Raw genomic sequence first — 144,179 nt, forward strand, 5'->3', positions numbered from 1 at the left:
GGGAACAGGCAGTCCGGACAGAGAGAAAGGCAACAGAAAGGGCGGGCAGGAAGAAACGCTGCACAGGGAGGGGAAGCATTTTTTCCCCTAGCTCATCCAACAGGCCAGGGGCAGAAAATGGGTTTATAGGCTGCTACGGGGTCTCTCATCCTTTGGACCACACAGTCCTCTTGTGCAAGTGGAATAAATAACCTGTGGCTGTCTCTTTTTGGTGGTTCAGCATTTGTAAGTGCTGACCGTTTACCCCTTGGTTAAAGCTAAACCTGCCTTCTCTTTCTCTAGCTGTTTAACAGAGATACAGGGAGCTGGGAGCCCATGCCAGCGTGCTGGGTGCTGTGACGGTAATTATTAACTCTCCGGGCTCCTAGACGGTCCCGCTCCCTGCCCTGCTGGTATCAAGGGATCACTGCCGGGGGACCACTGCCGGGCTTGTCCTCCCGACGACGAGTTCTGCTCAGACCAGCGCAGGCAGCCCCACCGGCAGCGGCTTACGACGTTGCCTTGCAGGGGGAGAGGAGGACCACTCCAAGCAGCTGAACTTTTCACTCCAACTTACAGACAGATTTCCAGAGATGCTTGGAGAGAGGGGAGGGGATGGGAAGTAAGACTTGTAGGGGGACCAGCCTGGCCTTTTTCAATTCAGCTGTAGAGTTAGTTAACAAAGTTGCAGGTTCTCAGTCTCTTTTTCTCTTTCTTGCCAACTCTTTTTTTTTTTTTTTCCTCCCTTCCTCAATATAAATACCCTGGGGCGGTTTCTTTTCTTTTTGGTATGAATGTGATGATCTTTCAGTGCTGTGATTGGCTCCGCGGCTTGTCATCGGGGACACACCTCCTGGCTTGGGGCCACCGCCTCCCCCTCTTGTGAAAGCTTCTCCTTGTAACAAGTGAGCGTAATTACATCAGTTACTCACTAGAGCACAGACCTGCTTTAAATTTTGGCCTGTTGAAGCCAGTGAGAAGCTGAAGGACTAGCAAATGCAGAGTTTCAAAGGCCTGTAGCATTATGGACTATACAAGTAATGCTGTGCTCTTCCTTCCCAGGAATTAGGGCTCCAGTCACATGTGAGGAGGAATAAATATCTGTACTGGTCACGGAAATGGCTACCTCCTAGGAGAACACACCAGAGAAGGATTTCCGTTTTGCCAAAGTCTGGCCCACTAAAAATGAAATGCATCGGGTCCCTTTTGAATTGAGCTTTGGTGTAAATGAACCAGAAAACACCACACTTTCAGGGGCACTAAAAAGGAAGAGACCCCAGAATGAGTGCTGTAGGGGCTGTGGATGATCCTTGAAAAAGAGCAGAGTCAACTGAACAAAGGCATCTCTGTGCCAAAAGAATATGCATTTCACCCAGCAGCAAGGGCCTACAAGACAGGGCCAGACCTGCTGGGGGAAGAGAGTGACCCTAAAGAGCAGCATTCCTGTGCCAAGTGGATATTGCAGAAGCAACTTGATAAATTTCTGAGAGTTTGGGATAGAAGCATGCAGTGCTTTTGTGAGCTTGTTCCAGAGAGGGGCTGAGTGCTGGGGCAGGAGCATCCTTGCTATGCTCCAGAGGCCCAGATCTTTCACTAGGGTAAATTGGTGTAGCATGAAAGAAGACAGTGCTCTCACAGCCAAGAGCCTGTTCCATGCTGGCATGGCAGAGGTTGCCTGTAAGGAGAAAAGTTTCTCCATAAGAAAGAAAGGAAGTGGTTTTCTGACTGAAGAAGAGGGCTCTTATGTCTTATCCCAGGGCATTTTGTCCTGTAGGGATGTGACCCTATGTATGGCACAGATGCTGCTGCAGGTTGGTGAGTTGGAAGGATGCAGATGAGGTGTAGAATAATGGAAAGCATCCATCTGGCTAGAAGAGCTGAGTTCTCCTGTACAGACATCTGCAGGGTGTCAGAACTGCTATTCTGACATGGGATAGACCCAGGCCTTTTCAAACATGTCTTGCAAAAATTATACAGGGAGAGGCACCTTCACCCCTGTTCCCTCCAGCTATTCTCCAACATGCAGGTGTTTGCTCAGAGCACACAGCTGAGCAGATCCAGCCGTGGTTCTGGACCAGGCAGAGTAAAATTTGAACTGTCTCTCACACTGCTTGTACGGTGGACTGAATATGTTATAGCCTCTTATCCCTGTCTGTCTCCTTCAATTCTTTATCCTTCACCAAAATAAAATTAACCTTCTGCTTTCTATACTGCATTAGAGAAACTTCTTCCTGAGAATGTCATGAAAACTGATGTGCCCCTATGAGAAGTGTGGGTTTTGATGATTCAGCATTTTCCCATGAAAGATAAAGCTCCTTTGTTTCTCTAACCAGCTCTCAGCAAATGGCTCAAAGGGATGTGGTGCATGTTTCCTCCCAGGGACCTGTTCCTGGAGCTGCTGAGAAGCTTCCTGGGTCATGGCCCACTCAGTAGGTGTCATTGGATCAGTCAGTCTGAAAACAAGCAAAGAGATCCCATTTGCTCTTACGGACCAAAACCATGAAAAATAGTACTGGTGTTTTCTGTGATATCAGATGTTCTCTGATTGTATGATCTTTAGTGCAACCTGGGTTCTGCTTAATTTTGGGAAGAGCTCTCCCTGCAAAGTGGCTCTGCTCTGTCACTGAGCCGAGGTTGCAGAAAGGAAGGAGTAATGTGTCACAGGAGCCAAGGAGGAGGCATGAATAGGGACAACAGGGTTCCACTTCTGAAGGATAAATACCAGAGGTTTGAGATTTGAATACCTGAAAGTGAGAATACACTTACTGAGATGTGAGACGTTCAGGGTGCCTGACCTCTCAGCAAGAGGGTCTTCTCTCCCCTGCCTGTGCCAAGGGGTGGGGAACTGTGACAGAGCTGGCAGCGTTTAAGATATGAAGTTGGATTTCTGGCACAAGAGGAGGAGGCAGAACAGAGGGAGACTGGTACGGGACAGATGCATCAGCAGGCCACAGGTACTTGTACATTCCCAGATATCATATTGGCCTTTGGGCTGACCTCTGGGCCAGGATGAGAGTGTCAGCTCCCAGCCTTGCTCTGCAGGATCCCAAAGTGCATTTGATCATTTCCCTTGTCTGTACACAACTGCCAACCCATCTTTCTTATATACCCTTTTCAGGTGTTTCGAGGTTTTATCCTTACTGCTATTATGATCCCTAACATTCCCTACAAGCAAATCATTGTGGTGAAATTCCTTACATAGATGGAGATCGCAGGAACAAAATAATAATGCTAGCCATAATAATAAATAACAGACCCATTTGCTTTAATCCACAGCTCACAAAACAACAGCCCAGTCCAAATTCTCATCTGCTGTGGAGATAAAGAGTGTGATTTACTCTGTCAGCTATGGAGAACAGACACACCACAAGACAGTTATCTCTGACCATAAACAAACTGGAGTGGCTTTGCCTTTTAACAGGCTCCCTTCTCCTCTCCTGTGGAGTGCTACTTTCTGCCTTATGTAACCCTCTGGGCAACTCTGCTGACCTATTTTGTTTTAATAAACTTGAGCAGTTTGAGCTATGCACCCTTCACTTTTCTGACGCCGTTGCCACTTCACAGGGCTCCCTTTCTTGCCCTGCTCTGCAAGGTTCCATAGGTAGTATCTTGAGAGAAGCTAAATAAACAGCTTCCAAGTTCCGACAAAACCCATATGTGTCAAACTTCCTTTTGAATGTTAGCCTTGGAGGTGAGACGGAAAAACTGAGTTGACTAGGAAAACGCATACCCTTTCAGAAACAGTTTTTTATTACTTTCCTTATCACCCCTTTAAGGTCATAAAGATTATGCCAAAGAAGCTATTAAGTTTTCCAGGATTGCAAAATATTTTATCAATGATAGAGATGAAGCATGCCGTTCCACTTTTCAATTTTTTTACTTCAAATTTCCTTTTATGTTTGGGGATTTGATTTTAATCTTCTCTCCATACCTTTCTGCTTCCGTCCTGATTGGAGGCATGGTTAATTGTTTCTTCTAGCCAGAAGCCTACACCGAATTGCAAACAGAAGACCTCTCAGGCATTAAAAAAAAAAGAGAGTGAATATGGAAAGTAAAAATGTGAGCACCAAGGGTATATAATGGTGTTTAACAGACTAAACTTCTGTTTTTCACTCTGTCATGGTTCCTGAGACATACATAAAATTCTGAGCAGCAGTGACTGACAGCAGTGTCACAGTAGTGACAGCATACTGCCTTGTCTACTCAAGTTGATTTAGGAGCTAGGATATATTCTTCCCCCTAAAAACATCTGTGAAAACTTGACACCAGAATGTTTCTAGTGGTTAAATACTGGAATCTGGGCTGAAAGGGCTGCACATTGGTGTCTCCATCAGGTTACCCTAGAAAGGAAATAGGGATAAAATGCTGCATGATACCATCTGAGATTCCCTTCCCAACACACTGCAGTAGAGGAGCAGATTAGTGTCCTGCTCATAATGTATCCCCTCCAAATCCCTCACTGGAGAAGGATATCCACAGCTTTGGAGAAATGCTGAAAAGAGGCTCAAAAGAGGCCCAGTTCTTCACACTGAACTGGAAAGTGTTATGAGTGGATTGCAAAGCTCTACTGAATATCGAGTTAATCCAAGATTTACGTTCCATAAGCCTCCAGAAATTGGGCTGTGGTGGGCTTTAGCTAAAGCAGTGTTAGCTAACCTTTTAAGAAACCCTGGTTTTCCTCCCTGTGCAGTCTTTCCAATAGGCCTTGTTTTCCTGAAGGAACAGATCCTCAGCTGGCATAACATAGATTCATCTCAGCCAGTGAAGCTGGAGGTTAGGAGCATCTGACCCCAAAACAATTCCTCTTAATGGTGACATGTTTGTTGCCACCAGGCAAGATGACGGACTGAGCACTGGTGATGGAAGAGTATCAGACAGGCTACTGTCACAAAAATACTCAATTTACCTCTCCCATGGTATTTACTATAAAAGGAGGCAAAAGTTGGAAGGTGAGACACTTCAGTGAAGTTAGCATGGAGAGAAGTCTTGCTCAAGCTGAGTTAGAATGGAAAAACTTTTATCAGGGAAGTGCCAAGTATAAATCACTAACAGATACTCCTTAGTTGAGACAATTCAGAAAGAGGACAGTAGTGAGCTAATTAATGCCAACTGGCAATAAAACAGAATGGCATTATAACCTTTTAAAATAGCATGTTGGTCTCTTCCACAGTGTCCTAGTGTCCCGCAGGGAGAGGCTGCCCCTTTCCCACATGATTAGGCCTCCTTCCTAGGGGTAGGCAGAGAGGCCGGGGGCACAGGATCTTCAAGGTATTGTTTCATATGCCTTTCCAATCCAAGCAGGCATCTCAGCATTGGTTTATGCTCTGTTCATGTTTTCCAGGGTCTTTCTCCAGTCACGCAAACAGTATGGAAAGACTTCCTTGGTGATTGTAACAGGAAAAACAGGGTGGGTGGAAGAGGATTAAAGAAATGGGTGGACATGACTGCTCTGACATCTCTGTCCACCTTGGGGGGTACTTGTAATTCTCAGCTGGAAACTTTGTCTCTGGGGCAATGATTTGTGGTGCTAAAGCCGCCCACAGTCTCTTAGTGGCAGCTTAGAGTAATCTGGTCAGTGGGCAGGGAACTAAGGTCCATCCAATTCTTAATGTCCATCACAGACAACTGGTAATAACAATGGCAGAAAATGTTAAGAAAATTATAAATTCAGTACATTTTCTCTCTGTTGAAATAGAGCTATTTAAATGTGGAACAATGGTCATCTGTATTAGGAAGCTTAGTATATTTGATAAAAAGCTTCTCTTTGTCTTGATTATTTTTTAAAATATCAAGTTACACGTGCTTCCTGCCAAAACATTTCAGAAAGTTGAACCAAACCACTACCTAAGCACCTGGAACCAAAGCTTGGTAAGTGATAAATCCACTTTTGAAAGTAAGTGCTCTTCCATGAGTAGTAGACAACTATTTATTCCATTTCAGTCTATTCAACAACTTAAATTTAGTGACTTGCTCATTCATACTTGAGAAACTGGATGAGGTTTGGAAAAAGAGGACAAGCTTGTTTTTCTCCTCTGGTCTATTAGAAAAATGAGGATGAGAGGACAAGATATAGCAAATCTACATTGTGGGAGTATCTGGTGTCCTGGAACAACCTGTTTAACCCACTAGTCACTGATAAAACTTCTTTTATTTAACATTACTTTTTCTTTTCTGTTTAGCAACAAAGGTGGTTTTACAAATAATAAACTAGGTGTTTAATAAAACTGTTTTTAGAGAATTTTTAATGGATTCCAACTTCATTCTGTATGCAGCCTGATATGAATCAATTCTAAAGATAAATGGTCATTCTATAACAAATTAAAAATACATAACTCACCATTTCCCAACATAGAAAAATGTAACAATCAAGACCTAATAAAAACATGTAAAGTGGTAAGTAAATATGTGTAGATAAAACTGTCTGCTGGTAACAGTAAGTTCATGCATAGACTGTATGTGGTTTTAGGTCAACATGGTCTTTTTGGTTACAGCCTGATGACTATCAACCTTTCTTTGTGGAAAATAATTAAAAAGGATAAATGAAAAGAAGTTTTTATTTAATATTTAAAAATAAGGTCTCCTGCTTATTTAAATTGCTAATTCAAATGGGTGATTTAATCTGTTCACTGAGGCTCAAATCTATCAGTTTTGGTCCCTTTTCCTGGTAGTTACTGCATGGGTGGGGTTTTATGCATCTGATGTTTCAGTTTCAGGCTGTTCTCCGTGAAGTTGAAGCCAAACCTCCCTGAACTCAATGAGATTTTCCCCATTTGTTTGCCAGGAGTTTGGAGCCAGCTTTCAGTGGCCCAGATTTGTGACTACTCAGCTGCTAAAAACCAACACCTTGTGCAGTTCCTCACAGGTAGGTTCTGTTGCTGCCTGACATGTGCCACTAACAGCAGAGGAGTGAAGAAAAAAGATGTTCTGATGATAACACATACTAGCAGTTTGTAGTGTCCCTGCCTATACTGTGTCTGTCTTTCAACGTCCTGCCTGTTTACCAGGTCTTTCCTGACTCAAAAGTGACTTTAAATAATGTTAGCAAAGCCTTTGTCAGCACCTGTGAAGAGGCAAAAAGCAACAGCCATGAAGCAGGTGAATCCAAATAGAAGTCCTGATTTGAAAAGTAAAGGGAGAGTGAGCACATCTAGTCTGAGGCTGTAGGAGAATGTTGTGAAAACAGTGGAATCATTTAAATGAAGAAGAAAGAAATAATAAGAAAAATGAGATAATTTATTGTGATACAACTAGAAGTGTCAGTCACTTGCAAGGAGTTTGTCTTCTGCTTCCCCATCCTTTTTTTTTTTCCTGTTCTATCCCATCCCGTCCCGTCCCATCCCATCCCATCCCATCCCATCCCATCCCATCCCATCCCATCCCATCCCATCCCATTCTTTTCTTCTGGGTATTGTAGAACCTTAAAGCTCCTCTTCCTGCCTCCAGAACCCATCACAGAGCTATGCTGTGCAGGAATTGCTGAGCCATCTCCGTGCACAGCTGCCGAGTCTCACCCCTGATATGAACTTGCTCAGACCCCAGTGTGCACCACAGGAGAACTGTGCCTCCCAGGCACCTGCTAGGCATAAGGCACAAGGCAAGTGGTAGCATCAGACAAATAAGGCAAAAGTAGGGAGTGAGCAGAGCAACTTTGTGCTATCACATACATTCTCAGCTGTTTCCGTGGGCAGACAGTTTCCCTGGTGCAAGGTACCCACTGCATATTTGCATCTCCTACCTTTCTGCTGATCTGCTCATCCATGTCATGAATCAGCTTCTCCATCAGGAGGAGGCCTCTGGAGAGACATGTGCTAGCTATTTAATACATTTATTGCAGTGTGCTTAGTCTGTTTGTTAAACTAGTGGTGGCAGAGTTCATGGGTAACTCCATCAGGAAAACACCTTCCTATGTCCTGTGACGAACATGCACATGCAATTGTCCATCTGGGGTCCAAAATGACCCATACCTGTCATCCCTGAACCAGTTTCTGTTTTCCAGCCCTCCCAACCAGTTTACAGTTCCTGTTCTTGAGCTCCTTCCTCTGGCTGTAGATGTCTATCAGCATAACTGGAATTCATGACATGACCTTTGATTCCTTCTGTCCTCATGCCAGACTCCAGCAGGTCTCTGTTATCAGATACTAAAGCCTATTATAACATGAAGTGCATGCACAAATTTACCCAGGCAGGTATGCTGGCATCCTTGCCTGATAGTTCCACCTTCACAGGGGAGCACAGGCATCTCTCAGCATCCTTAGGGCCGCCAGAGCCTCTCTTTACATAAGGAAAATATGTTGGCATGGAAAGCAAATGATTACACATGCTTCTGCTATTTTCTCTTTCAGAGGGTAAATGCTTGTTCACATGCCATGATGTCATCTTTGACACTGCGCACTAGTGTTGTGTCAAGCAAAGTGGTGTTCTTATCCACTCTTAGCCTGAACCTGCAGGGAGGGACCCTCCAACACTGGAGCCCAAAGATTTGTCTTCATTATCCTCCTTCTAACTCAAGGCAGCAACATTTCCTCAGGTGGAGCCACAGCATGACCCTGTGAAGGCCGTGGCAAAGCTGGGGACGGAAGCCAGGCCCTGAGAGTCCCAGTGTTACTGTTCTGCTGTGCCATGGCTGGTTTCATAATACATAAAAGTTCTTCCAAGCAATCCTGTCTCCTCTGCAGACACCATAGTTATCAGCAGGGCTGCTGCCTGAGCCCTTGTGCGCCTCAGGGTACATCCATCCTTGGCTTGACCTGCAGTAGAGCTCCACAGTCTGCAGTATGGGGAGGTGAGAGGCTGATTGACCTCCTTCTGTCCTAGATAGATTGTCAAAGTTTGGGTCACATCACAGGCCCACTGTCTGCAGACCTGGACAGTTTGCAACCAGAGCAAATCTGGCAGAGGCAGCAGGACTACCCCAGCACACCATGGTCATGTGTATACAGCAAGATGTCTCTTTACTAATAGCAGATGGGACACAGAGAGTGCTCCCTGTCTGAGTGCTTCCTGAGATGCCTCCTAGGATCACTTGAGCCACAAATTAATTCTCATTTCCTCTGAGAACCTTGCTTGGTGCCCCAAGCTGGTTCCTCATGCTGCATTTCTCTTGTGTGAGAGCTCCACTCACCCATCAGCCACCTTGATCTGCCATCAGGCTTTGGTTGACCTGTGTGAAACCTATCCCATCTGGTTGTTCCAGATACACTGTGCAAAGTCTCCCTGCCTCTGCCTGGCCTCATGCATGCCGGCTGTGGCATGCATTTTGGATTTGGGCACTCTAGCTGCAGGCAAACTCTGTTCTTCAGTGGTGTTCTGGGTTTGTCAGAGGGTATTAGGAAATGTTCTGTGGTGGGTGGAAGCACGTAGTGCATCTGAGGCGGTTGCTGTGGCTGTGGGTGACGGTCTCTCCTGCCTGAGTGATCCTCTGTGCTGCTTGCAGGTACCGCTCACCCACGCTGCCCTTGCAACTACCATGCCAGTTGCCAAACTGGAGTGTCATAGATGATCCAAGGGAATTTTAATTGAACCACCTTTGCCCACTGCAAGTGGGTGCCAGTTTGTCAAGCCTTGGTGATATTAGCTGGCGCTGGGGAGTGTAGTAGGTTCACATGGGTTCACTGCGTCTCACTAAACGACTATATGTGTGCCTTTGCAATCCTTAAATGTAGGAAGTGGCTTATTTTGTGCATAACACACCATTGCAGTCATCCTAGAAGCTGCTTCCCCCTTGCCCCTGTGTCTCTCAGCTCATCGCACAGCAGAGGTTTTGCATATGAGAGCAGCGGGATGGGACCAACAGCAAGCTCAGCAAATCGAGCTTCAGCCTACCAATGAGGAAGAAAGATCTGATGCAAGGTCCACAGACATAGGGAGCTTTCTGTTAAATGTCCTCCCAGACAGACTCCATACAGTGTGGCATGGGGTAAGAGACAGATTTGGTATTAATCAGATCTTCGACATCTTTGAGCAGTGCAGATTAAAACCAAACACCTAGAAGGGAAAAATCTTCAGTTCCTCTGTGATGTGCTTGGCCCTGGAATGAGCAGGCAGCTGCATTTGGAGCTAGCTTTAACTCGAGGTCTCCAGACAGAGTCCTGCAAAAAGTACATCAAACAATGCTCTCTGCAGCAGCACAATGAGGCCGCTTTATGTACTTGCAGCTTGTTTTCACACTGGTAGTGTGTGCTGTTCTCACACGCAGCTTCACACTCCCTGGTTATACATTAGCAACGACACATTCTTTAGCTGAAGTTTGAGTTGGACATAGATTGAAGTCTGATACTACAAAGTACGGTTGGAGAGGAAGAAAACATCACTTAGGGTCAAATATTTTCTTGTCTGGGTTTAGAAGGCAGAACATGTGATAAAGCACTAAGTACTGTTATTGATGAGTATTTATGGGGTACCAGGAAAAGAGCTACAGGCATAGGTAGAACAGGAAGGAGCTGCTTTGGTGTGGGCTCAACAGAGGTAGTAAACTGGTGGCTGAATAAGCCTGGTCCTACACTTTCATTTATCCACACCTTCCAAATCTCTGATGCACTCAGAAAGCACTGGTCATTCAGAAAGCCTGTGCTTCTCTACCATGGTCACCAAGGCCAAACCATTGGTGCATGTAGCACACTTGACTGGAGATAGGGAAGTGGGACATTGCCTACAATAACCAGCTGTTCATACCAGCCATTCCTGCTCCAAAAGGAGAGTGTCACCATTGCATACTCGGAGGCCGGCCCTTTGTTCAGCCCCTCTCTTTCCCTGCGTAATCCACCTGACTGGAACATGCTCCTTGGAGATAGGGCTTCAGCATGTGTCAGCTTTGGACAACCTTCTACAAATTTCATACTGTCTTTATTCAGGACCTACACATCACGTGCAACCTGATAAAAATCAAATGTTTAGTTCGGCTGAACCTGGGTTGGATGTCATGCCCGAAAAAATGATTGCCCACCTGCATGCAAATCCATCTTTTCTCTGAAAGAGAAATTAAGAGCAACATCGGTGCAATCAGATCCCAATATTAATGAAAACTCATCTCCAGGGAAATTTCATTTTTAATAATTCAAAATTACATAAGGAAAATGCGAGTAGGGAAGAGAGGAGGAGCAAGTAAATCCAAAATAGATCCAGGCAGAGAGCTACAGCTGTCTTACCAGCTGTATCTGGTCACTGACAGCTCAATCTAAATCTTAATATAGGAAGGGCACAGGGTGGATGGTGCCAGATCACTGTCTTCCTTATTGCCTTGCATGATGACAGTGGCAGTTTTGAAAAAGCAAGGGAGGACAAGTCATTGAAGAACATTAGCTGTTATCCTCCCCTCCCCTTTTCCTCTCACTTTCATGCTTTGTGAGGCAGCCCAGCTGTGATCTTAGGCCTGATACCTACAGCCCTCCTGCAGGCCTCTTTTAAGAGGATGCTTGTCCTTGGAAGGGAGGTAGAGGCAGAACTGACCACTGAAAGGGTTTTGCTGACAGATCCATTTGGGCATTCATCAGAGGTCTCTTTTACTTCCATTTATTGTTATTTCATAGAGCCTATTTACTCTCCTGTGTCGGTAGCATGTGGAAGAAAGGACAAGAGGAGAGGCAGAGCTATAAGGAGCCTGTACCAGCCCACTGAAAAAAGCAGACTAGAAATAAGGTATGAACTCCTTCTTGGTCTCTGCCTTTCTGACTGCATGGGTTTCACAAGGGCCATGGAACTTTCAGCACACTGCTTGGTTTGCTGCCATCTCGGGGAGGATTGTGGAGATGAGCCTGCTCAGGACTTTGTCTGAGGACACTCATGGAGCTTCAGCTGAGCCCCAGCCTGTTTCAGATAGTGAAGCTTAACTGGTCTGAGATGTAGCGGGAGCTAAAAGAACTTGCCAAAGATCACAGAACAACTGCAACAGAAACAGGACCAAATGTAGGACCTTCACTGCAGGGCCACCCATGTCATGAGAGAGACAATAGTTGGGCAATTATTTCTGGGGAGGAGATGCCAAACATTGATGCCTAAAGATCCCTTGTGAGACATCCCCTTACAGAGTCTCTTGGCCAGCCCTGGGAAGTCACGACAGGACAAGAACACAGTAGTTGTCTTATTTATCAAACCAGGCAGTGGCTGTGCAGGCCAAATCTTGTCCTGCATCACTCAGGTAGGTTGGTGCAAATGTTACTTGGGTAAAATCAGTGTTTCAGCTACTAGAAATGAACATCTTGGCCTAGCAGATTGTCAGGAAAAAGAATGCACATTTGGACAAAGGCAGTAACTGTGCTGGGGTGATGGTTCCTTTAGACTGTCTTGTAGGTACAAGTGTCTCACATTCAGAGAGCTGGATATGCCACTAGCCTTTCTGAAATCCACTTTTTCCAAACCTCTAGTGCTAGCTCCCCTGTACTAACCTCAGTGTAAAATTACTCAACCACAGCAGCATGCTGACATGCATGATTTTGCTGATGAACAAACAGCAGTTTTTCCCAATGCTTCCATAAAGTTGTTCTGCCAGTGGGAAGTATGATTTCAGGAACATCAGCATGAATAAACAATGTCCTATGACATCTACATTTATTGGGCCTGCTTCCCTCCAAATTTTTGACATGACCTTTGATAAGAGAGTGGCTTGCTGGAATGGCACCAGACTACTAGGAGCTTTTGTGAGACAACTCCTTATCAGAGGCTGAGCACAGCCGTGACCAGCATGGAGTGCCAGTCCAAATTTACTCAAGCTGCTATGTTGGCATGGGTCCCTAAATTCTCAGCTTCATGGACTTTTATCTTCCCCTGTGAAATGAAGGCACCACGGACTCTCCTCTTAGCTGCCACTAGCCTGTTTGACACCACAGAAATATGCCCAAGTGCAAACTCGCTCACCTTCCCAACCCATACATGGAGCTCCCCTCCCCAAAAACTTCAAGGAAAATGTATTTAAAATATGTGTTTCCCAAGTGTAGCTCTGTTTACTTGATAGTGATTGTTCAAGGAGGTGTTTTTGGCCTCTCCTCTCCCATTCTTCAGTTCTCAACGAACAAGGACTGTATTCTTCTCACGGTGCGTATCAGGCAAGGAAGGAGAAGCAACAAAGGCTTCCTGGTGCCAGCTGGCACTGTGCCATGTGATTGTTGTCAAATGGGGATGTAATAATCGTAATAATATGTTTCTTACTCAATTTGAACCTCTCCTGAGATGGTCTTTTCTTTTGAGGGATGGAGGGGGAAAGATCTATGACTTTCTGTTTCTCAGTCTGCCATTCCAGCTGTGTTTCTTTATCCTTTCAACCTTGCCTGTGGCAAACCGGGTGCCTTTGGAAAGGTTGCAGCTAGCTTCACCCTGATGCACTCTTCAGCTGTGGGGAGAAGGCCCCTAAAATTATCTCTGAGCACCAAGAGGGCTTCTGGATGCCCGATCTGCTTCCCACAACTCTCAGTGCTGTCTGGTGTCTGCACAGTGGACAGCTTCCTGTCTGCAAGAAGATGCTGGAGCACCAGCACAGCGTATATGAGAGGAGAGTAGTGGCACAGCCCCAAGTGTTCCCCTCTAACTTTCTTGCCTGTCTGGCAGTTAGGAAGTAGAAGGGAACTCAGTCATTAATAACTCTTGCAGTTTTTTGGCCTCCGTGCTGAGCCTGTCCATGAGAGACCAATTATAATTGTGCTGCGGCCAGAAACTTCAGCTGAATGGCCAACATTCTCAGATTCTAAGAAATTCTGTGGAAGAATTTCTTTGTGGAGAGACAGAGGATGAGAATAAAGAGGATTTTCTTGGACACATGGTAGTCTGTGAGTGGGGCCAGGATTTCATACAAAGCAGCTAGCTGTGTCTGGTTCCCTGTGCAGAGAGCCAGCAGGAGCCTGCATGTCACTTCAGACCTAATGGGTCCAGCTTTCCCAATGGGGATCTCCGCAGGACTCCACTGCTGCTCTGCTCCATCCACTACACACCTCTTGGGAGTGAATCCCTTGGGAAAAGATGGGAAGAGCCTGGACTGATGCCAAGACCCTGGATGGGGAGGCTCCTTGCCTCTTTTTTTGTTGTCTGAGTCATTGAGTCCCCAGGAGAGGGGAATCCTGTCCTAGGCAAATCTGCACTGCACATTTGTACCCATTTATCTCATAATAGAAATTATTGCATTTCATGAATCCATGGGTGTTCTCAGCATACCAAGATCTAAAATCTGAATTTGCAAAGCAAAAATGATGACTAAAATAATTACAAAATATATTATAATAATAGGAAGAAGAAAAAAAGTAAAATCTCTGCATCAAGGGATTTATCCCTGAGCACATGACAGGTTTGTAGAACAATCCAGGGAAGGAGTGTGTGAAAAAGGCTTTATGACAGCTAAAGGTTTTAAGTGTGTAAGTGTGCTCTAGGAGTTAATTCCAGGTCCAGCAGCACTTTGCAGACACACATTAGGAGTTTGACTTCATTTAGGTCCTGATGCAGAAGGGAAGAAGTCCCTTGCCACAGCATGTACATCACACTTCTTTGTGCTGTGGAGTAATTGGTCAGGAGAAAATCTCCTGTGTATTTTGTGAATCAGGGAATGGGTAGGAGAGTGTTCTGTTCTGTGCCGGGGCACTGAAGTACTGACAGCATTTCCTTATCCAGCAGTCACATACAGAAATATGAGGGGTTTGGAAGGTGTTTAGACTTCTTTTTTCCTACCCATTTAGTGATGTATATGCCATCAAAATCTGGGAATGACCAGAAGGCACACATCTGGGCTGGTGTGGCCACATGGGTTTAGAACTGCAGTAATGACAGGAAAGGGCTGACCCTCGTGCCATAACACTCCTAGCAAAGAGTGTGTGGAGACATGTCAGCCTTGGCCATTCTCTGAGAGGGCTGCAACCACCCTTGTCAGTTTTGACAAGGTACTTTTGACTCCTTGTCAGGAGATTAAGAATAGGAACCTAGTAAGTGGTCCCAAAAGGTCAGTGTTATTCCAGGCACAAGAACAGTTGGAGAAGAAATGTTGCTTTCTCTCTTGCTGGAAATGCCCCCTATGCTAGCCATGCACCAGTGACAGGACTAAAAGGTGAAGAGTGACCATTTTAAGGTGGAACTAGAAAAACTAAACCGCAAAGTTTAAAATACAATGCACATGGCTTCAAACATGCTCAGGACTCACTGAGAGACCTGCACCCTGCAGGTCCCGCTGAGACAAGATTTTCTGGAGAATCTGGCCATTTTATCCACGGCTCATCCCTAATAACATTTCCTGGATCAGCCAGTGTGTTGCTGAATTATAAGAGTAGATTCCAGGCAGAGAAACTCGCGTCTACAGGAGTTTCATTCAAATAGTAGTAGTGGTGTTAAAAATGCTGTGTTTTTGGCTCTGGAGCAAGACACTTCTTTGTTTGTAAAAGCAGTTCAGGAAGCCTGTGTTCGTCACAGTCTGCTCCCCCTGCTTGCCTCAGCTTTTGTCCTTCACTGTTTGTATATGAAAGGCACCTTTTAGTGCCTATCATTAAGTGGATTCCTATTCACTGAGAATGGGGGGAAGGATATCTGTGAACTTCTGTCAGATGGAGAAGAAACCCTTTGGAACTCTTCATACCCTATTGTGACAACTGTGACTAAAGAAGAAAGACCGGATTTCTGGAGGGACATCTGTTAATACTGGAGCAAAAGACTGGGACTAGGTGTTGAGAGACACTCTAGAAGGTTTATCAAAGCTGTTTCTTCTTGCTCTGCCTGACTGCTGCTTTGCTTACTGTGAGTAGGCATTGGTATCCTTCCACACCTCTCCTTCAGTGTCTGCCTCAGGCATTTGTATCTAGACAAATCTAATCTCTACAAGCTTCACACTCTTGGCCAGAGTCCATGCTGGTGTCCACTCCTCTGTGACGATGGTCTGGATTATTTGCAGTTGGTCAGAGTGGAGCTACGCCCTCCAAGCCCCACAGCACAGTACCAAAATCACATAGTCATGGCAACCCTGAGAACACAACTCAAAACCTAATCCCATTATAATGGCTCAATGTACTTTGCTCAAACTTTTAATAAGGTAACATGTACCTGAATAACTAGATTTCCTCCTCATGATCATGATCCTGCTCTTGGCGATGACTGGAGAACTATGATAACATAATCTGATTTGAATAGCCTGTACAGGCACCACCTGGCAGCCATTGATATCAAGTTAGGAGAATGAAGATGAATGATCCAGAGAAATATTAAGTTACATGGTTTCCTTCCCAAAAGTAATAACCTGATGAATAACAATGTTACTTTCCTTTTTTTTTTTTTTTTTTTTTTTTTTTGCTGTTACCATCTCCGTTTCCAGGGATTTTTATTCAGTTACTTTCATTTTTCTATTCAGCACCTGTCTAGAGATGGATGGCACTCCCTCTGTTCCTGGAAGCCACCACTGCTGAATCAGAATCAGCTGGTTCTATGAGAATAGGGCAGTAGTACTCAGAGAGAAGCCTGTGTGCTGCAGAACGTGGCTTCCCAAGACCCTGTGAGTGAGAGTGCCAAGAGACAAGCTCTCAACAACCTACCTTGTCGTGGATGTGCAACTGCTCTCCACTCCCAGTAAAGAGCCTCAGTGCAGAGGTAAGGGAAGAGCTTTCTTCTAATAAGCAAAATTGAGATCTTTCTTATTCCACCCTCTGCAACCAGATTAGATGCGTAAGAAATGCTGGAGTTCACTGAGATGTTTAGTGAACATCTGGAGTTCACTGGGGCAGAGGGCATAAAGGAGCTTTTCCTAGAGATCCTGGGAACCACATGTGCTTTAGTCCCTGTCTCTAGAGCACTCCCTGATTTGTAAAGTTGATCTAAAGGTTATGAAGAGATGTTAAAGAGTGATCGTCCTTGTCCATGCACTGATAGGCTATTTTCCATCACCTGGATTTCTCTCTCATGGACTCAGACAGTACGTTGGGGCCTGAGCTGAGTTTTCTGACTTGGGTTCAGACATCAGCTCAGCTTCACTGGGACTTCCCTGCTCATCCTGAAGCTTCACCTCTGCTTTCCTGAATTGCCTTTATCCATCAGCATTCCGAGGGTGTTGCTGCCATACTTATAGTCCACCTCTTATTTAGGGGCAAGAGCCTTTGCTTTCTCCATGTCATCATGCAGGAGTGCATAACTTTGGGAAGTGACAAGTACTAGGTTTCTTCAAGGTCCTTTAAGCATTTTGTAGCTATTTTGGTAGCTTTCTACCAACTTAAGTCGAAATTTTTCCATCCTCTATGATATCTGAAAGAATTCACTAACAAATGATGACTCACTACCCCAAATCTTTCACTGAATCTCAATCTCTTCTCCAGAAGCAGCTTATGCCATTCTCTTCCCAGCATGTGAGATGTGGTGTTTTTTGTTCTAGTGAACCACTTTTTTTCATTAACATTAGACAATGAGGGTTTTGAACACCAGTATTACTCTCCTTTCCCAATATCATCCCATTTCTATTTTTCCTTCTTACTGGCTTCTAAGCAAACATTTTTAAATGTGTAGTTCCTAGGCAATTGCGTTATGGAAGGACTATCTGGTCTCCATACCTGCCAACAATAGTAATCCAGCTCTTAGCGCTAAAGATAAGACAAGTAAACTGAAAATTTGAGTGAACCTGATCCAAGAGCTCATGGAAATGAATGGGAAAACTCCCAATGATTTCCATAGCAGTGTAGCAAGCTTCTAATTGAACACAGAACAAAATCAAATTAAATCACTCTGGAGCTGGAGGGACTCAAATACTTGTATTGAAATAACACAAGCAGGCAAGAACAGAGTATGCTGGGAGGGAGAAGTAGTCAAACAGAGGAGAAAGAAGTTGTCTTTAGTGGACAACAATCTGAGAACTGAGATCATTTAAAATCATATGGGCTCACAGACTACAGAATAGATTAGGGGAGCTATCTATCTTTCACCTTATTGGAATGTGATAAAAGAAGGAAATATAGACAGTTTAGACATCATCAATATACTCTTTTTGGCTGCACAAAAATCTTACCTGGGGCAATCTTACCTAAATTGTGACTATACTCAGCAGACATGGGAATTATTAGATGTTGTTTTTAGAAAAAAAGTTGAGAAGCTCCGAAGTACTTTTCTTTGCCAGGTACTGCACAAGCTTACATGGAGAGATACAGCCCCTAGATTTGGGAATCTGTAAATCTACAGGTGGGAGACATGAAGTACAACTCTTCTATTGCTACAGAACTCCTGGCCCGGAGGAGGACATGTGTGCAGTCAAAGACTATTAATGGCAAAGCTCAGAGCTGGAGCCAAGTATGGTGCTTTCCATTACTGTTGCTCAGCCATAAGTTCTTCTTGTCTCTTTGAAGTTTCCCAATAAAACCTAACTCTTCAATAAGTCCACCCTGAAATTAATGGTAGTTACTGTTTATACACTTAATTTCCCACATGTAATGCTGGTCCTAGGAAATAGCAGTGTTAAGTGCTGAGTCATCGTCTCAAGGGATATAAAAGATTGGTGCTTCCATCTCACCCTGTGCATAGATTTCTAGAGAAGACAGCACATAGATGGCAAAATCAGTGTTAGCAGATGTAAGGAAAACTCTATCAAGACTCTAGTTCTGGCTCCAGCATTGCCCACACGCCAAACTTTACACAGCTTGGACATTGTGGAGAAATCCCACCAAGGCCATCTGTCTCCTGAGAAGGAATGTGGTCATTAGGCACTGCCAACAAAGGTTTTAGCTCTGATCAGGCACTAAGGAAGGAGACTTTCTGGTCACAATCACAGCGAGTCAGCCCACTTCGCTGGCTGTTTATGAAAGCCACTTTCAGAATCACAGATGGAAGATATATTACGAGATCTTACTGTTACAGCCACAAGGACCACAGTGGCTGATCTCGTCACATCACTTGCAAAACCCAACATGCAGAGCTGTGCCTGGCCAGCTGGCAGTCCAGATGCTTTGTTCTTCCCCACTACATTCTGGTAAACTAGACCATGTACTTTAGCAATTATCCTAGACTGGATGTAAGGAGTCCAAGTAGTGAGAAATTCAGTTATTCCTCTCCTCAAATCTTAAAAAATCCCCCACCTCACACTTGCATCTGATTTCCAGCTTGAATTTTATGGGTTCCATCTTCTGGATTAGGGTTTTGTTTGTGGTGTAATAGGCCTTCCTGCTCTTAGATATATTTTTCTTTAGTAGATCATTAAAACATCATAGTGTCCCTTATGGGATCCTGAAGAATTTCTTATTCTAGATAGTATCTTAAAGACTGTATGTAACTTCTGTAGTTCATTTCTGAACCTTTCCGAGTCATTCTGCTTCCCTGTTGAATGTGGTCATCAGGTAAATGTTTTGTCAATGCCATGATGGTAAGAAATGTTCTTTCTGCTACTTCATATCTCCTTAATTATCTACCAGGAGGAATAAGTTAGGCTTTCTTGCTCTGCCAAGAGCCAGCTTACAGTCAATTATCTGTGTAACCCACCCGAGCTCCCCAGAGTCACTGCTTTCCAGAATACAACCTCATAAACATGTAAAGCTTGTCTATATAGACCACTCTCTGCATTATTCATCTAGGAAAGATGTTGTAACACACATCACCTGATTGCTGCCTGGTTATGAACAGTGAAGATCACTTTGTAACACTAATATGCTCTTACTGCCATTTTACTTTTCCAATTTTCTACCCAGAAACTCTCCAGCAGGTTCTAATACATTTTCTCCCTTTATTTTTTTCCCACTCTGCATTGTGCTAGAATCCTGGTCAGTGTGACAACTTCGGGAAATTCTAATCTGCATTATTATTTCTCTATTTATATTCAAGTAGTGCCCAAAGGCTCCAGAGGAGCCTGTACCTAAACATGTAACGAGACTGTCCACGACACTGAACAATTATAATCTGAGAATCTAGGGAGAAGATAGGCAGAAGCTAGGAAAAAGGACTTCATAATAGATTTGTTTTGCAGAAGGGGCACAGTGACATGGAGAAGTTCAGAATAAGGATGTGTGTGAGTCTCTCTTGGATGTCAAAACCCAAACTTTCCCAGCAACTGAGTAGCAGGAAACACCCTCACCCTACCTTTTGACCTGACTATTCCCTGACATTCAGGTTTGATTTATGAGTATCTCACCTTTCTGTTCCCTTTTCCCTACCCTTTGCCATCCTTGCTCTGATTCTCAGCCAGCTGGTCTCAACTCAACACTTACCTATGTTGCCTTAGCCACGATAACTTATTCCACATGTCCTCCTAGATGATGTAATTTTGGCCAAGGGATCCAGTCCTCACTTTCAGATTATTTCCTGCCACTGAGACATGAAACTGCTCTTTTCTGGCTCTCTATTCCTCTTTCAGAGCTGTGAGGCCTCTTGCCTTGTGAGACAACTCCCAGAGGCCTCCAGATTATGCAAAAATGTGAATTCTTCACACCATAAGAGTTTTTATCATAGTGAGTACAAAGATCTGTTCCCATGAGAAGGCAGATGCAGAATCCCAAACCCTGCCTATGCACCTGCTCCTTAAGCAGTCCCAGGGCCAGCCAGTGCTTCCACAGCTGGTTAGCAGATGGGGAAAGGTGAGAACAGACAGGCCGCTGTTCAGGGTTTCTGTGGCAGAGTAGTAGGATTGCATTAAGCTCCTCTTAACACATTATGCAGAATCCTAAGTCTTTAGCTGAACCAGGACTACAATCCTCTTATACGACTTTGCTGAAATTCCGTGAGTTACATGCACGCACGCACACACACCAGCACAGAGGAGCCTTCAGGAGCGGCTTACCCCTCACAGGTGACAAACGACACCAGGCAAGTTTGTGCTGGAAAGCCCGCGAGCCATCAGTCACCCACAGAGGAGAGATGACTTTTGGCTCCCCCAAGCTTAAGGCATGTTGTGATTGCCTTCTTTTTATTTACGGGTAACGGAATTGCTTGTTAAGGTTGGCTTGTCCTTTCTTGCTGGGGATTTTCGTGTGTTTGTTTTCTGTTTCCAGCATATTCATGTGAAGTCTTTACCTCCCTTGACCTCCAGCAACAAGGCAATAACTCGTGTCTGGTGTTGACAGTCTGTGAGAGACGTTTGCCACGAGTGAAGCTCACCTCTGTACAGGACACCAGGACAAGGCTGGGGAGCTACAGCCAGGGTGGACATGACTGTCAGCACTGCATGTGTGCATGCAAGTGAGTGAGGTCTTGCTCCACTCAGAAATGGGGTTTCCCAGACCTTGTTCCCAATGCAGTTGCAATGAGGAGAGGTTTATAATAGCCAACAGGGTTCTCCCCCATAACTGCAGTACTTTGATATCATAAATATTAATTGGTTATTCATGTAGGTTGGGATTTTCAAAATTTGCTTGGGATTTTCAGTGCCCACCCATCTGGGGACTGGGCTTTCAACACTAGCTGAAAAAACAATTCAGACCTATTTAAAGTGTCATACATTGAGGTTCCAAGCCAGATGGCCAAATAAATCTATGGAACAAAATATGGGTCCTCTCCTCGGGAGGTGACATCCTCTGCCGCTGTGAGACCCCATGGGTCAGCAATGCAAGAGATGAACTGCAGAACTTTAGGCTCTTGCTGCTAGCCAGCATGGGTATGTTTTTAATTTGTTTTGGCTTTTCTGCTCTCCGGTAGGGTCTTCCGACCTGTCCTCCCCTCCATACAAGCTCTGGCCAGTGTCTGCACCCAGGATGTTGTGAACAGCCTTGTGTGGCAACTGAAACTGCAGAAGAAGCTGATTGTGAAGCATCTGGTGGGGAAAGGGTCAGCTAAGTGGCATCTTAAGAGCCAAATGCCATCCTGAGGGGTTCTGAGATTCCCTCCAGGGCTTCTCAGTGATGGCTGGTGGCACCAGGCCTGCAGGCATGTGTCCTGATGCTCAGCAGAGTCCTCTGCTTAAACTCTGCCAGCCAAGGGGATCCTGGGGCCCATAGAGACTGTGGCATTGCCAGTGCCTGGGGCGGTGGGTGAGTAGTGGCTCTCTCCTTGCTGGGACTGTCCCCTGCCAGGTTACCTCTGATCCCACTGGCTGGAACTGTGTCAAGGTAATCAAGGGCAGGTTGAGCGAGATGCTGTGAGACGCATCTTGTGAGATGCTATAACCCAGGGAATTGCACTCTGCTGGTGTTAAAGCTTTTACTTCATTTTGCTGGCCATGGGATATTTTGAATCCCTCTGGAAAACTTTGGGATTGTGTCAGTGTCTCTGGATTTTTATCAAGCATGCAAGTAAGCATGCCTAAAAAAAAATAGCTGGCTATGCCAAAAGTGGTGTGGTACACTCATGACAGTATTTACAGTAACCATCTCCAGGCAGGGTTATATCAAACAGTTTTGACATTCGTATCTCCTTCACACAATCCATTTCATTTCTCCCCTCTGCAGAAATGGAAGATTGGTCACCCTTCAGGCAGAGCATGCACTTTTCTGTCGTGGTGACTAAACATCATCCCTTTCCCCCTGTGATGTAATCTGGGTCTCCAGCAGCCAGCCCTACGCAAAGCAGGTTCTCATGGAGGGATGCAGAGCTGACGCTCTCTCCAGAGCTGCTGCTGCACTCCAAATAGTCCAAACTCTGCAGAAATATTCCACTGTGTCCTTGCATTAACTTCATCAGGGCCAAAGGGTATACAAACACAGTTTTGTATGTGCTGAGGACTGCTGTGAGGAAGCCTCACCTTAATATCTCATTCTCTTAACAACTTAAGGTATCTGTGCTCCTTATATAAGTAAGACTCTATAGTGGTTTCAAGAAAGGGAAAGGCACTCCTGTGGTTTCTCTGGTGCTGCATTATGATGCTCCCCTTTTCCTTCAGGAAACTGAAACCTGAAGAATGGTGATTTTCCTGAAGATCACCTGCTGGGTCGGTTTCAGAACCCAGCTATCAGCTTGGGGTTCAAAGTCACATTCTCTCTCTCAGCGGCATCATACTCTACATGGAGATTGCAATCCTGGCCTTGTATCTGCTCTAATTTTTACTTAAAGAACAAATCAGTCAGAGCCAACCTCCCCATCCCTGTTTGAAGCCAGGACAAGTCACAGCTGAGCACCATTTATGAAATAGTAACTGAAGCTCTGGAAACTGAATTACTATATTTATTCAGCCAGAGGTGAAGTCTGTCACCAGGTAATTGCAAAGGGGAATGAACTTATTCCAGTAAGGTCAGCTTTGCTGTTTCATCCCTTGCAAGCTCAGTTCATAGTTCCTGTTTGTTTACTGCAATTGAGCTGCACACAGAGGCTTTGTGCTGCAGGATCTCTAGGAGAGGTAGGATGAAACGGTGCCTGGCCCAAAGAATTTATGGGAGAGGATGTTTGTCATATGCAGGTTAGTATCAGCGCTTTTTGTTTAAGAAAAACAATTTCCTATATTCACTGTACTTCTATTAGGAAACACTTAGATCAGGGTGTTTTCTAGGGGACATGTGCATCTGAAACAGAGGAGAAAGAGAAATCCTTTGGTGGGACAAGAAACAGAGAAACAAAGAAGAGGGCAGAGAGGAGATGTGGCATGGTTTGGCAATGAAAGGCTGCTGAGGCAGAGGGCAGTGAAAGGGGCTGACATGCAAGAACAATGCAATACACTGAATAAAAAGTCAAGATCAAGCATGCTGTAGGAGTGTCTCTGGCAAAGACGTCTGCTTGTGCTGTTGGCTGCACGCAGACGTGATCTGCACGCTGTCTGTCCCAAATCTAGCAGCAGCTTCTCCTGAACTGGAACCATCTACAGAGAGACTGCCAAAAGTGCTTTCCTGGACACTCAGCAGAGACGCTGGTTGAGCTCCCATCAGAGAATTGGCCTGACTTCTGGGAACAGAGCCACTCCAGTCACACCCCTTTCATGCTCACTGCTTTTGGAGTGACCAAACTATTGTTTGCAAGGCCTGAATTACAGAGCTGCATGCGTGGAACTGAATCAAAATTCCCACACTCAGAAATCTGGGCAGCAAGTCTTCTACCCTCAGCTTGCTGGGGGTGGGTGGTCATCACCAGGCATATATATGTATATGCTCCCATATACAAAGGCTTCAGACAACCCACTATCTGACACACTGAACTGCAGCAGTGCCAGGACGCTGTTAATAGTCTTGGAGTGTTGTTTTAAATTTGTTTACTGTACAACATCAGATGTGTCACCTGCAGGATATGAATCCCTCCATGCTGGTACCCTGTCATGCCCATTTCTGCACTTAATATCCCACTTTTTCAAAGGTCTTATACTCCCACACATCACATCTAGATCAGAAACATAAACATTCATGGATTGGGTGGACAGATGCTGTCCATTCTGGTCATAGCAGACGTCTGAATCAGCCTAATGGCTCCATAGCTCCATCGTCCATTCTGAGACCAAATGTGATTGTTATCAGTTCCTCCAGAGATATCTTGCAAGATACTCTGCAGTGGTTGGTTCTGGACTAAGCAAGCTTGAGGGCAAATTCCTTCTCAGTCCCATGGCCTTGAAATCAGTTTATCAGAAGCAACAAGGGACATTTTTCTTTTGGAAGTCTAACATGCTTTAAATAGTTACTATTCCAACACAACATTGGAGACCATTATACATTCTACCTACTTCTTAAAAAAATATCTCTCTTAGCTCTTGTGCCCCATAGCATTATGATACAGTGAGTTCCAGCTAATCTGATAAGATGACAGTAAGGTCACCTGCAGTGTTCTTGGGGTGTCGTCTTGCTGTTGGACTGTAGAACTGAGACTTTAGAATATCTCTCTTCTGTAGCTTGTTCAGCATTTCTGTAACAGATCCTTCTGTCTGTCTTCCCTTCAAGTCAAACATTATTTACTGCTTTGCCTGGAGATTAGTCCCAGAGGTCAGTTCTTCTGGGTGTGGACATTGCAGCAGGGCTATATACAACAAGTGTGCCAGGGAAATCCTTCCTCCTGTTTCTCTCAGGTATTCATTATTATCACTTCTCCAGGGTTCAACAGGATGGCAGAGTTCCCAAATGGTGATTGAAGAGTTCCTAGAGGGCTGCAGATGCACTGCTCCGTAGAAGCTGGACAAAGAAGCTCTTGCAGAAGTGTGAGGAAGGTGAAGAGAGGGAATTTTAAAGTCAACCTCCCAGTGGGAACTCAAAAGTATTGAGCAGCTGCACCATCCAGCCTTGGTGTGTCTTGGTGCAGCTTTTCACTCCATTCCCTGACAGAATAACCCCAGTGTATATGAAGGCAGCATGACACTGGAAGTCTCTACTGCGTGACACAGTGCTGACAAGCTTTGGCCCCACAATAGTTCTGTAGGGGTTCAGTTTGACCTCATTGCACTCTCTGATGCTAGTCATTGCCCTAATCTGCAGGACTCCTGGAGCTGCAAGGCAGGACTGACGGCAGCACATGTTCTCCTTGACACAAAGATCAATGCTGGCTCTCAGGAAACCTCAGCATGTGCTGAAAAGGAAGTGAAAATGGTGTCTTTTCATTAGCACACAGGAGTATTGGCATGTGCCTTCTTCTGTGCCAGCAGGTATTAATGCCCATCAGACCATGCCAAACAGCAGGCACTGTCTAATCCTGCTGTTGTGTAATGAATAAAATTATTGAGAGGGGGAACTGAAGGTCAGAGGACGAGAATGAAGCTGTCTGGTGTGGACCTGCTCTGGGCTTCAGAGATCCCAGGGTACAGTCCCCCCTGGTGCCATCCTCACTCTTGCTTCTGGGGACCTGACCAGTCATCTCCTCTAGACCAAGATGCCTGTGTTCAAGGCAAATGCTATGAAGTCCCTAGTTGGAATAGAAGAACAAGACCAATTTCAGCTCCAGATTTTTCTGCCACTTGGGCTATATACCTAGTCATAGCTGGATATCAGAGTTGCATCAGTTTCAGGCCATTATTGAAAGCTAGGGCTGGTGCCTGACAAAACAAATGGAGGCTCCCCAAAGGACGAACAAGCCTGACAGTGTGCCGTATCATGGAGTGCAAAAGAGTGGGCAGCACCCAAGAAAGAAAGAATGAATATTTCTGATATTATAGTGGTGTAATGTTGCAGGCATGGAAAATGGGCCAAGAGGCAGAAGTGGCAGGTGGATGTCCAGACTACCCACAGCTGAAAAATAGAGGAGGTGAAGGAGAACTGGAATTGTGCAAGGAGGGTCTGAAGGAGGCAATAAGCCCAAGTGATTTCCTTGTATCAACTCTTCGTCATAAGCAAAAACTTCTATCCCCAGGTCTTGTCTCTCTTTCCCATTCTATGAAGAACTGAGGACTCTGAAGATAAAGATCATTCAATTCACAAAAGGGGGTTGCTGCATTACTCTGTAGGGCTTCAGGAAAGAGTTGGATGCTTAAGACTTTGGATGGACTCTAAAGAGAAGTGCCTTTGAGCAACCTTCAACTTCAAGGGACTAGTCTGTGGCCTGAGGTATTTAGGGAGGGGGAAACAGGGTTCTCAGGATTGTATGAGGTCCACAGAGAGCTGAATACCTAATTAGTTTCCCCAAATTCACAATTCCCTATCATCTGGGTTTTTTTGGTGAAATTATCCAGAAATAGTGGAAGGAAATAAAAAGCTGAGGCTAATGCACAGCAGCCCTGTTAATCATTTATTAGTGTTTGGTTGGTGTCTGTAATGTGTGCATGGAGATGGCTCTGATGAGCTCTGAACTTCTAGTTCCCATCTGGAACATTTTGCTGTGCCTAGACTTTGTCCAGACTATGTTTACCTTCAATTGTCCATCTGGCCTGTTACCAGGAAATACATCATACATCAGAACAGGTATTGATCTGTACAATTGATTTTGTGTCATTTTCTCCTCAGGGAGTGTGTTCACATGAGACTAACTCAGAAAATACCAAGCTCAGAATGCCACCGTGGCCCCCACAAGAGTCCTCTGCCATGAGAATGTCTCCTCCCTACCAGTGAAACTCTCTATAAAGACACAGTAGTTCAAGTACCAGTGTCTATTGTCCACTGACCAGGCAGGACTTAGAGGGTTAAAGGCCTGGAAGGTACAAGCTCATTTATTCTGCTTAGGCCAAATGTGTTTCTGTTGAGCAGACGTGCCTGGAGAACCTCACGAGGATGTCTTGTAAGTGACAAGTTGCCCACTGGGGTCTTCGGGCAACATTTGCTTGAATGTCAAAAGGACTTGAAAGAAGTAGTTTAGTCCCTCTCCTCGTGCCTCCTGGGTTCTCATGGGAAGGCTGGCATTTAAAACTCTCCCCTGCAGCAGGTTGTCTCCAGATGTCTGGGATTTCCCTGCTACCACCACTCCCTTGGGAGCTCTGCCATCCCCCTGGCCCTGAGGAGGTATTGGTTAAAGGAAGGAGGCAAGAGTGGGACTATTTTGGAATCTGCAGACAAAGATCCTGAGCTGAGTTTAGTTCAAAAAGCCAGCTCCCAAAGACACAGGGAGCAAGAGGCTCTTTTTGATGCATCCTCAAAAATCCCCTTGTCCCTGAATGGAGGTGAATATAAATTGTACAAAACTGATACAGTAAGAAAAAACTGCTTAATATTAAATAGTCACTGAGATTAAAAAGCATTCCCTATGACCAGTTACCCACCATTCCTGAAAGTAAGACATATCTGAAGGACAAAAGGAAGCACAGTCCTATAGTCATTCCTGTTTCCGCTCAGCCAGTGGCACAACCCATAACCCCATGCCATAACCTACTGTAGTTTAGGTCCTAATAAAGGTGTCTTGAGTGTCTTGTTGTGTGGCCACGAGCATGACATTTCTTCAGTTCAGACTAGATTTTTTATAGAAAAGAATGTACCGAAGGGTTTACAAAGACTGCCAAGGGATGAGGTAAAAATAATAGGAGGACCATTTTCAAAAAGAATAAAAACAAACAGTGGCATCAGAGAGATACTTATTCATGGGCTTACAAAAAGAATGGGTGGAAATCTGCTAACAGACCAATTTTCTGTCTCTATTGTCTTCTACTGTAGCTGTCCTAAATTTTGCTAGCCTCTTTTCTCCACTGGATATGAACTGAAGGACTTGCTAACAAGCGAAACCAAGCTTTTCCATCCTACTCACCTCAAATTTGGTTACAAAAACCAGAGTTAGGCAGCTGGAATGCATTTTCAATAGCTCTGAGGACATCTGATGCTATTCATCCAAATACACTGAGCTTCTGAAAAGGACTGCTCCACACATACTTTGGAATGTATTTTCAGGCACCAACATTTGAAAGGCTGAACTACACTAAGCAGCTCTCCTGCTGCTGCACTATAAGGGAGGGAATAGGACAGAATCCAACTCTCAGATACTCTAAAGCAGCAGCTTTAGCCCTAATATTCATAGTCAGCACCTGCATTTGGCAGCAGGCTAGTCTTCAGTCATTTTTTGGACTACAGCCTTAATTTAAAGGCGCTTGGACTTGCAGTCTTGCCCAGAGCCGTGCTGATGTGCTCTGAAGGGAGCTGATCCCATAGTTATATTGGGCATTACTTAGCTTTTTGTCTATACCTCCCTTTTTTCTTTTCTCAGCTTTTTAGACAAATGGCCCACACACTCCAATGGAAAGCAGGCTATTGGGCAGTACCTCAGTCTCTGCCAGCTCTGTGAAAGCACACAAGCCTTGCCACACGTTAGCAAAGGTGCCTTGCTGACAACACTGTTGGCACCTTTTTTCTGCTGCTCACCTGGAGGTTATCCCATTGGAAAAACTTGGGGGATATATCTCCACTGCACATTCATTACTCATGTGTTTTTTCCAAGATCTTCTTGTTTCCCCCTTCACAAAGTCATCGCTCTTCTCTGCTACATGTAGCCCAGTGGTGGCAGGCAGGGGCTGCAGCCATGAAGTGCAAGCCAGGCCATTTTCTTTGATCAAAACCACTGAAACCAAGGTGCAGAGAGAGAAAAATTCCCATTTACTGCTGGGAGTCTCAATCACAGGACTGATATGTGAATAATAAGACTAGACAAATTAGATCCTAATTGATATCAGGCATATTCAACAGTCCTTGCAGCTGAAGGATGTTTTTCCACTGAATTCATCACTTTATGGATTAGGACCCATGGACAGAGGGTGCAAACAGAAACCAGAGCTGTAAAGTCTGTCAGAGAGCTCCCTTAGGGAAAGAACTGTCTTGCAGTACCATGTGCAAGGAAAAGACTCTCCTTCAAGAGAAAGAGGGTAAGGGAGATGGTGGAGCTGATCCTCTGTCTTACACAGTGAGGTGGGTGGACAGAACATGATATTTGTGAGATTCGGGCAATTCCCACTGAATAGTAGATGGCTTTGCAATGAGTTCCATTTCTTCCAGGATCTGAAAAAGTTCATAAAAAGAAGATTGCAAACTTGAGGGGCTGAGGGGCAACAACTCTGTAACCTGCAGAGAGCTGGCAGTTTGTAGGACCTGCCTCTGTTTTCAGGCATCGGTTTCAAGAGGAAAAGAATTTGGTGTCAGATCCTGATGGCTCTCTAAGGACACCACTTGAGACTCAAAAATACATTTATTTTTCCTTCCTCCTGTCTTCCCCACTTTCTTCACAGACTCCCACCCTCTCCTCCTGCTCCCCCTGACAGGCAACTAGCCCAGCTGGGGCCTATGAGTGCCGTGCCAGGGGTCAGAGAGGCTGGTATGAGCTGGCTGTCACATGGACAAAACAGCACGTATGCACTGCCGTGCTGAGCCTTGTGCCTCCAGTTGCACGGCAACCCAGGGACACAGGCCTGGGTCGCAGCCAGCTGCTGGGGCCAACCCTACTGACACCTGGTTCCCAGCACCCCTCCAAAAGCTCAGGGAGCGAGCATCCCTGATGTCAAGGAAAGACTCAGCTGACAGTGCCTAACGTGAGGCTCAGGGAGTGCACAACAAATGCTCCAAGTTCTTGGCAGGCCAAAACCAGCTCAGTTTATTTATTTATTTTTGGTGGGGAGGAGGGGTGTAGGAGAGAGAAGGTTATGATTTAAATATCTATCCTGTTGCCAACCAAAAATGTCAGTGGGGTGTTAAATTACTATTGACTTTGCAGGCCAGCATTTGGTCCCCCCTCACCCCTCTAGCCCAGCTTTCCCTGTGGTGTCTCTCACTCAGCCGTCAGGGCTGCTATAAAGGGAAGGCAAGCCTCATTGGCTGACACTGGAGACGTTTTATTCCCCCCTGCCCCAGCTGATCCGGCTGGGCTCCAAGAGCTGGGGAGGATGGGGCACTGTGCTCCTCCCAGCCCTCCCTCCTGCCAGACCTGCTGGCCGCCTGAATGTCCTTTTGATTCAAAGTTAATAGTCTGCCCTTTTCAAAAGCGCCTTGCTTCCCAGCAAGCTCTGCAATGGGTGCTCCAGGTGGTGGAGGGTGCCAAGAGGGGCTAAGAGGAGCACAGACGTGCTCTGGTTTTCTTCTGAATTTAGCCTGACTTTGGATACTTTTCCCTGCCATGTCTCCTCAGCATTTGGGCAATGCCAGATGCTTTCACTCTCAGAGTATTTCATGACTTTAAAGGGGTTCAAGGTTTTTAATCTCTTCTTCCCTCATTTCCCAGATCTTTGGATTGAGGTATCTGCTCACCTGGGCTCTTCATGGGGTGAAACAACATGAAAAGTCCTCTGCCACTGCCTGGTGTTGCCTTTCATGGAACTCATCGGTGGGGCTTTTTCTAACACTTGCAGAGCACACAGGGACCACATAAAAAAGAATGTGGGCTCAGATGTCACCCTTGACCGATTCTGAGCTACCAGTGGGAGACGAAGTACCCAGCTGAGATCATGTTGCCAAGGGCTTAGTTGCAGGGAGGGGAAGGTGGTCTCCTGGCACTTGTATGTGTAGGGGAGTGGAAAAGGTGAGGTGGAAAAGGTGAGGTGAAAAAAAAGAGAACAAAGGAGAGCAGGAGAACCATAAGAATGTACACAGAAGTGGCTCAATTCTCCTCACCCAGAGCAAGCCAGCTGAAATCAAGAGCCCCAGGTCTTGTGCTGCAGACAAGCTAGCTCTGGAAACCACACTGGGCAGCACTTAGTCCTGTGAATAGGCCCATTTGTCCTATGGGATTTGAAAGCAAAACTCTGCGTAGTGTGTGTTAAAAGTCAAGGAAGGCATACAGGGAAAGGATGGGCACTCTGCAAAATCAGGGGCCATATGTTAGCAAGGTTTGTGCCAAAGGAAAAAAAAGTTAATGAAAAGCAGCATGACACTGCAATGACTTGGCTTGCCAAGCCTGTGGGTTCTGTTTGATTTGCTTCTGTTTAATAATGTTAACCACTTTGCTAATGTCTCTTGAATGAAGTGACCTGCATGGGTAAGCCATAAAGTAGGACCATGCATGCTGGATCAGCAGGCAGCATGGACTGAAGCAAGGAGCGTGTTCTGGACTCTGGATGCTGCCTGGATGCTGAAGTGGTGGTGAAGAGACCCAGGAAATCTGCAAATTAGAGTGTGTGGAGTTAGTGAGGAGGCACAATTTGTTCCATGCCTACTCTAATCAGTGTATCAGGGAGTTACAGTTGTTCCAGCCCAAAATCACCACTTTGTTGAGTCAAGACACCAGCAACAGCAGATTATCGTCAAACTTTCATCACCCGGGGCTGAGCATAAGCGTGAGAAATTTCAGCCCAGGGGGAAAAAAAATCAACTCAAAATGGTTTCAGAAGGTTGCAGAAGCCAATGAAAAGGAGTGATTAAAATAAAAGGGCCACCTCAACTATTAAAGCAGCCAACATGTAAGTGCATCCTGGCAAGGAGGAGAGAAATTGCATGGTCTGATGTGGTCAGTGCAGGATTTCAAAAAGGCATCTGGCTGAGTGCACCATCAAACAGAGACTTATACTTGTTCCAGCAGGATATTGAATCAGGGCACTGTGAATCAAAAAGCCATTGGATTGCCTATTGATTTAAAGGACCCCTTTATGTCAGCAGCTTTTCTCCTTACAGTTTTCAGCCACAAGAGTGAAGCAGGCTGTGTCTCCTGTGAGTAGGCAGTGATGACTTTATGCCCCTCTTGTAGTATCATCGGTGCTTTCCTGCTCTTTCTGCCTCCTGAATGGAGGGATGGCACAAGACTCTGAACAACATTACTATGAGACAAATTGTTTCCAAGTATACAGGACCACAGTGGCCTGTACAGGCAGCCCAGCATGGATCTTGCCATGCCTGTACTTTCCCAGCTCCTGCTTATCCTTTCATATTACAAATCCAGTACATATCGCACATCAGTGCATATTGCAAAAGACCAGTTCATGGCACCCCCTTCTACTCCATCTCTAGGAATGCTCGTTCCCAGTTTCCTACAGCCTTATTGCACAAGCAAGATATGGTGGCCAGGGCAGGAGCCGTGCCAGTTTTAAGGCTCAAGTTGGTGTGTTTTCTCATTATTCCCTGGTATTTCTAACGTATTTCTGCTCCCTCTTTATGTTTTGTTTGCTGTGGGTAGAAAACCATTTCTCTCCTTTTCTTCAAATCATCCCTTTTCAATTCCACTTAATGGCTCACATCTTTTGTTTCTCCTTTCATCATTGTCTTCCTCCATAACATGGTTAGCTCCCTCCTTCATGTCTGATCCTGCCTTGTCTCTTGGTATCTGCATAACCTGCATGGAAAATTCACTGGGGAAAGGGGCTGGTCTTGCTTGCTGTTAGTCTAGCATCAAGTACACCTCTTGCGCTGGAATAAATAATTAAGAGGCATCTGTCAAATGCAGATGAGAGCACACCTGCTCTTGAAGCCTCTAGCTGCTTCTGTGACAGCATGCTCAGCTTAGGGAGGATTCATGCCAGGATGTGTGAGATTTGGTAGAGGGATAGCTGGCTGTGGTACAACCATCATTTTGGGGAAACTACCACGTAGAGGATGGGCTGTAAAGCTGAGTCATGGCTGCAGGGAAGAAGTTCAACTCCCCTTGCTGCCTCTCTGTGTAACTGGTCCAAGATCTTTAGTGGTTTCTCTTTTATTACTTTGCTGCATCAGAGTAAGGGAAAATGCTAGCTTTGATGAATTGCCAAGTCCTCGCTGAATTATAATAACTACAAGAAACACCAGAAAGAGTGATTCTTGAAAGAACAGGAATAGATATATACTTGAGTATTAGATCCCCAGCAATTTTAGCTGACATTAATTGGGGCCTTCAACCACAAAGTGGTTTCCACCACATTGCAGTGGAAAGAGACTGGTTCTGCTAACAGAGGGTGCCTGTGCCCTGTAAACCACAGGGCTGTGCTCTAGAGAGGCCACCAGATTTAAGCAAGAGCTGAGAGCAGGCTGTGGGTACCTTGTTTCAAGGAGCAGTCATGGTGACCCCATGGAGAGGGATGCTTGCTGGCTGCGATGTGGAAGGGGCAGCAGTGGGACTCCTCCAGTGCTCCCAGTTTCCCTCCAGGGAGGGGCCTGTACCCCCTTCCCAGACCCTCCTCAGACACTGAACCACAAAGCTTCATGCTAAAGGCCAACACTGGCCCTTTCCAGCTTCCAATGTCTGTCTCAAAAACAAGCCAAGGCAAGTCTCGTTCAGCTTTGGGATTCTAGATGTGGCAGGGCTGAAGTTGGAAGGCTGGGTATTCACCTCTGTGCAGAGTAAAAGAAAAACAAACCAAACCCCAGCCCCAGACATTTTTCTTTGCCAAGAACCATGTTTTTCTTACATGATGCTGTGTAGGGGGGTGACTACTCTGAGAGCTAACCCAGAAACAGCTGCTGGACCTAATAAGAAGCTGTTTGCTACCACAGCAGGAAATCTGTGTGCAGCATGAGCCTGCGTCTAATGACAGCTGGATGGCAGGTTGGCACAGGACCATGACTGATTGAGTGGTGTCAGAGGCTGAGCATCAGCATCCTAACAGGATCAACCTCATCCTTCAGAATGAGGTACTTGAGAAGTGCCAGGAATATCATGGACTGATATTTTGGTAATGGGTTGTCTCAGTAGAGATCCCATTATGTCGATGAAGCTGCAAGAAACCTCCCATTTAGCATCATGCTATGAAAGTCAGGAGGGTTTCATATGAACCACAAGCCATACAGACATCTTGGAAGGTAATTGGATGTAAGAATATCCTTTAGTGTTTGTTCAGGACTGTGGCAAAGCTTCCCAGGGCACTTGGATCAGAATGATGAGAATGGACCTTGTCTTACCTTTGTTGCTACTGCAGGGCCCAGCACTACAAGGGTAATCCAGACTCTCAGTGTTTCAAATACATACAAAGAAAACTTTCCTGAGCTTCATACTGCTCTCAGTACTGTCAACCCAATGTGTTCCTTTTGCTCGAGTTTGTATGCTCAGTAGCCAAAAGAGAAGCAAAATACATTTGAAGGGAGGGAGTGGGGAGAAATGTTATGAAATAAAAGATCAGAGGATCAAGAGCACTTTTGAGGCTCAAACATGCCACACACAAGCTCTGGGCCTGTGGTCAGCCGGAAAACATCAGTTTAAAATTCCACAATAGCCCTGGTATTTAATCCTTCTAATGCAAATTCCCCCCACCCCAGTCCTAGATCGGCACTACTACTGTGGTGGCACAACCCGAGCCTTTAAGCCCTTTTGAAGTATGCAAGAGTCCCTGTTTCTCAGCAGGAGGGCTGGGAAGCTATGTCAACAATGTCAAAAATGTTCCTGTGATTACTGTACCTTTCTGAGCAGAAACTAGGAGAGAAAGCAATTAAAGCCTCCTAATCTGGCTCATAAATAAAACTTGTTCTCCATGGAAGCGTCATCTCTGTAGCCCCTAATTAGGATGGCTCTTTGTCACTTCTCAGCCTGCAATAGTGGGAGGAAGGAGGCCCATTATCTCCCTCTGCCCAACATAAGGGTTAGATGCACACTTCTGCGAGTGACGCCACGTGTCTGAATGCAGTTGCAAGCACTACTGTGTGCCTCTGTGATATTCTTCACGGTTCGATTCCCAAAGCAGTCAGATATCACGGGACCTGGGCACTGGGGTCTTGGCCAACCCCTGTGCTGAGCAACTAATCCAAAATGTACAAAGGGTGAGGCAAGGGGAAGGAGCCAGAAGGCACAGCTGTTGACATACGATGGAGATGAGAACTGTAGACCACTCCAAGTCAGACAGAGGGAGAGGCACAATGTGTATTGGCAGATAGTCCGGCCTTATCAACAGCTGAAGTACATGCCAAGTATTTCCACCAGCCTCTCCTGTATAAGCAGGGTGACTTCCTATCAGCATCAGGAGTGAGACCTTGGAAAGCTGGGAGTAGTGCTTACAGACCAGTTCTCAGAGGGCATTCAAGTGTGTCTGCATTGCACGGTCACTCCAGGTCTTTGGCATAAGGTGCTTTGTCCTTGGATATCCTTGGGGGATATTCCCCATGGCTTCAGGAGGAGCCATCTGCTGAAAAGCACAGGGGAAGCCTCCTTTCATGGGTGACACACCTCCACTAGAGACCAGATTGAGCTGGAGCAGAGCTCAGACTGACTCACAGCCCTGCTGGAGAAGTGTATGTGTAAAGACCACTCGTGTGCATAGGGAGGGAAATGTGTGAACAGGCTGAGAGGAGAGAACACATGCACCAAAAGGGAGAGGCAGGGGAAACACAGAGATGGTTGTGTTTTCTGAAAGCATGGAGGGACTGGGCATAGATGGTGGAGTCATAGCAGGTGATAGATAAATACCTCAAGAGAGGACAAATAGGGAATTACTAGGATGAACCTGAGACAGCAGAAAGGATAACGGTGGTGGCAGGTGTACAAGGGGGAGACAGTTGAGTGCAGCCCAGGAAAGCTGAACTTGTCATTGCAGGCCCATGCATGTGGGAGGTTTGGGGGTAGAAAGAGGGATGGAGAGGCTGGAGAGGAGCCAGTTGTAGTTACTGTGTGCTGGCAGAGATGGTGGTCCTCACCGCTTCACACACAAGGTCAGGGCATCTGTGGGATGGGGCTCACAGCTCCAAGTGACAGACTGCAGGAGTCAAAGAACCTTATCTACACCTTTTTGTTCAACAATAACACCAAAATTAGCCACTGACATGTATCCCAGCTCCATATCTGAGACCTGAGCCCACCTATTGCTCCCAAACTCTATCACCTGCGCACATACATAGAGGAGAGGCCAGATGGGAGAGGAGCACTTGAGGCTTTGCTTTCTCACCATCAAAATGCCAAGCCATTCCCATGGACATACACCACCCCTGCTGAACACTCATCTTGCAGGGAGAAACACGTCTTTCCCAGGAGCTCCTGCCCACAGGGACCCAGTTGTCTCTCACCTTTTTGGCAAAGTCATGCAGACGAGCTGTGGGTTCCACCTGCAGCCAAGCACACCCACTGCCAGGGCAGAGCACTTCTGCAGCACTTTAGATGAACCTACGGGAAGCGTTGTACCTGTTTAACTTCATAAAAATCCTACCCCTGAGTGACAGAGAGAAAAGCCATTTTGGATCCTGTGAACTGGGAGATGATATAGGAATTTGTGATTCAGGAATTTGTGAATAGTATTTTTCCTGCTGTTGACTACACAGGGCTGCAGTGAAGCCAGGCTTGGCACTACCGTCCCCATCAGCAATTCTGCTAAGAGGAATTTGAGTTTTTATGGTCACTGATAAGATTAAAGTCTTTGTTGCAGCTGGCCGAGGCAGACTCAGCTGCAGGCTGTGTAAAAGCATTGCTGGGAGGGCAGAGTGAATGTAGTTTGGTTGCTCTCTTTGGGAATTCCCATACTTGCAAATGTTTGGATTTAATCTGAACTGCAGTCTTAACTCCATGCTTGCTGGTGTGTGAAAGACCTAAACCTGTGAGTAAAAAGGGCATGGGTCCCTTAGGGTGGGTTTTTCTCGACTTTCTCACTGAGCTCTGCTGAGAGCCAAAATACGCCTGTATATCTCCTGCAGGACAGCTGCTGAGGAACAACATCAGGAACAACTCCTCTTCTTCCTCTGGAATGGTCCTCAAATGGTCCTCAGCAACAGCAAGAGTGGGAAGGTGATCGGTACCTTGTGATCTACAGTTCTCCTTGCACAGCCTGGGGAAGCTCTCAAGGGTCTCCACTCAAGAAATCTTCTGCGACTAAGTGGCAGAACCCTGGTCTTCCCTCCAACAGTCATTAATGCCCCCATCTCCAAAGCTGTATAAAACATTATTCCCCAGCAAGTCCTGCTCTGAAACCTTGTTCTCATGTTAAGTCAGCAGCTAGCATGACCCTGGAGACTTGTTGGTGCTCTTCTTCCTTTTTCTTGCTAGCCCTCTGAGGCACCCTATGGATGGAAAATGGTTTCCTTCGCTCACTGCTGACCCCTCTTCTCTCTTGGAGGACCATGCTCCCTCACTGGGATCTGGCACTGAGGAGCTCCAGGCCCCTACCAAGCACACCACTGGTGACAGAGGGTCAGGAGCATTTGCTGGCTGCTCTTCTTCGCTGTTTGTTTCTTCTGCTGATAGGTAGAGGTGTTGATGAGTCCAAATTATAGGGTTGTTCCCCATAACCTACCCTAATATTATAAATTTAAAAAAACCCCCAACATCTATTTAGCAAATGAACTATGGCTCTGGGCACCAGGTGTGCACAAAAACCTGTATTTTTTTTCTGTGCTAAAACCTAGTTTCTCTTCTCCCTCTGATTTTCTTTGAAGTGCTATGCAGTGATTGGCCTTTGGCAGATGCACACTGATGGACAGAGCACCAATTCACTTCACCTTTGGTGGGAAATATCCTTGATCTCACAGCCCACCCATGAAGCATGCATTTTTTTACTTGAAAATTTAGGAGAAGGTAACATTGTGACTTCAAGTTGTGAGATACCCAGCTTTGAGACCTGCCTTGGACATAGGTCATGATCTGACTGAAGGGGGACAGAGAGAAATGAGAAGTGCTGTGTAAAGCTACTGCAGCTCTCTGAGAGCTTGGCTGTTTCCTTGCACGAGGACACCATGTGCACAGGAACCAAACTGGGCAAGCTGAGGCTCCCAGTGCCCTTTCCACTTGTGCCAGGGAAGTAAGGTATTCAGGTAGTGGGCAGCACTGCTTCCATTTTAAGATAATTATTCATAATGAACCCAGCCTGCTGCCGCTTTCTCTCTCTAAGATGCCATCCAGATCCTGCGAGTTGTCCGTAGGGCGCATCTGCTTCCACTGTGGTACCTAACGAAATCAGGCAGTGCTGTTAATTGGGTTTACAGACACCAACACTGGGGAAGTCAGGCTTGTCTTTGCAGATCAAGGCCCAGGTGACTTGTCCCAGGTATCACAGGGAGGCAGTAGGATCACAAGAAGCTAAGGGATGCTTGTCTGTCTGGAGCAGTGGCTCTAATTCCCAGTTGTGCCTCCCTGCAGCCGTGGTGATACCTTCAAGGGCTGAGGAGCAAATGGAGAGCCGGGGTGCTGAGTCCTGCTAGGATAGCAGAGATTGCTTTGGAAAGTCAGAGGCAGCAGGTGTCAAAAGTAAAAGGAATAAATGAAATGAGATATCGGTAGAACAAGATATAAGAACAGATGCTGCCCTGTGTGAAACAAATAGGGTTCATGTTGGAAGACCTTGCTCCCAGTCTCCTGGGGTCTAGTCATACATTCTCACTAATGTATGTGACAATAGGGACACAATCCCACAGCATTACATTTTCACATAATTTTAAATGGATATTATTGGACAAAATATACAAAACAACGCCATGACTGTGACGTGCACTTTGCCACACAGGTCCATTAGTCCAGGCTACAAAGCTGTTGCCATCCCACTATGGGAGTGCTCTGAGCCCAAGCTGGGTATTCAGCCATTACACAGAGCACTTCCCATCACTCCAAGAGCTGGCACTGATGTTGGGAGCTGCAGCTCCTGGAGAGGGGGTCACACTACAACCCATGGGGCTTAAACGATGTCATATTTCAGCAGGACTGCCACCAGCAGGGGTCCCGAAATACCAGTTTTAATTAAAAGCTGTATTTTCTATTATACTGCACAGCTCATACATGCTGACTACTGCTCTTTCACCTCACCAGGGCTAAGTCTACACTCTTTAACATATGTCATGTGTCAGTCAGACAGAGCCCATGGGGGCTACAGCACTCAGAAGGCAGGGTTGGGTTAAATCAGAGTAATGTGTAGAAAACCAATGGAAGAAGACAGAGGGATGGTGGGGGCAGTGGGGAAGATCCCAAATGGAAAAAAAAAAAGAGAAAGAAGAGATCTTGAAGGCAAGTGGGTAAACAAAAAAAAAAAAAGAAAAAAATGAGGTAGGCAAATATCTGTGGTATAGAAACACCACATGTCCTCTTTGGGATCAGTATATTTTAGACACTGAGTATGCCCAGAGCTTTCCTCCTGTCTCTTGTGAGCATCAGTCCATGTAGAAATGCACAAGGAGGAGAAAGAAAGAACTATTATGGCAACAGTGGATGAAAAAAGCAGATATATAAAAAGTTTATAGATTTACATGAAATCTCTCAAGGACTGCTGAGTGGAAGCGGCCTTCAAGTCTAGACCTTCTTCTGCCCACTACAGCAATTTACAACAGCCTTTCTTACTAAGAGAAGTTCCCTTTTTTTTCTAAATGTTTTGCAATCACTGACCTCCAACTGGACCCCTCTCTTTTCAATGCAAGACTGACCCCTCTCAGCAGCCTGTGCATGACCATCGTGTTTCCTCCAGCAGCTGGCTGGGCTCTGACTCCTCCTGTGTGTTGGCACGGTGGTCATGCAGGTTGCCACAGGCAAGCACCTTGCAGCAGCCAGCAAAGCCCTCTGGAACATGGCCAAAGTCTAGCTGGAGTTGAAGGCTGGTGATTGAGATGCGATGGTCCTTTTCTTGCTCTGCTGGATCCACTCTCCTGGCCACACAGGTCTAGCCTCCTGCTGCCTCACTAGAGATGCATGAAGGACTGCTGTAGGGGTGTCTCCAAGGGGCCTTCACACACATGGTGACTTGCAAGTGTCACATTCCCTGTGACCTTCCCAGCTGGTGGCAAGCTCGGCTGGTGGTTCCCTGGCTTGAAGTCGGCAGCTGGAAGAGGTTGGGGCCACTCACATAAGGCACGGGTGATCTGAGAGAAGTGTGATGCTGGAGAGGGGCTGTAATGCAGGGGAGAAGGCACAAGCTCGGGTTAGCATCTCACTCTCCCGCTGGCAAGGGAAGAAGATAGGGCTGTGCCGCCTTATCTCCCATCACCTGTAGATGGCTCTTGCATACTCCGGTAAGGCTGGAGCAAAGCTGCCTCATCCCAGCACTCCTCAACAGCTGCCAGTGATACCGCTACAGTGTCCTACAAGGAGGAAAGGGAAGGAAAATGACCCCACTCTAACCTCCAAAACTATCTTTGGCTCACATGGAAGCTGAAAGGAAAGCTTAAGTCCTGCACCTGCCCTTTCCTCTGACTTCCCACGCCTAAAACAGGTAGATGCTTGACTTTCTTGTGATGATGTCACAGAAACAGAGTTGTTGGAAATGACCTCACACTCTTGCCCTCGTGCTTGAGAGGGGTATGAGGTTGCTGGGACACATGACTGTGGGGCTTCAGTAACACAAGATGGGAGCTATTTGCTCTGGTTATATTAAGAACACTTCACAGGCTCCGACCTCTTGGTTTAGTTCACTCACTGGGATCTGGTGTCAGCAGTTTTGAAAACACTCCTTTCTCCAATAGCAATGGAAATTTGTAGGGTCCCTGTGAGACCATCTCAGCACCAACAGGAGTGCCTGGAGTGCCAGAACAGGCTAAACATAGCACTACTAATTTTGGAGAGGTTAGGTGATCAGATACGGAGAGATGGGGGTAGGAGAGAGTCAGTGAAACTAGCAATCTTAGGCAGGGATAAGCGGGAAGGAATGGTTAAAGGGTCTCACTAGTGGGTTCCTAGAAGGAGCAGGGCTATTCAATGTCAATAGTTGGCTGCAGATACTCACTTCTCCTGCAGTCTCCCCAACAGGTCTTTATAAGATGCTCCCAATGCATGCAGAGAATGTCTACCTCTCATATAGAATAACCAGGAAGGATCCTGTGGTTTAGGTAAATGATCCAGTTGATGCAGTGAACTAAATAGTCTCTACCACTGAGAGCAAAGATGCACAATCACTTTGCAAGTGACCAGGAAAAGTTTTAGAGTGTTTGCACTTAACACCTACATGCAACGGTGCTTCTGCTGGAATTTGAAAAACATCTCACAGCTCTGCTGGTGCAGTGTTGCTCAGCTGAGAAAGGACAGAGTCATCTGATTTAGTTTAACCTACTACTAGAACTAGTTTGCACTGAAACATGAGGAAGAGCTCACATCATCCAACAGGCTGTGACCCACAGTTGGGCTGGGTAATATCTTTGCTGGCTCGTTTTAGGATGTTTGCTTCTACCCTGGACAAATCAGTCACTGAAATAGCCTAAATCACCTCTGAAAGCCCAGACATATGTTCTGTCATTGGAGATTGCTGTGTGTCAGCTGGGACAGAGGAATGGATTCTATGTGTGAGCACCTCACAAATATGAAGGGGAGGGTACAGGTTTCACTGATGCCACCTGGTGCATTTAACTCCTCATTTGCTGCAGGTGAGGAGCCTGGACATGGCTAGGTACTGTGGTTCAGCTGATATCTTAGAGCTCATGGAGCCTTTACAATCAGTTGCACTTCGGAGTGCCACAATTAAAGCATCAGAGAAAGTGAGGAAATGGAAAAAGCAAATCACTTTTATCAGTGGGATACTGCTCCCTTTTAAATCCCAAAGTCACTGGTTCAGTGGCTAGGGAGGTGATATTTCTGCTGATAGAAACAGATATGAGGCTGCCTAAGGCATAGGGGCTCTTCCCACCTAGGTCAGCTGCAAATTCCCAGCTTTGCATTTAGTTCTCTGAGCCTGCTCCTGGGACAAGAGCAATTTCCCAGCAGTATCTACAGGGGGAGGAAAGATTCATAAGCCACTTGGCCTCTAACTGGTTCAAGTGCTGAGTTCATGCTCTGGTCATACCAGGGACCAGTTTTCTTCAAATAAAAGGGGGAAGGCAGGGGAGGAGAAGGTCCTTCCGAGGAGCTTCCACTCTCTGTTCTTGAATGGCCTCCCACTTTCACATGATTTGGGCATTCAGCATGAAGACAAGTAAGGCCTGACAGAACTCATGCTACAGTATCAGGCGCATGCTTTGGAGACAAAAATAAGTATTGGCTTAATTTCCATGTTCCCTTGTCACTAAACCTCTGACTTCAATCTAGCATTGGCCACTGCACAGCTCCCTTTGCCAAGACTCCGGACATAAGTAAGAAATAGTGTTTAAGGGATGGGCAATGAGGGTGTTAAGCCACCAAGGTGGGATAAAATATTGTGAGCCTCTCTGAAATACTCCCTAAGGTTTACTTTGCCCACACATGGTTAATTCGCCACATCTCTCCACAGCTATCTCCCTAGCTCAGCTGTGTGAAGTGCAGTGCTGTGTGCTAGTGACTAGGACAAGGAGGATGCTGGAAGAAAGCACGTAATTTCTGTTGTGTTAATCTGCAATTATTGTGTAACTAGCAGCCTATATTCATGTAGCTGGGGATTGTGTCACTTTGCAGGTAACTGATGAATTAGTGTTTAAGAAGTAATGAGAAGAGCAGTCTGACCTTGTACCCAATCCACACACTAATCACATCATCACAGTATCATTAGACGCTATACCCAAGCCACATTATTCCAATGTTCCTTCTTAAGAACCCTACTTTCTTGTGAAAAGGAGCAGAAAAGACCACTACGTGAAACCATATGTTCAGATCCCCTGTAAATCATGAGCTTTGCATCTAAGCCCCCTTTTTGTGCTTTTTCCAAATCTGCTCTTCAAAAACTGAAGCTATCTTCTGTGTGTCCGAGAAGGCAAAGCTCCAGTGATTTGGTCCTGCAACCAGCTGACACTTCCCATGTGGTGATTGTCTTACTACTTGTTAAGGTTTCTGTCTAAGCATACAGATCAGAATGTTACTTTGATTCCTGTTCCTCAAATTGTGACTCACTTAGGGGATTTCATCATCCTACCTCTCTTATCAGGGCTATAGAAATAAAGGTTAAAAGCGCGAGAAATTTAACAAGCTCAGCCCTCAAATTAGACTGAGATGACACAGAACTGAATGTTCCCCAGATGACACCTCTACATAAGGCACCACTAATAGAGGTCTAATGTCTAGCCAGATTTTTCAAGTATGACCTGCCAACACTCTTCCCCATTCTCTCAGTGCTGGAGAAAGGACTGGACTGAAAAAGGACTGCAACAAGAAAGGACCAAAACTTTTTGTGGTAGCTTTTATCAGGTCATTTATTCAATTAAAATTAATTACAAAATCAATTTTCTCTAGCTCAAAGGAGGGCACAGGTGCAAGTTTAGTGCCTTTAGAGAGAGAGTTGCACTCCAAAACTGAACTAGTCTGTCTTTCTATTCACGTGGTTGCTTCTCTCAAAGAACCTCCTATCCAAAGGGAGGCTATTACCATCTTTCATTGTCAGAAGCACAGATTTTGCAACCTGGGATTTGAAGACACTCAGAGACTAGGACACCTGCTACTAATAGCATGTTCTTGTAAGTCTCTTCCGTTAACTCAGATCCTTGTACCTCCTATGGTTTGTTTTTAACTTTGCCCGTTGATAAATTCTTCCATTCTTCTGCTACACAGAATCATGGGGTCATTTTATGCCAAGCCTTCCCCTATGACTGGCAGCAGTGGTAAAGTTCAGGTGAAGAACAGCATGAAACAGATGAGTTTATCTCAACAATTCTGGCTGGCCGAAGTGAGCATGCTCATTCAGCACTTGAGCACAGTTGCATCTCTGCACTCAGGTGTCTGTGCTCAGGGGTGTGCAGAAGTTCACATATCTGCAAGCCTTCCACCTTTTTTTTTGGTGTGGACAAATTTTTGGCACACGGGGAGGCCCGTGCCTAGGAGTTCGTACATGTGGCAGCAGAACCTTGCGTGTGCTCATCTCAGCTAATGACAAAGAATCAACTCTGATTAAAACTCTTTTTAGCATTTGAGAGCACATTTTCCTGGATATGTTAAACTGTGGTCAAACATCATCCACATGCTTTGCAGTGGCCTCATTAGAAAGAAGGCAGAAATGATGAAAGCTTTGAGCTAGAGCGAGGGTGTGTCAGGCCTTTGGATCTGGGTGTGTAAACAAGGGCACAACAGATTTTGTGAGTATAAACTCTGCAGACCTATAAGACTAAACTCCTGTGACATATTTATGTTTCCTCATACACAAATCACATTGACTCTCACACTCCCCTATCACGCGGACTTCAAACGGAGCGGAGGAGGCAGCTGGATTCACTAAACAACATCTTGGGCACTATGAACGTGTGCCAGATAATAAGGGGAGAATCGCAATTAAAATGTCAAACTGTATCACATTTCCCTAACAAAGTCAGAGAGGATTTCCCTCTCTGTGCCTTTCCTTTCTGTTTAACTTGTTTAGGGAGCTGAGGCTGCTCTTTTCATGCCATGGTTTTCAACTCCTGCAAGACATATGAGGGACATTGTTCTTGCAATATTTTCTTCCTTCATGAGATAATTTGTTGAACACTCGAGTAAAACTGTGTAACAGAAGGAGCCAAAGTTGTCTCAGAAGAAACTATTTAAAACCTCCTGCTCAGCATGATGCATGCTTACAGGGCTCTGCTCTTTGCTCTCCGCTAATAATAGGTCCACTTTGTTCTCTGGAACTTGAAGCACTTTCTGAGCACTCTTACAAGGTATATAAAAATGATTTTCATATGAAGCAAAAAAAGGAAATTTACAGTGAAATTCAGTATTGCACAGGCTCACTCTCAAGATTATTGCAAAGGTTCCCTTTGACCTTTAAACCCTGAATCCAGCCAAAAGCTTGAAACTGTGCTAAAGTTGTCCAAGACTCATATAAAAATGGAAACTATGGCGAGTTTCAGGTGTTTGGCAATGGTAAGAACCACTTTAGACATAAAAATGAATAACTCTATCAAGCGTTCATTTCTTGCCCACCTGGAAACAATGTGGTGGCTTGCCAAATAGGGAGGAACTAGACACTGAAATAGGAAAGATAAATTTTAATATAGACCAAATATCATCTACTTGGCGAAAAAATTCTTCCCGGGCAGATTTTACTGCAAATACTTAACTGAGTGACCATTTGTGGAACGTCTCAAGCTATTAGTGCTGAGAGCATTATCAACTGTTGTTTAGTGATTGCTGTTACATTTGACATGCAACTGAGGACCAAGATGGAGGTTGCTTCCCATAGCAGCTGGCTCTTGTCCTCTTGAAGAATATCTCAAGTGCTGAGCCAGCCCTTCCTGACCTCCATAAACACACCCCTTGCTTTTATATACTGTAATAAAGGAGGCTACACTCTGCTTTGCCTGGCTGTGGCTGCCCTGGCCTTGCACAAGCACATCCAGCAGCTGGGTGTAAGTTTGAACTCTGGGATTCCTGCAGCAGCACCATCTGTGGGAAAGAGTGTGGAAACGGTTGCTACCAGATAACATCTGAAGCTACCGAAGCTGTCTCCCAGCTAGGAAGCCCCAGGCAGACATCAGCCCATGTTCCCAGACATCCTGAAGGCCATGGACCTGCTGAGTACAGCCACTGATGAGGATTTGGTGAAGTGTTTCTTCCTCATAGAGGAAAATTGAAAGTAGGTTTCAGACCTTTTTGTGGCAGAGGGTTGTGGAAGCCCTCCATGGTGACACGCACTCGCTCACATTCACTCCTCCTTCTGTGGTCCCTTTGAAATCCTTCCCCTGCCTGCAACCAAAGGAGTAAAACACCATGGAAGGAGAATGGCCTGTTAAAAAAGAGAAGCAAGATCTCTCCATGTCACTTGCATGGGTATCCTGTTTCAGAGAGACCTTTGTGAGATCTTGTGAGCTCAGATATTCAGCCAAAAGGGAGAGGAAGTGGTTAAAATGGATGTGTGCGTCTGTGTTCTGTTTTCATCCCAGTGCTGTAGTGGAATTACTTAAAAAAATTATAGGCTCAGTGTAAAACAAATCTTAACAGGCAAGCCTGCTCCTGTCCCACCACCACTGTCACTGGTTTCCTCTCCATCTTCCCTGCACGCAGCACCTCTCAATACTTCACCATCTGCTCTGGTTTTCTGCTTCTTTCTAAAGCAGTTCAGGGTCAGGCACATTTTTATGGGGTTTCTCCACAGAGTTCAGCCATCAGTTTAGAGGCACCTTTTTTTGTCAGGGCTGTTTCTTTAAGCAATAATGCTTAAAGAAATTAAGCATTAATTAATTAATTAATTAAATAATCAATTCTTTAAACATGAATTAATCATGTCTTTCAAAGGGCCCCTCAGCTACCTGTAAGTAGATTGTGACTGTAACATGACAGTTTGCATTTCCACCCACTACCCCCTCCAGCTCTTCAGCGTCATATTTGTCCATGCTGAGGTGATGGAGCCCCTTCCCATGGCCAGTGCATGTTCTCATGCTTGTGTTCAACCAGATCTCAATGACCACACGGCTGTAGCAGCCCTGGCTGGCCACACAGGATGTGCTTCTTAAGTAGACCCTGAAGCCCACACCAAGCTTTACCTTTCCTACCCTGCCCAGATGTGAGGTCCCCAGCTTTTCCAGCTGAAATGACACCTTCCTCCTTTCAAAGCCAGTTCACACTGAAATCTTCTGCCCAGCTTTTCCTGGTAACTGCATCTCCCTGCAGCATTCTCGGCCAGGACATCTGTTATATTGTGTCCTGCAGTATCTCATGAGTCATCTCCATCCTCCCACGTAATTGCAGGCACAAAAACTGGGTTTGCCAGGTTGCAAATTGGCTGGTTTGTGCCCCTGAGCATCATAGAGATATGTGTCACCCCCCTCCCTCGGGAAGTCCCTGTAACATTTAATAGAAAAACTTAAGCCTGCCCATGCCTGGAAATTTCTGGGGCAGGTGGTGTCTGCTGAAGCTTCGGCTTCTTTTGCTGATCTTGAGCATTTTACAGTTCCCTTGTGTTCCACCCATCTGTTGTCTGCCTCCACCTTTTGGTTGCCTCCGGCCAAATACAGTGATTATCAGTGTTTTGAAGTAGACCTCTTCTTTCCAAAGTGTGTTCAGATCTGAGCACGGCAAGGGGTGGAAGGAAAGAATCCAAGGCCAGGCAGCCCCAAACCAAGCACCAGTAACCCCCTCCCTGCCCAATCCAGTAGCAGGTTTATTTCCAACTCCAGCGGAGTTTTTAGGGTGATGCACAGTCCAAACATGTCTGAAAAAGTCGTGCCTGTGCTCCCCACAGGTTTCTCTGCTGAGGGTTAGGAAGAGGAAAGGCCAAAGCTGCATTTCTGGACTTTATTTTCTACTTCACTTTTCTCCACCTCCCAAGCTTCATCCCCGCCCTCAGAACAGACAGGCAATATTTCTGTTGCACATCTTCCCACAGCAGTTCCTCATATGCTTGTCTCTCCATGTTGATACAGAAAGAGCTGCCATCACAGGTCCCCATGCCTGGAGTTTCCCAGTTTTGTCATAATATTCCATCGTGGACTTCAGAGCTGTACGCTCAGGGTGGCCAGTGAAACTGCTGCGGTTTTTTAATCATTTTGTTAATATACCAGACAGGGATAAAAGGCCACAGCTGCTGGCTTATTTTAACTATTTGGCCTATGGATGATCCCACAGAACCACTGCATCTCAAATAGGTACAGCAGCTGAAGCTACCATTTTAACTTTCATTATATGCAAGCTATTTTTGTTTTGTGAAAAGGATCTTTTTTTTAACCAGTTTTGTGTTTCTTTTTGAAAAAGTGGAAGGGGAGAGAAAGAGACCAACTAATGTTGGAAAGCGTTTGCCTCAGCAGTCCTACTCAGCAATATGGGGGTTTCTGTTCTGGGGGGACCCCCGCTGTTTGTCTCCGATGCTGCCCCAGGCATTCTCTGGGCAAAGTAGGGGCACAACACAATGCTTAGACTGGCAGCCTGAGCTGTTAATTTGCAGATGGAGAAGCAAGGTGCACAGGTTTCTGTGTGACTCTCCCTCCTAGGTGCCCTTTCTCAAACTGGGACCAAGCAGTGTCTTTTCCAAGTCATGCATAGAGCCAGCAGCAGAAGTGGTGGCTCTACCCTGACCTCCTACTCTGGCTCTAAGGAGGGGACTGGTCCCTCCACATACTAATGGGGTCCTCAGGTCACTGAGTACCCTTCCACTCCTGAATGCACCTGTCTTTTTGCAGGTGAAGGCTGTTTGCAGTCAGGGCATCAAGGCTTGCTCTGTGCCAGCCCAATGTTCAAGGTCACACAAGGAGCCTGGGGAGAGGAGGGAACCAGACCCCAGCTACCCTAGTGCCAGGTTACAACTGCTGCTGTTGCCTGGGTGAAATATTTCCCACCATCTGCACTGCCTTTCTAGAAACAGGAAAGTCACTCCTGACCCCTCTCTGTCTGCCAGACGCTGGTTGGGTTTTTTCCGCCCTTCTCTCATTCTCATGGAGTTAATACAGAGAAGCACGACAGAGAGTCCCTTATGGACTGTGCACTGGTATCCTGGGAAACCTCAGTGTGGTTCTGGAAACAGGTAGTATTTGCTCACTTGTGACTCTGAGAGAAGGCCAAGGGCTGTCTGCTGCAGGTGAAGCTCCAGAGCTACTTGTGCTTATAGTTCCTCTGGGATAAGCCCTGGTAAATGGGGACCAGAAGCAGCGCTGCCAGTCCAACATTCCTGATTTGCAGCTTCTCCCAAAGCTGCAAATCCCTTATACTTTGCTGGATCATTCTGCAGTGTCAGCTCCATTTACCAGATAGAGGTAGGTTGATGCCAGTCAGGGCACTCCAGAGCCAGGTGCTCTCCAGAAGCAGCAGAGCCCCACCATCATGCCTGTCAAGGATAGGATAGTGGGAACAGCATCCCCACAGCTGCTGCAGACCCATAGCAACTTGGCTGCATGTCTTCCCAGAGGGGTTTAGGCCAAGCCTGCCGGAAACACCTCATGTGTCTGGATGCACTTAAGCTCCAAACCTGAAATCTCCACCCTGGAGCTCAGCGTAGGTACTCAAAATGCTTCTTTTAGGGAAAATAGAAAAAGAGAGAATCAGAGAGAAAGAATATCCCTCTTGTTTACTTCATTCTTCAGCAGGTAACCTTGTGATTCTTGTTCTATTTTGGTGCTGACATTCCTAGGAGCTTACCGTAATGAGAAGCAAACACCACAAACCAAAATAACAACATGAACCTAAGTGTAAGCCCTGGTTTCCCACCTAGAGATTGACTCATCTCTGAGGGCTGCTGGGTCTGCAATTCAACATGACCACTGGGGAATTAGTGGGAAGGGAAGGATGAGTGGGGCCCAATGGTCCAAAAGACTGAGATTCCAACATGCTGTCTCCCCTCCACCTGACACTCTGTATGTTGCAAAGTCTGTGCTTTGCCTCTGCAAGCATGATCTCACCCTACAGTTTTTAAATCTTTCCTACTCTCATGTGCTGTGCATTGTGTTGCCTTTGGTCACACACTGTAGCGATCCCCTCAGCCTTACACAGTCAGTGCTGTGCAGCAGCAGGGTATGAACACGCTGAGTGCGGGGCACACACTAATCAAACACACTAAGGAATGACAGGCAAGTGAGTGTATGATACAGATATAGTCCACCAAAATGCCTAGGAGACCACATGTTGTACCTGATGTGAGCAGCAGTTGTCACCCAGCCACCCTTCTACCTGCCCCAGGGTCCTGATAACATGTGCTAATAGACTTTACAGATCTATGGGGTGAAGCACTTCAGTAGAGCCAGCTAGATGGATTGCTAAACCCACTTGGAAGCCGGACGGAAACCTGTGTGCAGTCTCTTAGACTGAATCGCACCATTTCTCTTGCTTTGGAAGTGGGCAGCCACTGTATATACTTTTCTGTTATAAAAACAAACCATTTTAATTTTCATAGCCCTGCTGCAGTTTTATGGAAAGGAAGATGCATTTCTCTCCTTGCGGAACTTCATGACATTGGGCAGGGTACAAAATGGAGGCAGACTTTCTCTTTAATGGCCATCCTGGAGCAGGCTGTGCAGAATCCAGCCTATCACCCAACAGTGTCTCCTACAGATCCTGTTATATAATGCAACCCGAGCCACTGCAGGACCCTGTCTGAATTCACCTGATTAAATTATTAGCCTTGTGTCCTGGCAAACATCTCACAAGGCTGCCTTGCGAGCGTGATAAATCTAATGCTGGGTTTCGGGTGTCAGAGCAACAGGGAAGTGTAGCCCAACTTAGAGCACTTGCTTCAAAACCGGAAGAGCTCTAAGCCCAAGGGAGTGCAAAAGCCACATGATGCTGTTGCCTGTCCAACAACGATGCTGCATCCAGCCCAACGTAATATCACCTGATCGCAGGGGTTGCTGTGACCCCATTCCCTGAAAACTGTCTTCTTTAGGGATGTGGAGAGAAAGGCTGAGATGCAAGGTAGAAACTGTCACAGAGGTGTGCGAAGAGCTCCCCACTGCTTTATTCCCTTTCAACCACATCCACAGGTGCCCTGGAGTGGCATGGCACTGGCTGCAGGCTGCCTGCTGTGCCCTGGCCAGGCTGCTTCCTCCTTGGCATGGTGCTCCCAGACATCACAATGCACCTTTTCTCTGCTGAAGACAGAGTTACGGAGCAGTGTGGCAGGAGGACTCCACACTCAGCTCATGCCTTCTGCCATGCTGCATTCCCCAGAGTACAGTGGGCATTAGAAAATTTCTCAAATTAGAAACTGACTTTTGGATGTGCGCAGTGTCTGGCAAGCTCCGTCCTACATCTGCCTAACCTTTGAGAAAGGCAGCCTTGGCACGCTACCCCCTGGCCCTCTCTGACTCTCCTCGTGTGGTAGCACCAGGATAACTTGGAGAGCTTTTTGCTTCAAGATACAGAGGCACTTCTCTGACCTTGGTCTCCACCTCTCTGAAGACATTGTCTATATTGCTGCCTTGGATACCTCATGGATGCTTTGGAGAAGCTTCCAGAGGATCTGCAGGTGTAGAGTGCTCATGCTGGCCTTCCCATTGAGGAAGGGAGCAGGCAATAGCATACAGCATTTCAAGGAAACATCCCAAGGAAAAACATTTCTCAACTCAAAGGCTTCCCTATGAAGCCTGCTCCTGGGGACAGCTTTGGGATGTGGAAGAGGAACCAAGCAGTATTCATGGGATTGCCCAGTTGCACCCACTACTCTGTTGGATCACCCAGCACTGCTGGGTGGGAGTAGAGGTCTAGAAGAGGCTATAGCCCAGCAAAACAGAATTGCTAGAAAGTGAAGGGGAAATCAGGACTGAGCAGACTTTGAAAAAATCACTTTGACCTCTGTGTATGCCTGAAGATGGATTCATGCCTACAAAGTTCAGCTAGTGCAAAATAACCCGTAGGAAGAAGCAGTATAGCCTAATACAATTAGCATTGATCTCCCACGAGTGTAAGAAGGCTGCAGGGTGACAGGATATATCCTGGTACATTTTCTGCCCAAGAGATACCTGGAGGTTTGCCTGCGGTGGGCTTTGTATTCATTTCACTTGCTGTAAGTGTGCTCAATGGAGACAAATCTGCTGTTTTGTAAAAGGTTTTCCGGCTCCCAAGCAGCCCAGTGACTGAGTATACAATGCAATCAATGTTACAAGTACTGCTTATGCTACACTCTGGTGCACTGCCAGGATCCCACACAGATCAACCTGACCCAGCCAGAGAAATCATTGAGAAATGGGAGAGAGGGAGAAGGAGCAAGAAGAAATCCCCAAATCCCCAGAAACACAATGTTAAACCCTCCCACCTGATCTGCAAAGCAAAAGCCTGCCCAGACCAAATATAAACCAAGGCTGCACAGCCAAAACAACCAGACTGCAGAAGGTCAGATAATCTGAAATGTGCATATTGCAGCAGGGCGGACGTGCCTGCAGCCAGCTCGCAGAGAGGAGGAGGAATGGATGTCTCCCCACACAGACTCATTTGGGATCCTCTCAAACTCCGGTCCTCTTGGAAATCAAAGGAATGGCTACCCCGGAGGAAGCCCATAGTCTACACGGCTATTGGCCGGCATCTCTGTGTCTGGCAACTGCCAGCCCAAATGCATCACAAGTGCTGCTTCCCACTGCCCACACCGGGATGCCACTACAATTTGTAGGATGAGTGACAGCAGTAATGGAATGGTGTCTTTGACAACTCTAGCAGGTTTACACCTGAGGCAGGAGGGCTAAAGCACTACAGAACTTTAAAGTTTATATTGGGTTCTTTCTCACACAACGAGTCTGATCCCTTTTAATCTTACTAAGCTAATAGCAAATCCCGCTATAGCAAATGCCCCAGCACTGCCAAAAGTGTTTTCTTTTACTCTTATTATAATGTTGTTGTTTACTAGGTTTTTCCCATAAGTCCTAGGATAAAGGTGTCCTGTTCCCACACTAGCAGGAGGAAAGGTAAATGTATTTCTAATGGCAAAGTTGAACAGTTCTTCCCAGAGTGGCCAGAGTTGCCACATGTTCCGGCTCTGCAAAGATGGGATTGCTCCTCATGATGCTGGTGAAAGGGCTGAAGGTGTTGACACCTTCTGAAGTGTCTGCATGGGTAGTAAGCTGAAGAGTTTACAGTCACCACCAGCCCCAGCTTCAGCTCAGATTTCAGTGGGACTGTCCTTCTAATGATGTGGCTTCTCAACAATGGTATTTAGAGAGACCATCCTCACCCAAAGTCTCCCTTGCAGCTCCTTAATGCTCCTCCCATGGAGACTGCCATGGGGTACAGTTATTTCAGGCCAGCTGGTGACACTATTTCAGATGTCCTTCAGGCTGTAAGGAGTCTACCTTTCTCCAACCCCACTTCTGATAACCTCTCTCCTACACAAAGCATCTTCATCTGTGTAATTTTTGCTGGTATCCTTGAAATCATGACTCCAGCACCTCCAGGTGCTCCATCAGTTCTGTGCTTCCTACCCGTGTTGTGGACGGGAGTTCCCAAGCTTTACAGCAGCCAGAAATTGCTCTCTCTTCAGGCACAATTTTATCTTTCTTATGTTTTTGGATTCCAGTACCATCCTGAAAGACTTCAGCTGCCCATCCAAAAGGAAGGATTAAGGCTGGAGCTCATAATTTCAATGCCATTCTTTGCCAACCCAGCTGAATTTCTCAGCTGTTCTTCAGCAGATTATGCACAACCCTTTAATTTCATGCAGAGATGTTTAGTCTATGGTGTTTACACATATGTTATCCTTACTATGACAACACTGAAGGGAGTGTCCCTCATATAGTGATAACCCCTGCTTATCTTCTTAGAAACACTGAGGTTTTGCACCTGTTTGTTCTTGGACAAATTCCTGCCCAGACCCTGTGTACTTACACTGTACCGCAGTAAAAATATGTTCAATCATAGTGACTGGATGCAAAAAAATCATCCCTCAGATCCAAGGCACACAGCCTGTGTTCTGATGTCTTGGCAGAGACCTGGTGGCTGCCCAGGAGAAAGGAGACATTAAGGAAAGCTCATTAAGGAGTTTTCCAGCTTCTCAGAGGGGATATTATACATCTGTCCCACAGGGCCCTGACAGAGAAGGCTCTCTCCTCCCGCCTCCCCAAATCCTCCTCTCTCCCACATTCATACAGCCTCAATACATGACGAATCTTTGTTTTCTTACATCGTGATCATAAATTTCAACTTAGGGACACTTGTGAGGGACTTAATGGTGGGCCTTTGGTGACTCTACCTCCACCAGCTGCGGGAATCCATCACTGTATAGACTGTAGAGCTCTTAAAGCAATTGAGAAAATTCCTGCTAGTTATGCTAATTTGCCTTGGACGCTATGCTCATATGGGACTACCAAGGCATGTTCATGTGGGATAGGGGGCTTAGGTACCAGGGATTCAGATGAGTTCTGCTATGCCAGTGAGCTGATCTCCTGAAGTACACCAACAAACCCTACACTCAGGGTTTGGGTGATCAGCTTGTAATGACGTATTGTCAACATTCCACAATATTTCCCATTTGTAGGTCCTGAAATTGGGTGCTCACTCCAGGATGCCTTATTTTATTTAAATGTGTGTGAGGTGGGGGTGTGTGAAGGGGAGAAGGCTGATCTAGCTCAAATGGCAGCTGATAAACATTGAAAGCTCAAGGCAAATACCACTTCTGGTTTTAGGTGGGTGGGTTATAACTTGCTGTTTCAAAGAAAAAAACCACTCAGAGAGGAAATAAAACATGACCTCAAACATACTCCAGGTGATAATCCAAAGGAGAGTGAATAGAAGAGTAAGAGCTGATAAAGATGAGTTTATCCATATTTGTACAATGTACAGGTAGGGCCCTGCACTTGTTTTGGGACTGCAGTGACTACAGTAACAATAATGTGAAGGAGGGAAAAATAGGTGTGCTGTGATATAAAGAAAAGGTGTGAGTAGTGGCACTAGAAGCAGTGCCTTAGCCAACAGGAACTCTTCCAAAGGGATGGCTTAATTCCATGACTTGACTTTATGCTCTGCAAATATTTGCCTTTGAAAATGACAATATTTGTGGGTACTTGCAATTTTCTTTGACAGCTGCTACCAGTAGCTTTCCATAGCAAAACAAACTGGGGAAACCTAATTTCCTGAGGAAATTTCCATGAAAATGTAGCAGGTAAAAGCTGGCTAATGTTACTAGAAATGTTACCTTTTGCACCATAAAAATGGCTTACTTCACTGAAATTCATTTCCACCTGGGTAACTCCCTTTCTTTTTCATGCTCAAATTATGGCAAGGAAACAACCAAACAAGAAAAAAAAAAAAAGAGAGAAAGATTCTGCTGCATGAAAATACTATCAAAAAATCCTCATTCATAGCCCAGAAGGGCAGCAATGAGAACGGGCTTTCTTCCCCCAACAACCACATAGACCACAGGAGTGGGGAGGCGAACCTGTAAGAAATAGAGTGTTGTGATCCACATTCTTTTGTTTATTCAAAAGAATAAAGAGGAAGTTGGGACATTGCTGACTTTTGCTACTTGAGAAGTGGCAAGAACTTTCCAAGGCCCTTACAACTGGTAGCTGCAGCGAAAATGTTCAAAATTACATTTGGAAATCATTAGAGTAGTGGCAAGAAGAAAGACCATAGTGAGTGATGATCCAGCTAATGGGCTGCATTGAATAAATAGAAGAACAAATAGGCACAGAACATAACCTTGCATCTGTCACATATTACATCTGAAAAAGATGATTCGGTGTTAATCCAAGTAATTACAATAAGGGCAGGGAGAAGTATGTAGCCTTTTGTGAGCCATTAAGCTGATGGATTTGAAGAGGAGAGGTAGTCATACAGGGCTCAGTTGAAAATGTACATCTCACAAGAACATCACACTGAGCTTTTTGGCTTCACGCTGCAGTCTCCTCTCTGTCTCAGATATGTTTCCAGGAGGAAACGGTGTAGATTCACTCCTGAACTGGGGCTACTTTGCCCTTTCTAATGCCCTAAATTCCCTTTGTCCTGCTGCCTCTAACTCTCCTCACCTGAAAACGCAATCAGCAAGGTCACCAAATCACACATCTACAATGTGGTTGACTTGTGTAGGAAGCTCTGGAGGTACCTGGTCCAACTCGTTGAGAGCAGGGTCACCTAGAGCAGGTTGTTCAGGGCCGTGTCCAGTTTTTTCTTAAACATCTACCATAATAGATGGAAACTCCATAACCTCTTTGGTCAACCTGTTTCCAGCTTTTCCTCACCGACAAATTCAAATAATTTCAGCCCCAGGCTTGCAAGCCCACCTACTGATAATCACTGAAATAAGGCTGCTCTGACATCAAACATCTTGCTGGTGCTACAGCACGAGAAGGCCAATAACCCTCATGCAAATATATGCTAAGAGCCCTGTCTATGCAAAGTGCAGTGAGACGTGCAGATCAACACGCAGTGTGGGAGTTGTGCCCGTGCACGCACCGACGGGAAAAAGCCCAGCACTTCCAAAGGGTTAGTACCCTCAAGGTCACCGCAGCAGGGGCTGACGTAAGGCCATAACCTTGGCGGGGTGGGAGAGGGGGAGAGTAGCGTTTCCACTTTGTGAAATAAATAATACTCAAGGCTTCCCTGATAAGAGGAGCTGTATCAATAGAGAACTTTATTCAGAAGGTTAATGAATTGATCTGATCATTCCTGAGATCATCTATTAGTCCGGTGCTTGCCCATGAAAGAGAGCTGCCCCAAAGCATACGCTGCACATCAGTGAATCAAATGTGCAAAGAAAGACACACGACTGGAGAGAAAAGAAGCCTGAAGCAAAGCCTGACACTGAACAGCTGGACAGCAGCATATAATAATGGAAAGCATGTTGTGAATGCTGTGTTATCCAAATAAAACAGTGCAGAGGAGATTCAGAGAGATGAGAGGGACATGCGGCAAGGATGTAAGAGCTACCATCTTATTCTTTCCTGAAATAGGGCATAAATATTCTATGAGACTCTTTGTGACAGTAAAGCGTCTGATTTTTATCTGAAACAAAGTGTGCCAGACACAATAAGAGAGCGGGACCTCAGTACCAACCTGGAGGAAAAATGTCTGCATTTGGAGCTCACCCTGAATCTCTTGCAGCAATGGTGTTTTCCCCAGAAATCACCCCTAAGTCCTGTGCCTGCAAGTGCCAAGGAGAACCATCTCCCAGTGCAGTGCTGACAGCCACCAGTGCTTCCTATCTCGACTCAGCTCCCAGGTGCCTGCATTGCAAAATTCCCCATCACACTTGTCACTAATTGGTACCTTTGTTAGGAGGCTTATCAAAGAACGGGAGAGCCGGACAGGGTCATAATGGCTGAATTATCTCCTTGTTCCTGGAAGTGACCCTGCTGAGCCAAGGCTGAGGCAACTTGACAGGTCACTGTAGTGGAAGCAAATGCTCATGTTGTAGCACTTTGGGAGATGAAGAGGACTTAAGGCTCCAGGGCTGCCTGTTCAGCACAAGGAACTGCCAGCACTACACTTACTGCAATGAAAGCAATAATCATGCAACCCTGTCCATGTTAAAAATCCCCTTTCATAAGGATTCACTTTATTTTAGGAGTTGTCTTTATGGTCAAAGGGTTCCTTAAAAGACTGAGCTAGCTCATTGGGATTAAATCATGCCCATGACATTCAAAGGGAAACATCGGCAATGCATATGCAATACATACAGGCATGTGTCACTCCAGACAGCAACAGGCTCTACACTTATTTTGCATTATGTTCTAAACCCACTCCAGCCAGAGAGTATATTTCCATTCTTCCCTGTGAGTGTAATATGGGAAAGAGAATGGACCTGCTGCTGTGAAGAATTCTAAAGAAGCAGATTGCCTGTGGTTTGGCAAGAATGGCCATATCCTAGTTATTTACTGTTATTATTGATGTGTATGTGAGGTTAAGACAATGGTTCGCATGAACTACACAGGAGTCCAAGAAATTAGCTAGTGTGTGTTCACATCGACCTTTTCTTTGGCCTAGATATAGCTTCTGCTGACCACACACACAGGAAAATGAACTTTCAGTACTGTACATTGTGGAACTTCAGTGGTCAGTGCTCATTTTTCACCCCTCTGATAGCACATCCTTTGCTTTGGAAGCACTGATGATGGACAGGTTAGAGGTAGATTGACTACAGACACATCCCTGTTCATGAGCCCTGCATTTAAACTTGAATGGCTGTTTTATTTGCTCATGTTTAGACCCCTCATATGTAGTTATAGCGGGTACAAATGCGTACTATAGGCATTTGTTCAGAGGCTGAGCAGTCCTTTCAGCTGCTGAGATCCATGCTCCTGTTGGACACCAGATTGGACTGTGAGTGTGGGTTCATTCACTGCTCCTGCCCTGACTCTCAGCCTGAAAGCCCTATTGCTTTGTGTGAAAACCTCATTGTCCAAGTCATTTATAAAACAGAATGGGCATGGAGAATCCATCCGACGGTATTCTGCTCAACAGAGGCAGATCTGACAAAACCCCTTGGCAGTGTCAGCTGGGGCTAGATAAAAGCACCTGGTAAGCTCATCAGCCATAGGGTTGTAGGGTCAAGGAGGAGATAATCCCTCTGAGCCATGTCAGTGGAACAAACTTATTTCCAAGCTCTCCTTTTCAGTGGTGGGGTCAGAGCTCGACCAACACTGTCAAGGAAGAGTATTCCCACTCATCCTCACTCTCCAGTGCCTTCTACCATCAGCTTTAGGCTTACCCATGGGAAGCCCACCAAAACAAGAATGTGTCTCACTACAGGCTTTTATCATCTTCACTGGAGATTTCACGAGAAAGTGTGCCACATGAAAGCAGGAATATCAGAGATTCCCTTTGGAGTTGCACAGAATAGCTTGCCCCATCTCATTTTCCTGCCTTCAGGGCCAGTCTTCCTCTGAGGGCAGGTCTGAGATTTGCCAGCTTGTGAAACATAATCGGGACATTTCTATGCTGTTCCTGTCACACAGCCTTGAGTTCAGGGACATGAATTCTGTGCTTGGCTTGCTCTGCTTTGATGTCCCATGTCGGGGGCGTTGATTAGAGCACTGAAAGTAACTGCAGCAGTTACTTTTAGTTTAGAGTGTTATTTATCTCTTCAGCCACTTTAGTGCGTTGATTTCACAGTCCTTCTCCTCTGCAAAATACAGCCCTGCCCTGGAAAGTAAAAGTGGCTTTTGGTTGCAAAGATTGCATCCACTTGCCAAAAGGTGTAATAAAAATGGATGGTGTAGTCCAGCAGCTTCGTAGAGCGTTGCAGCATCTGTTGCATGCCTGATCAAAAGAACTGGGGAGTGAACTTGATGAATTGCACTCAGAAGTGGCTCTTTGGGGATCTTATGTCACTGTGACGGAAGAAGAAAGTGGAGATGGCACTGGGATCTCCTGTTGCAGCTGAGAGGAGTGAAGGGAAAGAGGTGCTGTCCTTCCTGTAAATCCTCATTTTTCAACCTAGTTCCACACCATCTCCATTTTCCCAGCTGTACTGACTACAAATTCAGTCAGGCTCTTTGGATTCTGCAGCAAAATCTTGCTCCAAAAGGCCACACAGTTTGCTCCAACATACCTGAAATTCCTCTTCTCAACTATTGTGTGGACACTGGCAACAGCTTTTCCTGCTAAGCCAGGCTGTTCTGTTTTGGGGTCTCTTGCCCTCTTTTTCATTGCAAATCAGGTAAGTATGGGAGAGGATGCATTTATTTCATCTCTGGAGCTGCACAATGAAGTGATTTTTAGCTTGGCAGCCTCACTGGAAAATAATTTAGAATCAGAGAAAAAACCAAATGTTAATTTTTGGGGGTTTAACTCACAGGCAGAGGAAGGGGATCAGTCTTATTGTTTTCAGTTGACACAAAATGTTCCATGTAATCCAAAATGAAATGCTTTGCTATGGACACATGTGAACAAAGGCAAAGAGGGGGTGGGTTATGCAACTGCATAAAGAAGGAGCGGTTATTGCCGTTGCAGCCTTTTATCTGTTATACAGGGGGCAATAAGACATACTCATCTCCAAAGGCCCTGGTGCCTGGTGCAAGGCTAGGTCAGGCTGAAGTCCCTGTGTGGAGTAAAGCAGCTGCCCTGAGCACGGGGCTCCGACACCTCCTTGCCCAGGAGTCCTGGTCTTTAAGGGATTCTGGACCAGGTGCTCTCCATCTCTCTGCCTTTCTTGTTGAAGATATTCTTGTTTAAATACTGACTGGTCCAGAAGACAGCCCTCTCCATCCTGCTGGACTACAGTACTGTTTCAGAGGATGATATGTACACATTCCCCTCATTTTGGGAGGGACTATGAGCTTTATGTCAGGAGAAGCCAAGAGGAGAGCAGAGGCTGAGAGCTACTCTCATGCCCTGGGTGGATCCTCTGTGTCCTGCGTGTCCACAGCCACGCTCCAGGTAGCGAAGAGACAGAGCTGCATCTTCTCTTGCTGTGTGGAGGTTTATCTTGGCTATTCTACGCTCTTGAGACCAGATAGAGTGATACAATTTGAAGAGCACTATCTTCTCTTGCATATTTGTGAAGCTAATTCCATTTTTTTTCTCTTTTCCTTCCCAGCTAGCATCATTCAGGAAATACAGTACTAATAATGTGTGAATAGTTTCAGGGCAACTAAACACACATTTTCAGAATCTGTATTATTCTCTGCAAAAGTAGTGATTGTTCAGGTCTTGCAGAATTAGTTCCATAAATCTGGGAAGGAATAATTTCAAACTCTCATTCAAAACAGAGCAATTGTTGGTTATAAAAAACTGATCAGAAAAATAGGATGAGACACAATTGGAAGCACTTAGAATTTAATTAAGAAAATGTTATTTGCATTAGTGCCAGCCTCATTGATATTAACTGAAACACAGCTTCATTCAGCAAGATTTTTCCTGATTCTATTGTATTTGCCAGTGGTTTTACTTATGCAAAGAGGATGTGTTGCCTATTAAAGAGCTGTCTTTGCCTGTGTTATATTGGGAAGGGAATCCACTCAGTCTGTGGTGTGGGATTCATGATGTGCTCCATGTGGCTAATTGTGGGGTACATGCTTGGTAAAGGGCAGGCTCTGTCCCCAAAGTGTTCCCAAGCAAAGTTAGAACCAGCTGCAGCAGGTGATGGAGAGACAAGCAGGTAGTTCATGATGGGATATAAGGCAGCAGCTAAGTCAGTGCAGGGACTTTGGACAACTGCCAGTATGAAAGGCTTGGATGTGTTTGGACCACAAATCACCTTGCTCCTAAGAGAACTGAGCAGCGTTAAGAGAATATGTCTATCAAAAGAGCCACAAAAATCCAGGAGACATGAAGGGAAGAGGAGCTTTGATATAAGGAGAAAATATTGTCAGGGCAATTAAACTTGGGTGAGAGCACAAGGAGAGGAAGCAGGAGTACGTAGTAACGCAGGTGACTCCAACTAGCACTGATACTTCACTTTCCAATAAAACAAGACCAAGAATCTCCTTTTATTATAAGAAGAGAGACTTGAAAGGATAAAAGGAAATACTTTTTCTGGCAGTGCATACTGAACTTTAAGAGGGCTCTATGACACAGGGTGTTATTGAGACAAACAGTTTAGACTGAGCATGTGATAGACATGGGATTAAGTTTACCTTTGCTGTAACTCTGGGAATGGACCATGTCTTAACAAAGTGTGAATAATGGCATCTGCAGTTACAGTACATAACACTAGCAATACACGTGGCTTCAAAGCCCAGGCTGACCAGGATGAAAGCACAAGCACTGTCAGTGCCCAGCTTCAGGGCAAGAGATAATCAGCCATGAAAGGGGCAGAGCAAGTTATCCTTACTGGCATGGTATTTAGGTGAATTAGGAAGTGTTTTGCACCTGCCCTGCAAGCATCTGCTGTCATTAGCTGTAGATTTTATATTGGACCGTGTGGACAACTTCTCCTAATGCAGTAGTCCTTTTCTGTCTCTTGTTCCCCAGTCAGCTGATCCCAGGAACTTCCTGCACAGCTTCTCCCAAGTGGTTTTCTGATAACATTTTGTCAGAAGGGTGATGTGGTTGGCTATTTTATTTCTGTTGGTGTCTGATGGACAGGGTGGCTTTGTTAGATTTCTGCTTGTGACAGGAGAGGATTTCTTAGGGTATGGACCAAGGAAGTATTTTTTCTTCTGATGAACAAATTGCCAGCAGCCAAACAAAACATTTCAAAACTAAACAGGACAGACCATGTGCTGCACTTTAAGACGTTAGTCTTGTTTTGACAAGAATCTAAAGCAAATGTTAGTGCAAAGGACAAATCAGAGAGAACAAAAAGCTGCCTCTCCAGACTGGTCAGACGTCAAGTCTGTCTGATGGACATCCCTACCTGCCTTTCATCATAGGTTCTTGAGGAGGGGGCGTTGCTCACTGAACCCATTGGCGGGTGAATTCCTCTGTTTAGTCCATGAGTCTTGATCATACAAATCGGAGATGCAACTCATTGGATGGAAGGTAGCACTCTCTCCTCAGATCTGGTTCTCTGCTCTGTGTTTTTCCCTCTTGCTTGGTATTTCATTCTCACTGCCAGGTCACTCATAGCTTATCTGGCCCAACTCTCTCTTGTGCTTCAAGGCATATGAAGTAAACCATGTCTGCATCACCCAAATGCTGAGTGTTCTTTCACTGTGGAGCAGGGAACTACTCTGCTCTTTCTGTTGCCATAGAAGGTCCCAGGAAGTACTAAATGCCTGTCTTCTGCCGTGGATCAACCACACTGGAATCAGCAAGATACTCAGTGACTACTGAAAGGGATATTTTCAAATTCTTCTCTTTGTTACCCCTACCACTGCTGGGGAAGTGGGCAGGCTTGTCCCCAGCCTGTGTCCTAGCTGGACTTCTCCATCCACCTGTGCCCATCCTGTCTTCAGCTCCAATGATGGGGACTTCAGGAGCCCATTTCATGCCATTCCACACACTAAGCTATTCCAGGCAAAGCTTGCACTTGGATGCCCATGGTACAGAGCCAAGGTGTTAGTAGAAGACAGCAGCAATTGCTTCCAGCATTGGGTGGCATTGACACAGTAGCAGGTGATGCTCATCCTCTCTCATTTTCATTTGCATTGGGACCACAGGAGGGGAAGAAAAACGGTGGTAAAGGACTGAAGGAGAGGTAATGTGCAATGTCCTCAGTGGTAACAACGAGCTAGTCACCAGTGAGTTATCAGGATCCATCCCCACAAATTTGCCATCAGTCAGACTTCAGAATAATGACTTCAAACATGACCCTGATGTTTCTAAGGTCTGGAGGGTACTCAAGATGGGAAAGTAACAAAAGGCAGGCGTGTGTACAGCTATAATCAAGAATAAAAAGAGGAAATACAGAAGATGGCTTTCATCATGGATGGGATATACTGCCTGCTCCCATCCTTCATGACATACATGTGTGATCTTCCCTGAGGACACTTTTCATCAAGAGGGGAAAAAACCAGATGGGCTGATATTTTTTTTAGTGCTAAGAGCTGCACGATACAGTATTTATTTAGATGAATATAAACTGCAGCAAAGCCATGTCTGGAAGATAGGAGGGTCATTCTTGATTATAAAGTTGAGAGGAAGTGGTGAGCAGTCTGGAAATAACACAGAGTTAGAGAGGGTTTTTTTGGATGATTTCTAAAGAAATAAAGTAGTTTTCATTGTCTGACAAATTTCACTGACCTTTCAGTGGAGACAAATCTGTCTTTTTATCTTTTATTTGATCTTGTACATAGATCAGCCTTTTCAGTTATTATTTAAGCTCTTGGAAAGGCATTGCAAACCTGGCTGTGATGACAAACATTTGAACTCAAAATGATCTTTTTCTTTTCCTGATATGCAAATATTAAGCTTCATAAAATGATTGACTTCCCCACACAATGCTTCACAAGCTACTGGTCTGTGTCCAGAAAGTGGCCTGCTGGCTTCTGTTCTCTGATTGTGCAGCCATTCTCTATCCTGCTCTCTGCTTTCTTCACACTATGCTTGCTGTTTTTATTATTTCATTGATATGTTTCACCTGACTGTATTTTTGCAGCTCTCCCTAGTTACAGCTGTTGTGCTGAGTTTAATTGCAATGCCTCAGACAGCTCACGATAGAAAAAGGGCCAGAAGGGCTGTCCCCAGTTGACAATTCCAATCTCTTGCTATTACAGACGAGCATGTCCTGTCACATCTTTCATAAATGCAACAAGCTCCATCATCAAAAAGCTTTTAAAGTAACCTTTTAACAGGTTGTCTTGCTGGAAGCCTATTCTCTACCTCTCCTCCTCCCCCCTTGGGTGTTCTGATTATTTGTAGATCTCCCATTGTGCATTGCTTTGTTTTCACAAAGATGGATAAAGAGATGGCTTCTTAAAACCCCTCCTTTTATAAGTCTGACACGTAGTTAATTCTTTGTTGTTGGTGATTAATCTCCTGGCAGAGCATTCAGTGCAGGGTAATATGGAGCAATTAAAGCTGGTGTTGATTTAGTCCCAATACCAAATCAATGCCAAGGTATATGACTTCTGGTCTGCTCTCTAATACGTCAGTAAAGGCTACAGGATTAAATGTATCCTGGCATTTGAACAGAACATAACAACTACTTCAGTATTGTGGTATCTCACTACAGAAAGTTGAATTTTACCCACAGAGAGCACATTCTCATGTGTGCAACACTCTGTCTTGGGCTTTGAAAGACCATTTCCAAGCATTGTAGAGCCCAACTTTCTCTGGAGTTAGAGAAACATATGCTACATGTGCTAATGCACCATAAATCAGTGTTCACTAATACTCCACGGCTTTTCATGTCGGGGAAAATTTCTAGAAAGCAGATAAGAGAGAAGAATTTATCTGCAATCAAGGAAGGTGTAGGACACATGCTGGGAAACAGCTCCAGAAGCTCAGAACTTGCCTGACCTGTTTATGTTTTTAGGTTTTGGAAGTGCCCTGACTTTAGGCCACCATAACCTGAAATTCTTACTACTTTCTAGGGAATGGCACTGATGGAATATCTGCACTGGCTTAGCATTTCAAATGTGTTCAGGTTACTGGACAGTTTCTAATTGACTAACAGAAAAATAATCAATAAAAAGAGTGTAACCAGCTACAAATATGTGTCACCAATATTATGTGTCTGAGAGGCATTCATCATATGTCGTCATTTTCCAGCTTGGTGTTAAGTAAATACCTAAACCAGGTGTGCTGGTGGCATATGATGTTTTTGTAATAAGCTCCCCAAACAGAGTAATGCTCTTGGTCTCACTGTGAAGAAGACACATGGGAATTCATCAAGAAAATACTCCCTTTTGCAAAGGCACGTGGTACATGAGCATTCACAATCAGCTATTCATTACAGATGCTTTTAGAACAGCGAATAACTGGAAGAAATGAGACACAATATCTGCTTCTGCACACAGTGACAGCACGAGAAGGGATTCCCTGTCCTGCTTGTGAAGAGGAACATACTTCCTTTTGCTGCGTGGTCCGTCACTGTAAAGGAATTTTGAACTTGACTGGACGCATGCATTTTAACTGCAGAAAACCAAAAATTCAACCAGAGAAAGGATCATCAAAAAAAAAAAAAGTGCGTACGACTAGTCCAGGATTTTAATTAAATGACCACAACAATAGAAGATACCAAAACTGGTACATTTTTGTGGGCAGAACTAACATTTCCAGAAGAAATCCATGTTACACTTTGGGGGATTATGTCAAACAAAAATTTTTTTTTTAGTTTTCAATTGTTGAAAGCCAAATGCAATTATATTTTTTAGGAGCTGGGTACTGAAAATTGCAACCCAACACTGGAAAAGTTTGCTTTGCAATCAAACTACTTTTTCTTCAGGCTCCTCAACAAAAACCTAAAAAACTTTTAAGTAAATCTTCAGTATAAATTTTACCAGACTAAACTTGCAGAAACAATCACCAGTTGAGGCTACAATTCTTGTGGCTGTTCTCAAGGTTTGAGTTGTTCTTCAGACAACTGTAGCTGAATGGTCAGTACAGGGTCACAATGTCTGAGATCATTTGCAGTCCATGCAGAATGGCTTGCAGAGGATCTCAGGGTTACAACGCAAAAGACATACTTATTATCCTATTAGAGGAAGTTTATATAACTAAGTCAACAGAAAAATACAAGCACAGAATGACTAGAAAGCCTCAAAGGATCAAGGATAAAATGAACAAACAAATCTACCCTACCATCCACAACAGTACATATGCAGACAGTAGTGACTTACTGCATTCTTCAGGATGTAAGAATCCCAAATCCACGTATGCCAGTGCCACTGTCAGTGTGAGAAGCTGACTTCTGTACACCCTCCTTTTCTACAGCCTCCAGCGTTGTCTCCTCTCTTTGTGTTGTCCAGAGACCAAATTTCTGTTCAGCAGAGCACTTGCATATGAGTCTTACTGGAGATTAACAATAAATATGGCCACCAGTATTTTCATGAACACTAATGGATGCAAGCAGATACCCAGAATGAAAAAGATGCTTTGCAAAAATAAGATTGCAGAACTCAGTGTAACAGGGGAACCACACTGGCATGCACCTCTTCGTATTGATGCCTGGAAGTTGCTACATGGGACTCAAACACAACCAGCCTGCACTGCCTGCCTGCCAGATGCACAGGTATGATGGAAGATCCAATAAAGCACTGTCTGAGTCTCACAAAATCCAACTGGGATTTCAAAGAAAGGAGATGCTCTTCTACACTCCGCAAATATTTCTTGTTTCTGTGCCAGAGCCTGAGAAATTGCATGTGTGTTTCCTCAAAGCCTAGCATAATGTCCATGTCATTCCTACATCCTGGGATCAGTGCTAAACTTCAAACTAGATATACTTCTCTTCTTGTTACAGCACAGGATCTCTCTAAATAAGGCTCTAGAATTTTGTGTGTGGAAAGAGCCTTTAAAATCTGTGCTGATCATAACCAAAGTGAATATCTACCAGTGTCATTTTTGAGGGAGTAAACCCAACATCAGCTATCAAGAGTTGCAGAACCCCTTCTCTCTTTTGCTCCCCTTTCCTTCCCTTATGCTATTCTTCCTCATAATAGAGAAACAGGACGGTAGATTTATGATACACTGATGATTTTATGGAAGGTCTCTCCACTCATTCATGAGTGCTATCTCTTTCACTTCTGAGATTTTTGTGCTAAAACATTTAGCATTTAAACCAACCCAAGGCTGTTCTTTTTTTTTTTTCTTTTTTATTTGTTTGGTTTGGTTTGGTTGTTTTTTCTGTTTGAGCAGTAAACTCTTTGAGTCATGGATTGTCTGTTTCTCTCTGTGTGTTAATACTGTGCCAAAGACAATGGGGCTGTTCTTGATTAGGCATCGCCATAACAAATCCAACAACAAGAGTATGGACAACCTGCTCTCATCTGCACTTTGACATGAAGATTTGTAAAATATCCACTGGCAATTCCTCTATAACGTGAAACAAAACCCTTCTCCAACATCAAAAGTTAGAACATCTTTATCCGAAAAACTTCGTTTGCATGATAACATCTGCACACCATGTTCTGCTCAGAGGGAGAAGCATGTTTATGAATGCCAGTGAGGAGCTCGCTCACAGATATGAATATGAATAGGTTGTTCCACGCAGGTAACTCAACTCTGATGTTGTCAGACCTGGTAACCTTGGGTACTGTTGATAGCAATCAGGCCTGTATTACACACATAATCCTGGGTACCAAGGTCATCCATGTTAACTTACACCATCACAGTCAAGCATGATGGGTTTTCAGTGATTGTGGGGTCACTGGCCAGAGTTACAGAGATCCAGTCAAAGGAAGATAAAAGACTACAGGCCTCTGAGAAGGCTGGGAGGATGAGAGACGCTAGGAGCATTTGCTACAGAAAAATGTCATAAATCTGAGGTAATTACTTTGCTATATTTGACAAAACTTTCCTTTAAAGCAAAACTATCTGTTACAAAGGGCATTTGCAGTAGATGGTGAAGGATCTCAGGTGCTTCTGTTTTGAGGAAGTAGGTGACATGTCAGTCAGTGGTCCCTCATTGTCACTGATATCTCTCATTCCACTAAGCATCAGTCCTGATTTGTCTCTCCCCAAATGACACAGTGCCTAGATTTAGATGGTGAGCACACATCTTATCTATCATAAGTGCTATAAATAGTTGTCATATCCACATACAGTATCCTGCTGGGCTATTTACAGCATGATCCGAAGCCCCTTGAAGCCAATGAAAAGGATGCCATTTACCTTACAGGGCTTTGGATCAGCTCCTATAAACTCTTCCCTTCTAGAGTATGTGACTACACTCTCCCAGGCCTACAAATACGTGCATGGTGAACCACAGACTGTAACAGGCTTCCATTAGTACCTACTGTATTTTCTGGCTAGGAGTAAATGATCTTAATTGGAGAGAGGAGAAGAAAAAGCACAGGATGGAGGCAAACGGGACAGAAGGAGTACATCTTCTGCTTGGGTACTTTTTCCTGCCTATGATAAGGGAAAGATTAGAGAGACATTAAAATGGAAGAGGCCAAGGTAAGAGCAGGTTAGGAGGTACCTGGTGAGAGACACCAAGCTTTGTGGCTTGAAGTCTGTTGTCTACACTGAGATGCCCTGAGTGAGACTATTTTTTTGCCTAGTACTTGTTGTCGTGTCTCCTACCTCAAAATGGGAACAGCGAGTCCTGAGAGGGTGTCTGCTCTCAGTCCTTCTGCACAGTAGATATACCACCAGAATCAGGTTGTGTAAACTTCCTTCAGCAAAACTCTTGCAACAGGTAACATGCTTTCTATAGCAGCAGGGAGAAAGGACAGAAAAAATGTCCCAGCTTGGACCACTGGGTGATGGGCACTTCTGTCACTCCTCTTCCAGCCCTGGTTTACTCATATACTCTATTATAACCAGTCAGTGAAATCAGCATTGTACCTGTGCAGTGACCAAGGGCCCTACTAACCCAGTAAGATCCTTTATTTGGTGCTATAAAAACACAATGAAAGGATAGTCCAAGCTTAAAGAAAATTGCAATCTAAATATAAATAAAAGACAGCAGTTCAGGGAGAATGTGTAAAAAATGAGACTGTTTTGGCCAGCACACTAGACCATAGCTCTCATCTTTATTCAACACCCTGTAGGCAAAGGGAGGGTTAGTATGACTGATACAAAGGAGGGAATAAGGAATATTTTCCCTGCTTTTCTTAGCATGCATCAATGAAAAAACAGAGATGAACATACTGCAAAAATCTTCTTTCCTCTGTAACTCAGTGTTTTGAAGCAAATGGGGACACTTTTCATAACCCAGCTGCAGTAGGCAGGAACGAGGCAGATGATAATGAGGAAACCAACGTCAGTGCCATGGTCCACATCTCAGCATGGAACTGCAGGCAGGCAGAGGGGGCAAATGGAGTCTTGTTGGTGGAACCAGGGGGCTGTGGAGATCCTCAGTGTTGTGCTCATCCCTCTCAGGTGCAGGAAGAGAAGCTCAAGGTGGACAAGGAGACCCCCACCTCCTTCCTGCAGGCAGCACGTGTGTCCAGGTGGAGGTGCCTCTGCAGGTGTGTGTGAACTCAACCTCATCAGGTCCAGCTTCAAGTCTATGGGCTGGAAACCACCTGACTTTCATAATTACCCTTTCACAGTCTCTAAATTCTGTGCTGGGGAGAGGAAGAAAGGGATTAGGAAAAGGCAGCAAGGAAAGTGGGGATGGCTGAGGCTGTGGACAGCAGCATCAAGTCAGAAGAGCCAGAAATTTTAACTTCAAGTTGTAGCAAGAGATGACTGACAAACCCCAGAATGAACCAGAGAGAGCCGGAACCAGCTGCAGGTGGAAAGGACATGTAACAGGGTGAACAGCCTGCCTCTCCAGGCAGGAGCAAAAGCTGGCAGCAAAAAAAAATCATGAAAGGCAGTGCAAGAGGTCAAGAAAAGAGGGTAGGAAGAAGGAGTGGAGGGAAGGGATACAGGTGGTGCTGGCTGCTGTGGAGAAGGTTGTATGAACTCCTTCCCCCAGGCCTGGCAAACCTGCCACAATCTGAATTGGTTTGTGCCCCGAAGCAGGAGGGTTAACTTCTTTTTGTTGTAATCTTAGCTAGACTAACTGCAGATATTATTATTCCCACAAGTATCTAACAAAAGATATATTGTGGAGCAGCTGGAGTAGAGCTTTGGAAGTGCATGATATTAATGCTTTTATTGAGGACTCAGCAGAGTTTAGGTCTTTTCGTGCTAATCTCTCCTGCAAATGAGACAAGACAGACTACAGAAGAGTGAACAAATAAAAATATATGATACAGTTGAAGATTGCACCTCAGCAATCAGAAGGCAGGTAGCTGGAAAAATCCCTTGTTGCCAATGTCCCCATTTATCCCTGTCCATGGAGAGGAGACAGAACCATGATTCATCATCAGTCTTTCTTTTTTGTGCCAAAAAGTGGCTGCAGATACCTAATTTCTATGAGTGGGACTTTTCAGGAAATGGAAGACAGCCCAAACATCTTGGATAAAACCAAGCCAATCCTGAGGCAGTGTACTCAGTAGCAGTTCTGGAGAACATCACCTTTTGTTTCTGCAGAACTATGAACTCGGAGTCTGCTGACGTTCCTGAACCCCTGCAACCAAAAGGGAGAGGGGGATGACTTATTACCACATAAGATGTAGTTCACTGCCTTTAATAATGTAGAAGTGACTTGTTTGTCAGCCAAATGAAAATAAAGAAAAAATCATCACCAAATGTTTTGATTTGGATAGAAACAAGTCTCTTTGTTGCTAAAATATTTTTAAAATTTAGCCCAGTCACCAGAAATCTTTAAGTCAACTGAAAGTATAGTATGGCAATGAGTGACTGCCACCTGAAGCTGACATTTTGGCCAACTCCCAGATCTGGGCTTGCACCCCCAAACATTCATCACAGCAGTGAGTGGCTGTCTTGGACTTCTGCTAATGGGGCTCAAGTTTGCAAAATTAATGAACTCCTCCCTGGATCAGAACTTATATCTCAGCTGACTCCTCTTCTGATCCTGGCATGATCTAATCACCAAGCCAGAAAAGTAGACCCTTGCTATATTAGCAAAACTTGAATTGCTCCAATAAGAGATAAAACAGAAGTGCCAACTTTGATACCCCTTATCTCTGTGGCTGCTTGACAAGGGAGAGAGCCCAGTTCACTGTTACCTGGTCCCATAGGACATCCCATTTTGTCAGCAATGAGCTATTCACAAAAAAAGATTTCACCATTCCAGAAGCTGCTGGAAGATCATTTGTGTCCTACATCCTGCTGTCTGCCTTTAGGCTTTCATTGTGTTATTTTTGCATGCATAGTCCAGAGTTTCTCTGATCTTCCTTGTGCAACTCTCAGAGAGTGTGCTTGAAACCCAAGTCCTAGAGGAAGACTTAATGATAAGGTTTAAAAGGCTCTTTTTTTTTAACTTCAGCTCCTCCTCCCCACACTCCTTTGCTCTAGGCCTACTCTGGGCCGACATTATGTTGGACAATGTAAAGGCAGGGAGCAGAGGCAGGGTAGTCACCAAATACAGCCTCAACTACATGGCAATGGCTCCTCGCCAAATTTTCATGAAAGACAGGTCTTCCACTGACATCACCAAGAGTTTTTTCATGGATCACCAGATATAGTTGCAACCTCAAGTTTTACTCTGTCTCATGAGACCCATTCCAGCTACAAACAATTCTGCCTTTAGTGGCTATGCCATGATAATACACACATTAAAAAACATCCAGGTATAGCTGATTTGGTAGCAAAGGTCTATATCTCCATGTGTACAGCCCTAGGTAGCAGATCTCTGCTTAGCATAGCAATTAGGGGAAGATAGAAAACAAACAAGCAAAGAAAAATAGAGCTGAACAGTGTTTAAAGAAACTAGTATAAACCTGTCAAAGCAGTTAAATCACCTGATGGTCTATTAAAGTGGATAGAGGTGTAAATAAGTGGATAGAGGTGTAGAGCAGATAAAGGTAGTTTATTTTTAATGATGCAGTCTCCCCTCCCCTCCTCTCCCCTCCCCTCCCCTCTCCTCCTCTCTTTGATTTTTTGTTAGTTTCAACACTTGGAAAATGCCTCTGGATTCCCTAAAGTTGCCAGTATTTGGGGTATGACATATTTTCATATTTCTTTCAGACAGCAAAATATTCTACTTCTAGGATGAGCAAAACATTCTGGATGCAATCCCATGTGCAAGGTATGCAATCAGAGGGGACAGTAACATATCCTTAGTCTGTCCAAAAGGTCTTCTTTTTATGCTAGCTGCAGTCTGCTCCAAGAATCCCGGTTTGCCTTTCTGCTCTCACAACTTCCAGGGTAAAGACCCTGAGATTAGCTCAGTTGGTTAGAGCACAGTGCTAATAACACCCAGGTCTTGGGTTTGATCCCTGTATGGGCCATTCACTTAAGAGCTGGATTTGATGATCCTTGTGGGTCCCTTCCAACTCAGAATATTCTGTGATTCTGACCCTCACTCCTTCCCATGCAGCCTTCTTCCCTTTTTAGTGCTGGCAAGTACAACTATGCTTACTACAAGTGCCAAAGTTGGCTGCCTAACGCCACACGGCACCTTGATAGGTTTCATTTCAGGTGCCGGATGAATGAACTCACATACAGCAGGCTTTACTCTGCTTAATTTTCATGTGCTTTTATAATAAATTGGAAAAGAATAGCTTTGTCAGATGACTCAGGAAACCAGTAGTGAGATGGAGAATCACTCATCACTGGGTTACCACATCACATATGAACTAAGTGCGCTTTCATGACCACCCTGAGCCAAAGTCCAGCTTTTGCGAAAATGTGTAAAATTGTTCTGTCCCTGTCCATGAGTTCCCATTCCTTCATTTGTGCCAGGTCTAAGGCTCATGCATGTGGTAAATCCAGCACATCAGGCTGATCCAGATAAATTCTCCACTCAGCAGAAAACAGCAAAAAGAGGGAAGAGTTCCCTCATCTGTCTGAATCCCCTGATCTGTCTGACTGCTTGACCACATGATAACTAAGGAGCACAGGTGGTGAGGTGGGAACACATGATGCAGGGCTGAGTCACTCCTTTCAGATGCAGTACAATTGCCTTAAGCCAATGATGAAAACAGAGAGAAAATTAAAAATATCTTTTTCATCTAGGAATCAAAAGTCTATCCATTTGTCATCATTACAATGTCTCATGTTTTTACAATACTTACTACAAAGCTAAAGGATGGGACTCATGTCTGCTCATTTATCCAGCTAGTTTAAGCTAGTTACTCAGATTCCTCTGATCAGTGGAGAGAGAAGCTTCCAAAGCAGGATGTATTTCATATAAAGATGGGGGTCTGAGACATCTGGAGATCAGAATCATAGAATGATTTGGATTGGAACAAGCCTTAAAGACCAACTATCCAACTCCTCTGCAATCAACAGAGACTCCTTTCACTCCATCAGGTTGCTCCAAGCCCTGTTCAACCTAACCATGACCACTTCCAGTGATGGGGCATCCACAACTTCTCTGGGGAATTGGCTTCAGTGTCTTGCCACCCTCATCATAAAGAATTTCTTCCTTATATCCAATCTTATTCAACCAGGGGATTGGGCCCTGCCAACATGGGTTTACAAACAGTAGGTTCTGCTTGACCAACCTGATTTCCTTCTATGACAAAGTGATCCACTTAGCAGATGAGGGTGTTGTATATCTAGGCTTCAGTAGAGTGTTTGACACCATCTCTCACAACATTATTCTGGAGAAACTGTCTGCTTATGGCTTGGACGGGTGTACTCTTCATTGGGTTAAAAAGTGGCAGGATGAATGGGCTCAGTGAATGGTGGTGAACGGACTTGAATCCAGCTGGCAGCTGGTCACTAGTGGTGTTCCCCACGGCTTAGTATTAGGTCTGGTCCTGTTTAATATCTTTATTGATGATCTGGACAGGGGGGTTGAGTGCATCCTCAGTAAGTTCACAGACGATATCAAGTTAAGTGAGAATGTTGATCTGCTGGAGGACAGGAAAGCTCTACAGAGAGATCTTGGCAGACTGGATCAACAGGCTGAGGACAAATGCATGGGGTTTACTACAGCAAAGTTCTGGGTCCTGCACTTGGGTCGCAGCAACTCCATGCAGTGCTACAGACTGCTACAAGAGTGGCTTGAGAGCTGCTCATCAGAAAGTGACTTTGGGGTGTTGGTTGACAGCTGGCTTGATATGAGCCAGCAGTGTGCCCAAGTGGCCAAGAAGGCCAATGGCATTCTGGCATGTATCAGAAATAGTGTGGCCAGCAGAACTAGAGAAGTGATTGTCCCTCTGTACTTGGCAATAGTGAGGCTGTACCTCAAGTACTGTGTCCAGTTCTGGGCCCCTCACTCCAAACAACCATTGAGGTGCTGAAGTATGTCCAGAGCAGGGTAACGGAACTGGTGAAGGGTCTAGAAAATATGCCCTATGAGGAGCAGCTGAGAGAGCTGGGGTTGTTTAGTCTGGAGAAGAGGAGGTTTGGGGGGAGCTTCTCACTCTCTACAACTACCTGAAAAGTTGTAGGGAGGTGGAGGTCAGTCTCTTCTGCTGTGTCTCAAGTAAAAGGACAAGAGGAAATTGCACCAGAGGAGGTTCAGATTAGATATTAGAACATATTTTTTCACTGTAAGAATGGTTAGGCATTGCAGTAAGTTGCCCAGAGAGGTGGTGGAGTCACTGTCTCTGGAAGTGCTCAAGAGGCAACTGGATGTGGCAGTTGAGGATACAGTTTAGGGGTGATAATGGTGGCATTTGGTTGATGGTTGGACTAGATGATCTTTAAGATCTCTTACAACTGTGATGATACTGCGAATTTACTGTCTTGCACTTTAAAATTGTTACTCTTTTTCCTGTCACTACAGGTCCTGGTAAAAAAAATCTTTCTTACCAGCTTCCTTTAAGTATTGAAAGGTAACATTAAGGTCTTCCTGGAGACTTCTTTCTGTAGGCTGAACAACCCCAACTCTTTCAGCCTTTCTGTGTAGAAGAATTGCTCCAACTCTTTGATCATTTCTGTGCCCCTCCTCTGGACCTGCTCTAACAGCTTAGATACTCTTTACTATAAATTCCAGCTCCACCTCCAGGACATCTGCATTTCACGTTCCATCTTGTTTTTGACTTGAGTCTGGCTCAGAAATTTTTACTCTCTGGGGACCAGGCTGAACAGCGCAGGCATGCTCCACACTGATATATATCTGGTGTATGCCTGTTCCCTTCCACCCCTCCTCCCCTCCTGCAGTGGCACTGCACCTGCCCAGGCCTAACATTTTTCAGTCAGCTTTGGCTCAGACTTGTAAGGCCAGCAGCAGGTTCACATCATAGTCATCACCCCAACAAGAATATGACATCATAAATGGCAGCTTTGTTGTTTCCTGCTTTTTGTCTGCAGCACAATAAGCAGGAACAAGTGCTGGGTATGAGGCACCCCAGCTTGCTTTCTGAGCTCTGCCTGGGCAAATCAGATGGAAGTGTATCCTCTCAGAAAGTAAATTATTTGGGAGGGTAGAGGGAAGAGACATTATTTTATTAATAATTTTTTTACAGACCTTTTCCCTCCGGAAGTCCTTTTCTGCTATCTTAGGGCAAGGTCTAAGAGTGTTTAACTTAAAAGATCTGGTATGGAGATTTTGATCATAAAGACTTAATTAAATGAGGTGTTTGGGGAGTTTAATATTACATCTTTGCTGATGACTGGCTGATTGTTTTACTTGCCTTTGATCAACTGTGTGAGTGGAGGGTCATCCCAATCACCACGGGCCTACAGTATCCGTCATCACCCCTCAGTCCTATTTGTCTTGCGTGTGTATGCAGAAGGCCTGCTTTTGATGAACTGTGAAAAGAAAGATGAACTGTTGTAATGAAAACATTCCCTCCCCAAGATCCTCTTTAGACAACATTCAATTGGTTTGACCTTGTCCCCTCTTGCGGAGGACGGTAATGATTCCTGCAGATGGCTGGGTCATTCCTTGGACACTTGGGAGCAAGGGAGCTGGATTCTCCATCTGTGTTAGCTCTACAGCTATGCAGGCTGCAGCTGGGAAATGCAAGAGCAGGATGGGTAGAGCGGCATGGGCAGACATACCTGAGGTAGCTGACATCCTGCCAGCTGAAAGCCTCATCGACATTCTGGTGTGGCTATTTATACTTGAGGGACCTCACCTAGGCTTGTTTTGCTCATGGCACATGCATGAACTAGCTAGACAGAGAAAGATGGATCCCTTAGGCCTGCAGTTTCCTCTCTGAGGCAAAGGCATAGCCTGAGGCAAGACATTCGAGATGCCCGCTTGGCTTCATTGCCCTATTGCAATATTTACAGAGCAGCAAATATTAGTAAATGGTCTGTTAGCTGAGCTAGTGGCCTCCTCCTTAAACCCCTCTTGCTCCCAGAGAAGCAGCCTTCTCTGATTATGTCACATTTAGAATAGTGACATAAAAGCTGATGATGAGCACAGCCTTCATGTTCATCCTCACACTTTTAGGGAAATGACAACCCTGGACCAGCCCCTGGGAGATGGGCCTGTCCCTCTGTCAGCTAAAAAGATGACTGTGTTGGAAATGTTTACCCATTTGTCTCCAGGGTAGGAGAACAGAAAGACTTTCCAGTACTTTTACTGCTTAGTAAGAGACAGTAGAAAGAAATAGCTCTGTGTATTAGAAGGATTGAACAATATTTGGAAACTAAACTGCTACCTTCATAGTTAGAGACATTAAAGGGCACATGAACTCTTGTATGAACACTTAGTAATGGCCTGTGTACGGTCTGAAAAGTTGGCAAGTGTAAGCAAGGAAGAGAAAGGACAAACAGGGAAAAGAGAGTACACCACAGTGATGGGACTTGTCTGATGTCACACACCCAGTCCTCAAAACCAGACACCAAACAATCCCAGTTGGTGTCCTATTTGTGAGACCACTGAGTCTACTCTGGTGGCCCTGGAAATACTTGACTTTAGAAGCAGTCAATCTCCTCTTCCGCCTGAATAGTCCGAGGATGTCATGACACATCAAGTTCTCACAGCTTCATAAACTGGTCCACAGTCAAACCCACTTTAAGGCAGTTCACCTTTTTTAAAGTGCACTTATCCCATCCTTCTGTGGCTGCTCCAAAAGGAGCTGCAGTTACTTTATTGACATAAATCTTGTCTGTGGAAATATGCACAAATAAATTGTATGCCTACTGGACTAATCTTTCTGGTTTCCTCATACTTCCTCCATTTCAGGAGTTTCACGAAGATGCACTTATTGTGTGCCTCAGTTACAAGACACCCTGACACTTGAGCGCAGGCCAGATACTGACCGTTCTTGCTTTGTCATGCTTCGGTGAAGCAAAAATGCCACCCTTTCTCTAGGAAATAACACTGACACCAGCATCTTGGTACCTACAATAAGAAGCTTTTTGCCAGATGCTGCTATCTGCAGCTCAGAGTGGTAAGGGTGGGATTTTCTGCCTACCTCTGCAGCACAGGATTATATAGGCATGACTCATTTAATCAGTTTAATCATGTTTCCTTCCATTTGGGGTGCCTCTGATATTACTACCTGGGCTGGCCTCACTTTCAATTGACCTCTGCCAGAGGCACATGACAATTTAGTCTCCTGGAGGACTCCAGCCCTGTCACTTACGTAAAGTCAAGGGCTCTATACTGGGGTATTCCAGTTTGACTGGTCCCAGTGTGATATGACAGCAGCCAGAATGCTTTATTCTTGTAACAACCCCATGGCTTGCTCCACAGTGCATTGTGCTACAATCCTCCATAAATGTACTGGCTGAAGAGTGCTTCCTGCTGAGGTGTGCAGATTTAGCTACATTCATTCAAGCAGAATTCCTCAACAACCTTAAAAATTGTTGTTTAGTCTCAGCAAGATCTGCAGTACTAGATGTGCAGCTGGCAGGAGTGGCAGTCAAGGAAAGATCTGGCTTGGGATTCCCCTGCAGGATTTTCTCCAGAAAAAGAACCCTACCCAAACACCATTGTATAAGAGAAGAGGAAGTCCCTCCAACTGGCATCTGAAGCAGTGCAATGAGGCTAAAACACTGAGTTAGATTCATGAGACAGCTGTGTGTGTCACAGCAGTTTGTGGTGCGTGCGGCAACAGGCACTGGGAGATTACTTGCTCCAGTAACTTGGGCTGGGTGTTCAGGACCCAAAGCAAATACAAGAGCCACAGCATTGTACAAAAGCTTAATACCCTTTATTCATAAAACACTTTTCATTCAGTGACATTTTAAAGCATTAGTACATCCTGTATACATGGAGCAGAGAGCGACGCTGAACTCAGTAACCTTTGCCCCAAGCAGCCGTAGGAAGAACAACCAGGAGTTCATAGAGAGCCTGCACCCCAGCTGCACCAGATGCACCCTGCTCTGACCCTGTCCCTGTCCCATGTGAATGGCTCCTGGCCATCTGGGATCCAGGTGATGTGCTCCCTGAGACAACTTGGGCACACAATGTGACTTGCAGTCGCATCAGCTGCATTTGTGAGCTCATACATAGGAAGTAGGTGTCTGAGTCTTACTTGGAGGAATAACCCCAACTATAAAAATAAGTGAATGCTTTGGCACCCCATCAAAGATCCCTCCAGATACACAAATGCAAAAAAACCTTAACACTGATCGTGATCACCAAAATTATTTGATTTATTTCATTGGACAACACATGAAGATTGTAATCCTGCTGCCTAGGGCACACACCTATCTGTCCTGCTAAGTATTTCTAAAGCATCTGATGGCATTGTTAGTCCAGCCCTGACTTGGTGCCAGCATTAGACTAGTCAGCAGGACTGCTTTCTCCTCCCTTGGTGCATGTCAGCAGATGTGTTCAGGAGACACACACACATTCCAAGTGCTGGGCTACTGACTGATGGTTTTAAAAATCTGAGCAACTAGCAAATCCATGGAAAAACAGGCACTTTTGAAAGCTATGAAAATTCAAATGCATTGCTGACCTTCAAAGCTTTGCAGACTAAAGAGAAAAATATCCATCCATTTCTAGATTTTTGTGAAATTAGAAATTGCATGCCTCTGCACTTCCAGACAAATGTCAAATCTTGCACCTCATCAGCATCTATCATTATTCCTACTTAGAAATGGGTCTGTTGCAAATGAAGTGGAAGGTCGAAGGAGCTTGCTGGCCCTTGGCTGATGTGTGCATCTCAAATTTAAATTCCAGAAGAGTCACAGAAGAGGACAAAAGGGTGAAGAAGTGCAACAGAAAGGCACTGAACTCACAAACAGGGGAGAGTTGCTCTCTGTGGGTAAGTCTGAAATGTCTTATAATTCTAAATTAGCCAATGGTACTTGTGTTGGCTTAGCTGCATGGGAGATTTCTGCCCAGCAGTCCCTGGTTTGTTGCAGTGAAGATGAGTTCCAACCTCTCCGGAGAGCAGCATCATGGGTGGCCACAACCTGGGGTTCCATAGGCCGCCACTGCCATCCAAGCCTCCACTCCTCCTGTGCTGGTCCATGACAGGGTACCCCTCCAGGCAAATACCAGTTGCATAATGCTCCGTCATTAAAAATGGACAGGATTACAGAAAAGGAAGGGATAAAAATACAGACCCAATGAATCTGCTGAAAAAAGGCAGCTTCTTTGTCAGGTCTTAAGGCACCCTGCTTGCCTCACGGTGTTTATATCTGTGAGGGCATGTGCACCATTGTTTTACACAGGCCTAATATATGCATGGCAGTGTGCCCTTGGCTTTTTCTTTTTATTTAATCTTTGACTTGACAGTGTTGGAACTTGCTTCCCTGTGAAACCAGAGGAGAGACTGTTGTGTGCTTCAGGTTTTGCTTTTGTTCTGTTTCTATTCCTTTTATCGAGTTACATAAAGAAACTCAGCAACTCCTGCCTGCTCCTAAGTGTTTGGGTATCTGTCTGACTCTATTTGCTGGGGCACCAAGGTGTACCTCAGTGCAAGGCCACCACACTGGCCACCACTGCAGGTATGATTTGGCAATTTGGACATTGCCAAGGGCAACTGGTCCAGTAGGGAGCCTTAATTTTACATCAGCTGAAAGCTGCCCTTCATGCTTGTTTGCATCTGTAACTCCCTGTGGTGTTTTGGGGATATTCTTCTGGACAATCTGAAGATGGACACCTCCCCTAAATTGCTTCCTCCATCAGACAACAGTCTGTAAAACCAGATGGTGGCCTGGTCACAAAACACTCACCAGAGAATTAAGAATCAGCTCTGCATCCTTAGCAGAAATCACACAAAATGGAGCTAGAATAAACTTTTAAAGTTTATTTTGTCCTTCTACCAGCCTCCAGATAGGATCAACCATGCTGAAGGTGATGAGAGAGTTATCTCAACTGCTGCCAAAGCCTTCCAAAAAGACCACTTGCACACAGCAAACCATCCCAGTGGTGCACAAGTCTCACAATTGGAAAATTACTTTTAATGTCTCACCTGAATTCCCTTTTTTGCACTGTGAGCCTGCTACTTCCTTTCCTGTCCCCAGCAGACATGAAGAGCAACTTATCCTTCCTCCTTGCAGTAGCCTTTCACACACTTGAAGGGTGTTACCACATCTACCCATCTTCAATTCCCTAGACTAAACAAACCCAATTCTCAATCTTTCCTCGTAGCTCATGTTTTCTAGCCCTCTTGTTGCTGCCTGCTGGACTCTCTCCAGTTGGTCAACATTATTCTGGAAGCTTGATGCTCACACGTGTATGTAGATAGATTCAACGGGTTACTTCAGGCCAAAGGACAAGAGGGGAGCAGTTTCAAAGTTGGGAGATCCTGGCTGCCAATGACCTAGTCACTCCAGCTGTGGAACCTCTGCAAAACTTGGCTCTGAGTCAGACTGGCAGTCTCACAGAGAAGCAGCAGATTCATAGATGGATATCAGCACCTCAGATTTATCCTAGAGCCTAATGGGCAGCTGTAGAAATAAATAAAAAAAAAAAACCAAACAACAAAACAAACACAAAACAAAACACCCCAACCCCCCAACCAAATAAATAAAACCAAACCAACCAAATAAACAAAACAACTCCCCCAAGTAAAAAATACCACTAGAACTGGCATAGTGCACTCATTGCATGATATTCTTTGTGATAAACATGCTGTTAAAATTATTTCTGCTTCAGTTTGTGGATAGATTTATGATGAGTTGTTCTGAAGAGCATGTGAAGAACAAAACAACCTCTAACAGTCTATTAACAATGTAATCAGGGGCAAATTACATTGTCCTGTTGTCACAGAAAAAGAAATTCTTCCTTTTCATGTCCCAAGGCTTATTGTCCGGGTGACGGAATATGCTAGTATGTCCATACTCCCTTTGCAAAAAGCCCAGACTAAACCCCATTGAGCACAATACAAAACCTGAGGGGAGGTGAGCCATTTCTTGAAATCATGGGATATTATACTTTGAGCAGAGAAGACACTGACACAGTTTTTCTGCTTCTGGTCCTGCCATTACCTCTGTGGCTAGCATTGGGATAGTTGCAACGTGTTTCATGGCACGGTGTGGACATGCCCCAAGGAGCTTGTTGGGTTTTTGGGAAAGGTTCTCACTCCTATATTTTTCAAGGTAATAGGGTTTCTGTCTGGTTTCATTGTCATGTTGCAAACTTTTTTCCCCTGGAAATTGCTCTTTCCAAACTCCAAACTTAACATCCCTCAAAGAGCTTGCCCTTTGTGAGCCAAAATCCTTAGCTTCCGTCAAGTGAAGACAATGGAAAGACGTGTTAGAACAGCCACACTGATACACCTCAGGCAAGGCTCAGCTCCACTCTTTTCTGGGGAACTGCTCAAATACATATTGGCTAGGATTTGAGCCAAGATTTTGCAGTTAATATTTGCCAAATTTAATCACAACTGCCCAGATTTGACACTGCCTTAATCCCATTGAATTGTTCCTTAGTCTGCAGCAAGCGCCTCCGGTTTCAATTAGACCATCGTGGTTATGGGCACTTTTAAATAAAAAGGGATCAAAACCTGATTCTGGAAATCTGCTTGTAGAAACCATTAATCCAAACCAAGGTTGCATTTCAGCTGTCCAGTCCACAGTATATTATAAAAAGGAAAGATTTAAATAAACCCTCTGTTGGAACTGTATTGGACAATTGTAGCAAAAGATTGTGAAGACCAAACTTCCTTGAAAGAGAAGAAGAGTGTGGACTGGCTCATTGAAAAAAAATCTCCCTAAAAAGCTCCCTCTTTAAATGAAAGAGAGATCAAACTAGAAAACAAACGATACCTACCTCAGGAGGCAGGCTTGCCTCCTGAGTGCCAGATAATAATAAATGATGTGTTTGTAATCCACAGCAGAGATGCAATGGCATTTTCTTTGACACCAAATGCTAAAGAGGGAGCAAATAGCTCTGTAAAGTGCTTTTTCCAATGCAGGGTGAAAGATCTTTCACCAGCAATAGGATGATCTCTGGGAAAGATTGCTAGTATCTTTTTATTTCATATTAGCATGAAGAATCCGACTGTGTTTATGTACCTAATACCAAATAATTTCAGGAAGAAAAGAGATTCAGCTGCAGTTTAAGTGAGTTTATGAAAAAGAAATACACAGGAAGGGTGAGAAACTGAATCTGAAAAAGCTTGGAATCAAGGGAGAACTATACCTTTTTGCATCAATTCAGCTGGAAAACTCCTTTCAAATGTAAGGAAAAAGAGGGGTAATCCCACATCCTTCTAGAGGGCAGCCCCAGTGGTATTTGAAGAGCACTCCAAGAAGCAACTGCACAAGCTGGTCAGGGGAAATCAGGATCCATGCACATTCAGTAGAAGTAAATGAACTCCAGGAGAACAGAACTGACTTCGTTATAATATGATCAGATAACTTCTATATCACTCCTCCACAAATACGAAATGTCATCCAGCATGACCTTCCCTTCAACTAAATAGTCTGTACCCCACCAAAAGATTAAAAGGCGGGCTTAAATTTACGCCAGGAGATTTTAATTCTCTGTATTAATACCACCTTTAAAAAAGTGCAGCGGGTTTTATTTCCTGGTTATTTCCTGAGGCCACATGTTGGCTCAGTAATTCTGGGTTTCACTGAAACACCTGCTCTTTGCAGGCTCCACAGACCGAAGGACAAGTTAATTAGGTAACTTACCCAAAGGTCACATGATGAGTAAAGTAGGATTAGCACTCAAGTTCCTCCTGGCAACTAGTCCTGTGCTACGACAATTAGAAAAGGTTAACCATCCTCTTTTAGCTTTTGTTTTCCATCTTCCAGAACGGCGCAGCACGTATGCTGTGTTACATTGCCTCTGCAGTATTTTAGAAAAAAACACACAAAACAAACAAAGAACTCACCCCAAAAAGGGCTTTGAAAATTGCCGTATCTGGTGGTGCTTGAGAGGGAATGGAGCAAAACAGTGGATTAAGCTAAGCACACTGAATATGAATTCTGGAAAATGCCCCACTCCCTTGCTAATCCCCACGCACAGACCTTGAGTGCCCGCTGCTCTGTGACACAGTCATGCTGCTGCCTGCCTTCTGCTCAGAAGGTGCCCTGGCTCCCCTTGTCCCTCTCTCCTGCAGGCAGATGAGACCTGGCAAATACTAGTAAAGGGTCTACTAGCTGAGGTATGATCTCCTGCTTTAACTCCTGCTTGCCTGAGATCTCTTGCCTGAGTCCCCTGTGCCAGCACAGCCAGGTCAAGTCTGTCATTTGGCCTAAACCTGTGCAGAAAGCAGCTGCATAGGAGCCATTTGCCACGTTGCACAGTGCTGTGCAGGTCTGTGTACCTAGTGCCATTTTGCTCCTCAGCTGGACTGGTCTGTCCATGCCATGCTTCAGCAGACATGCCTGGGAGCACAGGTGAGCAGTTTTCCATGCACGCTGGTCCTCACCCACAGCCCACTGTTCTCTTCTCCAGCCTATCCTCACCCTGCCTTGCCTACTGTGGTGGCTTGCAGGCTTTGAAGGAGAAACAGTGCTACAAAGGAGCACAGACCTCGGTCCCTCCCCACCCTGGGGGGAGTTTGTGCTATCCTGGGCTGACAAGCACCCCTTAACTCAGCTTGGATCTGCATGGGTCAACGCCTGATCTCCCCCAAAATGACTGATCCCTCACTGCCCGAGTGCTGCAGGACAGACAGGTTTCTGTCTTGATTTGGAGGCAGCTGTGAAGGGACAAAGTGCTGGTCTTCCTTCTTTGGAGGAGTTTTTGTGCTACTTTTGGCAGGAAAGCAAAAGTAAGCTAAAGGACTTCTGATCATGCCAGGGCATGGTCCCTCCCACCCCACCTTGGCAGAATCTAGATAACAATGCATCACAAAGATGTTCTTGAGGTGATATTTTGGCACCACTGGCTGTGGCCTATCCTCCTCCAGCACCGTAAATGTGTCTTCTCTTGGAGAGTAGTGATGGATTTTGGCTTTGGCTGGGGATGAAGTGTGTGTCAGCTGATGACACATATCTTATTCCCATGCTCTGGAATTCCTTAGCTCCCAAAGTCATCCCCCCAGGACTCTTCCTATTGTCCTAAGCAGCATTCCTGGGGGCAAGGGATCTGTTTCCAAGCAAGGACAGCAGGTTCCCTCCAAGGAAGTTGAATGTGCTGAGTCCTTCTCCAGTCCCTTGAGTGCTGCACCTCCCTCGTCCTCTTGGTGGTGAGCAGATGTGAAGAACAACTGCCCATCATATTGCTGGAGTTTGCTGAACACATTTCACCCACGACCTTCAGCAGGAGTGATGTGGGATGACCACTCACCCGCCACAGTACCAGAAGGCACATACCACACCAGGCAGCATACCTGGGTGGGGTGCTGCAGTCCCCTCTCCTGCTATAAATACAGCCTTTAGGGGTTTGAAATGACAAAAATCCATTCACATTGCACTCTGCAACAGCAGACAGTCATTTCTCTGCCCACTAGGTGCTTTAAATTCAGATAGCCTTCTCATCTGAAAATTTACTGGACCATTCATCAGAAGCAGCAGTTTTAGCATCAGTCAGGACCACCTCCCAGATACTAGTTGTTCGGGATTGATATAACTTAAATTCGCAGCCATCGAGAGTAATCGCAAAAGCAAGATATGCTTCTAGGCTGTGAGCAGTACAACTTGACTTTAAAAAGTCAGCTCATATTTACCATGGGATAGAAAGAACACCTGTTTAAACCACAGAAGGAACTAAAAGTGGGCGTGTTTTGGGCAGTGATCCATTAATAGAAAGGGTGGGGCTTTGAAGTCATTAACAGCAATCAGCAACTGAAACAAAAACAAGGAAGGAAAATCAGCATTTTCTTTAACCCAGGGTATGCAGGAGGGTGAAGATCATGACTGAAATAAACCTGTAACACATCGTGTCTCATCCCCAGTTGCCAGTCTTCTGACATGCCTTACACTAAGACACAAGAACCTCAAGATACATCGACCCTTTCTGTTCCTACAGATATCCCTATTACTGAGTGGTGGCTAATGACCCTGAACAGGCCAAAGGGTCCAGAGCAAGACATTGTAATGGGAGTGGAACACTCATACATACAAAAAAATTGTACTATTTCCTCTGAGACCTTTTCATAAACCTTGATTAAAAGTCTACGGGGAAGGAACAAACTTTCTCTGCACAATTTCACCAGCAAGCAGTGTTGAGGGGCTTGGATGTTTTTGCCACCTCCTTCTCACTTTTTGCAGAAAGGACTTTCTGTGAAAGCAACAGTCTGTGTCACCTAAAATAAGCAACTGGGGCTACTGCCTCACCTACCTTTCTGACGACATCACCAAGGAAATGAAACCTTGGGTGGCTGCCCACTCCCAGGGCCAGACCTGGCAAATGCAATTCTCATCAACTCCATGTATTAGCATTGCCTGTGTCATCAGCACAAAGGGTTTGAATGTTGAGTTACGTACAATTTCTAAAATAGTCAACAGTGTCCTTTAAGCTCAGAAAATATGCCTGGTACCTGCAATGGTACAAATCAATCACCAAAAAGCTAAATGGCAGAAAGCATTTGGATATGAAACACACTGAGTAGAATTTACAGTGCCTTGACTTAGTGCCGAACACTTAATACTTTTGGAGAGCTCCTGTGTTACGGGACTCCCAAGTCACACAGAGTCCTTACTCTATCACAACCATGTATGGCCACTTGAGACTCAGAAATGTGACAGTAAAGGTCACCAGCACCATAGACAATACTTAATACACAGTTATTTTTGAAAACATCAAACTTATCAAAACTAGGAGATTTTTCACAATATCAAAGACATTTTACTGACATTCAATGAAGCGTGTCTCCTTAGATCCCAGGGAAAGGAACGAGCCTCATAAAATAGTAAATATCTTTGCATTTTATCTCTCGATGCCTCTATGGAGGTATTTATACGGCCCCCATAACTAGTCTGTGGGCATTTACCTCACCTGATTAGAGTGTAGATTGACTAAAGAGCCATGATTTGTCTGCAAAACCAAACTCATTTTCTCAAAAGAGCTTTCTGAAGGAGTGACAAACCTGTTAGTCATAGGACATTTTTCTGCAACAAGGTTTTCTTTTTGTTTAATGGGATGCTGCTTGGCTAACAGAATCACAAAATATGCTGAGGTGGAAGGGACCCGCAAGGGTCATCCAGTCCAACTCCTAACCCTGCACAGGACCATCCCCAAGAGTCATACCTTGTGCCCCAGAGTATTGTACAAATGCTTTCTGAACTCTATCACGCTTGGTGCTGTGACCACTTCCCTGGGGAGCCTGTTCAGTGCCCAACTATCCTCTGGGTGAAAACCCTCCTTCTAATATCCAACCTGAACCTCCCCTGACACAACTTCAGACCATTCCCTCGGGTCCTGTCACTGATCACTGGTCACCACAGAGAAGAGATCAGTGCCTGCCCCTCCTCTTCTCCTCGCAAGGAAGTTGTAGACTGCAGTGAGGTCTCCCCTCAGTCTCCTCTTCTCCAGGTTGAACAGACCAAGTGACCTCAGCTGCTCCCCATACACCTTCCCCTCAAGGCCCTTCACCATCTTCGTTGTCCTCCTTTGGATGCTCTCTAAGAGCTTAATATTGTTCTTATATTGCAGTGCCCAAAACTGCACACAATATCCAAGGTGAGGCTGCCCCAGTGCAGAGCAGAGCAGGACAATCCCCTCCATCAACTGGTTGGTGATGCTTTGCCTGATGCCCCCCAGGACATGGTTGGCCCTCCTGGCTGCCAGGGCACTGCTGACTCATATTCAACTTGCCATCGACCAGGACCCCCAGATTCCTTTCTGTGGCACTGTGTTCCAGCATCTCGTTCCCCAGTCTGTCTGTACATCCAGATTTGCCCCATCCCAGGTGCAGAATCTGGCACTTCCCCTTGTTGAACTTCATAGGGTTGGTGATTACCTAGCCCTCGTATTTGACAAGGTCTCTCTGCAGGGCCTCCTTTCCTTCGAGGGAGTCAACAGCTCCTCCCAATGTTGTATCAATTGCAAACTTACTTAGTATCCCTTCCAGTCCTGCATTCAAGTAATTTATGAAGATGTTGAAGAGTACAGGCCTAAGATGGAGCCCTGTGGAAGCCCATTAGTGACAGGTCGCCAGTCTGATGTCACCCCATTCACTATTACCCTCTGTGGTCAACTCTTGAGCCAGTTGCTCACCCACCACATGATATGTTTATCCAGCTGTGTGATTGTGATGGGCATTTTGTCCGGAAGGATCCTATGAGAGAATATCAAAAGCTTTACTGAAATCCAAAAAGATTACATCAACTGGCTTCCCTTGATCAGCTAGGTGGGTTACCTTGTCATGAAAGGAAATCAGGTTGGATAAGCAGGACTTTCCTCTCATGAAGCCGTGCGGGCAGTGATGAATAACTGCATTGTCCTTCAGATGTTTTTCAATACCTCCCAGAATAATCTTCTCCAAAACTTTACCAGGCACTGAAGTGAGACTGAGAGGCCTGTAGTTTCCAGGATCCTCCTTCTTGCCCTTCTTGAAAACTTGGACAACCTTCACCAGCTTCCAGTCAGCTGGGACCTCTCTGGTTGCTCAAGACTGCTAAAAAAATCATCGAGAGAGGTTGTGTAGTGACACGAACTAGCTCTTTGAGGATTCTGGGATGAATCCCATCAGGTAGATTTGTAGGGATCCAGCTGGAGCAGCAGGTCCCATACAATTCAGGGTTGACTGGGAGTGTTGGGTGCAATGTAAATTAAAAGAGTTATCTCCAAAGGCATGACAGCAAAGCCAATCAAAACACTAGGAGCCCGAAACTTGACTGTATTTCAGATCTTTTGCAGCAGAGCAGAGGAGCTTATATGCCCAAGTGTTTGGTCATTGGTGAATTCCCCATGGGACAGGAGTATCAACAAAAGAGCTGTGTATTAGTGCTCTTGTGTCCATGACAAGATCTGTGGTCTACTCCAGCCATTCCCAGCTCCCAGAGGAGGCTTCTATTAGCACAGCTGAGCAAACCCTCAGGGTGCTCTGACCGGTGGGATATATTTTTGCTAGCCCCAGGGGTCATGGGTAGCTTCAGAGATCACCATGGGAGAGAGCAGACCCTCTTCTGCTCGCTGAGCTTTGGATCAAAGAGCTGCCTGTATTTCAGGCAGTGGTAATCCCTTGGAGAAGAGCCTCGTCCATCACTGGCATGCCCAGTTTTGCTTCACAGGATGACCAGCACAGCAAAGGAGACAGATGCTGACAGAGTCACCAAGACAGGCATGGTGAGCTATGGAATCCTCTCCCTTCTCCCCATGGTCTGGGTGGCCCCATCTGTGGAGTGGTGGTACAGGCTTGCCTGGACGAAGGCACCATCCCCACTGGGTGACTGGGTGATTGCATCACCCTCCCAGGGTGGGGAGGAGCATCCAGTGGGGGGCTGGCTGCACAGGGCTCTGGGGAGAACCCACCACAGCCAAGGGAGCTTGGGTAGAGTGGCTTTTATCCCCTCTTATCAGTGCACCAGAGGGTACTCCTGCTGGGAATTTGGCAGCTCAGGCAACCGGCAGCCTCAGGCCTGGCTGTTGGGGGGAGGAGGGATTAGCATACAAAATCTCTTTTGGGAAGATGTCCCCTGGAACTGGAAAGCATGTCATCATGTCACTGTAAGGTAATCAGGCAGCGCCAGGCTGCCGCAGCCTTATTACTCTCCTGCCACTGGAGCACAGCCCTTTCCTGGGCCTGGGAGGGCCTCCCCTCTCTCCCTGTACTACAGCATGCCCTGGTCAGAGCTGATGACCTCAGAGATGTGCGGGAGCTCGCTGACACTCTTGGCTCCAGCATCCCTCACCCCTCCAGCTTTATCACAGCTGGCATCACCAGTATGCCTGGTATGCCTTGCATTGATCCAAGTGGGATGCCCCCATCCTCCCAAACCCAACCCCAGGCTGCAACTGTAGCCTTGGGTTACTCTGTTGAATGTCCCCCCATACCCATGCCCCGCCACTGGATGGGGAAAAGTAGGACAAGCACTGAGCCCAACCACTAGTTAAATGTGGCAGTCAGTGATTTTGCAAAGAGAGAGGAACAAGCTGTTACCTTCCTGAGAAGGAAAGGCTGCTGCCTTGAAAAGAAAGCCTGCATAATAAATAATTTCTGAGCATTACTGGGCCAACCTTGTACACTGGAGCATGGAAGCCAGAAGCACTGCAAAACCTCACCTCACAACACCACAGTCTCAGCTGTTTTCCAAAGCAGTACACCTCCACTTTCAGATGAACCCGAAAACCAGGATGCCCCAGCCATTGACTTGGAGATGTCACGTACAGGCACAGAGGGCCTCAAGATGCTGTAAGACCTCCTTTTCTTTTTGCAGTGTTTTCATCCCACAGAAAGCTGGCCTGCCAAAAATGGACACGAAACCTCTCAAAGCAACCCCTTTTGGGCTCTGACTCAGGGTTCTCCCAAGCTCCCCAGCTGTTCTCAGGAGGCTTTTACAGCAGATGAACCTGGGCTGCAGCCAAGTTGGCATGAAGTTTGCATGAATCTTGAGACATTTTATGACCCTAATAATGTTTAGCTGAAATAAGTGGGACTGTTTACAACCTAGGCCCAACCTAGCTAGAAGTACTTCTTTCTAGGGCACTGCGTATGTAAATCCTCTCACCTCTCTGTCATTGACCTTTCTGTGGGAGGAGAAGTGGTGCAGAGGCATGTGGATAGGAGAGTACGCTCCTGTAACTGTGCCGGCACCATATCCATTACGAGCTTCTGCCCTCGTTCTTAGAGGACAAGTTGCAGTAATAATATAGCCCAGAGAACATTTCCATCATGAGATCATGATTTCTTCTATGGGAGATGCAAGAGCATGTTACAATTTACTGGCCTTTAACTGACCTATAACAATTTTCTCACTGTAGTAACATAATACTGCAAAGTTTTCTGAAGTGAAAAAACAGTGACCACACTTTTAAACAGAGATTCACCTTCACTTTTACACTTGCAAAAAGGAACTTTTTTCTTGCTTGTGAGAGAACTCACAATTTTATATACTGGATTTTTATATATCTGATTTATGCTTTCCCTCAGACAGCTCTGAAGGCCAAATACTTGGACTGACAACCATGAAAAAATTGTAACACAGGGACAAAAAGCAAATGCTAATTTTGCTACTGAGCACCCTGAAAGGGAGATTTATACTTTTGAAAATGCCTGAAAAGAAACCCATGATGTTGTGAATAAAACGTCAATATATTGTAACCAGGACAGGGCATCACTGTTGATTTATATTGATGCAATATAATCATGCTTGTTATAATCATTTCAAAGGGAAGAAGTTCACAGAGAAGTGTAATGGATGACTCAGGTTTTTGTCATTGCAAAACAATACAAGCTGCAGAATTTATTGCTGCATAATCAAGTTTATATTAACACCAAATGTAATCAGATACTAACATCTATCTCCTAAGTTTTCTCAAAACAGAGTCTGGCCAAAGTTTTTCCCTCAACTTTGTTCAGCTCAAATCCTAGACTGAATGAAAATGGTTCTTGGTGAGAAAAATGCACCCTACAAAGAGAGATTTAAGAAATTCTATCTATTTAGCTGATCAAAGAGACAGCTAAGAGACAACTTGGTTGGGGTTAAAAAGTGTCTACACAAAAAAGTATCTAGATAGAGCAGTTCTTTACTCTGAAATGTGGAAGCTGAAGTTCAAAAAATTGAGAGCAGAAATAAGTCTGTAATAGTGAGGGTGTTAGTACTGGAGCAGAGTCACAAGAGATTTCCAGATTTTCCATTATTTGAAGTCTTTGGTTGACAATGCATTTTTTTCTAAAACAATATGGTTAGTTCAATCATACATTATTTTTGGTGGCAAATAAGAAAAGAATGAGTGTGAAATGCAACTGCTCATGACTTGGCCAGAGCAGATCTCCTCTTTAGGCATTCACATAACTGTTCCCATGGCCCTGACACACTGTGGAAGACTGCAATTCCCTTTTCTCCATGACCTGTCTTGAAACACATCTAGGGCACTGACTTTGCTTGCTGTTCTGTAGAGAGGTGAAGCCTCAAACACAACTGCTTTGTGTTCCAGCCACCACTTTCAAAACACCCCATTCTTCAGGACCCCAGGCACCTGGGAGATCTGGTCATCCTTTGTACCTGTTTAGAGCACATAATTGGTGGTTTGAAAAGGCAACCTGCCTTTGGGTTGAGATGGGATTCTGGAACAACTTAGCTGTTTACTCAGTACCAGAAGTGCACAGAAGATAAAATTCAAATAAAAAAACTTCCATATCCTCTCTATGGTGGAGTAATATTAAATTTGAGTCAGTTCCTCTGCTAACTCAGCTAATAAACCAGACTTGCTCCCAGTACAAATCACACTGGATCCTTCCCTTTCCTCCACAAAGATTATTCTAGGTCCTTGGAAAAATCCCACAGGATTCTTCTTCATTTTTTTAATCCCCTCTGTTCTTTGCCCTGTCTTATTTTCATTCTCCAGTCCCTGTCTTTGTAGATAGGAGCTGCGTTCCCACCAACGTCATTAGCATATCAATTGTTTGCTCAGAGGACGGTCATTATGACTCTGTTCCTCCCTGTTATTACTAGTTGCCCTTAGACTGGTGCTAAAGGCCTTGTCAGCAAAGACAGAAACAGAAAACATTGCAGGATAGAGCAATGGCCATAGCAACAACATCACATTAATCAGAGTCTGTAGTCTATGCAAAGACAAACTTCCCAAACCAACAAACTGCACACCAACAAGTTCCCTTTCTGTCCAGAAACTAGAAACCCCGAGGTATTTGCTCTTAGACCTCCCTTCTCCAGGTGAGAAAAAGAATTAGCTGGGAGCAAGGTAAGCCTCTCACAGGGCCGTTGCCTCTTACTGTCAAGGTGGATGATAGAGCAAAGGACTTCTGGGTTGCCTAAAGCATTTAGGTTTTACAGCCCCCATGGGGCTGATAATTTGCATTCCCCGGCTTTAGGGAGCACGCATGGGACAGATGGAGCTGAGAAGCCAACCTTTCAGATGTCAGAGGACTTCTGAAAAATAGGCTAATTGAGATGTTAAGAAAGGAATAATAATAATAATAATAATAGTAATTCACTTATATTTGGCATATGTGCATTTATATAATTTACTAAAAATAAATAAATTTATATATATATAAAATGGGTCTCAACATCTGTTCTAGTAACAGTGACATGACTGTAGTCTTGTGAAGCCAAAGTGCACATCGAGCATCTTCACCACTGTTGATTTGTGAGGGTGTTAAAATCCTCAGGGGTTAACCTTTGAAATAATTAGCTCAAACTCAGTCACATAGTTGCTGCTGCCTCAAGACAACTGCAAGTTGGGGGGTGCATGGACAACATCGAGGACATGCACACTGGGAGGCACAAACATTTGCATTCACCCCTATCACTTTTTGAAAGGCTAGGAATTGTTGCTGAGTTATTTAAGAGGGTAAAATAAGATAAGTATGGCTTCTGAGATAGAAATTTTCTCTAAAAAGCCAGATGCATTCAGGAGAGGGGGCGGTTTAAAACTGCTGGCTCCTGATCTTCCTGTCTTATGCTCCTCTTCTCCTGTACCACCAGGAAGTTAAAAATCTGAGGCTGCAGTACAGAAGACAATACCAAGGGAGACTTCATGTCACTGTGCTGCAGCCTGTGAGCCTTCCTGAGCAGGTGTACTGATGACAGAGGTCAGCACAAGAGCAGCACTGCACAGAAAGTCTTAGAAGGAAGGTCTCTGAAAGACACCATCTGACTTAGACAATCTGTGTGTTTTGCCACAACTAGTGACAGTCCTTCAGCAGAGGGAGACTCCAGGCTTTGCATCATGGGCTGTACCCAAAGACCAAATAGGTAAAATCGCCACAGAAAAGGTACAGGGAACTGAGCATGAGCTGGTATGCTAAATACACTCATTGACCAGCAGAGACATCCGACCATACCTTCCCTGTGAGGCAGAATGGGATGCAGAGGCAGGAGGTACCTGCTGTACAAGCCCAAGGCAGCCAGCACTGGAGGAGGAGATTGGGATAACAGGTGCTGCTGTTGTACTGAATTATCAACACGGAGGCAGTCTTAAAAGAACAATCAGGACTTTCAAGGGGACATGGTGGGAATGCCACCAGATGCCAGAAAGGACAACCAAAACAGAGTAGTAATTTCTTCCCCATGGTTCGTGTTTGCCTTTTCACTGAACCACAAGACAGGGACTGTTCATGTTGCAGGGATGATGTAGCTGTGGAAGGCTGAAGGTTAGCAGGCAGCTGGGGTGTCAGTCTGAAGGCCAGCTTGCCTCTCCAGAAGTGGACTTTGGATGTGTGCAGACATGGACTCCACTATGCGAGGTACTAGACTTGCAAAAGGCGATCTCCCTGGGACTGAAGCCCACTGTTTTTAGTTTGTGGTCATGGCACATTTGTTTGCAAAGCACTATTCAGTCAGCCACAAGTCACAAGGTTCAACCTGCTTGGACTGTGCTTCAGGAACCTTAAACAAACAAACAGCAAATCATGAGATAAGGAAAAAATAAAATTTTCTGAGGAAATACTCTCAGACATGACAGTAGAAGATGGCCAAACTCTTATAAACTAACATGTAAGCCAGGTTTGTCTCCTGGATCTTCTCTGTATAGTCATTTTAAAGCTCAGCCTATGGCTTATTACAGTGCTAATGGGACCCACTGCTGTGCAAGAGCATTCAGCGCAGGGCATGGCCCAGCCTGCTGGGACCCACAATGCCTGTGGGGGCAGTATCCAAGTCCTGGTCAGCACTCTCTTTTGTGCCTGTTTATCCCTGGCCTCTAGATCAATGGCCTCAGCCTAAGTGTGAGCCAGACTATGAACAAAGTAGGCAATCAGAGAGTTGGAGATGGAGTGTGATCTTGATCCTACAGATGTCTCCTTAGCAGTGAAGTTGGGTGACTTGTTTATGTAATGTAGTGCAGATAGGAGTCACCTCTTCCTTGGCAGAGAAATGGCAACCTGCCCAGGGGGAGTGCATGACCTGACATGCACAGAAGTTGATAGCAGGTTAGTAGGAAACCTGGAGTCCCTTCTCAGCTCACTCACGAACATATTGAATAGGACATTGCTCAGTGGACCAGCACCATGTTGAAAATATTACTATTTAAAATAAATATTTACCATCTATGCACACACTGGATACTGACTTTTGAAACAAACACTAGTTGCTAATATTATTAAAATACTTCTCCACAAATCCATTTTGGTTCTTCTGTGAATGATCTCTCCCTTGGATATATCTGGATTTCCTCCTATGAGTGTTGGTGAGGTTTGGCTGTCAGTTTTGACACCTCCAGACTTTTTCCAATGTCTATTCTCCTTTGGCTGAAAAATAAATTCCTTTCTGAAGAGTAGAGTAGGCAGTTACCAAACAGAGTAACCATCGCAAAAAGCAAGAAAAGGCAGAGATGAAGACATTAGGAATGATTTCCTAGCAATCAGCACCAAACAGAGCCTGTCTTTCTAAGGACTTTTCATCCCTGTTGTTAGTTAACCTTCCTGAGTGCTGACATTAAGATGATATTACCAGGAAAAAAAATCAGACATATGAATGTGATTTGCAGGTAATTCAAAGCACAAAATCAATTTCCTTAGAGAAAGTTGCAGTTCAAAAGGCTTTCATTGAGATGTGACATGTGGCCACACCTCAATGAATTGTTTTCTAAAATTACAATGGTTAATCAAATATAAAACTGAAATCAAAAATATCAGTTTGCATTTATTTGCAAAGGACACTATCAGGTCCAATATACAGGATTTGAATGCATCATTAGCAAGTTTGCTGATGATACCAAACTGAGAGGTGGTGTTCACTCTCTTGAGGGACAGAAGGCCTTGAGAGGGGTCTAGGTAGACTGGAGCATTGGGCTATGATAAATAGGATGAAATTTAACTAATCCAGAGTAATGCTGAGCACAAGTATAAATTGGGAGAGGAGTGGCTTGAAGGGAGGGTTCTGGGGGTCCTGCTCAGCAGCAGACTCACTGTGAGTCAGCAGTGAGCCCTGGCAGCCAAGAGGGCACCACGTTCCTGGGGCACATCAAACAGAGCACAACCAGCAGGTCCAAAGAGCTGATTATTCTGCTGTATGCAGCGTTGGTGCAGTCTCACCTTGAGCACTGTGTGCAGTTCTGGGCCCCACAGATTAAGAAGGATGTGAAGATCACTGGATTCAGAAAAGGGCAACAAAGCCGGTGAAAGGGCTATAAGGAATGTCCAATGAGGACTTGTCTAGTTTGTAGAAAAGAAGTTTGAGGGGTAACCTCTTTGCTCTCTACAGCTCTCTGAGGAGGGGAAGTGGAATAGGAGATGCTGAGCTCTTCTCCCTGGGATCCACTGATAGGAACGGTTAAAAACTGCATCAGGGGAGATTTAGACTGGACATTAGGAAGCATTTCTTTACTGAGAGGGTGTTCAAATACTGAACAGGCTTTCTAGTGAGGTGGTCAGTGCCATTTAAGAAGCAATTAAACAATGCCCCAAACATGGTTTAACTTGTTTCGCCCTGAATTAGTCAGGCAGTTGAACTAGATGATCATTGCAGGTCCCTTCCAAATGAAATACTCTATTCCCCTAACCCCTAGTATTACGACTAATGTCTCTATTTGTGGGCAGCCACAGTGGGGGTTTTCAATGCTGTTGGGAAGACAAATGTCTGGTTACTTCCCTGGTAGACTGGGAATATTCCAGATAGCAAGTATTTCTTCAAATACTCGGATCTGAAGAAACTGAGGCCCAACTTCTCTGGAAGCAGGCAAGGGGCGAGCTGAAACACAGGCACTGTTCCTTTCTCGCTTCTGTCATCCTTGCTGCCCTTAACTCAAGGTTCAAGCCCAGGTGAGTAGCTATGTCACATGCATGGTGTATGGTATTTATAGTTAATTATTATTGTGGCATCTAATAATATAGAGTATCAAAACTGTTAACTGCGTATGCAGACTTAACATGCTTCTGCTATTGCTGTTTGCATCAGCACAGGTCAGCAAATGATTCTTCTGGTATGTGACTGTTTAAAGTATGGGTTTATGAGGTGTCAAAGATGTCAGTCACTGTGATGATATGCTGATAGCATTCATCATCAGCCAGTGTCACTTCTTGTTTGTAGAGCTTTAGGGCAGCTCTGCTGAGCAGGTGAGTTGTGATCACTAGCAGAGGAACAAAGCAGCAGAGTGGGCATGACAAGGATGATACAAAAAAATGAACAAGTTATACTCTGCTGACTAGGGAAACATACTGCCCTGACTAAGACAAGGTGGGTAACTATAAATGATGTCACTGGGCTATGCTTCAGGTTCATGACTGCCACTTGAGTCTTTACGAGGAAGGTGAAAGCTACGGTCTTCAATGACATGTGTGGCCATTAGTTGTGTTCAACTGAATGAGTCTTTTTTCTACATCAGGACCCATGGTCATAATTGCACTTACTTTAATTTTGCTCACGAACAACCAGTCTGAAATCAGTCTGGCCCTTACCATGTAAATCTCCAGTGACTGTGGCAATTGTACCTGCAAATTAGGAGTTGAAGCTTATAATGCTACTCTATTTTGCCTGCTTATGTTTTCCTTAGCCAGCCTTTAGCTGTTTTGTGATGTATGAGGAGAAAACCTGGTGCGTACATGAACTGCTGTCATCCCTGGACATCTCTGGCACCCCAAACACTCAGCCTAAAGCACTTCAGCATGGTTCTGAGGCAGTGGAAGGTCACTTCTTATAGGCCCTCTCACATGGTCTAGGACCCCAGTTAGGAAGTCTGCAGCAAGACCAGGGTTAAAACAGTAGCAAAGCTTTTTTTTTTTTTTTTTTAATGTGAGATAACCTCTGAAAGAAGTGGGGCCGTGAAAGCACAGCCTTTGCAAAGTATCCAAACTCTGCTCATAGCATACGGCATCAGTCACAGTTTGTCTCTGCAATGAACCAAACTCCCACGATGGCAGTTGTTCTGTTTCCATTGTCCAATGCTGAAAAAAAAGAAGAAAAGCACCATTAAAAGGATGTGTTGCATGCGAGAGGCAGGGCATGTTGAATTAATTTTTGAGGTATTGGCCATGTGGTCATTTCCATTTCATGAAACTTGTGTTCAGCAGGATCGCAAGCGCATGCACAGACAAAACGAATGATAAATGAGCATCTGCTTGCTTAAAACCCAGTGTTTAACATAGTTTGTTTTCTTAAGAAATTAAAACACATCTTGGCAGTCTCCATCCCATTCCAGAAGGGGACTAGTATCTCTTGCTTTCACTTTGATTAAATGTTTGCTTTGATAAAATACTTAGTAATATGATTTTTTTTAAGTTAACTCATTCACAGAAGAGACTTGACTAATGGAGGAGGATGGAGGAGGATTTATACTTTTGGAGGCCTCTGTCATTTCTTTACTTTTTGTCCAGGCATTCATGGAGGCTTGTAAATTTCCCAAGACACCTAGGTTACTTTAAGGAAAAGAGATTCCTGTTCAATTAAAGCTGATCAAAAAAATTTCTCCTCTGGTTTTATATCGTTCTAATGGACAACTGAAATGTCCACACGTACTGCCAAGAAATTGCACATTAATCTCTGAAGTGATGCAGGTGTGTTTCTTAGCACATAGGGCATCCTTTTTAAAAAGGCTGGAAATACTACTAATATACCAAATGGCTACCACACATTTCAAGCCTCCTCCTTTAGCTGCCCCATAAATGTCTCGGTGTGCATGGCTGGCTGTTGTGTGCCTTTCAGAGTTTCCCCACAGGTAGGCTCCAATCATCAGTAATTAAAACCAAAATAGGCTAATCACGTTGCACTCCCAAGGGATTTTAATGTAACATGAAAAGCCTATTGGAATGAACTAATGGTTTTTCTATTTTAAAAGGAAACTGATTATTTGGCCCAGCCCATCAATATGAAAATTCAGTGGGCAGGAAGGAATTTTGTGAATAAACAATGAGAAGTATTTCATTTGGCATCAGCAAGCAGAACATTGGAGAAGCAGCCATTTTGCTGAAATATGGTATTTATGCTACTTTGACATTGCACTTTGTTTAAATACATTAAGATAATTTAACCACATCTATAAGAGGCCGAAAGGCTTGCTGTTCAGCCTTTCCCCATCTGCAAAATCTGTGGCCTGGTGTGCAATATCAGAGGGAGGTCAGAGGCAGAGGTTCTGACTGTGCTGCCTAGCTGGATAGCTTTCATTTGAATGCCTGAGAACCAGAGAGGTGGTGCAAAGACTTCTGCTGACTCGGGCTAACATTGGTTTGGGCCTTAGATGCCTCGGTTTGGTACAACAACCGTGAAAGACAACAGCATTTACATTGAATCCACTTCTGGTTTTCTCTCACCACGAAATTGAGTGAAATCTGATAGTCTATTAAAAGATCCTCTCTTTGAAAATATTAGTTTCTATCCATCCTACTCCATCTGGGCATGGTATTGTTTTAAAAAGCAGGATGGATTTCAACAGGAGGAAGGTCTGTGCATTAGGTTATTCTTTATATTAAGAAATAATCACTCTAACATGCCAGGATGCATTACAAAAATTTAGTATTGAAATGGACAGGGTAAATTGTGCTTATGTAAAACATTCTAATCATTTTTTTTCCCACCCAGAAATGTAAAAAAAGAGTCTGAACTCTGCACTGTAACTTGCTATATAAATAATATAATGATGCTACCAGCAGGGTTACATTCCCCTTGTTCAGAGAAGGCCAACTCAACATGAGCTGAGTACTGCACTAAAAGACTGAGAAAAGGCTGACAAACATGAAATTTCCCTCAACTCTGACCTGCTTTAAAGTTCGCATCCTTAAAGAATTGTTAAACAGATGACAAAGGAGCAAAGTAGTGCAACTCTTCAGTAAGACAGCTGCTTTCTCAGTAAGTTCTATCTGCAAGTACATGATGTAGCTGGACTGTGAAGTGGTTCAAGCAAACTCATTTGACTTTATATTGCGAGAGCCTCAGCAACACACACACAGAGCCGCACACCTCATTTCAGCCAAGAGACAGTAACTTCATAAGCTGGACAGGTGTGTGATTGCAAGGCTCTGGTTCTGTCTCCTGCTCAGACAGGCTGGGATGGGTGAGCAGGACTCATGCTAACCTCTGCAGCTGGGCAAACTTAATCTTTACTGGATCAGGAAAAGTCATCCAGAGTCGGTGCTGAGTGAAAACATAATGTGACGCACTGAAAACAGAGCATGTCCTGCAGTGTGCTCCCAGTGTCCTCTGAAGAACATGTATTCCATGAAAGCACAGCCCAAAAAATGAGGATGCAGGAAGAATCAGGTATGTAGCAGAAAGGGAGAAAGGAAAACCAGACATGTCCTGTGCACTGCCCACTTCACAGCCTTTTGTAACTTTCTCACTGGTTTCCTTTTCTAGCTGGAAACTTCTCATGCTTAGTTACCAGCTGAAGCCACATAGCAAAACATATGCGTAATTCATTCGTGCATATAGAGCTAATTACATGCTCCACTGGTTGGCTAAAGGAATTCACACATCCCACCAGCCAAATAGTTTTGGACCAAGGAGCTGAAAAGCTAAGGAGGCGATATTACTCTAGCTAAAATTTTAAGTAAAAGCATGACTGAGAGAGGAAAAAACACACATACATCTAGGAAAAGTTTGAATGCCCCTTAGAAACGAACCATCTGAGCAAGTTTGTTACGGATGATGTCCATATGGTATTTTGCAGGCAGGTGTGAACTTGCTCTGTCTGCATTCAGAGCTGGCCGAGCACAAGAAAGTCTTGGACAAGTGAGGTCATTAACTTCAGTTGTGCATGCTGTTAACACAGCCACACAGCTCTCCAACTGGGGCATGGGAGACCTTCTTTATGCCTGCCTGTGTAGCAGATATTCATACGGGACCATCCGCCTTTTACACTGACACTTCTTTGCAGAGAGAATGGGGCTTTGTTTAAGAAGAGCCGCCAACTATTCACTACCAGAGAGACCAAGAAGGAATTCAGACATGATCCTATTGCATGGAGCCCTCTGATTGTCATTTGTCTAAATGGCCGGTAATTGCATAAAGTTACAGCTAAGTGACCAGGTTGAGACTTTTTCAGAAACCCAAAGGTCTAAAAGTCAGCTACTGAATCCATATGCAGGCACTTCAATAAAGGCAGCTTGGTTTCCAGAGCAGCCAAGCCTCCCAGCTCTTCCCAAGACTAGTTGAAATGTGCAGCACTTGTGAAAATCACCTTTCACGTCTGTGGCTATGGATATCAGGCAGCCTGTGGTAGGCACCAGCATTGGCACATGTTGGTGGCATGATTGTGTGACATGAGTGGCACCTATAAGATGTCAGCCTGTGGGAACCACATGAAGGAATTTAAATTCTAGCCTTGTCTCTCTGTCTGGCTGCCAGATTCTGACTTGGATTTTGTCTCTTGTCTCATCCTCCTCCTCCCCCACCCTCCATTTTAATTCCTTTCCACCGCTTTCACCCTGCTGTGGTCTTTGACCTGCTCTCATCCCTCCTGGTTTCTTCCTTGAGAACATGGTCTTGCAGGGAAAGGAAGACAGAGTGAAACATTAGACTGCATGTTACGATGATTAAAAGGCATGTAAGAAAACCAAGGCTGTCATTTTAATCTCTCACTAATGTTCATTGGCATGTCTTTGAGATAGGGTACCGTGCTGACAATAGTGATGGACAGGGTGTGAGATTGGCCCCTTGAACCCAGGGGCCTCCCAGGAATAGATCATGTCTAGACCTGGTTTGCATCAAGAGCCAAACCGGATAAGCTGATTAGCCAATTAGAAATAGTTCAGCCAGTGGAGTAGAGGGACCAAAGAGAGCAGAAACTGGAGGTCATGTGGATATCACAACTGATTAATAACCCTGTGGTGATGTGGAAGCTGGGAGGGGCTTGCACTGAAGTGGGAGGAGGAGCTGCAAGTAAAAAAACAGAAGATGAACAGAAGAAGTTTTTGTGTATGTATGCGTGTGTGTGTGGTTTTTCTCTCTAGAACCTGACCAAGAAGAAAGATCAAACATCAAACCTAAATGTGGAGAACAGTGGTATTTGATCTCCCGCCAAAATATTTCTAGCATGTCCTTTAAATCATATGTCATATGAAAAAGTCTCACTCTAGAGATTTCATTTCCAATCTTTACCAGTATATTGCTTTTCATTCACTTTATTACCATCAGTCTCTACTATATATGGATACTACTAACACTAAATATGGTTTTCATCATGAAACTCCTAGAATTTTCCATTGTGGGCACCATTTGTCAGGCATAATGTGAATCATAGGAGTTTAAAATTACTTACTTGGAACATCATTGAAAGCCAAACAGAACCAATGCAGAGGTAATAACTTTAAATAAATGGAAGACAGGCAAATCTAAACTCCATTTGGAAGGACACCATCTCTGCATAACCAGTGCTCTAAATACAGGTCATACTCAATTAAAGATGATCAGGCTACTCCTTGCTCCCTTGGTTCCCAAGACCATGACCTTCTTGGTGGTATGCCTTGCTGGCAGAGTAGCATTACCCCTTGGTGAACTGCAGCCCAGTGGGTGCCTTCCACCCAGGCATACCTGAGGCATTCAGGAGCCATTAAGCAGGACATGGTTAAACATCTCCAAGTGACAGAGAACATAGGATCCCAGTGCAGTTGGAGTACCCATTTTGAGCATGTAGGAACAATGTCTGATTTTTTTTAAGAGTGGACATGGCTCAAGGTTGCTTAGATTCAAGACAGGATGCAAGTGGATAACTCCCTTAAGCTTCCTGATTTACAATATTGCCTTTATTTCTGGTTCATAGGCCACAGTTGTGTATACAGCTAGCCAGACCTCTTTGAGAGGCTGCCCAAAGCTTTCTGTACCAACAATTCACCTTAACTGAAGATGCATGTCTTTAGGTTTTCCAGAGTAGAGACCTCTTTCCCAGAAAACTCCTTTCAGTGTGACACTCTTCTGACCAGCAGGAAAGTTTTCCTAGCAATGCCTGATCTGCATCTTTCCTGATGCACTTATGTCTTTGAGTTCTCAGGCTGGGACAATAGGTACTTTCCTTCCTCTCTGAAGAAGTTTTGTTTATCTGAAGTTTATTTCATGCTTCTTCCACTGTTAAAGAGCCTCCTTGCACACTTCTCCAATTCCAATTTTGCCAGTCTTCTGCACTACCGTGTTGCTCCTGCCCTGCCTTCCTCCAAACACTCTGTATCTTTTCAGAAGTGCAGTGCCCAAAACTGGACCATGTACTGCCCCTGAGGCCCTCCCAGTGCTAAGTAGAATGTATCATCCAAGATCTATTCCTACTTATATATCCCAGGATAATATTTGACATTTTCACAGGAGTATGATACAGTTGCACATTTGACAACTCCTTCTGTGATCTGCTGAAGTTCTTCCCAGTTGTTTTTGTGCAAACTTTCTAAAAATTGTCATTATGGGCTTATGCTGATGATCATTCCTGTCTAAGTGTATGTATTGTGTGTCTTCTTCAAATTGCATTATATTTTTTTTTCAGAGCATCCATCCAGTGTGAGCAAGATAATTTTGAATTCTAATCCTGTCCTCTACCAGACTCACAAGTAATCTCTGCCTGGTGTCATCTGTAAATTTAATAAACATTCTCAATATTCCATCATGAGGTCATTAACAAAAATATTCAACACTAATTCCAGATGGTCTCTTACATTTCTGGGCAACACAGAATGTGTTGAAGCATTCCCATGACTGACAATTCCCTCCATTTGTGTTATTGCTGAGAACTTTGGGCCTGGGCTGTGTGGTCACTGAGGTTAGAAAAAACTCTTGCATGTAGATGAAGTGAGCATTCCTGCTGGTATGGCATGCTACAACCCCTTCCAACTTAAGGAACGGAAAGAGCTCCGTCTATCTAGTCTGTAGGAAATAGATTAAATTCTGCTTAGTAACACAGGCACTTTCCCCCACCTCTTCACTTATTCCTAGTGGTACATTTATGTCGTCAACTCATCCCGATTACTGAAATTTCATTCTTGAGCTGAGACAAATGTATTTTTAAGGTAACTTGTTCTGGTTTAGAGAAAGAGTTACTACTCATGATTCCTGAGAGCAAATGCTGGTTTGAAAGACTTCAGACTAGTGTCCTAAGCACCAGTAACCACAAAAAGAATAAAAATGTTGAGACTCAAAAAACCCTCATTTTCTCACCTATGACATGATGTTTCAGGAAAAAGACTGTGCAGGGAATAAAAACCACATGATCAGTATGTGCTCACACATACACCACAGCAAACTAGAGAAGAGGAAGACCTTAAAACTAAGAAGGAAAATGTTTTTTGTCACAATGCCACAGAAGGAACGAGAGAATAATGCATCAGTCTTAGATGTTGGCATAGTAGTGAAAGCAGCATAGTGAAATCAGCATTTAATAAGCATTCTCTGTATTCTAACTTGGAGTTTTAATACAGATTACAGCCTCACTGAAATCACAGAGACATGGCTGAATCACTCGTATGACTGGAACGCTGACAGAAAAGGATGCTGCTTGTTCAAGAAGAATGGACAGCAAAGAGATAAGAAGCATCACTTTGTGAGCATTGTATGTATAAGCTTGTTCTGACAGATGGAGTTAGCCTTGCTGAAAGTATGCAAAGGTGGAAAAAGGACACCATTGTCAGAGTTTACTGGAGTCTGTTAAAGGCCATCCATTTATGAAGATAAGATGTATGAGGCTCTTTGAGAATAACTATCAGAGACATCTGAAGCACAGGTCTTGTGGGAAGTGGAATATTTTAGCTACAGTTAGAGACATTTGTTGAACAAACAGAATTCAGCAGCATAAAAACTCTTCAGCCCCTTTATGGCACTGTTTTATCACAACTTTTGTTTGTATTCAGAAGACCCAGAAAGGAATTAGAGGAAAAAGGTCCTCTAGGTTTGAGTCTCAGCACGAGGGAGGAACAGTGTAAGAAAGGGAAGGTGGAAGGCAACGTGGATGGGAGTTACCATGAAAAGGTAAATTTCATGGTCCTTGGAGAGGCAAGTCAGGAGAAGAGAAAAAAACTAACCCAACGAGTTTCAGACAGACAGACTTCAATAAGCTTGGGAAGCTGCCAAGAAACAGAGGACTTAGAGAGAGTTAGTAGTTCCCCAAAGAAACAACACTAAACACAGAAGTGGAGATGCAGAGAAAAGACTAGAAATAAACAACTCTGACTTCTTTTCATTGGTCTCAAAGACAATAAGGAACCACAACAAGAAGAAACAAAACCAGATGTCCAAGGATGAGTATGAACATAGTCATGTAAAGCAAGGTCTGGAAAATTAAAATTAAATTAGCAAGAGACACAGAAGGTAACAGAATTTAATCATTCACTAAAAAGGAGATGGAGGAAAATGTTAGCTCATTACTCCAGGAATGGAGAAGATAATAGGGAGATTACAATGCGCAGATGAAAGTGTTTAATGTCTTTTTTAATTGCATCTAAAATGGCCAAATGTGAGGATGTAATTAGCACAACTGACAAAAGTGGTAAGGTTTAAGGCTAAGTAGGAAAAGCTCAGCCTTGGGAGTATTTAGGAAAACAAGACTTTATACACAGAAGAAAAGCTGTTGTGTTACCATGCATCTCAACAAAGCATCTGGCTCCAGATGATTTTAACATGTTGAAGAAATAGTCTGAAAAAGGTGTAAGGGATGACAGAGCAAGATCAAGGGGTTAAGTTCAGGCAGACTCTGGAGATTGCACACGTAGTAAATTTTATGATGCTAAAAATGCAGAAGGATATTTTGGTTAGAAAGGAGTCTCTGGGAAAAAAGGATTTGTGGGTTAGCTGAACCTGAAACAGCAATGACAGGCTGGTGTGGAAAAGGCAAATTATCACATGGAATTGTGCAAACAGGAATTCAAGCCTCCACACCATAAAAAGTGGCACTGCATTCTATTTGTCAGTCGGAAGGCCTTCACGAAAATTTTATTTCTTAAGCTTAAGGATGCACTTCTGCAAAAATGAAGAGCGGGAACTGCCCAAAATGTAGAAAATGTAGTTTATGATAAAAGACAGAAAGAATCATGGTTGTTTAAGGAAGACTGAAGGAGAAATGATGACTTACTTTCAATATGTAGATGGCTATTGCAAAGTAAAAGGGGATCTGGTGTTCTAATTGTGCGGACATAGCAAATCCTTGGGTTTACCTTGCTATAAGAAAAGTAATTTAGGCATTCAAAATTTTTTTCTAGTAACAAGCGTAGGTTGCTTGAGAAGGTATGGAGTAGCCATCTCAGAACGTTTTTAGGACCAATAAGCAAGTAACTTTATTAAGAATGGTCCAGTTGATCTTGCTTTAGGACAGAGAGAAACAGTCTGTTGTATTTTGAGATGCTTTCCTACTTGTCCATATGTCAACTTGAACTTCTTGTTCCGTCCCATCACTGAATAAAGGCAATATATGAGGCATCAAGCCTCATGCCTGGAAGGAATGCTTAAAAGTCACCTACTTCCACCTCTGTGCCCCATTACATCCAACTGGGAGCAGATATGGCAACAGAACTAGAAGAACAAAAGAAAAAAGGTGTTCCTTTCACAGGCCAGGATCTGCTGAGCTCCTTGGCCATTCAAATTTCTTTACTGCTGTGTGGTTTCTCCAAGACCATTCCTAAACCTATGCTGAATGCAGGTACCTACTTCATCATCCTTGCCTGCACAGGACCTCTGCCTTCATCTAGTCCATCTCTTGACCACTTTGATGGGGCAAGAAAACTCAACCTTCAGGGTTTCTCTCTTTGCACTGCACTTAGCCAAGCCATAAAATAATGTAGAGTCAGAAGGGAGCAGAATAAACAGGGCTGACAGCTGTTAGTCAGCTGCATCAAGCTTTCTGACCCCTGTTATGTCTCCATTAGTTTTGTTTGTATATAGTGCTGTATGAAAAGGCTAACTGGTGGCACTTTGAAGGAAAATTTTTCTATTACTCATCTCCTTCTTTAACATGATTTTCTCTTTATTTATTTAGCTTTCCACTCTCACTTGAGTTTGCAATAATTTAGCGCAGATGTTCTATCTTTCTGTAATTTATTAATATTGACTTTCTTTTCTGTCCCTTTTCTATAAATGTTTCTCAAGTGTTCACACTATGACTGTGTGATTTCCCTTGCTTGCCTCCCAGCAAGGGAACTGCAGGCTTGCAAGAAGAGAGTCTGTTGGAGGCATTCTGTCAGCTGCAAGCAGCTAGAAGCAAAAGGCCACCCTCATCCAGGGAAAGGAAGTGGGCAATGAGGTCACCCCAGCCACCCCATACAGGAAGATTCTTATGCCCAAGAAGAGTGTAGTCATGCACAAAAGATGCAGAGAGTAAGGAGAGCTGTTGGTTTTAGACAGGAGATGGGTAACTTGTCCTTGGGATCCTCAGCTGACTCATTTTCCCTGCTTTGAGGAGACAAGGACTTGGTATTTACAGAGACAGTGGGAGAGTGACAATCTTCAAAAGGTCACTGAGGAGGCATCCAGCCACTGATTCACTCAGAGCAAGTAGCAGCAAAGTGCAAAAGTGGCACTGTCCTCTGTGCCTAGTTTCAGAGAGAAAGACAGGACAGTCAGGAAGGGTCAGCAAGATTTTGCCTTGATTATGTATTTGTTCACCTTCTAAGGAAGAACCAAATGGCCCAGACTAGGAGATGGACCCAGAACTTGCCATTCACTCCTGCTCAAAGCACAAATTTCACAGACAGTTCATTCAAAAAAACAACTGGGAGTCTGCCCGTACTATCATTGATGCTTATAACAGTGATGAGTGCCAAGGAGATACCTGCATTTTGTTGTCTGCCTACTATGGCACGTTCAATCCCCTATCTTCCAGTGTCTGGAGGGGAGCCTAGCTGCCAAGCTTTAGGGTAGTCTGCCTGGTAGACAGGAGACTGAGCCTGGAAGTAGGGAGGCCCTGGTCCCCATTCTTTGATCTATCACTGGGAATGTGTCTTGCTTTAAACAACTAGAAGAAGGTAGAGGTGTCAAGAAGAGAACAGAACAGAATCCAAAGCACAAGTCAGGATCTTCAGTACCAGGTTTTCCCCTGACAAACTCCTATCTAAAATATGGCAAGAGCATTCAAGAATACAAGTTACTGGTTTTCAACTCTTCCAGCAAGGTAAGTGAAGTTCTTCTGTTGTCTCTCTAAGGATGGGGAAGTAAAAACACCTGTTTAAAAGAGGTTTCCTTGGAAGAACAACAGGGGCAGGCACCAAGAGGTGGATTCTGACCTGAGTTTCTGCTATACACCTGCAAGACAACAGCAGACATGCAGAAATGATTGGAGTCCATCAACCACCTATTCTTCACCTCCCTGACTGTGCAGCTCATGGTGACTGGTGGTCCACGGAGATGTATCTAGCACCATCTGTGCTTGCTCTCTGCACAGCATGGATCCACAATATTCAGGACACCCAAAAGCTTAAGGAAAGAATGTTGTTTCAATGACCCCAGAACACTACAAACATATTTTGGAGGTATTGAATGCATCAAGAGGCTCAGAATAGCATTTTCCAAGATGTTTTTAATACTCAGTAGACTATGTGAATGTGGATTGGCCTAGGTAAAACATTCCTATATCTCTTCTACTGGGTTTCTGCTGGAGGTCTCCAAAACCTTGGTGCTACCAAGGATGTCTAGAGCAAGGGAGAATTAGAATCTGTCTAGAAGAGGAGACAACTTCTTTCCATTCCTTTGTGTTTACCTGCTTCTCACCACACTGTGTTGGCCCTTGCAGAAGCAGTCCAGCATGCTAAATCAGCTCCAAGAGGGGAAAGTATTTCCAAGTGTAGGAGAAACTCTTCTTAACTCTCAGAACAATTGGAATGGGTAATACTGTCAAATGAGGATGCTAGTCCTGTGGTCGTGCTGCAGTCACACATCTCATAGCTGGCCACCTGAGAGCTGGAACCATGAGCACTATTCTGCACCCATTTGCTCCATTTGACGAAGCAGAGGAGCCATTCAGCCTGCTTTCAGGAAGTAATACACTTCTGGCTGTGCATGGTCCCACTTCTCCTGACTATGACGGGGTGATCAAGATGCTGAAATAGTCATGGTGGAAAAAGGAGAGAAAATTCAGAAGTGTGCAAGGTCATCAACAGGCACATCACGGCTCTCTACAAAGGAAAATCATATTCTCTGAGTGCAACGCCAGAGAATAAGGCTATATTCCCTTTCTCCTCCTTCTGCTTGTGGCTGCTCCACCTAGACCCCGGGTAATAAGGCTATCATCCCTGCTTCACAGATCTCCTCCTGTAGGTTTCTCATCCTATCTTTTCCCTCCACACACACTACATTTTTGTCCACGTTTTGGCTGCAGCCACTGCCTGCTCTCTTGGGTGACCATGTGCTGTGGGATGTGGGCTCCTAAGAGTATGAGGTCCCTTCAGCTGACTACAATGAAATTTTCACTTGGTGGGCATAGCCCCACGGTTATACAGCAAAATATCTGCTTTTATATCTCAGACACCCTTCGTTGTGCTCTATTGACATAGATTATTTCACGTAGGTACAAGGAGCAGAGCCTCATTTCTGCTGCTTTCAGAGACCAGGCGTGTTCTCCACTTCACTGAATGAAGGCAACAGTGTCAGCCCAAATCCCCAGAATGAAGGCAACAGTGTCAGCCCAAATCCCCAGCTGCTCCATAGGGTGCATGCCTCACGGAAAGCAGAGGCCCCCAGCCCTGCTTGGTGCCGGCTAGTTGCTAGTGTATCTCCATGAGGTCAGTTGAGTGGCACGCTTGCACGCTCACTGCGGGTGTGGCCCTGTGGGGCAGGAATGATAAAGTAAACAACAGGAGGGAAATTTGAGTGACAGCGATATCCATTTTGGCTCTTCCACAGAAGTGCTAGCAGAGAATTAAATGTATATTCCAAAGCATTTTGCTCCTCTCTGTCCCAGCTCATTTCTTATCCTTACAAAAGCAGTTAGCAAGCCCAAATTGGCCTAACAGTCCATTAGGACCCGATCTGCTCCAAGCCTCCCACAATGAAAAAGATTTGAAAGCTCAGATAAAACTTTTCTGCTGGGAGTTCAGCTCCACTCTCCATGTCTGCGAGGTGTGGGGTGTGTGATGTGGGGAGTGTGATGCCATACTCAGGGCCAAATATGATACACCATGGCACAAACCCAAACCAACAGAGAAGTGGTGCTGTTCCTGCGCCACCAGATAACTTCTGCTCTTTGGAGTTTACTGTGGAAAAAGCAACGCTATGACTTGCTTATGAAGCTGGTTATTTGAAAATGATGTTTTGAAACTTTGATGGCTTAGGGGGAAACATGCTGAAGAAAAAGCAAAGGTGTTTTTTGTGCAGAGGAAGTCAGGGGATGAAGAAATAAAGCAAGGGATTTCACAAGAAAAAGAAGAAGCAGAAGATGTTTTGTAAATTGCTAGGATATAACTGTCTCCACACTCGGGAGGGAAAACAGATAACAGGAGAGAGAGGACAAGACAAAATGCAAATGAAGGATCTGGGTAACATCACTGAATTGCATGATGCCCTTCCAGGACTCACTTCAGAGCTGATTAGAACCTATGGGTGACTTCCCACTGACCTCAGTGGACCAGGTCCTGTTTCTCAAAAAATATGTTGTCCTCCTAGGTAGAGGAAACATGACGCTGTAGGAGCTCCAACGTGTTTGAGAAGTGGGAAGCCATGCAGAGAGCAAAGGATTTCAGATACCTGAACTGACCTTCTAGTTAGCTAGGCAATGTAATATTCTATGTTAGGTAGCAGTTTCTTTTTGTCACTGCAGCAAAGTTTCCATTACCCCAATGGTATCTGTGGATAACAAAGTCCTCGACAAGCCAAAGCAGTGCCTTGACTTTAGATGGATCCACGTAAAGGAACAAGCCAGTGTGCCCACTTAGAGTGGTGTCAGACACCCAGTAAGAAGAAAGCCAGTGTCACTCTTTGGGTGAAACTACTCTAATGAAATGGGGGTCACTGTTCAAGTTTTCAAGCCTTTCTCTTCCAGATACGTTCTGGTCTGTGATCTTACTGCCTCCACCCACAACTGCTTTGTGAATTTCTGCAGTGTCTGAAACAGTGCTCCAAGCTCGAAAGCAATGCTTGAGAGCCTTTAGCACAGACAGAATAACATTTCAGTCAGGAGCAGGCTGGATTCTTTGCAACCGTATCTTTCTTCACTTTTGAGATGGGTGGGATCAGGGAAGCCTCTGCTTACATGTCCAAACCACAGGATTAAAAGCTCTACCTCCCAGGAACACATGATCAAATCTTAGTCTGTCCCATGGGACACCAAATACTTACCAGGAGGTAAGGAAACTAGAAAGGCTTTAGAATCCAGACTGCAGCCCACTCCATATGGACATGATGGATTAGACCCAAATTTTCTTACAAGCTGGCCTGATTGTACTTGGCCTGATGTTTCCTCTTTTGAGAGTCATCCTGTGTTGTGGGAGCAGTTGCACTTCAGATACCAATAATTCCCACAGATATACAATCCACTGTAATCACTCATTTATACAGCACTGTAAATTTATATAATGAACTGTAACAGCAGGCTGTTACCTAGGGGATTTTGGTGTCATAGCTAGGGTAAAAGTATTGACAAGAGAAAACATGTACAGTGAGGTGTGGCTGTGAAGGACTTTTTGCATTATACAATGGGTAAGCATTATTTATGATGAAAGCTGTATGCAATTTAAACAGTTACAACCAAATCCTCTGAAGTACTCGATCTGCCTTTGGCAATGTGGGTCTTAATGATTATTCAGGGTGAAACACTCTCAGTACAGCAAGCTGTTGGTTTTTTATGGTCTTTTCAGGATCTTTTTTGTGATGAAAAAAAAATCCTAAGGTCCAGGCTTCCTAAGATCCCAGAGTTACCATCTGAACAGGGAGAAGCACAAAGAAGAGACTGAAGCTGCCTGGATGCTGAAACTTAATTAGGGGTGAATAAATCAGCCTTGCCTGAAAAGTCAAGAAAATACCATATTCAATGGTGCTTGGGATATTTTTGTTTTTGCTCTTGCTGAATGAGAGCCAGTAGCTGGACAAGGAAGGACAAGACAAAGAGGGCCATTAAAACAATGTAGCAGAAGTTATAACGGAACTAATGATAAGGAAGGTGCAACTTTGTTTTCTTTTGCAAATATCTCTATGACCCTTCATGTGACAAACCCACACATTTATTTTATCTGGACAGGTAATGCTGTCACACCATCGTCTGTATCTGACTGTCACCATGACAGATGGACACCAAGTCCTACTGTATTTCTGATCCCACAAAGCCCTTAAGCAATCTGATATTGATCATGTTGCAAGGCTAATCACTTAATAATAGGACTCCCTGCAAACCAGACACCTCTACCACATGCAGTGGGAGGAGAAGATGCTTTGCATACATCATCCTGTCAGCTGAGTTTATTATTCTTGCATTCAAGATAAACTGCAGCAGCCAAATGCTGGCCTGTATAAATTCCAGCCTTGGAAGTCCAGCAGGCATCGGGCTCCTTGTTAAACACACACACACACATGCATAAATCCAGACGGGTAAATAATACGACATCTTCCTATTCCCAGCAGATCTTTCAAGAGCTGATGTTTTCTTTGTTACCTGGGGTGGTCCTCAGACCAGCTGTATAAACGAGGGATAAGGAGTGAGTGGACGGGCTACATACACAGAGACAACAAGCAGGAGAGACTTCTGGCCACATGCAGACCCTGCTGCTTTGTGCTAATAAAGCTTTGTTGTATGGCATTTAAACAGACACCGGGCAAACAACCTCTGAGCTTCAGAGTCTTTATCTTTTTTGTTTACCTCTCCCCAGGATTCACCACTATATCTGTTAGGCAAAGAACATAGGCATCTAAGAGGCACAGAAAGGATATAAAACCTTCTGAGCTCAAGCCAAAGTCTTCTTAATGGGTTTGCTGAAGAAAATAATTCCTTCCTGTAAAACATCTGTATTGGTCTCTCCTGGGGATGATGAGCCAGCAGGACTGCAGGTCTGGCCAGGAGAGTTCACTCCTCAGAATGAACAGAACATCCTCTTGGTCCTCTTTTTGAATGTATTTAGCCTCTCTGGTAATGGTTAGGTTGTGCAAATATGGTTGCTGACTTGGCTTTGTGACTATTTACCAAACTCCCAAGGAGTGGAAAAGAAAGAAACCTTTCTGCAAAAGTTTCTTGTTATTGCTTAAAATAACAAAGAAAAGAAAAGATCTGTGAGGGTAACACTGGCTTCAGAATTAATCCTGTAGGTCTGATCTGGAAGTGACATCCTCTAGCACTGACTGAGGTGGGTTCTGAGACTGTTAAGAGCAGGTCCAAGTCCATGGTCCAGGAAGACTCTGACTGCCTAGTTCACCCTCAAGGGTTTAAGAGTAAGGTTTATTTCCCTTACAGAAAACTGTTTTAGGTAGCAACATGGATCAGCACATGGATAGTGTACAAAGCCACTGCAGTAGGTCCAGGTATGACTTTAAAGAAGGAACATTTTCTCAAGTTTCCAGTGTCCCTTCACCCTCCGCTTTAAAGGAGATTATGACTTCCTGGTCAGTTCAGGGCTTCCTGGTCTGTGCATATGACACCCCATCATGCAAGAAATCACCAGTGCATTGCCATGGGCTCTTCCCATCCTCTCTAGTCTCTTTCTTGCTGACACAGAGACAAAAGATTTCCATTCCTCATTTTCCCAAGGGCCAAACCTAATGTCTCTGCTGAGACATTGGATGCACAAATGAACCAATCCTACCAATTCAGCCTAAGACATCAATAGCTTTTACCACTTAAAAAATGGTAAATGGTTAAAAAATGAAAGCCAAACCATCCTTAAGGATACCAAGCTATAGGAGCAGAAGAGCGAGGTGGTGTTTCCTCTTCCCAAAGCCACAAGAAACAGCAGGTGACCCCGAGGCTCAGCCCTGGAGAAAACAACTTTTGTCAGTGCAGCCTCCACCAGGTTTCCAGATTCAAGTTCTTAGGAAGGAAAATTCTCTGAAGTTATTGAAACAGACTTCTATTTTCTGTCTCTTTGACAAGGTGGTCATAAATAAAAGATCTTGGTGAAAGGGGCTGAGTCACCCAATAAGTAAAGTAGAATTGAAGCTGTAAAGTGCCCTAGCAAAACTGAAAGCAGCATGGAAGTGATGTGACAGACTTTGGAGCACTTGAAACTGGGCAAGAGATGTGTCCCACTAAAAGAAAAATAAAGGTGTCTAAGCAAGATGAGGGAAGAAGGGCTCAGAAACTTTTTCTGTTCTCTTAGACCAGCCTTTTTTTCTTGGCACTTCTCCCCCCACGCTGTCTTTTCCACTCTAGAGGACTACCTTTTTTTCTAAGTAGCTTTCTCCCAGTGTATCACCAAAAAGTAAAATGCAGGAGGCTATGCACTGTCTACTTCTTTACTCATGCTTTTTACTGCAGTCCTAGAAAGAGGCCTGAAGGGAAATGAGACTCCTTCTAGAGTTCAGCAGTGTGAGGGAAATGAAGCAATGTCTCTGTTAAGGGCTGACAGCAGGATGCTGTGTTTGGGAGATACCTTGGAAACCACTTTACAGCTTTGCACATCTGCTGTTCTGCTCCTCACCAGAGAATAGAGACATGGAAAATGCTTCTTTAACCAAACCATAGATCGGCTGGAAAATCAAACTAATGCTGGTTTGATTTTCCACAAGAACCTAGAAAATCTCATCCCAAGACCCATAACATGTTCAAGCCTATGCTTTTTTTTAATACCACTCTTGGCAGCACATAAGATGAATGGCAGATTTCATGCAGTGCCTCGTTCTGCTTATAACTTTCAAGCCATGGATGTCACGGGCATGTTGCCTGTCTCTGTTTTTTAGCTACATGTTGATCCCACCATTTTTGCTGCAGAAATCTGCGACTTCTTTTTTTCCTTCATGTATCAGCAGCTGCTTGACCAGATCTCTGGTGCTTACAGCTGACCTCCCCTATATCTACACACACATTTATACTCCCAGAAAAAGGCCAGGGCACCTTTCACAACCTGGCTCTTAGCATCTGGCCCTCACCTGAAAATGGGTGGTCCTATGCTGAAAAGGCCAGGACATACTCCCCAGTTTTGCAATAAGCAGCTGGTTGCCTCCCTCTTTAGTTCCTGATTCCTCAGCAGGTAAATAATTTCTTGTACTTCTGTACAAGATGTACAATGTACATTTCTTGTACAGTACAAGGACTGGAGTGGAAGAGTCACCCACCTTTGTGGGACTCTGTCAGCTCGTCTCAATCCGAATGCCTTGATGGGATTTTTTATGAGCAGAGGTGCAATTCCTCTTCCCCTGAGCTGTGTACACACTGCAACAGTGTGAATTGGATCCCATTACTCTGCTGAAATCTTATAGCAGGCATCACAAACTGAATGAGTAATTACATGACTGGCATTTTAAACATTTCCTGTTGAGTTTTTATGACTGAGAAAAGCAGCAAAAGGAAGGAAGAGCTAAAGAAGTTCTACTTTTTGGCTTTCATGTTACTCAGTTCTTCTCCACAGCCTTGACTTCCCCTGTTTCCACAGCATCCACTGGGTGCTGGCACTTAATTGTCAGACAGACCTCCATGACACCAAGAACAAACTTGGTCCAGCCATCCTGGGGGGCATTCTCCCAGAACCAGTAGGCAGGGTCTAGGAGCAAGGGAACACACCAAACAGAAGTGATTTCAGGCTGATTTATTGTTTTTGACTCATTGCACAGAGGTTGGAAGCAGGGTAAAACCTGGAGCTAGAAGGAGGAGAGCTTTGCAGTGATACACCCACTGCTCAGGAACCTCCCCAGCTGCAGCAGCAGCCATGAAGTTCATAAAATAATAATGGAATTTTCCTGTCTGGGCTTTGGTGTTTGGTGAAAGCAAGTCCTGACCCCAGGGAGACATTTCACCCATCTAGGCAGAGCTGCTGGTTATGGAAGTGAGTGGGCATCTTTGCCCTCAGCAAAAATGTCCCTCAAGGACATTCCAAATGTCCTTGCAGTGTTGGAAATACTACATCCACCCCACTCCCTGGCTCTTCCCCACAGAGAGGTGAGCTGCTTGGTGTCTGCCACCCACTGCACATCCATCTGCCTTTGGTGGCATTTGTTATCTTTGAGCATGCAATGTCTTGCAGTGACTCACCACCCCCAGAGAGACTGTGGTTTGTGCTCTGACCTCAGGAACTCCAGGATCTGCTCTGGGTGGGATCAAGATGCTGGGAGTGGGGAAAGACCCAATCACCTTCTCCACAGAGGGGGCTTCCTTCAGATGGGGCACACTGCCTATCAGCACATCCATGAGAGACAAGCAATCCCCTGGTCAACCCGTCCAAAGACAGGCCACAGAAACCTAAGGGGCTTTCCCACCTCCGTGGGTGAAGCCTGCTTGCCTTTTACCCCACACGCAGGGAGAAGGTTTCGAGAATTTTGTTTTGCTTCTCTAGTATTGTCTCAGACCTGAAGAGAACCATATCTTCTAAATGTGTGGGCTTAGTTGTTTATTTGAAGTGGTTCTTTTCTATTTGACCATGGCTCTTTCTAAAAAACATTTATAAAAAGAGATTATCCTTACAAGTAATAAATATGTAGCAACTGTTTTAAAAGATTTCAGTCTGGGATCTGGGCCCTTTCTTATAGGAGCTTTATATACCCTTTATGCATTCAACCTAATATGTGTAATATAATACAATTTAATATGTATTCACAATATGTATTCAAAATTACATAGGTATTCCTTCATGACTTAATATTACACTTTTCTATCTGTTTTCCAAAATGAGGCAGTCAATAAATAATGGAAGGCTGATGGCATAAAGTACTATTTTCAGAGAATTTAAAAATTCTTAGAACTCATATTACAGCAGGAAAGAAGCATCCACAGGTGTAACATAGTGTTTTTCAGTCAAAAACTCCCCGCAATGTTGGGGAAGAGACATACAGTTATTTAGGTAGACCAAAGCTTTACCCAAAGCACAAAGCTTTCTCACAGGGTGAAGTGTGGCTGTAACGGCAGCACTTTGTGCTGAACTTGATCTCTCCCAACCAGTTCCTTCCCTTGCTTGCTATTTGTTTGCTTATTTTCAGAGCTCCATGAAAATATTTTTTAGCTTGGTATCTCGACAGAACAATGCTCATGCAACGATAGTGCCTAGCAGCTCCACACCCTGCCTGCTTCTCAGTCCATCAGCAGAGGAACTGGAATTTCACAAGATCTTGAATTTCTACCTGCTTTGTAAAAACTGGCATCTAGTTAAGGAAGGAAAAAATAACATTTCTCATCTTTCTCAGGGTAAAGGTTCTGAGAGGAACTTGGACATATTGTTAAATATAGAAGAATCCATAATGAACAGAGCCATGGTAAAGAGACTAATGAATTCTACTTCTTACACAATTACTTGACTTTGGTGTCATCACTTTCAATATCTTCAAGTTGCAGAGCCCTGAGGAATCACTGTTGGAAGCTATCATCCACCTCAAAACACTGAAGGTAGAAGAGCTGCTGAAAGGCCATGTGCAGGTCCTGCAGAGTCTTCAGCTCCTGTTTCATTTGTGGGCTCTTTGCATGATTTCAGCACAGAAATGTTTCTTCTCCTGTCTCTACTCCTCAGTACACAGATATGAAGTAATAAATCCACTTCTCACTCATTCTATGAGAGGCTTATTTGGACAACTGCTTTTTCTTGGCAGGTGAGAAACACTAAATGCTACTGGTGAGGCAACAGAGCAGAATGGGACTCAGACTGCAAGAGGGTTGCTGAGGAAAGCAGGGGTCAGGTGCATCTGCCCTGTGTTCTGGGAGGGAGGCAGTGAGCAGGTTTCCAAGGTAGGGAGGCTACAGTAGGAGATAGGCCAGCAAGGAGCAAGGAGAGTGGGAATACACTGGGGTGCTTCTGGGGTGCTTTGGTGCTTCATTTTCACTTATTCAGCCAGCTACCAACAGCCAGCATGGTGAGCTGTGCTACCCCAGCTGCAAAGTAAACATGTGTGAGAGAACAACAGGGATGTGTTTGCAGTATGTAGCCAAGTACAGTAGACTTCAGAGGATAAAAATACCCAGTGGAAAAACACATGGGCTTAAGTAAAACTTTAACTGTCAGGGGTTGCCTAGCCAGCACCATGTGTACCCTTCACAGGCTCTCCTGCTTGCAGAGAGCTTTGAAGCTCCCTCAGAAAACTACAGCTCTTTTTTGTTAATGGCTTCTCCACTCCAGCTCCTGACAATTACACCATGGGTGTAATCTGCTTCAGATCATAAACTCGCTCAATGCAGAAAGGCAAAAGGGAGCTTGGGCAGCCCATGAAGCAGGGAGAGCCCACAATGTCCCCTGTACAATCTTCCCCAAAACTGGTTCCTGAGCCACTGGGGGCCCCTGATGAGAAAAATTTAGCCCAGAACAGAGATCAACAGAGGGCATGTCCATCCTTCCATCCCAGAACAACACAGAGAAAAATAGAGTCTAGCAGGTGATGCATGGCACTGTGCAGCCCAAAGGAGTGACCACGTAATTTCTGAGTTCTCCTGCAAACTGGGCAGCATGACTAAGCCCTAGCACTCACTGTGGGCTTTGGGCAGGAGTAGCAGACTGAAGGCAATGGCTACAGCCCTGAGTGACTCCCACTGGCATTACTGAAATAAGTGGAATTGCACCTGCCAAATTACACCCACTCGAGCTGCATTGAGTTGAGGCACTGGTTGAACAAAACACTCAAGCACGTGCTTAAATTTAAGCATATGAGTAAACAATTTCAGGGCAAATACTTACATGCTTGAGTGCTTAGCCAGGTAGGTGCTGTTCTCAGCAGCACACACCTGGGGGGAGGTGGTGCCATTTTTTACATGGTCACTGTTCTGACTACATCCAGGAGAGAAAGGAAACTTTCCACTGGCTACGGGCCAACAGGCACTTCAGGTATGTGTAAGGTCTTTAAAAAAAAAAGAAGTTTTTTTAATCTTATCTGTCTCATTATCACCCTGACATTTGCTTTGGCTTTGAGTTTAATTACCTCTTGAATTGAACAAAGGTACAGATAGAGCTGAGATAATAAGAAGCCAGTAAAGTTGATGTATATAGGAAATAAGGCCTCCCTGAAGGTGTTAGTCCATGCAAGCTGACCCCCAGTTATGCGAAAGAAAAGCTGATAAGGGAGAAAGCAATTAATCAATTATTCAGGAAACCTGGGGATGTGTAAAGAGGTGTCTAATGTTTGCATCTTACATGCCACCTGGGCTGGTACAAATACAGCAGACCCCATTTAGATAAATACCTGTGCATCAGAGCACAACCAAGCAAACAAAGGGAAGCTGGGTGGGGAAGAGATGGGATAAACAAGGGAAATAAATATATTACCATGAAAGCAAATAGTCAGAATAGAAAACTGCACAATAGAAAGGCTACATTATCAGTCACCAAAAGCACAAATCAAGGCCTCCACAATACTCCAGGTGCTCTGTACACGAAGTCAGTCAGTCAGTCAGTCTCAGAGTCACTTCAGTCCCACTAGACAAGATCACAGCATCAAAGAATATGCTAAGTTGGAGGTGGGGAGGTGAAAGCAGACACAAACACTTCTCTAACATCATGTGTGGGCAGCAAGGGCTAGGAATAGGATTAAGAGATTGTGCTTTCTGGGTACTACATGAATAAATGATGGATCAGCCTTGCAGACACACAGAGCATGTCTGCACCACTGGCCTCTTACAGAGACTCTGCTTTTCTACGACAATTTCATTCCATATTTTGGAGGCTCCCTGTCCCATCAGGACACAAACTCCAGTTCTTCAGTACCTCTCCCTTTTCAGGCTGTTTTTGGACTGGATTCCTGCTGGCTAAACAGAAGGGATGGGTAACTGGGGACTGCAACAGCAGAAGGTGGTATAGTTCAAAGTATGATGCTGGACTGACAGTTCAAGACTGTACTTTTGCAAAAAGCTCTTTGTTAAAACTGATAGAATCAAGTAGAGTCTGTTACTTTGAGATTCTATCAATGTACAATGTTTCCACTATGATCTGAGCACAAAAAAAGGTTATGGTGCCCATTCAAAATCCACACCTGAATGAGAAAATGTAATTTTGAGACTGCACCCTGGAAAAGTCCTGCTGACATTTTTGCTTTGACTTTATCAAACAAATGAAAGAGAAACAAAATCTTGTCAAAATAAAACGATGATTTCATTTTGATTTCATCAGCTTGACCCCTGTTACAGCATGCTTTAGAGTCAAAACAGTAAAACTATTATGCCATGGCCTGTAATAATATTATGGCATGGAAACTTATAGACAAAACTCAAAGACTTTTATATAGTGTTATAAAAGTCAAAACAAATGTTTCGATAAGCTGGAAAGACCTGTACCTTCTTTGAAAACACTGTGAGAACCAACACCTTCTCACAGACCGTATGGAGAGTATTGGAGAACCGCTTTCCCACGGAGGGGCACTCAGTGGCCAAAAATAACCAGGTCCGACTGGCACAGGGCTCCAACAGCTCCACAGGAAATAAGAGTGGTGGAGCCACAATTCTTGCTTGTCTGTGCCTCCTCTTAGGACATGCATTCCCCAGAGACACATCACATGCATAGCCCTTCCTTTTCGCACCCAAAATACAGATACATCCCAGAAGAGCTTTAAGTGGGGCTGTGAAGCTTGGGCACGGCCTTGCTCACCAGCTCTGCTGTGACAGTCCAAGATATTTATATTTTTTTAGGGAAAACATGTCAGAGGCTAGAGCTACTGACAGAAGTTTCTCCCAAAGGTCTATCACCTCTTCTTGGCTGAAAAAGGATAGCCCCTATCATCACCACAGGGTCACAAGCAGAACTGAAATAAAGAACAGAAGAACCTTTTGATACAAGTCCCTACTAAAACCCATTCTTCTCCCACACAGCTGTGGAGTTTGCTCCTACTGGCACCACACTGTACGCTATCACCTGGCTGTCAGGGACATCTGGATGGCCTACTCTTGTGCAAGAACATGTGCAGACATGTTGAAAAAAGTATATGGTTTCAAAAATTTACGTCATGACTTTGACTATCATGCAACCTTCCAAAAGTTGAACTCTCTGTTACCTGTGGATTTGTTACATGGCAGAGGTGTTCTACAGTTAGTGGGTAAAACTAACAGGGAACTGAAATCCAGAAAGCAGCAGGAGAGATATTCACCTGCAAGAGTAACAGTATGTGTTGAACAGGGATCTCAACAGACAGTATTGTTCTGAAGTACCAGAAACAATGGCTTATTCCCTCTAGAAAACATAGTAAAGGATGAGTTTTAAGGAAGAACTAGTATGAATGTCCTCCAGATAGATCCCGTTTCGCCTTGCAACTGAGACAGGAAAAACTGTTATTATCGGAGATGCCCTGAGCACGAGTAAGAGATGATACTTGGTTGTGGGGAAGGTTGTGAGTCTTTGGGCAATTCTACCTTACCAATCAAAAACCAGCATTTATGATTATGTGTATTGGGATGGATTAGGACTCCTCTTTCAGAGACAGTATCTGTAAAACAGTGAGGACAGATTTAGAAGAGCTCTATGCTGGTGAGGTCTCATGATTCTTTCCAGCACAGCCATTGACTCTTGAGAGCTCTTCCACATGGAAATAGAAAATGTGAGAATCCAGTACAAGGAAGCAACAAGAAAATCTGCTTTTAAAAAGGAATATCTTAAACAAGGGGAGACAAAAGACTGGAAGAGACAGGAAACATGGAAGAGCTTTGACGTCTGCCAAGGGCAGAAATCCAAGGGCTCCAAAGACACAAACGTACCCATGAGAACAGAAAAATCACTTCTGAGTGATTGCCATTTTGCCTGGATCTGTTGGCCTCTTCTACTCTTCGAGTATCAATTTGCCTGTAAAGTTTCTCCTCCTTGCATTACCAGAAGGGTGTCCTAAAAGAGTGAAATCAGGATTGCCCTGTCTACTCTCTGAAGACTTTTACAGCCTGCCAAATCTAATCACTTGGGCTGTAGCCTATTCCTGATCCCCTTATTTACTGCAAGCAACTCAAGAAGAGGGTGTAGGTTGGCTGAATTCCTCTGGCAGCAGCATCCCATTGCCAGATGTCATTTTCTGGGGTAGGACACTAGTGATGACTGAGTCCAATCCTCTGTCATGGTAGGAAGGGATCAAAGATCCCTTGGAAAGATGTATGGAAATGAGCTGATCTGCCTTGCAGGTCAGAAAGGAAGTGGATGCCCTCTGGTTATCCCTTGCTATTTTCTATGGCTGTCAAAATTTATAAGGTACATCATATAAGGCTGGTGGCTTATTTACCCCATTAATTATTTTCTGTCTGGTAGGAAATACTTAGGGAAAGCATATTAGACGTAGACCAGAAAAGTGTTATCTTTCCATTCAAATATTGTTCCATCTTTCAGCAAACAGTTGAACAATGCAGCCAATGCCCTGTGCTTTCCACCCCCAAGTGCCTCCTGACCTCCTCTGAACCTCCTGCTCTCTGTGATGCCCAACAGCAAGCTCCATCTCAGGCTGCGAGGACCCTTGTAGCATCCCAGGAGAGTGCTGACGGCTGCACAACTCTGCCCTACAGAAACTTGTGGAACCCTGCTGTGGTGCCTTCACTATGTCACCTCCCTGTGGGGAGAGCACCCTTCCTTGCGGCCTTCATTCCCCTTGCATTGCTGCAGTCAGGAGAGCTAGGGTGGAGAACATGTGCTACTCACCTGTTTGTTTCCTCTCTCAAGCTCTGAAACCAACCATCCAACCCCACCCAACCTCAATATTTAACTGATTTTCATTAGGAGTACTGTTTTCCAGTACTTTGTTGTTTCGGTTTTTGGGGTTTTTTTGGGGGGGGGAGGTTTTTTGTTTGTTTCCTTGTTGTGCTTTGTTTCTGATGCCTCATGTGTTTAGCACAGTAAAATAATAATAATAATAAAGAGAATGAGACAATGCTTATAGACCTCTGGATTTTCTATCCCCTAGCTCCTTGAAGTGGTACCAGATGTTGTTCCACAGCAGCCTCCTGGCTGGTTCTTCCTGGCATGACTGATGCCTCCCACTCCAGCCCACTTGAGGCACAGCTCAGTTGCTGGCTCTCAAGGCTGGTATGCCTCTTCATTTCTGCTGTGGGGGGAAGGGCCTGGAGTAGCACTGTCAAGCACTCAAAAAGCCCCAAAACCAAGAAGCAGGAAAATTAGTAGGTAAAATATTTTAAAGAGTATGAGTAACAGAATGGAGAAAATTTTTGGAACAGGAGGCAGTTTTGTCATAACTGTTCTCCATCAGACCGAATGACTCTTAAAGTACTTTATTACTAAAAGCTTGTATAGGCCTGCCACAGGTGAGCTAAGGAAAATGGCTCAGATTCAATCCTCCATGATGGATCCACAACCAACATTTTTCAAAGCAGGTAGGTAGGAGACATTTCTCAAAGCTTCATTGGACTTTGAATAAGGCCTTTCATAACGGTATTGCTGAACCCTGAGCAGAAATGGGAGCAATGGTCTCAAGCTGCTCTTCAAGATCTTGCCTGGTCACATGCAACTGCTCTCAGTTGTGTGAGCCACAGATTAACTGGTGGTCATAAAGGTATGCTTCTCCCCTGGTCACCTACGCTCTTTGAACAACACCAACTGTTTCCTGCTGTGTGGCCATAGTGCTCACATTCCCACTGGTGAAAAATCAGGTGAAAAGCTATGCATTTTTTTTATATGTCTTCATTTCTGCTTTTCTGCATGCTGCTTGGCCTGGCTGCTATCTGGCTTGCAGGCTGAGTAGTGCTGGTCCAGATCACGCAAGGCCCTGGAGAGATGTTCCCAGTTATTGCCCTATTGTCCCAGGGATGAAGGAAGTGGGTTTTACTAATGAATGCACTTCAAAATGTCCTGGTGTTCTGAACAAGCTGCACATCCAGCTATACTAAAATAAAACTTGAAGAATATTTTTGCTTCCAGAAGTCCTTAGTTCAGGTTTTAAGGAATAGTTTATTTTTGAGCGCCTTTTTCCCAGGAAGTGAGACGTGCTTTAAATCCCCTTTGCAGCATACAGCCTTAGCTGTAGAGCTGCAGTGTGGCCTGGAAAGAGATTTTACTCCCCTCCAGGTTTTCATTACAGTCTTTTGATGGAAATTAGAGTCTGAAACTCCTAGGCTTTCAACATGTTAACCCCAGGGAAAGTAGATGCAAGCACCTGTGCACTGAGGACTGGGAACACAAAAGAATAAGGTAGAAATGTGACTGCATGCAGTTCATATCTTAGTGTAACTGATCAACTTTTATATATATATATATATATGCGCGAATGTATTTATAAAGACTAGAGATGATAGTAAAGCACATACACTTTATGCTATTAGAAGCAACAAGGAGGCTAATTTGCTAAACCAGATACTCTTATGTGCAGGCAGGAGCTCCTTGCCTCAGACACCTCCTGCCTTCCTGTCGTTTACATACCAAGAAACACAAGTTATAAACAAGTTCAGTTGCTACAGCTCATGCCCCCTTTTCCCTCTGGAGTGATCCATGCTCTTTGACATGGTTCCAATTGCCCTCCGCCTCCGGCTGCCCTGGCACTTGGAGCAGTCTGTCAAGGTCACCTCCCCGCTGCCAAGCCAGACAGTGTGAGTGCTTGCAGCCGTCCTGCTCATTCTGTGCATGCTGACCATCCCCTGGCAGGTCAGGCATCTGCCAAGCCAAGATGATCTTAGCTCAACTGAGCTGGACTGTATCTGTCTGGATTCCTCCTGCGCCTTCCATTTCTGATCTCCTTCCTCCTTCTCTTCCTCCAGCCAAGATGCCCCCTAGTCTGCCTAGGAACAGCAGAAGGTGACATCGCTGTTGGTCAAATATAAACTCAGGGCTGCAGCCTGGAGGCACTCTCCACTGCATGTTGTTGGAAGTAGCACTTTGCCGTGTACTCAGTCAAGCAGAGCTGAGAAGAAGACCAGTGCATGAGCAGCTTTAGCAATACCAGTCATAGACACTATAAGGTGCTCTTTGCTTTCCCACATTTTGTTGCCAAAAGTTGAATTCAGCTGTGGGAAACATGTCACTGTTTATCCTGCTTCATCATGAAAAATGGAGCTAAGAGAATATTGTCTCTGATTACAGACAGTTACATATTGTTGGTTTGGTTTTTCAAACTGCCTTTCGGGACCAGCTTTCATTGGACCAACAGATATAGGAAGAAAAAAACAGGCAAGCTTTCAGGCACCCCTAAAGAAGACATATATGGAGAAAATTTCACTTGTTTTTCTCCACTCATAACATCTGATCCAGTAAAAGTTGTCATCTTCCCCATGTCTCCTCCCTCAGTTATGTCCAAAACCTACTACAATGCCACAACAGTTCCCAACTCCCAAGAGATACTCAAAGCCTGCAGTGCCAGAACAAGTCAGTTACCCTTTTGCAGGATTGAAGGATCTGACATGGGTTTCGGCAGGACTCCTTGCACACAGCCTCGCAGCTGGCCTGGGGAGAGGTTTCCCAGGACAGAGGAGCAGTTGGAGAAAGAGCAATAAACCAGGAACTCACATCCACCTTATGCATGCATGGAATCAAACCACCTCAAAGGCTGTGTACTGATGCTGCTCTTCCCTGCCTTGGGCTGCCACAGAGCATCTAAAAGCACACGTGAATAACACTCCCTTTGGCGTCGTCTTATTTTTGTTTGGTGTCTCACCTGGTTTGGTTGTTGCAGTGTAACCACAAACAGCTACATACCATGCAAAGACTGGCTAGAGCCACCTCAACTAGCCTATCCCTGACTCCCGAGTCTGCTGTTGAAAGGTCAGCAGCCAAGGAATGAAAGGTGATGGGACAAAGTTCTTCCAGAGGCCTCTCCACACGTCTGTGCTGAATCAACCATCAGCTCTTGGTTAAACCAACCACAACCCTTGGTGTTACCTCTAAAAACCCTTTGCACACCAAGGTACAATGTCCTCTATTCTTCTGGCCCCATAGGCATCCTGTTTCCAGCCCAGCCTTCCATCTGCATAGGCAACAGCACCTTTCAAGGCTAGTCACCAAGCCATGACCCTTGTATCTTTTGCCAGCTGCTTGTTTCTACACCAAGACACAGAATTGGCTCAAACATGCTTGCACTGGCAAGCAAAGACAGTCTGGAGCTGATTCTGTCTATACAGACTCCAGAAGCCCATGGGGCTTGGCCTCACGCTCACAGGTCACTCATAGCACTGTGTTGAACCAAGCAGGCAGAAACACATCACCCTTCGCTCCTCACTGCCCAGAGCCATCCTCTCTGCCCCCATTGATTCAGCCAGCCTTCCAACGTTGCTCACCCAAGAGTGCCCAGACATAGGTGCCTGCCGTGCCAGGGAGCTGCCTGCACACCTGTGACTCCTCTGTCTCACTGCACATCAAGCCTCCACAAAAAGCTACTTTGCTGCATATAACTCTGTGCACCACCTGGGCTTAGAGCCCCCTGAGCAGCTGAGACACACAGGCACTGCTGCTATTCAGGTCTCCTGTGAGAAGGGGCGAGGCTGGGGATGAGGTGTTGGGCCCCCATGAACCGCACCCCAGCCTGTGCATCAGGCTGCACTTCTTGCTCTTTCATGTCCATCCCAAATACCGCATCCTTCCCACTAAATTATAATGCAGTAGGAGAGGACGTGACCAATGAAAAAGAAATTTAAATTTACGTTTGACGTTTATGCCTGAATTGCACTTTTGCTACAGAATTGGCTCAGTGACTCTCAGCGCAGAGCTGGTCTTTGACTTTGTGTTTCCTAGTTTTCAGTGGTTAGGTTGAAAAGAAAGAAAAAAAATACTTAGATTGCTCTATCTTTTTATTTAGAAAGCAGATAAAATGCTCCAGACTTTGTGTATCCATTCTCCTCCTCAAGTCAGAAGGTGTTGTTCTTTCTGTCTGGTCTTTCATAGGTTGTACTATCAAACTATCAAGTGAGGAGGAAATTGTTCCCCACGGGTCATTGTCTCTTGCATTGCCTTGAAGTGAGCACGGAGCCAGACAGGGCGTAGGGAGTCTTCAGTGATTCTCCTGAGAGTTTTTTTCTAACTTAGAGAGCCCTTTCTGTCTGTAAGCAAGACCTCAAGCCCTGCACCCTCTTCCCAAAAACACCTCAGAAAACATGCTTAGAACTGTCTTTTGGAAAGGGAAATTTTGCATCCTTTGTGGACTTTCATTTTTATCAATCACACCTTTTATTATTTGCACAAACAAAAAATAGGTCTCCCACCAACAAACCTGTTTGTTTTCTTTCCAAATGCTCAGCTCACAATAAGCAAAACAATACGTGGGGTTTTTTAATGTAAGAAAAAATATATAGCCCAAAGGCTGAGGCTCTTTGCTAAGGACAGTTTTAAAAAAGGACAGTTCTAAAGGCACTAAAATAGATTTTTATAATTGGAAGAGCCTGCAAGGGCCTAAGTATAGCAGGTTTTATTACATTTCCCCTACCAGGTACTTAGGTGCTTCTCAGAACCTGCCATTAGCCAGGTCTGTTGAACAGGGCACACAATTATTTTTTTTATGAAAATGCTGGCAAGAGTTCACACGCAAGGAAGGTGCTGAGCCTTTGATCCTTAGCGCCAGGCAGATCCTTGAAAATGTCACAGAGTGATTCATGTGCCTAAGAAAAGGGAGATCTGCTGCAGAAAAGCAGGTGTGAGGCTGCTTCTAGCCAGGCTTTGGCCAATGGAGTGGAGCCATAAGGTTAGGGGTGCTGGGCACAGACTTCCCCCTTCATACAATAAACAAAAATTTTTCCCTTGAGGTTTGCAAGCCTCATTTTGACAGAAGATCAAGTGATTCAGAACAGAAATAGTCCACATGTAGAACATGGAAAGAGGGGGAAGAAAGGACAACTTCTTCGATTTGGCTATTTTAGCATGGCTGGGGTGTTTGAATAGGTGGTAGGATGCCAGAATAGAATGGAAGACAGTGTGTCAGCATGCAGAAATACTTTGGGCTCAGAACATAAAGGCCAACCTTTTCAAAGATGAGCCTAAAGTTAGGAACCTAAATCTGTCCGGGAGCACTGTTAGACTGCCTTACGAAGCCTGGAGAGTCTAAGTGATTGTGAAGCACCAAGACACTGATGTAAGAGACCAGAAATTTCTGCTCCAACTTGGACATATAATCCTACTGGGGGATTCCACCAAAAATTCCAGCACCACTACCTATGTTTAAGGATCCAGATGTGATGAAGCTTAGCTGAAGGCAAAATAAAGTGGAGTGCTGTCTTGCTTTGAAGAGTCACTGCTTCTAAATCTGCCTCTTCGGGGCAGAGGCTGCCTGGAGTATAAATCAATGGTCACGCTGCATATGTGTGTTGTAAATAAGTGCTGGAGAGCATCCAAGGCAGCCAGCTTCCTGGCTGAGGCGCCAAGAGTTGAACCCAGGCTCTCCGAAGTCTAAAGTGTGAGATAAGATAGCCTGGGTTAAAAAGCTAACCATCTGTAGCTGGGGACTGCAATGACCCATAGCTTCTCTGATTTGGCCACACAGGCTTAGCAACATTTTCCTCACTGGTTTTGAGGATAGCTGTGTCTTTAAAAGGGGTTCCAGCCCGAACCAGTTGGAAATAGGGTTGAAAATGCCAAACCTTTGCCAAGTCCGTTGGACACCTCTGAGTTCTTGTTTGCAGTGAGCTTGGCAGTCACCAACAAAGTCCTTAAAATTAGCTGCCATGACCTCAGAGATGTTCCTGTAGGCAGAGGAGGGAATATCATAGGCACTGAGTGTTCTGCAGAAGCTGGGTTTGGGTAACACTTTCAGCCCTGCTGTGGGGTTCATGGTTCCCTTGGGCCCCCTCATCTTCTGTTTAGCAATGCTGTATCACACTGGATGTGCAGCAGGGTCTACATGGGTCAGTCTGCTCCTCAGGCTAGTTCTGGTGGAGGACAGCATGAGGGAAAATGATGCAATGATGTACAAATAAAGGAAGTAAAAAAACCCCCCCACCAAACAGTATAGAAACTCCACAACCAAAATCGAAAGCTCAATTCTCTGATTTTGCCCTCTATATGTATCTGTATTTAATGTCATTAAAGAGAGCAACACATTTCTAGACAGCTAAGCCTGGCAGAGCTGCCCTGCTCCTCTGTCTGGGACTTGCCACTGCAAAAAGAGAGCATTGATGACACAAAACTGGGGGAGTTGTTGACTCCTTTGAAGGCAGGGAGGCCCTGCAGAGAGACTTGACAAATCAGAGGACTGGGCAATCACCAACCATATGAAGTTCAACAAGGGAAAGTGCTGGATTCTGCACCTGGGATTGGGCAACCCTGGACGTACATACAGACTGGGGAAGGAGATGCTGGAAAACAGTGCCATGGAAAGGGACCTGGGGGTACTGGTCGATGGCAAGCTGAATATGAGTCAGCAGAATTACTCTTCTCCAGCTTTCCTGCTATGCTTTGCAAGGGCCATGCTCAGTGGTTGTTGCTTCTTTCTGGATGTGCATCCTCAGTTCCTCATGTCTGCCAGACCTCCAGCAGGACTTCCTCTGGGAGCCCCAGGACCCTTCACCAGGCATGCCTGCAAAGTGTTCAGCAAGGGAAGAGAGTGGGAGGGCCAGCCCAGGGGCTGTCAGGGCCACATTTAGGTTTGGGATACAGAACTGAAGGGCACCACCTTCGCCAGCTGGGAAGGGCTCAAGGAGGAGCAAGTGCTGGCGCCACTCGCTGGGCCCTGGCTGTGAGCAGCAGACGTCTGTGGCCACTGGATGCCTCTTAACATATTCCAGTGCCCTCAAGACAAGGTAAATTGGTGGTTGAGGCAAAACTCAGTTTTGTGTGCAGTTATACTGCCCTCTCCGAATTCTTGGTCAACCAATTTTTGTTTGTTTGTGTTACATACTCATTTCCCTTCCCACTTTAAAGGCCATTTTATGCTGGCAGAAGGTGCCATGCTGGCAGCTCTGGTTGACCCAAGAGTTAAATTTAAGCCCTCAGACAGGTAGAGTGGAAGCAGTGGCTTCATGTTGAGCAGTGGCTCAACATGACGGTGGCCCCGGGCTCTGCCTTCCACAGGCCAGCCCAGAGGGGGCCCATCCAAGTGGCCATTTCCCCTGGAGTCTGTCTGCCAGCATCAATGCCAGACAGAGCAAGCAGCAGAGTTTTGTATCACTGTGGGCAGTTGCCTAACACTGTCAGGTGGGGAACCTGACTCTGCCAGGCCCAAACTGAGTGCAGGGAGCAATACCTAGTATTGAACTCCGTTTGTTCCAAATATTGACCAAGTCTCCCAAGTAGCAGTGTCCTTCCTGCCTCAAAGGACCTAACTGTAGTTAGATATCTCACTGCAGTGAGATATCAGCCTTTTCATCTCTAATGCAGACAATCTCAGGTTCTGAAGCAAGTTTTTATTTACCATTCAACTGCTTTCCTTCTTTTTTTGATTTAACCATTGCTACTGTATTCACATTAATTACACGGACATGAAGCGATTCAGTCTGCTAACCCAGAGACCCCTGAGACACTGACACAAGTAACTGTGTATTGACATTCCTCTGTTTTTGTTTTTCACATTCCTCAAGTAAGCCCTTTTCCCTGTGTTCTGATTCAGCACAAAGCCTGCTAGACCTTGCCTGTTTCTATTAATTAAGCTTCTCTCTCGGGCTACATCCACCCATGACTTTGCACTCCATGCAGGCACTGGGCAAGCATGCTCAAGACCTGTCTGTGCACAGAGTTGAATGGAAGCTGCTTTAAAGGAGTTATCACCTTGAAAAACTCAAGCTTGGGTTACTATAGGGTCTCTGCTATCGTATGGTGTCCGACCAGTTCAGGGTTCAGACAGTGAATCTGTATCTGGCTGCAAAACACTTTGTAGGCTTGCCCGTAGCCCCAGGTTTGCACTAAAAATAGTCATTCACCTAACTCCTTTACACTTATTTTTTTCTCTGCCAGCTTTTTGCCAATAAGCTTTGACAATCCCTTAATAAACCATTTCAATCAGTTTAGCTACCAGTTTGCTGCCTCATTTGGAGGTGTTCTGGCAGACCAACAAGGTCCAGCTTTCCCTAGTGAAGACTGAGTTCTTTGGAACCCACCCTGATGCAATCACTTAGACAACTAATAGTTCTGGTTTTCACTAATTGTCAGTTGATCCCATGGCCTTTATGCATGATATGCTTGTCTAGTTCCCGCAGCTCATATATAGCCTGCTGGTCCCCCACTGTTGCTCAAAAGCAGCAGGTAAAGGCATTTTTATGTTTTCAGCCCCCTTGTTCCCCAGCTGGCTTCCCACATAGACACTCAGAGGTCTCAGCTCCCATCAAGGGGTGACAAAGTGCCCACATTTTCGAAATCACCTAACATGCAAATGGAGAACGTGAGCTCTTCTGGAAGCCCAGATGAGCGTGGGAGAGGGGAATGCTATTCATTGCGGTACTGGTGAAGGAAAACACAAGCAGTCTTGGACCATGCCCAGCTGCTTGCTGGCGGCAGAATGGAAACTTGCCACAGAAGCACTGACATCTCCTTGGGGTTAAACAAGGTTGTGCGCTGTCCTCCGAGCTGTGCGCTGCTAGGTGCTTTTGATAGGAGCTCAGTCACTAATTTGCCCTGGAGTGGTTCAGATATTTCGGCCTAGCCTCTGGTAAAATATTTACTACGCCTTCTTATCACTTCCCTAGAAGGTTTAGCTGGAGCTAAGTGATGCATTAATTCCTTCAGGATCTAACTCAAGTTTTTTTTTTGCAAAGCCCTGGAACATGTCCAACATCATTAACAAAAAAACCCTTCCTTTCTCACTCCATTCTTTTAGGCAGAATTTCACCTGAAACCTGGACTCCATCTGGCACCGAGATGGCTGCATGCAGACACCCTCCTCTCTCCTGAGAATGGATGCAACTGTTGCTTTCTAGGCAGGCAAAGGTATCCCCTAATAAGCTAATTATCACATCTCCAGGAGGAGTATAATAATTAATGAGCTTAAGTAGAGGATGGAGGAGCTAGGTTAGAGACTAGGGAATGTTTTCTAATGCTAAGGGTGTGAGGCAGTGGCACAGGGTACCTGGAATGACCACAGGGTACATTTAAAAGGGGAGGTGATGCACAAACCTATACAAGGCAGGTGAGCCCAAGCCACAGGGCCTGGTAGTGCTAAGTGGGCTTTCAGGTTACTTCTGCCCCCAGTTTGCTGTGGCACTGCCCTCCTGCACCCCACTCGTACCACAACTTTCCACCAGCTCATTTCTTTTTATTGTCCCTTCTAACACATTCCTGTTCATCCTTTCCAAAGTTACAGGTTTTGGTCTTTGCAGTACCTCTCGCTGGAGGCAGATCTGTGTTTTGCCAATCTGTTCTTCATATCCTCATATGGGAAGATGTTTTTATGGTGCAGTTGAGAATGGGGTTTTTTGTTAGTGCTTCCCAAGCTTCATTACGTCCCTCCTGTAATTTCAGCTTGACACTCCAAAAGGTTCAGCAAGGTGCTATCGATGCTGGATCTCATCCAGTCATGCAAACAAGCAAGCCTTCACTCAGGATTATCACCAAGAAATTCCTTCCTAGGATAAATGAATGGCTGATGATGATGAACAGATATAGCCTGCCATTGTCTCCTGGTGTTTGGTAACTATCAGAAAGTTTTCTATTTCATTTAAATAGAATTTCTTAAGAAAAAGGCCTTGTGAGCCAAAGCATTAGACAAAGGCTACATTCAACTCCTCCAAAATGTACATGAAAATTGAATTAACATCCCGTATGTTATATACAGTACCTGTTCAGCAGAGCGGCTCCCAGGCAGGCCAAGACAGAACAATGTCATTGTCTGTTCTCCACAGACCCCTCTGAACTCATCACCTAAGTGACAGGACCTTTCCACACGACATTCACCAGAGGACAGATGGGTTGTGGCACAGGGCACAAGCTGAATCCAGGAAGCCCTCACTGCAGTGATGGGCCAAACTGTGCAAACCCAATACATAAAAACTCGGAGATGATGTCTGAAAGCTCCATTTGTGCCCTAAATGGCATGGTATTATCTCCATCCCTGGCTCCTGGGACCTCATTCCACTCTCCCTCTTTCAGCCAGAATGAAGGTCGTTTACTTCTCTGTACTTAATCTCACATGTCTCCATTCACAACAGACCTGCATACACCTAACTGCAGTATGTGATCACAGAACCCATCCAGTTACTCTCCTGGGGACTTAAGGAAGCAGAAGGGCAGGTGAGCATCATGTCTGCACTGTTTGAACTGAACCATCCTCTTTTCACATCTGAAATGAGACTCCAGCCAGCACTCAGGCAACCCCTCGGTGGATGGGATGGTCAGGAGGTAGGGTGGAAGCAGGAGGGAGAACAGAAGTCCTCTCTGCATCCTTCCCGGCTGCACACTTGGGATCTTCTCAGGTGGTGAGGTGCCAGTTATTCTTCACTTCCTTGCCTCATGCTCTAGCAGCCTAGAGTGAGATGGTGGCAATGGTGGGCTGCAGCAGGGTGGTAGAGGGGAGGGGACAAGGGGACAGGGTTGCCCATCATTTCTCCCCAGGGCTCTTTGCCCCCAGGTCCTTGCTCCTCACCCAGGGCACTGCTTGTCATATCTTTGCTCACCCCTCTGTTTTGTTGTTTACTTTTTGTTACGAGCCCTGCATTTGTGTGTGGCTACCCCAAAGAAGGACTGGTACATCACTGTACTAACACATAACCCAGATGGTTATGTTTCCCAGGCCGCCTGCTCTGGGAAGCCAGCAGTCTGGCCTTGAGACAATATATCTCACAGGTGAGTAAACAAAGGGAGGACGAGCCAGACAGGAAGGCAGGAACTGGGGAGAGGACAGAGATGCAAATACCTAAGCCCAGACACAGCAGCCTCAGCAGCCAGAGGTGGAAACCTCAACCTGGAGTCATCTCCTTTGAGCACAGCTTATCCAGTAGCACCTCACATCCCCACTGACCGGGCTTTATCTGGTAGCACTCCTGTGTCCTTCACTGTCCCAGGTTTTTCCTGGAGCTCTCTCAGGTCTCCAAGATCCATTTACCAGAGCTTGTATCAGGAGGAGACATCACCAGAATGTGTCCTTTTTTTCCATGGAGGAATCGGGAGCTCAGCTTAGAGGTCATTTGTCAACCATGCAAAAGCTAGATCAGAGGAATCTGTCTCTTTCAAAATAATCCCAAGGATCTACTATTCCTGCCACCACCTGCTAGCAAGGGCCCAATCATAAAGTACCTATTCATAGACAAAAGTATCAGTGTTTGGTAAATCCCACTGTTTGTCAATGCATCCACAGGTCTACCAGCCACCAGTGTCCCATTAGATCTCTTGTTCTGAACAGGCAGCATTTTAAAAGCAGAGGAAACCCCAAACATTACTTGCCAAAGCAGACATTTTCTGCAAACACTTTTTCATTCAGATTAAAAAACGATTTTTCATTAAAGTTTTTTTTGTTCTTTTTTTTCCGAAGGTGTTGTGAAAATTGCCCACTACGATAGCAACATAGCAGTGACATTTGCTTTCAGGGTTAAACTACCTGCAAACAGGGGCCTGGGACAGACAACATTTTTTCCTTCCCCCTGTGCTACTTTTTTCCCACAGTTGGTCAAGGGAGCTGTGAAGCAATTTGAAATCACTTTCTCCTGGAATATCAAACACTTCCCAGGCTTTGAAGATTGAGTGTCTGGCCTTGGTAAGTACTGGAGAACTGACTGACCATGGTAGAGTTCTCAGAGTTCTCTGTGCAGGTTAAGGTGTATGTGCAGAGATTTTCTGGGGATTCAGCAGCAGTACAGGAAAATAATACTTTCCCAAGCAGCAACTACACCAGCTGTAGTGGGGTATGCTTCAGAAAATACCGAGAAAGTGAGAATGCAACTGTGGAAAACAGGAAGCTTGGGAGAGCTCAGATTTTGGGGCTGATAGGGAAGTTGTGTAGAGGAAATTGAGAGGCTGGGGAAGGTCCACTGTCTCTAGGTCTAACATTTAGGTTTGGTAAAGAGGGACTGGGTTTGAGAACATTTCTGTTTGTGAAGAGAACATTTTTGCCTGCAGAATAGATAAGAATGCAAACAAATCAGGCTTATCCAAACCTTGCAGAAATGTTTGATATTCACCATCCTTTTGAGGAACTAAATTTAATCTCTGGTTTTTTTCATCCAGATAAAGCCGGCGTTCATACTGTACCAGAAAATAAGCCTGCCTCCCCGTCTTGATTTTTTTCCTCTCTGTTCGAAATGCTTTAGGTGAATATGTTTGAGTCAGGACACATTTTAAAATGCAAATAGAAGACAGGAATCCCAATCCCAGCGAAAGACTATGCACGTTACGTACCAAACATGAAGTTTTTGTGCTTAAAAGCTCTCATCGCTATGACTAGTAAAGCATCCTTTGCATTACTTTCCTGTGAAAGAGCCTTCCTCTAGCTCTTTGTCAGCTGAATGAGGACAAGGCACCATCAAAGCTATTTGGGAGGATATAGTCTGCAGAGTGTCAGGTCCAAACTGTGACCCAAAGCAGTATTTCAGTCATTGAGGCGGAATATAACACAAAAATCTCAGTTTAAGTAAAAAAGTGACATTTAGGTAAAAGAATGAAGGAAAATTACCACACTCTGGAAATGTTATCTGGCAGACGGTCACCTCTTCTGGTTCCTTTCAGAACCTTCTGGTGTGTCACAAAGAAGAAAGACTGGTTTCTTTTATTTCATTCCAGATAATTAAAAGTCAAAGATGTGTACACAAAAAAAAGACATGTATGTAATTTAAAATTTATTTTGTCCTGAATACTGGGCTTATATCTTTAGGTGGTGCAAATCCACATGGCTCTACCTTTCACAAGTGAGCTTCATTGTCACATAAGGTAACACCCCATTTCTGCACATAGCCCACTCTCTATGAAAGTTTTGTGATTGTCTTTTTCATAGCCCTCTCATCAGTTAAATGTATTAGTAATATATAGAAGTCATAATTCCTCAGACCTGTGCTATTCCTTGGTCAGTCTCCTTTTTTTTCCAGCTGGGGACCGAACAAAATAAGCTTCTGAGCAACACCTTTCTACTTCCAGCATTAGGAGTACCAATTCCTTGGTGCCAGCCTTTTCCCATCCTGCAGCCCAATTTCTGCTTGAAAACCTTACTTCTGCAACTGAATTTTTTCCAGGTGGGTGCACTCTTGCAAATCACCTTGGGGTCAAGGAATGACTGTTAGTTGCCATAGGGTTTGTACCCCCTCCCAGTATACACTTTTCCAACCCTTCCCATCTCAAGTCTTACAGTTTAATCAGCACCAGAACTGTCAGCTCCTTTTAGTAATTCTCCAAAATTTGTGGTTTGCTTGCATATTGTGTCATGGGGTTTTACATGATAATTCCACCAAGAATCACAAAACCATAATTTTTCTCAGTTTGAAGATGGAACAGCTGAGTTTAACTTCCCTGCACCATTCTCCATCCTCTATTCTCTCTTCCATGCCTTTTTTGATGGTCTTTTCTGTATTCTTTTATTTACCTGTGCAGTTTCCCCTGATAAGCAATAATGAGCTATTTATAAATATACTTACATATATTTATGTATTTTCATATTTCAAAAACAGAGAAATGATCTAACCTCTCAAGAAAAGCCACACATACAACTTTTTTTGGCTCCATTTTTACTCCACTTTGTCTTGGTTGTAGTTAGTGGTTTGGCAGATCTTTGTGTATTTTTGGATCAAACACTCACGCCAGGGAACACAAAGGGTCCTGGTATGAAATTCAGAGGAAGACCTCAAAGAGGGGTATTTATTTTTTGTTAAAAATAGTTCAGCCCATCTCTATCTGTATTGAAATTGGCAAAAGAATGGGTATGATTTTCATTTTTTTGCAATGCTTCACTTTAAACATTTGATAAAAATAGTCAATAACAAAAAAGCCAGTTTATTTTTACTGCAATGCAAATTTTTTCTCTGCTGTTCAAGTCCTAGATGACAAATATAGGCCATGGGGATAGCATGCTAAGAAGAAAAGTAGAAGACTTTGCCTTCTTATTTCCACTAAATTGAGCATGTCACCAAGAGCCTGCTAAACCCTTCATTAGATATCTTCTGTCTTTCTCCTGCCTATACAGCACCTCCAGTCCCAACTTCATATATATTTCCTCATGTCTGTGCTGGTAACTTTTGCAATTACTCTGTGTTTCTCTTGGGAAGACTCATCCTTGAAAGAGATTTTTGCATGCCCAGTATCTACCATCCCACCGAAGACCATAGCCCAAGACATTGTTTGAGAAGGGCACCTCTCACCTTGTTAATGTTCTCCCAGATCACATTTTTCTCCACTCAATGTTCTTCTTCTGAAAGCTTTAGCCCATGGTAAGAATCCCATGAAGGTTATGGTGAAGAAAGTTGTCTTGGTGGCAAACAGGAGTTATCCTCCATGTGCTCTTCATCAAGGCTTCCTCATCCATGAGGAAGGTGGAAGGCTAAACCTTCAGTGTACTGGTGTCAGCTGCCAAAAAACACTTAGTTACCCCTGAAGAACCACATGGCCATGCACATCTACACCTCTTAGGGACAAAGAATACTACCCAGAATGAGGTGGCATTTAAATGTACTGCCCAGCTTTTAGGGCATCCATATCTGACCTCAGATCAGTAAGCAGTTAGCAGTTCTGCCAGGAACATCTAAGGAAACTCAAGGTCCACAGACAGCTGTGACCAGGAACAGCAGCCCTTCAGAGGATTGTGAAGGGTTGTGCTATATGGAACCATGCAAGATTGTATGTGGTGCTGTACAAACACAGCAGAACAAAAGTTAATCCTTGCCCTGGAAAGTTTTGATGAGAGAAGAAAAGATTCTTTGCAAAAAAGCCTCACCCCAGACATTCAAGTGTACAGGAATGAGTCATCTGGTCAAATGTTGTAGTGGTACCTGAGAAAGAGGTGGTTTTTAAGGACTGTGGCAAAACCCCTCCTGGCACAGAGTGGTCAAACTGCATTGAAGTGATCTTACACTAAAAAAATAAAACCTAATGTGTTTTTTCTCCTAGCAGTCTGCCATATGCAGCATCTTGTGCCATGACCAGCACATTAGCGCTGTTCTGGTAAGTGTGAAGGACATCAGGAAATCAATGATCACTATTTTTAGGCCACTTGAGTTCTGGCAGTATATACCCTGGGATTACAACTCAGCCAACTTCTAGCTGTATCATCTTAAACTATACTGAACAAAATGGATATACTCTTCCACAATAAAGCCAGGGAATTTCTGATAAGTCACATCCTTGCCAGAGCAAACTGTGAGGCTGAGGAAGGGATAATGGCAACAATTTTGATGTATTTTTCTTCACCCAGCTTACATTTCTGGTCTTCACAAAAGGACTTAGAAACTGCAAAAACCTTTCACTAACATAATGCAGTGATCCAGAAACCAGACAAATGAAAACCACAGGTTCAGCAGAGGGTCCTTGCCTTTCTCTACTGTGCAGAAGGTTATTTCTTTTTCCCAGGGAGTGTATTCAAGATTAGACCATGCACATAGCACAAAGGGAAGATCACATTTCCTTCCCAGGTTGCTTTTGTTAATAATAATTATAAGCCAACACTTAGTCGTGGAGTCACATGTCTACTGGTGAGAGATGGGCTCTGTCTCTAATCCTGGTCCTCCTCTCCCATTATTGTTTCATTGACTACTATTGACTTTATAGTGTGGCTAGAAGCCAAAAATGAATGGGAAAATTGGAATGGTAAAACTGGTGGGGCAGGTTTCCCTGGCCAATGTTGCAACAGGCAGAAAATAAATAAATTAAATAATGCCATTTATCAACAGCCAGGATCCAGGTCCTCCTAGGGTGCACGTATGTTGCAGCTTGAAGACAATGGCCTTGAAGTCCTATTCAAGTCTTGGAAGTGCAATTGCATTTCCATAGTCTCACTCCACCCAAGGTTAGCCCAGTCTTACATGTCCTCTAGATTGACCATCAAATGCCCAGTTCAAACAAACTTAACTTTAAATATGTTGGGTTTTTTTCAGATAAGGTCTTCATATTACATCCTCAGATGCCAGTAATTCAGCAGGATGGTGGAAGAAAATTTCCAGGAGGGACTTCTTAACATGAGGGTGTTGCTGTCATGTTACATTCTGGACAGAAGAGCCAGAATGGAACATTAAAAATTACCTTGTGCTCTAATCTTGCTGTCACTGTCCAAGGGACCAGATTTGCGGACTATAGGAATAGGCCCTTCAGATCATAGTTATTTAAATGTATGAGCTGAGCTTCTGTCCCAGCAGTTTTAGTAACCCATTCTTAACATGATTTGCTGCATTCCCAGGAGGGATTCACACGGAGGGATTAGATTCTGCAAAGAGAGGATGCCGAAACTTGATGTGCATACACCATGAGCATTACTGGCTTTGCTCCACTGCGGATAGCAAAGCTGCCCCACAGAAGACAAATATAGGGGCTCGGGTGCTGAAACTTTAAAGAAAGCTCGGAACTATCTCGCTCTGCCTGCTGGAGACAGGCAGCAGCCATCTCAAGACATCTAATGTCTTACTCCAAGAATGGAGTGGGTTTGAGTGCTAGAATTTTTCCCCTAATTAGTCTGGGGACATCTGAATCTGGATCAGAGAATGAACAGCGAAAGAAACAAGAAACCAGCCTCTGTATGAGAACAAAGGGATCCAGCAGGTGTTTGCCCCCTTCTCTTATGGGTGGAGTCCCATGTCTGGAGCTGGAGAGGTGGCGTCACCATTAAGTCAAACTGGGTATAGACATTACAGCTCCCAGGAGAGAAAGAAGCTCAGTGAAGAGCTTCAGGAAACAATTATGATTTTAAACAAACACTGCAGCCACACCAGACTAAACTGCTTCCAGCACAGCCTGTCTCCCTGGCTCTACTGCACTCTGGAAATCACACCTCCTGAAAGGCAAATGGAGCCACTTACCCATAAATGAACTTACCTAAAGTTTCTTTTGAAATGTGGGATTCTCATAACATTAACCAGTGATCCCTTTGGGGTGCCACTTTGTAGTGCTTCAATCAGAATGACATAGGGTGCTAGTCTTAATATATAGCTATCCATTGCACTATTCAAAAATAAAGGTGACAGTCTCTCAATTCAGAAAGAGTTACTCCCTTTATGCAATAATTTCACATATGAAATGATCTTGACAGTGCAGAGAAACTGATCAGTGAGCAGTTTAGTGGTTGCTTACATCCATCATGGTTTGACTGTATTTGCTAAGTTTGTGCAAATTAAGTCCAAACTCAGTACTACATGTGGATAGCATGAAGTGAATCCACAGTTTTCTTACTTACGAAAAGTTATGTGAACCTGAGGCTGGTTAGAAGAAAGAATTTCAAACATAAAAAAATAATAGCCAAGAACTTGTTCAGGGACATGCTGATGGTAACTCTGTGAAATGAACTAAGAGGGATTCTTGAACTCAGCGAGGAAATCTAATTGCGAAATGGATGAGGACATTGGCATGAAGAAAATGGGGTAGGAAGTCATATCCCTGGAGAAAATAACAAGGAAAACTGCACAATAGGTACTGGATCGTGCATTCTTCCAGCAAGTCACATTGGTGACTGTAAATGGGGAAATTCCTGATTCAACATCATGTGAAGCAGCACAGACAGCAAAAGATTTGAGGGACCCTTGGAAAGGAGCCAAAGAAAAACAAGGTTCAAATAATCTACCCAACAATTCCTTTAGCCCCATCAGTGACAGAACAGAAGGATGAACTAACTACTGTTTAACTGAGGGAGGTGACATTGAAGGTCTGGGTTTTCAGGGGCACTAGGTCACAGCCTCTGTATAAACAGAATGACAGGAGTATTGCTGGTGAGGACAGAGAACTAATCTTCCTAGCCTGAGTCTAGCAGCAATCAAGGCATTACACAGTGCAAGAACTGTGGGTTAAGGAACTACAAACAAGCTTGGTATGTTGCAAAACGATTTAATCGTGTGACAAAGAATGTGAACAGAAGACGTTTTCCATTTGCTTTTATGTAGCCATTAGTTGTCTGGGTAGGAGGCAAGAGGAATTGGAAATTCTCATTAGTGAGAAGAAATGTGATATAATCAGCATTACTCAAATCTGCTGGTTTCAATTTGCATGATCGGAATGTTAAAATAACTGGTTATGACCTGCTTAGGAAAGATAGAGTCGGTGAAAATGGACTATGTGAATCATGCCATAAAATCAGGCCATAGAATAGGAATTACTCCACAGTCTCCATGAGAAATGCATGGAAAGAAAAATGATGCTCTGGGGGACTTCCGTACACTGGCAGCTCCAGCCACTGAGAAAATATCCTGATTTGGGGAAAAGTACAGTCTGTTTTCTAACACAAGGGGCCATCATGTGGTAACCTTTCTGGACTTCATTCTGACAAAGATGAATTAATTACTAGGCTGAGAGTTGACAGTTGTCAAGGGAACAGTGAATATGACCTGATTATATTCGATACGGGCAAACAGGGGGCTGTCCTTAACAGTTATATGTGCACCAGGGCTTCAAAGGAGCTAATTTTCAAACTGAAAGAAAACTAGGAATTAACCAGATTGTGAGGAAAAACTGAGACAGGAAAAAATGTGAACAAAGGTAGATATGTCCACGAAAGTTATATTAGATGGCAAATAGCTTCAAGCCTACAAAAAAGAACTAGCACCACGTTAGTCAAAAGCTTTTTGGTAAAGCTGAGAGTACTAATAAGAAAAACAAAAGAATTTTCTGTAAACAGATGAGAAAAGATTTGTTTTTTCAAACTTCAGACTTTTAAAGCTGAAGGTTTAAAAATGGTAAGAGTATCTGAGGGAAATACATGACCAGTAGGACCCAAGGCAACCAGAAGGATGTTTTTAAAAGGATATTCAGAACAAAGAAAACTGCAGCAACTTCTCAGGCTCATTACTGGATGAAGATAGTAAAAGCAGGAGTGATGACATGAAGAAACAGAAGCAGTTCAGTAAATATTTCTGCTTTGATGTTAAATGTCATTAGAAGTTAAACATCCACTATAAACAAAGCATTTCAAAACAGAAGATCCAAATAATCTGCATTCAGGAATCATAAAATTGTTAGTTGAGGCCCTTAGGGATTAACTTTGGAACCATCTTGTGAAGTGGGAGAGTCCAGAAAATGGAAGGAACATTAGCACGATGCCAGTTCAAACAGGGCAAGCTGGATGAGCAAGGTAACTGTAGATCACTTACCCGAATCTCAGTCCAAGCAAAATGGAAAAACTGACATGGGACTCAACTGATAAAGAATAAAAGGACAATAAAAAGAAAATTAATTCCCATAACCTGACATTTTGGAAAGTATGTCTCATTGAATAAATATAATAGCACTCTTCTGATGAGTTCACAGGAATGGCCAGTAAAGTCACTAGTCAACTGCTACACGGTAGTCCTCGCTGAAGAACCTCCCTTAGCACAACCCTACAGTCTGATTACAAATTAGCATAACCAAACATCAGGAAAGCACAGGTGAAATGGCATGAAGGACAAAGTGAATGACAGATTTAAAGCAGCTGTCAGCAGAGAGCTCTTGCTGAAAGAGGATGTGTTTCTGGTGAGAGTGGTAGTAGGCTCTGTGCTAGTCAACATTTTCATCAATGAGCCGGAAGCTTGAAATTACCACTGATAATCATTTGTTGATGACACAAAGATTGGCAGATGGGTAAATAGTGTGGAAGGCACAGCAATCACGCTGCCTGACTGTATTACTTGATAAATTAGGCCCTTCAAACAACCCGTTTAATGAAGCAAATGCTAATATATGCATCTAGGGAACACAAACAGCTCCTAACAGCCTGGAGATGACATTTTGGAAAGGAACGATTCTGAAAATGATTAAGAGTCAGAAGAGGACAACTGAACTTCCTAAGTCAAGGGCTCTCTTAGGGTTAATGCAATGCCTTGAGATATAAAAGTGCTCATAGAAGAAGGTGACCTTTCCGTGGCTTTGCTGAAAAAATGCCAGAATGCTGGCAGTCAATTTTGCTTGCAGTTTTTAGAAGATGCTTAAACACTGATGTGCTCATAAGAGAACCACATAGAGGTCTCTATGAATGTAGAAAATTTTTTTATATAGTATGACTTTTAAAAAATCAATACTGCAAGACACTGCAGGTTTCTTGAGGTCTTATCTGCCCAAGATTTGAAAATCTCTGGAAATCCCTGTGCTTTATCTCACTCCACCATTAAAACTTTATGTCCAGACAGAAAATGCCCTTGCTATAACTTGCAGCCATTGCTTCTTGTTCTTCAGTAGTGACCCTCCATGAGAAGTCTGTCTCCACCACCCATTAGAGAGTAGAAAACATCAAGCAGTTCACCCTTAGCCTTCAATTCTCCAAGCTGAGTGACCCCAGTTCCCTCAACCTCTCCTCACACACTGTATATGTCCCAGCTGCCAGCTATTTCAGTGGTTCTCTGCTGGAATCTCACTAATTTGCCAGTATCTTTCTTATAGAGCTCCATTTGTTTTCCCTATCTTAAGCCAGAGTGAGAGAAGATTTAAAGACACAAGACCTCTGTAAACCATAAGTAAAGGAAGATCAAGGATCTACAACTAAAAATCTGAAAAAAAAAATATCTGAAGCCAGATAAATTGGATTACAGCATGGGTGCTTAGCTACTAAGCAGCCAGTGCAGGTTCTGGATTCTCTATCTCTTGATGTCTTCAAATCAAGGCCAGATGCTTCTCTACACATTATTTTCCAACCTAACAGCACAGTTGTGTCTTGGCTCAAGACAAGGCTAACAAGAAGTGAAATTGTGAGTTGGTGATGAGTGAAATACAGGACCCAACTGCCTTCAAACTATGAATTGTTTTCAGAATAGCACATTCAGGGTCCCATCAACTGTAAATTCACAAAAAAACCCACACCAAACCCACAAACAAAAAAACCCCAAAAACTAAACAAAACCCCACAAACAAACAAACAAACAACCCCCAACAACACAAAACCAAAACCAAAAAGAAATTACCCAAAAAACCCAAACAAAAACCCAAACCCAGACTGACTCACTGGAGAAATAAGATAAGCAGGAAGGAACCACATATACTATATATTGGATAGGAGAAAGAAGTTTTTAATAGTGAATGTCTCTGATTGATTTTTGCCTGGTTGGACACTCATTGGACTTCACTGAGACCTGTATCTCAGGAGGCTTTCTTGGCCTCAGAAGAAGATCCTGCGGCTGAGCAGCCTTTGGCCCTAAGGGCTAGCTACCCAAGTCCTTCCAGCTCCTTAAAAATACTATCTTCCGTAATCAAAAGCGTGTGATTGACCTGGGGCCACAGTTGGTCTTTTCACAGATATATGATAGGTGTAAGCACATAGCAGTATGTTTTGCACACAGATTTTGAACACCATTAGTCTTTGTTCTAAAGGTAGGGGGGGCATATTTAGTGTTTGGAAAACAACTTCCTAAAAGGAGCACCTGCCCTTGTTGCTCACCCACAGGACCATGAAGGGACTCTGTATCAATTTAGGCTGTAATCTCAGATTTAGGAGATTTACAAACTCAGTGGAAGGAAAAGTTGATGTGATTTACCTAAGCATCTGTGATGCATTTGTCTTGGTATCACACAGTATTTTTTTTAAGAAAATATGCAATATAAGGCACCCTTGAAACGATTAGCAGTCACCTAATAGGTAGGGTTTCAAGTGTCATTTTAAATTGGGTGCTGTTTCTCACCTATTTTCCAAGAATTCCTCCAAACATCAGCTCTAGACCTGCTGCTATTTAACATTTTTATAGATAGCCTGGAAGGAGACATAACTCCATTAATAATAAAGTCTCATCCATCCTTACAGAGGTGTGACATTTGTTCTAGGTATGACAAATTACCCCCTAAAAGAGACTATATTTCTCCAAAGCTTAAAGGCTGGCAAAAAACTGGGTCAGACCAGAGCTGTAATTTTAGGTAGCTAGTTAGGCTAGACGGATCCCACACTTAGACATTTTGACATTTATTGTGAGCTCCACAAAAAAAAGAAAGGGATATTTTGATCGATGTCTTTGGGGGAAAAGAAATTTGACCATTATCCACTAGAGTGAAAAGCCTGTGAAGGCAAAGTGAGATCTTATATCTGGCAAAGAAAGAACGAAACTAGAAGTGAGGCATCAGTCAACTAGCAACTGGGGCAATACACTAACCTTCTGATGGACTCTCTGCCATGGAAAATCTTTCAATTCAGGCTGCCTGTTTTCTAAAAATTCCTCTGCAATCTGAGCAAGTGCAAATTCAAGGTTGCTTAGTAACTTATGGTATGTATGGGCTAAAACTAAATGGTCCCTCTGAGCCTCTTCTATGCCACGCCTGCGTGGTCTGAAGTTCTTAGGGTCAGAAAGGTTGTCTTCTGCAGTTTTCATTGAAGGAATAAGAGTGCAACTGCTGTTTCTTGTGACTTGGCAAGAAAAGTCAAGTCATGATGGCTCTGAAGAGGGTATTTTTTTGCCTAGTGATAGTAACTAGAAGTAGAGATGACTATAAACACAACATACTACATTGCCTGTAGTATGATTTGCTGTTTCACATTTTTGATATGAAGTTTTACCTGTTCTGTCTGGGAAATTGTTGTCTGGGAAAAGGGAACTGGAGGTTTCATTAAATTGTAGAGCAACAAGCAGCCAGGCCAAAATGCATGCTGCAGGCATGGTAGGAGGAAGCCAGGCATTTAACATGGAAATATAGAGCTTTGCTAATTGACTGCCTGACCTTGTGCTTCCTACTCAACAAACAGGTGGCTCTAGGACCTCCTTCCATGAAGGCTCACTGTGGAGATTTGGTACAACTCTCCAAGAGAAGGGTTGAGGATTACTGGAGTTTTACTTAGCAAGTCCCTTGCTAGTGCAAGAGAATACAGCCTAAGCCATAACTTGCATGAATCTTGCTTTCTTGTACTTTGTGCTTGTAGCTTTTGGTCCTTTTTTTACATTAGTTATGGCTGCTTTTTTAAATGACTATTTTCAG

General features: G+C 44.5%; 1 long non-coding RNA gene across 1 annotated transcript; it reads left to right on the forward strand.

Moving 5' to 3' along the window:
- Positions 1-11,334: 11,334 nt before the first annotated feature.
- Positions 11,335-78,153, forward strand: LOC108641780. The gene is made up of 3 exons (XR_001922255.1): positions 11,335-11,407; positions 11,505-11,613; positions 78,085-78,153. It is a non-coding gene; the product is annotated as an uncharacterized LOC108641780 (long non-coding RNA).
- The last annotated feature ends 66,026 nt before the right edge of the window (positions 78,154-144,179 follow it).

This window comes from Manacus vitellinus, unplaced genomic scaffold, assembly GCF_001715985.3.
Source record: "Manacus vitellinus isolate BGI_N305 unplaced genomic scaffold, ASM171598v3 scaffold_8_pilon, whole genome shotgun sequence".
NCBI lineage: Eukaryota > Metazoa > Chordata > Aves > Passeriformes > Pipridae > Manacus > Manacus vitellinus.